The sequence below is a fragment of the Lepidochelys kempii genome, chromosome 10, assembly GCF_965140265.1.
Source record: "Lepidochelys kempii isolate rLepKem1 chromosome 10, rLepKem1.hap2, whole genome shotgun sequence".
NCBI lineage: Eukaryota > Metazoa > Chordata > Testudines > Cheloniidae > Lepidochelys > Lepidochelys kempii.
In genome coordinates, this window is record NC_133265.1 from 77,470,177 (window position 1) to 77,592,662 (window position 122,486).

At 44.0% G+C, this 122,486-nt stretch overlaps 1 protein-coding gene across 5 annotated transcripts; it reads left to right on the top strand.

The window, feature by feature from the left end:
- Positions 1-4,256: 4,256 nt before the first annotated feature.
- Positions 4,257-113,977, top strand: LRRK1 (leucine rich repeat kinase 1). Of its 5 annotated transcripts, none has more exons than XM_073304295.1 (35): positions 4,257-4,479; positions 6,684-6,810; positions 11,545-11,760; positions 35,644-35,807; positions 37,589-37,760; positions 40,336-40,515; positions 41,142-41,290; positions 53,393-53,619; positions 54,002-54,129; positions 54,417-54,580; positions 55,386-55,523; positions 59,774-59,886; positions 61,129-61,205; positions 66,620-66,749; positions 67,595-67,707; positions 68,969-69,183; positions 72,298-72,462; positions 73,438-73,610; positions 76,304-76,424; positions 76,672-76,831; positions 77,604-77,880; positions 82,604-82,775; positions 83,982-84,145; positions 85,679-85,818; positions 88,374-88,623; positions 92,144-92,310; positions 94,146-94,343; positions 95,008-95,285; positions 96,103-96,297; positions 97,188-97,339; positions 98,888-99,005; positions 100,752-100,868; positions 107,753-108,597; positions 110,406-110,507; positions 112,436-113,977. In XM_073304295.1, exons 3-35 carry the CDS (start codon positions 11,694-11,696, stop codon positions 112,611-112,613), a joined length of 6,009 nt encoding a protein of 2,002 aa, XP_073160396.1. In that variant the 5' UTR covers positions 4,257-4,479; positions 6,684-6,810; positions 11,545-11,693; the 3' UTR covers positions 112,614-113,977. The 5 variants fall into 5 exon arrangements, with proteins under 5 accessions (XP_073160396.1, XP_073160400.1, XP_073160398.1 ...); XM_073304299.1 differs by having other exon boundaries at positions 61,129-61,193; XM_073304297.1 differs by having other exon boundaries at positions 11,548-11,760.
- Positions 113,978-122,486: the final 8,509 nt, after the last annotated feature.

Genomic DNA, 122,486 nt, shown 5'->3' on the forward strand with positions numbered 1-122,486 from the left:
ACCAAGATCCAAGCTGAGGGAAGGTAGGTGATGGGCAAATACCCCACTCAGGCATCATGGGAGCAAATTGGCCTGAGGTGCATAACTCCTTTGTGTTGTACCTAGGACTCCTAAGGCAGCAAATGCCTGTTGACTTCATTGGAGTGCTCATAAGGGCCCTTTGTTGTCAAAGGGAGTTATGCAGGTGGCTAAAGCAGCAGTAGATCACAAACCCCAGAAATTAGGGTTTAAAGTGGAAATGCATTGTGGGGCAAACCGCAAAGCTAGAGCCTAACCCAATATCTTTCTTCACCAGAGATGCACCTCCTGGATAAGTAAGAATTATTACCATGCTGATGGATGAGGAGGTATGGAAGAAGTTTGCGTGGGGCTGAACTCCCTTGTTAGTCACTGAATCTTGAAAGAAATTAGGCTTTTGTACTCAATCTCTGATCACTCATAAATAACATACCACTGACAGCTGTACACAACTGGCTGGGGGGTGGGGGAGAGGGAAGAGTGTCTGCTCTCCCATGGATGTAGGAGGTGGGACTTCCACAGATACATCTCCCCACCTAAATGCAGAAGAGATCCCATGAAAGTCCAAATGGGAAAACTGTAAATATATTTCTATTTTTATAGGTTTCAGAGTAACAGCCATGTTAGTCTGTATTCGCAAAAAGAAAAGGAGTACTTGTGGCACCTAAGAGACTAACCAATTTATTTGAGCATAAGCTTTCGTGAGCTACAGCTCACTTCATGAAGTGATATGAAGTGAGCTGTAGATCACGAAAGCTCATGCTCAAATAAATTGGTTAGTCTCTAAGGTGCCACAAGTACTCCTTTTCTATTTTTATAGTACATTTAGCGAGATCTCAACTGTCTTATCAGACAAGCATTTTACTATTGCCAACTTACGTTTTCTAGAGCTACAAGCAAATGATCTGGAGGCAAGGTAAATAGTAAAATGAAACTGGAATAATAATAACCAATATAGCTTTCCGTATTTTTTTTTTGTTTGATAAACATCTTGGGGGAATGAAAACATGACAACATCTGAAATGTACAATCTTTTTTAGCATTTGGTTTTTATATATAATATTTTCACCTCTTTTTTTCCTCTCAAGTTAAACAAATGACTTAATAATGTATTCTCTTACTGTATAAATCAGGGTTTGACTTTACACACTGAATTTTCTAAGTGATATATCAAGTAACATTAGCCACTAACATACAATGACCCGTTAGAGGATTTATATTCTTTCATTGCACAGTAATACTTTTCATATGAAATACTGCTTAATTTTTTAAAAATATATTTATAAATTAGAGTACAGTTAATCTAATGTATTTTTATAGCTGAAGGAACATGGAAATGCTATATGTGGTTAAACCTCATGTATATATTTAGAATATGGGTATCTTTTTAATATTAGCTTTTCAATTCTTAATAAAAATGTTTAACTTGTTGTGGTATGGTTTGTATAAATGTTACAGGTGTGATCTTTCTCTTTCTTTTCTCCCCACCCCCCCACTCCATTATCATTCTGGAGCTATCTGGAAGTTTACAAAATTTGGAATTTTGATTTTTGTGAACATTTTGGCTTGTTTCTGGACCAGCTCTCTTCATTCCTTACATGGTGTTCTCTGCTTCTTCCTCTCTCCTTTGTGCTTCTTTCCACAACTTCTCTCTAGTCCTGTCCAATCATTTACACCCTTGCATCACCACACACAGGGCTTGGAAATGTTGCCACACGCTTTGGCCTTGCGTAAGTGCTTTGGGTAGCTAGAGCTTTAACAACCAGAGTACCTAGCCTACTACCCAAGATCCATATGCAAGAGTCCCAATGTCCAAGATCAAGTCTCAGATGAAAAGCCAAATCATGGTACCAGCTCCCCCTACCATTGCTACTACAGAGCTAGCCCTAGTCCCTGCTTGGGAGCCAGGGCCTTTATTTTTCCCTATCATCCTGTAGCTAGTAAGTGCCTGATAAAACAAAGCTCTTCCGACCCCTTCCCACTGCTTCTCCGTTCCATATACACATCCTGCCCTACAATTTTAGCCTAAACTGCTTGACATGGCCCCTTTAAGAAAAGGTAAGCAACAGTGAGGATGTAGTGGGCCCACTCTTGCAGTAGCCTGTCATCCAGTAAACCTTCCATTAGAGGCAGCGGGTTTTGCCCAAATACAAACTGCAGGAGAGACACTGGGATGAAACAAAAAAAACAACCCTGTGCTTGTGGGGGACGTGGTTCAGACCTGGGTCTGTGTTTGTAGCAGGCTAGCGTGTCTGGCTCAACCAGACAGGGTACTGAAGTCCCAAGCTGGCAGGGAAAATGGGCTCAGGGGTAGTCTTAACACATCAGGTGACAGCCCCCAGGGGGCCTCCATGACCCCACCCGTCACTGTGATCAGACTTGCACCCACTCACTAACCTTCCTTTCACATCATCTCTGAATTTGGCCTGTTGTGTCAAAATGACAAGATGTTTTTGTTTAAAGTTTTCGTGTTTTTTAAGCCAATCTCATGATTCGGGGGCGGCCGCAGGACTTTTGGCAATACTGATTGCCAGGCTCAAACACGAAAAAATCATGCATGAGGCCAGAAAAAATCATGACATTGGCATAAAAATCACAGGAATTATAAAAATAATAAATTCTGAATTTTTATTTGCCTTTATGGTTACAGAAGTGCATATATTTTTAAAAAATGAAATCTGAGTTTTTCATGCAATCGTAGAACTCCAGGAGGGGGGGCTTTCAGAAAAATACTAAATACTAGAAAACTTGTCTACATGATTCATCAATTCCAAAGACCGAAGGGTTCACTGTGATCATCTAGTCTGCCCTCCTGTATAACACAGGCCATAACGCTTCCCAACAATAATTCCTAGACCCTATCATTTAGAAAAGCATCTAATCTTTAATGTGGACTGGAGGGATGTCAATTTTAGTCCACACTAGCGTGTTGTGCACTAACTGATCCTGCTGGTGTGCACAAAAAGTTTCCTAGTGCGTGTTAATGTAGACTTGTTTTAGACAGCACTACGCACAGAACAGAACTTTTAATGCATGCCAGCAGGGCTCACAAGGGCCAGTTTGTGTGCGACATGCAAGTGCAGACTAAACTTTACACCCCTCTGGTGTGGACTAAAGCACTGTGCAGATAAGCCCTTAATCAAATTGTGAGAGTGGCCACATTAGCAAAGCGGGCGTAAAACACTGCCCAATCCCCTTATATACCTCTGTGTGCATGTAAAATGACACATACACATACACTCCCCTTTCTCCTCCCCCCACCCTCAACCACACACATACTCAGCCCCCTACCCACGCCCCTTTCTCCTCCCCTCACACTCACCCCTCCCACGCACTCCCCTTTCTCCTCCTCCCATACTCAACCACACTCATATTCAGCCCCCCATCCATGCCCCTTTCTCCTCCCCCTCCCCTCACACTCACCCCCCCACAAACTCCCCTTTCTCCTCCTCCCACACTCAACCACACTCATATTCAGCCCCCCATCCATGCCCCTTTCTCCTCCCCCCTCCCCTCACACTCACCTTTCTCCTCCCCCCACACTCATATTCAGCCCCCCATCCATGCCCCTTTCTCCTCCGCCCTCCCCTCACACTCACCCCCCACAAACTCCCCTTTCTCCTCCCCCCACACTCATATTCAGCCCCCCACCCATGCCCCTTTCTCCTCCCCCCTCCCCTCACACTCACCCCCCCACACTCCCCTTTCTCCTCCCCCCACACTCATATTCAGCCCCCCATCCATGCCCCTTTCTCCTCCCCCCTCCCCTCACTCACCCCCCCCACACACTCCCCTTCCTCCTCCCCCCACACACACTCACCCCCCCACACACTCCCCTTGCTCCTCCCCCCACACACACTCACCCCCCCCACACACTCCCCTTCCTCCTCCCCCCACACACACTCACCCCCCCCACACACACTCACCCCCCCACAAACTCCCCTTCCTCCTCCCCCCACACACACTCACCCCCCCACAAACTCCCCTTTCTCCTCCCCCCACACTCATATTCAGCCCCCCATCCATGCCCCTTTCTCCTCCCCCCTCCCCTCACTCACCCCCCCACACACTCCCCTTCCTCCTCCCCCCACACACACTCACCCCCCCACACACTCCCCTTCCTCCTCCCCCCACACACACTCACCCCCCCCACACACTCCCCTTCCTCCTCCCCCCACACACACTCACCCCCCCACACACTCCCCTTCCTCCTCCCCCCACACACATACTCAGCCCCCCCGCTGCTCTCTGGATTGAGGAAGTGCTGGCTGCCCCGGCAGGCCGCGCACAGCCCTGGTTCCTCGCTCGCCCCGCCGCCCCCCCCCCCGCGCAGCCCCAGCCCGAAAGTCGCTGTGGCCGGAGCAGCCGGCGGCGGCGTCCCGGCCCCGCACCCCCGAGCGGAGCCCCCCCCCGCCCCGCCCCGCCCCGCAGGGACGCTGCCCCGCCGGGGGGAGACAGGAGGTACAGTGGCTTCGCGGGGTCCCCGCTGGGCTGCGCCGGGTTTCTCTGCTTCTGCTTCTTCCCCTTGCAGGGCTGGCAACCTCCTGCCCTCTGCAGCAGCAGTTTCCCCTTCGTGGAGGGGGAAGCCGGGGGTCTCCCTAGGGCGACCCAGGCCGGTAGTTACCTGGCCCTCCTCACCGTAGTAGGGGCGCCCTGTTCCTGAATGCCCCTCCCCGCGCTGGCAGACACACACCTGCCTTCCTACAGGAGCGCTCCAGCCGGGTGCTCTTGAAGGGCACAAACTGCATTGAAAAGGGGCTTGAAGTCGGTCCTGGAGGAGGGGGTGCTGCCATAGGGAACAGGAGCGTTTCCCCCCCCCCCCCCCCCAGGCTGGGGACAGGGCAGGCTCTTGAAAGGGACCCCATGGGGCACACTCCGCTCCATAACTTTGCCAGGCCTATGGCGAATGAGGTGTGGCGCCTAAATAGCAGCTGGATAGTCACACCTGAGGTTTGAAGCGGCTTGGCCCTCCGGATGGCTTACACTGTGGCTGCTCTTTGGCAATCCGCAGTCAAGGGGACCCTGGTGGGATAACCACTCTCCTTATCTTTGTTAGAGCTAGTTGAATAGCTTGCCCTAATATTGGGTTTTTTTTCAGTGAAAAGTGGCTTTTTGACAAAGGGTTAATTTTCATGACCAAATGTTTTTCTTTGGACGTTTTCAGGTTTTTGTTGAAAAAAACAACTTTAGGGTTTTAATTTTTTTTTTTTAATTAAAAAGAAAAGTTTGTTTTTGCCAAAATATTTTTTTTTGTGGGGGGGGGAGGGCAAATCATTTCTTCACCCACTCTCATCAGAATTTTAAAGATCGAATTTTTTTTAATCGTTTATGCCGGCCACATTGTTTGCTTTTCACCTGCTCTGAAAGAGGAAATTATACTCGTCTGTTTCGCCTTTTGTTTATTCTATATGTGTTTGTATAGAATAATAAAGACAGGCAACATATTACATAGCACGCAACAAGTCTAGATCCCTTTTCCTTATGGTCTAAGGCCCCAAGCTTCCAGACATTTAAGCATATGGTTAATTTTACTCATGTAAAAGCTCACATTGATATCACTGGGACTTCTTATGTGAGTAAAGTTAAATACATGCCTATGTGATTAGAAACTCAGGGCCTGTCTCAGTCTGGTTCTCAGGAGAAATAAAAGAGTGAGAAGAGGTTCACGAAAAGAAAACATTTCTATAAATGTGGATTGTTTGGGGTCTTTTTTAATAGAACCTAAATTTGGGATCCATAAAGGAAATGTTTGGGTTAAATAAGTCATAAGCAGGAAGCTGTTGTCCTTCCCTGAAAGCTGGTTGTTGAAGGGAAATAGCCTATATTAGCTTTAAGGAAAAACTTCTTTTTATACAATCACCATTACAACAGCCATCAGGAAGCACTTGGGGCTCCAGAATAGAAACACTTCACTTTTATAGTACAGAGTATTTATTATTATTATTACTTTCCACTTATATAGACTTCTCAGACAGTAATTTCAGAGTGCTTCATAAATAGTAATTAATCAAATGTTACTATGTGTCTGGAGGGAGATAAATAATATAATCACTTGGCAGATTTGGAAATGGATGCACATAGAATTTACCCGTGATTTGCTTAAGGTCACACAGCATACTTTTGTCAGAGGGGGAAACAGAACCCAGGAGTCCTTGCTCTGACCACTAGTTCTCCCTCTCTCTGCTGCTGTGACCAGTGTACAATATGCAGTGTACAAATGCATTGTCACTTATCCGAAAACTTGAGGTAGATTCCCAATTTTGACATGTGTCACTTGCGGAGCACTTAAAAAAGTCCTCGACAAATGACTTAAGTTGAAAGATGAGGTGCAATGTCATGGTATTGTGACAACTGATTTAGTCACATGGGACATTAGGAGAAAAGTGGCAATCCAGTGGAGAATGCAACAGGTACAAAGGGTTGGCCTTGAATACAAACTCTCTTCTGTTTCCAACTTCTGTTATTTTTTTGTATGTTTCTAACATTCTTTATCTAAATAAGCACTGGGTGCTTTATTTTTCACTCTGTCTGCTTTTATTACACGTGATGAGTGATATTAGTGTCTGCCAGCATGTCGTTGCAGGGCACTAGACTAGATGAGCTCCTGAGGTTCCTTCCAGTCCTATGATTCTTTAGAAGTAATTGGATTCTATTTTTCTTCACAGAGTTTCTGGTGATCCAAGAAAGCTGAGGATACATTGGCTTCCTATAAAGACCAAAGATGGATTGCTGTTTAGCAGGGATTTTGCCCTAACCAAATACCAAGAGCCACATTCTCTTCTCGTTGCCTTGGTAGGTATTAGAGGTATTAATACCGCTTCTGAGTGTGACTACATCCTCACACTGCTTCATCCACATTCATGCTCCACAATATTACCTTGTGAATACCTCTGACACCATCCCTGGTCTTGGATGTGGCATAACATTGTTTTCAAACGCATTGGTTTGAGCAAAGGACTCAAGATGCTATTCCAGTCTGCTCTTGACTTGGTGAGTAATCTTGGGCAAGTCATTGCACTTCTATGTGCCTCAATGTACTTACCTACAAAATGGGTCTGATACATTCACAGGGGTATTGTGAGACTTAATGAATGTTTATGAAGTGTTTTAAGATCTTTGGATGAAAAGGGCTGTGAATGCAAAATATTTTATACGATTTTATTTTAAAAAATTGGCAATAATTTCTTTAGCCTGTCTCTAAAAGTGAGCCATTTGCCTGCTAGTGAATCTTGAAGGAGAAGCTGGACAGATGCTGAATGGAATCTAAATCTGCATTAAAATATATTGCTCCTTGCTCCTAGTCCTGCTGAGAGGAATCTCGCAGAAACTACAGAATCTTGTGTAACACCAGTCTGTCTAATAGTCAATAGTTACTATACATTCCAGGATAAAACCTATGTTATTGGAGTTAAAAGTTGAGTATATGTATCAGCATCTTAAGGGTAAAAAGCATTATAGTCGTGTTCCCCAAACCAACCATGACAAATCCAGGAAATTCAGGTTATACATAAAAGAAATTCAAAGGTGTTAAGGTATAGAAATGCACATGTAAAACATCCCAACAACCTTAGTTCAGTCTTGTATTGAGACCATGCAATAATAATATAATTATGGTTAAGGCATTTTGTAGTCTCAGATTAAATGAAATTGATTTTTAAAGACACAGTCCCCTTCCCCCACCCCCTCACCCCCCAGGGTCACTATAGGGGAGAGTGGCTGGATTAGGAGTTCCTGAAATCATGAATGGGATGATTTTCAAATATCTAATGGGCACTAAGTCCAGAAAATGAAAATTACTTTCCCCCACAATTTCTGAAATTGTGCGAATGTGTGCCATGGATTGTACTGCAAAGAAATGCCACATAAGTCTGAATGTGTGCTGGAAAGAACGACTGAACTAGTCTCTGCTCTGCTCTGCAGATTCATGCTTGATGTAACTCAGTGGAGTTATGATCAAGATGAATTTGAGCTGTGATCAGAGGTGGATTTACTGTGAAACAAAGAGTGCGGTGGCACGGGGCCCCCAGTGACAGGAGGCCCCCCAAAATGCAGGACGAATCTCATCTGACAACCTGCCCTCGGGTCCCTGCCAGCAGCGCAGCAGGGCTCAGGCAGGCAGGCTGCCTGCATTCGGGGGCTGGTGGCCAGTGGCCCCATGCTGCTCCCGGAAGCTGACGGCTGCTGGCACGTCTCTGCGTGCCCCTGGTGGGGCGGAGGTGGCCCCACATGCCGCCCCTGCCCTAGGCAGCACACGGAGACCCGCTCTCCGCAAGGGGCGTGCAGAAATGTGCCAGCAGCAGGGCTAAAGCGGCTCCCTGCCTGCGTTGCCTCCCTCCCTCCGCGCCGCACCGCTCATGGAGGCGACTGGTATGTCCCTGCAGCCCCTGTGGGGAGGAGGGGGGTGTCCCCGCACGTTGTCCCCTGCCCCGAGCACTGACTCCGCAGCTCCCATTGGCTGGGAGCTCCAGCCAATGGGAGCTGCAAGGACAGTGCCTGCAGGCAGCAGTGCGCAGAGACCCCCCGGTTTCCCCCCTCACCTAGGAGCTGCTGCCAGAGGGGTGCGCCAGTCACTTTGGGAGCTGTGCCGCCCAAGGTAAGTGCCGCGCCCCTGACCCCTCCTGCACCCCAACCCCCAGTCCAGAGCCCACACCCAAACTTCCTCCCAGAGCCTGCACCCCTCATCCTTCCCACACTCCAACCCCCTGCCCCAGCCCAGAGCCTGCACCCAAACTCCCTCCCGGAGCCCAGTCCCCTGCACACCCTCCTGCACCCCAACCTCGTGCCCCAATCAAGGTACCTCACTTTATTGTCATTTACGTCCTATTACTTATAATATAGGAGGAGGACGAAGAAAAAAAGAATGAAAAATGGGGGGTGGGGGAGATAAGAGAGAATGTTCTTTTTCTTGGCTGGGTCTCAAGGGGGTCCCCCAAAAATGAAGCTGCGCACAGGGCCCCACTAACTCTAAATCCTCCACTGGCTGCGATGTCAATCGTTCAACCCTGCAGAAACATCACACACACTAAATCTTGGACTGCAGGCATTGGAAAGCAGAGAACCCCCGTGTTAATAGTTTGCAAAATGACATGCTCTGTTATTCGGCAAATATTTTTGCTATTTTAGTTTTCTTAAAAAACAAACAAAGAAAACCCCCAAAGTTGTTTGTCCCATCATTGTTGGGTGGTTTCACATGAAGTGACCCAAATTATCTGCTGATTTAATAATTCCCATGTTGGTCCTTGAAAATTATGGACTAGATCCTCTTTATAGAACGAAAGGGAGGAGTGGGGGTGATCAGGTATTTTCCACTGAATGCATCCAATGAAGTGAGCTGTAGCTCACAAAAGCTTATGCTCAAATAAATTTGTTAGTCTCTAAGGTGCCACAAGTCCTCATTTTCTTTTCATGGAGGTTATGGCTCCCTGATCCTCAAGGCCTGATGCCACTTAGAGCTGCCGCCGAACATTGCTAGGTTATGCTACTGATGTGCGGTCCTTAACAGACCATGTACCAGTTGAGGACTGGCATGGCATAGCATAGCAGGGCTCGGCCGTGCCTCTTACCTGCTCCAGTGATACCCCCTGCATTGGGAAAAGGGCCAGAGATGCAGGGACTGGCTGCAGTATACGTGCATCAGCAGAGAGTGCAATTCTACCACAAAGAAACACTCTGCTGGCCACTTGCAGTTGGGTTACTGCTCTTTTCACCCACCTCAGTGGCACACAAGAGACATAACCCACCTAGTGAATCTGGCCCTGCTCTCTGTCTACAGGTTTACAGGGAGTATAATCCTGGGTCAGCCGCAATATAGACCATTAGAATTAAATGATCACTGCAGTCGGATCTGTAAAATGGTGAACTTGTCAAATCAGACACGTGCAGGGTAAGCAAACACTCCCTATCTTGTAACGACTGGCTAGTAGAATTTACCCTGTCTAATTCCAAAGCAGGTCAATCACATTGTTATTGGCTCACGCATGTACTCCCACAAGCTGTAACATATTTTACTGGCAACCAAGGAGCACCCAAAAATGCATGTCCTAGCTTTGAAAGCATCAAAAAATTGGATTCAATATGACCTTTAAAATCTAATATGCCACTGATCCACATAGCCATAGGGCAAGCAGTAGCTGGAATGGGCATTTGGTCTTTGTTGCCAGACAAGCTCCACAAAGTGGGGATCACTAGAAATTGCATTTGTCTGTATGGACATAAAGTAGGACCAGACTCAAACCTCTGCATAGAAATAAATCACTTGCCATTCACAGGTTTTGTAATGCATTGCCAACTGGACTTAAAGTCCTGTGAAATGAAGGAGGAATGTGAGGAAGCGGAATCCAGATCCGTTGAAGGACGAGTGTATTTTGTACTGCCCTTGCTCTTAAACCCCAATTCAACAAACAGCTCTAGTTAGTAAAGCACTGAAGCATCTGCTTAAGTCTCATTGACTTTAATGGCACATAAGCACATACTTAATGTTAAGCACATGTTTAAGTGCTTTGCTGAATTGGGGGCCTCCTTTCATGCCTTTGATGGCATGCAGCAGACATGAAAGAAATGGATTAAAATCAGATCTTTTTAGTGATGCTCTGTTACATTAATGAAATAATTTACATACTGAAAGTGAAAGCAGAAAATAAAGGAACAAAGTATGCTAGTTGTGTGCATACTGTAAATGCCACAGCAGTGTTAGACAGGAGACTTTTAAAAAGAGAGAAAATTTCAGAGACTCGACTTTAAACAGGTAAGAACTTCAAAATTCCCTGGGAGAGTGAGACAATCAATGCCCTGGTCATTGCTAATTTTGCAGGGTGGTTAAAAGAAACGAACAATTTGTAGCTCTCGGAAATCAAATATGGCTCCTTGGATATGTTCCTGCAAAATGTTGTTTATTTTGCAATGAAATCCTTGTGCATTACTGGTCTAGATACAAAGTTTGTGCTCTTCTTTTCCCCTTGTATTCTTTCCTTCCATAGAGGATTTCCCCTTTTTGGTAACCAGAACAGTATTTGTTGGGGGTAATATGGAGTTTCTCAAGTGCACTCTTACTGGGATCCACAATTTCTGCTTAGATTTCGACTTCTTTTGTGACTGAAGATGGTTCTGAAGTGGAATTTCTTTAGGAATTTTCAAGAATTCCCACCAGCAGGTATACACCACTTCAGTGCTCAGCCTTTACACTAGCCCACTGAGAGTCAGAAACTAGATCTGCATTCCTTATCCAAAATATCCCAGCTCTGACTGTAGTCTCTTTAGTAGTTTTGGCTGAGAGAAATTGAGACTAGCCCCCTTTTTTTAGTGTGGAGACATTGTCACGCTATTTTGTTGATTCACGCTATGGGTAGCTAAAGTATTATATAATAAATTGTATTTACACTGGCATGAAATGAATGCACTTTTGCAAGGTAATGTCTAGAGAAGCACGTTTTGTATGTGCAAAGGAATAAACATCTTGCCATTCCCGTGCTGGGATGATTTATGGTGTTTGCTTTTTCTTTTCTTTTCTTTTTTCTTTTTTCTTTAAAGCAGGGCAGATGGTGTTTCTTCATGACTGTGACAACTAGCAGTGACTCCAATCCTGCACCTGGAGAGATTTCGTTTGACTTTGACAACACCATTTAATTTTAAATGCTGCAGAAAGTTGGCTTATTGAAACTTCGCAACTGCAGCCCAGAATGTACTGGTGCGTGGGAACTGAGGAATCCGCTGTTAGCCGAGAATGCAACATGGAGCACCAAAATGGTAAATGGAACAGCTGTTTCTTTCCTATTTGGAGCAGCAGTAAATATTTAGACTTTGATTTTTTGAAGGTGCCCAAGGGACTTAGGTGCACAGGTCCCATTGGAATTCAGTGAGATTTAAACACCTAATTCCCTTAAGTTGCTTTGAATATCCAAGACCATATCTTCAAGAATCTACAAAATGTAACAGTTAATTTTACTTGCAAGAAGAATGACACGTATCTATTAATAAAGAAGGAACAGTGTTCCTTACAAGTGGAACTAGTCAATATTTCTATCACATACCATTGATTCAAAAATGTGTTATAAGGTTCATCATTTTTAGCACATGAATACAAATGTGCTGCCAGCCATTGCTGTAGTATGTGCTCAGGGTACCAAAGCTTTTAAAATCAGAGCATCATTCCTAAGGCTGAACAGATCCTGCTCCCATTGTACTATAAGCTTTAATTCAGCAACTACTGATAATTTAAGGTTAAAAATCTGTAGCATGGATTAGAAAATTTGTGTTTATATAATAATATTTTGAATCCATAGGTAGAAACCCTTCTTTAAAAGGTGATGTATGTTTCAGGTTAGTTTCTGTTGGTGTGATAATTTCTTCTTCAAATATTATATTTGTTGCCAAAATTGTCAATCACGGGACAATAACATTAATTTTCTCCAAGTCAAAAACAGTTATGTCTCAGTAACAAGAACCAGTCTTTGGCTTATTATATTAGTGTGTTTTTCCCCATAATAAACAATTCATAAGGAGGCAGTCTTTGCGTTAGAAGTGTGGGATGAGGTGTTTTTGACGCTGGGTAGTGAGTAAGCAAAGCTCAGAAGAGGCTAATGTTTTAGCAACCTTATTTTGGATTTTATCAGCAACTATGAAGCAATGCCTGATACTTTATTCAGAGGCCTTTTTACCTTTATCAAAGACATTTCGCACCAGTGTCACACAGAGCTCCGGGAACTCTTTCCTTTCCCCGTATGTATTATGATTATTTTGTGGTGGCTTTTTTTTCTATATTTAAAGCTTTATCTTTGTACAGTGATCAGGAGCTCTTGGGAATAAGGATTAAATCTGGTATTTGCCTTAAACTGTTAATTGTATGTCTAAACTCTCTTTCTGGAAATCTGAATTCATTTCTGTTGGCATACTAAATTATAAACCATGAGAAGAATTTTAATCTGCTGTAACTATTAGCAGACTTTAATGGATCACCAACAGTTTTAGCCTGTAATTCTGATTTGACAGATTTTCCTCAGCGTTTCAAAGAGAAGGTAAATAAACAAGTTTGTCTGTGTGTAAATAATGAGGTGGGAAGGGGAAAAAAAGCTATAAACTGTTTTTCTATTTAATGATAGAAAAGAATTTTCATGAAGAAGCTGGCTTTCTTCATGGAAATTTTTATATTGCTTTGTTGTGTAAAATGAGCCGTAAGTTACAAGTAACATGTAGTGTACAAAGCACACCAGTATAACCACTATACATAGAATTGTGTGTGTAAGAAATTGTAGGGATAGGGAAGATTGGCCATGTGGTATTGAGGTTAGGTTTTCAATCATGTACTACTTCAGGAAGTTTGCTTCCTGTGTGTATGCTGTATGTTTTTAAACTTCTTTTGGTTAAGGATTGCTTAGTTTCTCCCAAGGATGAATTATGTCAGCTAGTCATTCCACTCCTTAGATTAGATAGTCCTTGTTCACCATTTGGATTTACTTACCTAACTTGAATGCTGGAATGCAGTGAGTCATTAAACCTTCACATGTGAATGTATTGTTTTCATGCTTTTCATGCAGATGGTGTCAGCTGCTTTCATTGTGCATGAACCACTGGGAATAATAATAGGCCATAGCATCTCATCTGTAAATATCAGGGATTCCAGTAGAGGTATTTCTTGTAGTCCTGTCATCTTATGCTGGGATCCAATCAGCTCTCACAAGCTGAGCAGGGTAGCTCTGGTCAGTATATGAATGGGTGGCTTCTAACACATAGTGTAATGGTCTTTTGGTTCAGTAACTGGCTACTGCATCCAGGAGGGTACTGGAGGCCATGTGCTGCTGGAAGCCCCTTCTGTCAGATGAGAAATCACACTTGTGTTCTGATCACTTACCAGCCTTACAATCCTAGGCCACTTTTCATGAAAGCTGAACATTGGGGCAGATCCTCAAGCTGGAGCATATTGTCCTAGCTACGTTGACTTCAGTGGAGCTGTGACAAGTTAGACCAGCAGAGAATCTCTCCCTGTATCTCTGTGTATCTAAGTTCCCCCTGCAGTTTAAACTTGGTATGTTATTCCTGCCCTAACTTGTATGCTGGTTTTGTGTCCGGCTAAACTTCTGCTCTACTCCCGCTCTGAGGTAGCTGCATTTCAGTGGTATGTGAAGTGCTCCCTATACAGCCTTTGCTACCTCCCAGGGATGTTGCTAAGCTTAATTAGCCAATGTCTGTAACACACTGTGGGTTCCTCAGATGGAAGGCATTATAGAAGTGCAGAGTAATATTTATTGTTTTTTCAGCTGTCTAAATAATTGACTCACTCCCACCCCACCTCTGCTTCCCCTCGCTATTACACATTAATATCATGCTTATTAAAAGAAAGCATTGTGACCCATATGGGGCAAGTGTAGGGATATGGGGGATATTCCTGCCTTTTGTGAATCAAAAGATCTTTACCCTTATTGAAAAGTTCTATAGAATTTAATGGAGATGAAACCAAATGGGATTTTGCAGCAATTCAGTAGGGTTCTAAAGAAGTTACTCTACAAATTATATAATTAGAATTAGTTCCTTTCTAGAGTGCTATTTTTTCTAATTTTATAGAATTTTGTAGCAGGGATATAATTCTCTATTAAATTCTATGGGATGATTCAAGAAAGCTACAGAAAGGTAATCACTGTTGATTGAATTCATCAGGGCTCTCCTTTGAAAAATACTTAGTGACACCTCTGTTGGTAAAGCCTGTCTAGGTGCAATAATAAATGTGGTCCTGAGCCCCAGAGTGGCCAGGATACCTCTGTATGATGGTTTCTAAGGGGAATTGGGCCACACTACAAAAACATTGAGAGAGTCTCTTCCTTGGTTTCAGTAATGATTAATATTAAAGAAATAATAATGATCGCTATCATAATACTTTTTATTTCCATAGCAACTTTACAAAAATTAACTAATTAAACCCTTACAACCCCCCACTGAGACAAGTCTGTACAGTAAAAGGATCATGCTGCCCACCACTGGAATTCATCAGCTGTCCAACGGCACAGAGACACATTGCATTACAGTATAGAGTAGGAGCTGAAGGAAAAAGAACATAAATTTGCCCTGCAGATTTAGGTGGCCAGAGCATAATTACATGAGTTGGAATTCAGAGCGGCCCAGAGGTTTAATGCCCTTATGTCTCTTGAAAAATGCAAGAAGATCTTTGATTGACCATGTGTGGCCCAATCCACCTTTTTATTTCACCTGAAAGGTAGCATTCTTGTCATTACAGAGGCGCCTACAACGATGCTCGGGCATTAATTCAGAACTGAGGGCTGGTCTACACTGACAAGTCAGGTTGACCCAACTTCATAGCTCAGGGGTGTGAAATATCCACACCCCTGCGCGACATAGTTAATCTGACCTAACCCCTGGTGTCGACAGCATAGTGTTGATGGAGGAATTCTTACATCAACCTAGCTACTACCTCTTGGGGAGGCCGATGAACTAGTGTGATGGGAGAACCCATCCTGCCACTACAGCGAGGGTCTACACTGAAGCACTCTGGCAGTGCTGCTGCATTTTAAGTGTAGACACAGCCTGACTCAGATGAAAATGAGCTGCCTGCACATCACCAACCCCACTTCCTGCATCACGGAAAAGTCTTTCCTGTAGGTATCCCATCCAAGCCGTGACCCACCCTGACCTTGCTTCGCTTGTGAGATCTCGCAGGGTCATTTTAAGTGGCTTCCTCATGAAATAGTTAACTCTGCAAAGCAATTTCTCGGAGAAAATTTCACACGCCATTAGATAGTAACTACTTTTGGTTACTTAGTAGCAGCATAATCCATATTTGAACGGCTTTCCTTGAAGAAGAGGCCCCCTTCTCCATCTCTGCTCTGTTTGCATTGGGGGTCAGATTTGCAAATGTGGAAGAGAGACTCTGGTGCCTTAAGCAGCCTTTGGCTCATCCCCTTTTCTAGTGGGTAGGTGCCCCCATCAGTACCGGCCCCCTCACTAATAGCAGGCAAGAGGCTGAGCTGTCCTCTCCCGCTGAAGCACACTGATGGGAGAAGGGGGCGGGGGGCAGGAGAGAGAGAGTTTACAAAAAGAAAAGGAGGACTTGTGGCACCTTAGAGACTAACCAATTTATTTGAGCATAAGCTTTCGTGAGCTACAGCTCACTTCATCGGATGCATACCGTGGAAAGTGTAGAAGATCTTTTATACACACAAAGCATGAAAAAATACCTCCCCCCACCCCACTCTCCTGCTGGCAATAGCTTATCTAAAGTTATCACTCTCCTTACAATGTTTACAGTGTTCCTCCCCGTGCTGTTTCTGCAAATTTAAACCACTAGTCCTGTTAGTCTGGCACCAACTTTACATCAGTTTAGAAAATAAAAGTCTACAGCAGCAACTAGTGACTGCCTCCTAGCAATAAAAATAGCTGAAGTCCACATAACCCTGGGCGTTAACATATGTGATGCCTCCAGATTAGACCTTTGTTTTTATTTCTGGAAAATTCTGCCTGGTTGACTGTGTTTCCTTTAATGTCAAGGGCAGGGACTTGCACTTATTACTGTGACTGTTTTGTTGTTTTTTTGTTCATAAATCTTTACTGCTGAATGATTTGGGGGGGGGGGGCGGACACAGGTTTTGAAGTTCCATGAACAGTAGTGGATCTAAATGTTCTCTGTGTAACGTTTTACAAGGAGGAGTTATGCCAGCAGAAAGGGGTCATGGTTACAGCACAGGACTAGGGGTCAGGGCACGGGCATTCGAGACCCAGCCAGGTCACGATGCACTGAATAGCCTTCAGCAAAAGGCTCACAGTTGCTCTCAGCTTCCCCATCTGGAAGACAGGGTGGTGGTGTGAGGATGAATTGGATGCACTTGGGGTGGGCAATGTGCTACAGAAGCACTGTATGTAGTGTTAGTTTGGAGTTTATGGAATAGGAATGAGAATAAACGAATCATGAACTTTTTTTTTCTTCCTGCTTCTGAATCTGAGGTCTTTTGGGGCAAACGGTGAATCAAAAATAATCCTACAAGCAAAAAAACCAAGTTGCTATGTGAGCTGGACTTATTGTGCATGCCCTCCAGAAACAGAAGTAGGAAACGGCAAGCAGAAATAGGAAGTGCCCTTACACAGCAGTAACCAGGTTTTATTTTTAACCCTCTTGAAATGTAGACCATATACAGAAGTGGTGAGATTTGGTGGAGGCCCAAAAGCTAACAGAAATTCAGCTTTGTTTAGAATGCATTGAGATTGCTTGCTGTCGCATAAAGATGCTGTGTGATACCAAGGCAGCACCTTGCACATTCACAATTATCTTGACCAAGATTTTCAAAAAGTGACTAGTGATTTTGGTGCCTCAGTTCTTTGACACCTTGAAGGGGGCTGATTTTCAGAGGGCAGACGCTCAGCGTATTCTTAAAAAACAGGCCCCTCCAAGGTGTCTCAGGGTGGGTGCCTAAAAATGATGGAGGCATCCAAAATAATGAGTCACTTTTGAACATCTTGGCCTTTGTGAGTAGGACGCATCTGCGATTGCACTCCTAATCATTGCTCAGTGACTTAGCCTCGTTGGTGCTGTACGCTTACAGGGGCCGACATTTATACAATAGTGAGCAAAGCAAAAGAAAAACAAAAAACAACTATTAGCGGTAGATTGGCTCTGCATCTCTTGAACCCGTGCCCCACTGCAAAGAGGAGAGACATGCAGCAGGGAATCAGGAACATATCCACAAAACTGGAGAAGCCGGCAGCCTCCTGAGGGGCAGGAAGCCAGGGGCAATGAAGGGAAGGGGGTTTGACTAGGAGCCAGGCACAGGAGCTAGCAGGCGCTGGACCTGGACATGTTGCTCTGATAAGGAGGCACAAATAGAGCAACAACTCACGGAATATAATACAACAGTTCATGCAAGTGAGGGAACTATTCCTCACCCAGTTACTGAAGACGAGCCGATTAAGACAATCGAAATTTAGTAAGACAAACAGACCAGGTGAGCGTCTCCTTCCAAATCATAACCTAGGTGTTACAAAGGATCCAGTTTACAGAACCCAGATGCTCTCAGGACCAAACTGAGACTAACTTATGCTGGCTCAAAATGTATCTCAGTGACTATAAAGCACATAATGGTAATGCAGAGAACAAATCCCACCAGCATGCTCATGAACTGGAAGGAAAACCAGCTGATCTTAAAATAGGAGTCTACTGCTACACATGCTGGATAATATAACCTGGTCCAAACCCACACTGTGAAGAAAGACACTGTAAAAGGAATGAGAGGCCATGGAAGTGGACGAGATGGTAAAGAGGATAAGTAGAACCTTGCAAAAAGAAATACAGATGTCCACACTGATTCAAACATATCCAAGAGCATCAATAGTAAATTCTTTGTAAGCACCGAGAGGATAATAGGGTGACAAGTAATAGCCGACATGGATTTGTCAAGAATAAATCATACCAAACCAATCTACTTTCTTTCTTTGACAGGGTTAGTGGTTTAGCGGATGGGGGAAGCAGTAGACGTGATATACCTGGATTTTTAGTGAAGCTTTTCACACAGTCCCACCTGACATTCTCATAAGCAACCGAGGGAAATGTGTTCTAGATGAAATTACTATCACATGGGTATAAAACAGTTCAAAAATTGTACTCAAAGAATAGCTATTTGTGGTTTGCCATGTTCACTGAAGGTAGGGCAAGAAGTAATCCGCTTACTCTGCAGCAAGAGAGATTTAGAGAGATATTAGGAAAAACTTTCTACCTATAAGGACAGTAAAGTGCTGGATTAGGTTAACCAGGGAGGTTGTGAAACCCCCATCAATGGGGATTTTTAAAAACAGGTTACACAACCACCTGTCAGGGATGATCTAGTTATACATGGTCCTGCAGGGGAGGATGGACTAGATTAGTGGTTCTCAACCTTTCCAGGCTGCTGTACTCCTTTCAGGAGGCGGATTTTTCTTGTGCACCCCTTGTTTCAGCTCACTTAAAAACTATTTGCTTAAAAAATTCAGACATAAAAATACAAAAGGGTCACAGCTCAATGTTACTGGAACATTGCTGATTTTCTCATTTTTAACATATAATTATAAAATAAATCGATTGGATTATAAATATTGTACTTACATTTCAGTGTATAGTATATAGAGCAGTACAAACAAGTCATTGTCTATATGAAATTTTAATTTGTACTGACTTAGCTAGTGCTTTTTATGTAGCCTGTTGAAAAAAATCTAGATGAGTTGATGTACCTCCTGGAAGACCTCTGCATACTCCCAGGGGTACACATACACCTGGTTGAGAACCACGGGACTAGATGACCTCTCAAGGTCCCTTCCACTCCTACATTTCTGGTAGCAGAGTCGACTGAGCAGAGGGTACAACTCCAAATACAGTTGTTTTACTGCTTGGGGAAAGTGTGATCTTTATTTGGGCAACAAGAAACAAGACTTCCTATTTAAATCCTTAGTTTTTAATATAATATACAACCAATACATAGGAGTTCAAGCAGCCTGACAGAAGTAATGGTAACAATATAAGGGAGGCAATTGGAAAATCTTTTGCAAACAGGACTTTTATATAAATGGGTCTTATATGCTCTTGCGAGTATGTGATGATAAAATAGTTGGGGGGGCTAGGGTTCAATCTGGTGAAAAACAAAATCACTGTCCTTAGTTACATCATGAAATTACTAATTGCCTGGCGTGTGTGCACATCCAACACTTACAATCGCGACCATGGCTACCATTTTGCCAATAGTGTTGTAGATACATTGACACTTGCAAAAGGAATTGTGCTGAATAGTTACTTTTCATAATGTCAAAAAGACTATATAGGCCTGTTCCAAAGCCCATTGAAATTTACAGGAGCCTTTACACTAACTTCAACAGGCGTTCGGTCAAACCCTCAGTGATGGTCAGAGCCATTTGGTCAGATTTTTTTCTTTGAAGGCCAACTTCACTAAAGATGCTACCAGAGTTTTGCTCTTCAGAATACAGCCAGCCCAGAGGAAATGTTTGCAGTGCAGAATGGGGTGGGATTTTTGTTCCATCCTGTTCTAAATTTTCTATAATAGTTTGATTTTGTATTTATATTTTGATGTGGTTCGAACCTGTACTTCATTCCAACTCAAAGGAGGTTGGCTGATCTGAATACTAGGGAAGGGCATTTAGGCCCTGATGCTGTAAAGAGACCCTCACAGGCAGACCCTGCAATCATAGAATCATAGAATCATAGAATATCAGGGTTGGAAGGGACCCCAGAAGGTCATCTAGTCCAACCCCCTGCTCAAAGCAGGACCAATTCCCAGTTAAATCATCCCAGCCAGGGCTTTGTCAAGCCTGACCTTAAAAACCTCTAAGGAAGGAGATTCTACCACCTCCCTAGGTAACGCATTCCAGTGTTTCACCACCCTCTTAGTGAAAAAGTTTTTCCTAATATCCAATCTAAACCTCCCCCACTGCAACTTGAGACCATTACTCCTCGTTCTGTCATCTGCTACCATTGAGAACAGTCTAGAGCCATCCTCTTTGGAACCCCCTTTCAGGTAGTTGAAAGCAGCTATCAAATCCCCCCTCATTCTTCTCTTCTGCAGGCTAAACAATCCCAGCTCCCTCAGCCTCTCCTCATAACTCATGTGTTCCAGTCCCCTAACCATTTTTGTTGCCCTTCGCTAGACTCTCTCCAATTTATCCACATCCTTCTTGAAGTGTGGGGCCCAAAACTGGACACAGTACTCCAGATGAGGCCTCACCAATGTCGAATAGAGGGGAACGATCACGTCCCTCGATCTGCTCGCTATGCCCCTACTTATACATCCCAAAATGCCATTGGCCTTCTTGGCAACAAGGGCACACTGCTGACTCATATCCAGCTTCTCGTCCACTGTCACCCCTAGGTCCTTTTCTGCAGAACTGCTGCCTAGCCATTCGGTCCCTAGTCTGTAGCTGTGCATTGGGTTTTTCCGACCTAAGTGCAGGACCCTGCACTTATCCTTATTGAACCTCATCAGATTCCTTTTGGCCCAATCTTCCAATTGGTCTAGGTCCTTCTGTATCCTATCCCTCCCCTCCAGCGTATCTACCACTCCTCCCAGTTTAGTATCATCCGCAAATTTGCTGAGAGTGCAATCCACACCATCCTCCAGATCATTTATGAAGATATTGAATAAAACCGGCCCCAGGACCGACCCTTGGGGCACTCCACTTGATACCGGCTGCCAACTAGACATGGAGCCATTGATCACTACCCGTTGAGCCCGACAATTTAGCCAGCTTTCTACCCACCTTATAGTGCATTCATCCAGCCCATACTTCCTTAACTTGCTGACAAGAATACTATGGGAGACCGTGTCAAAAGCTTTGCTAAAGTCAAGAAACAATACATCCACTGCTTTCCCTTCATCCACAGAACCAGTAATCTCATCATAAAAGGCGATTAGATTAGTCAGGCATGACCTTCCCTTGGTGAATCCATGCTGGCTGTTCCTGATCACTTTCCTCTCATGCAAGTGCTTCAGGATTGATTCTTTGAGGACCTGCTCCATGATTTTTCCAGGGACTGAGGTGAGGCTGACTGGCCTGTAGTTCCCAGGATCTTCCTTCTTCCCTTTTTTAAAGATTGGCACCACATTAGCCTTTTTCCAGTCATCCGGGACTTCCCCGGTTCGCCACGAGTTTTCAAAGATAATGGCCAGTGGCTCTGCAATCACAGCTGCCAATTCCTTCAGCACTCTCGGATGCAACTCGTCCGGCCCCATGATGCTCAATCAGCGTGGTTCTATGTTGGTACAGGTGTCTTTCCCTGAGTGCTGTCACAAGAGTCCTGCTGTTTGGAGGAGTGGGACCTTAGTGCAGTTAATAAAAACAGCTAAACCCATTAACCTAAACTGTACCCATGACATTTATTTTTACTGTATCTAGCCAAACTTTTAATGACAATGTGATATAAAAATAAAATGGAGCAAACAATGCAAAGTTCACCCTTCGTTAAAGTCTGATTGATTTAAAATAGCTTTTCCATCATAACAATAGCAATGCTGGGTTTTTTTGGGGACTGGGAAGGGTCACTATGTAGCTGATTTGGCAGTCTTTGCAAACCCACACCTCCCCAGAGTAATACTTAGAAGTGACATCCACCTTCAAAGAGCGGTGTAGGTGTTAACTAATTCAGCCCCACGAGCAAGGCAAGAACTATTGTCCCCATTTTACAGATGGGGAGACTGAGATGGAGAAATATCATGACGTGCCCGAAGCTGTAGCATGTGGTGGTTGCAAGAGCCAGGGTTAGAACTCAGGGTTTTACTCTCTGCCCTGTGTTCAAGACTCCCAATTATGCTGACCTCCACTTTAAATCACTGGGCCACATTTTTATGCTCAAATGCTGTTGGATTCTGCCCAATTCTAGGACCACTTTTCCTCACCCTTAATCTGTATCAGCTGTAAGGTGTAGATTTCATAAGACTGAATTCTTTATGTCAATTGCTTATTAATGTGGTTTATCAAGGACTGTATTGGAATCACAAGCAATCACTGTGGGGGGTGTTTCCTGGAAGCAAGGTGATGCGAGCTGTATCTTGCTGCCTTAGAGAGCAGTCTGTTTGCTCTCTCTCTGTTTTGGGGTTCTTGTGTGTTATCATGGAGTTTTCTACAAAATAAAATGGGGTTACACTGCAACCTTCCAGCAAGAGCATTTGTTTTTATCTAACTTTTTGAGTATATGCCATGAACATATCAACTAATCCCTGGGATACATGAACAGAACTCTCATTTAAATCCATTGGAGTCATACACATATGTGTAAGAGGGTAGATTGTGTCCATGAGCAATTTCCCCCCCTTTCTCACTGCCTCTTTGTGGTTTCATTAGTAATGCTGACCTACTGCTGCTGTCTAGGGATTGGTTCCTGTTGCAGAATGAAAAATAAGGAGAATTTTCCTTCCACTTGGCAGTACCACAGAAATTCTTTCAATATGACGTATTTCCATACATTTGGTATAGGCTGGGGCAGGCACATATTATTAGTACCTTCCATCGAGTGCTCTCGTGAAGGTGGGATTTCCCTCTCTGCTTGTGTGTTCCTGTTAGCAGTAACATAGCCACCTACATACAGAAAGGGAAAACTCTGTTCTCCGAGGAGTTTAAAACGCTGGGTTTCTAAGATGCTTAGCTGGCACAAGCGAAAGAGCTTTTGCAGTGGTTAATCTGGAACTTTGGATGTCTGGGTTCAGTTTTCTCCTCTGCCACAAACTTCCCATGTGACCTTGGGTAAGTCACTTAGTGGCTCTGTGCCTCAGTTTCCCATCTGTAAAATGGGGATAATAGCACTTCCTCCCTCACAGCGGTGTTTGAGGAGACTGTGTTAACAGAGTACCTCATGAAGACTTGTACTGAAATTGTACTTAGGGAATGTTAAACTCCACCTTTCCCTTCATTTTCCCTGCCTTCTTTTTTTGTATTTTAGACTTCAAATAGCCAATAAATGGCCTGCAGTGTGACAGGGCATAATCTCAGAACTCTCTGGGAAAAGCTCAGTGAAAACTGTCCATAATCCCTTGCTGCATACAGTTGCAAGTTCTGATAAAATAATGAATAATGAAGCAGGGCAGAGATTCAAACTTAGAAAGGAGAAGTCTGGATAAATTTAGCTCAAATATTCTTGGTATGTTTGTGGTTCCTGTGGAATTTACACTGCTTCATGCTTTAATGATTGCATTATTGTTTAGAAAAACTGGCATCACTGACTGGACAAAACTTTACAATTAAGACTCTTTAAAATTGTTTTAAATGATTCACCTGGATTTCTTGTTTTGGAGTTACTCATTCCCCCCCTCCCCCCTTCTTGGGGAAGGAGAGTTTGACTATAGATTATTACTTAATTGAAAAGCCACAAAGCTGGGTTTGCAAGGCTTAGAGCTGATACACACTTCAGTATGATTATCTACCTTACATTAAAAGTCTGTCTAGGGAGTAAGATTCAAAGGGAAAGCTGATTATCACTTCAGACAAGAACTCCCCCAGAATCTGTCTCTCTCACATCAAAGATGTTCGAAAGCTTTTGCGAAAGCTTTTATTTTTGCATCAAACAGAATTTTTTTAAACACTAATGGACGGGATCCCCTTTCATATCTCAAACATAGCTCCATATTGTTAACTAAAGTATAGCTCTCTGTATTCAGCCCACCGTTGTGGGTGTGATTTTCCACTGCCTTGCATCTTGAGTACTCTTCCTCACCTGGGCAAAGTGAGAATAAAATGCTATCACATCTGAAGTCTCCTTTGTCTTTACATAAATGGTAGCCGTTTGCACCCCTTTGCACTCATTGGGCCAGATCCTCAGGCACACTGGATTTGTGTTTAGCACACATTGGTTGGAGGGTGGATATAAAGTGGCTTTCCTGTTTTGGCCCCTGGTGCAATTTAGATCAGCCTCTAGGTTGCTCTGAGTTGCATTGGCTTGTAAAGGTCTCTTAAGGCTCTCAGCTCATTCAACCCCCTCCCGCTTTAAATTATACCAGTTGATCACTGCGTTACGCTGTCTGTATACTCCATGGGTGAAATCCTGACCCCATCCAAGTCAGTGACAAAACTCACATTGACTTTCTTGGGGCCTGGATTTTACCCCATATATTTTTCAAGATCAAAGTATATGTATTTCCAGCAAAATGCACATAGTAGAAGTTTGTTTGCTCAGTGGTAACGCCTCCCTCCCAGTGAGAGAGAACGTGTGTTTACTATGAAAACAAATAGTTGTGTTCCCCAGTCCTTCTTTCTTCCTTTTTGCATACACAAGCATCTCTGGTACCTAAACTTTATCACAGACTAAGGGAGACATTTTTTGTGGGAACCGCTTGCTGAAATTTTGGCTGCACATCACTTGTCTCAGGACCAATGCTGCTTATCTTGGATATTGCTTGTGGATGTTTGACACACTTTCCACACTTTTCAGTCCATTCAAAGCACAGCTGCTAAGATAAACTTCCTTCCATGTTGTTCTCTCCATACCCACCTCTCTGAGGATCTGATCCAGCTTCCATTGAAGCCTATGGAAAAATTCTCATTGAAGAGAGGAGCAAGGGTGGGGGCGGGGTCGTGCAGGGAAGAGGCCATGCAGGAGCAGGGCCTTGGGGGAAGGGGTGATGTGAGGCCAGGGCCTTGGGAGAAGGGGCAGTGAGAGGGCGGGAGCTCCAGGGGAAGGGGCATCGTGGGGGCAGGGCCTCAGGGGGAAGGGGCAGTGGAGGGGCGGGGCCAAAGTTCAGGATCTGGTGGCCACTCCACTTTTAGGGACCTTCTGCCATTCCTGCCCCATGCTCCCCCAGTGCCCACCACAACCACCCCTCGTCTGATCCTCCCACAAGCCCGTAGCCTTTTCTTCTGCTCTACCCCGACACATGGAAGGAGTATCCTCTCCAAACAAGCTTGTAAAGCCGCTAACCCTTCTTCAAATTCCATCTCCAGGCTTGCTTCTATTGTGAGCCCTACCATCAATGGCTAAGAGCTATGTGAAGGGCCAGCAGGGATTGGTGGGATAGTTGAACCATCTATCGCATATGTAGGCCCTAATTCAGGAAAGCAATTAAATATGTGCTTAAGTCTGACTGAAGTCAGTGGGACCTACTCACATGCTTAAAGCTATGCTTAAGTGCTTTCCTGAATTGGGGTCATCATCAGCCTATGGAACCCCATGTTCTTAGCGTTGTGATCTCTTCCCCCTTTCCTCATATTGTTTGTAACATTCACTGGTGTCTTGTCTTAAATTAGGCCGTGATTCAGGAAAGCGTTTCAGTGTGTGCTTAAAGTTAAGCATGTGCTTAAGTGCTTTCCTGAATAAGGATCTTTCAGGCCTCAAATTGTGAGCGGTTTGGGGCGAGGACTGTGTCATCGTATGCGTTTGAACATTGGCTAGCACAGGGTGGCCCTGTTCCCAATTCACTGTTGGTATTGCTGTAGCAGCTAATACGAGTAATCATTAGTGCTGGCTGGAAAATAGTAAACACATTTTTGAAAAAAATATTTAAAGGAATGAAAACCTTTTTTTTTTGTTTTTTAGGTGTTTTTTCCAATGAAAAATGAAACACTGGAATATTTCCCGGGGGGTTGGGAAGAGAAGGTTGCTGTGGGAAAGCTGGAAAATTTCAAAAGAAAGTAAAATTGGCCATGAAAATTTTAATTGCGAAAAATGGCCATATTTCGTTTTTTAAAAATCAGTTGAAAATTTTGACCAGCTCTAGATATACTAATTAATTCCCTCTCTTGGTCTGGATTTCATGGGTTGTACTTTGTTCAGTTGAACAGGGATGGTCCTTATATCTCCTTTTTGTCACTTCCCACTGGAAACCCAGGACCGGTGCTTTAATATTCTCTCTTTGTTTGGCATAGTCAATATTTGGAAAAGCAGCGTGAAGGGAATCAAAGAGAGAACAGTAATTGTACTTATGCCTGTTCCAATTAAAAATATATATCTGGTAAAGAAAAAGAGTAGCAGAGGTGGCTTATATCCATATTCACGTTTGTGAATGATGCAAACTGTAGGACTGGGATGAAATCACTGAAACCATGCCGCAGAAATAGAACTTTCGTTTAAAAGCTGAGTCATTTTAATTTTTCTGCACAATAACCACATCTCTGGCCATTTTAGGGGTCTGTTCCCTGATATTTATTTTACTTTATTTTATTTTATTGTTTTCCCTACTGAATGGAATTTAATATCAACTTTTTCACTTCTTTCAAAAAAATATTGATGTTCTATTAAAGTCTTTTGTTTATGCCTAGAGGAGTATAATATGGGTAAGGACGGTGTAAGCTTCTTCACACTGTTCACCAGGGCACCTCGGCTTTGATCTGGAGGGGCAATATCTGTGGGCAGGAGGTCAGCGCTTTCTGCATGCCCATTCTGGTCTTGGCCTAAATAGAGTGTTGACACCTGGCCTCCTGGTTATGATGATGATTTCATGAGTCTGACACCTGCCTACTAAAAACTGGATTGTGACCACGAGAATTTTGAAAGCTCTTAAGTAATGGGGAATTAATTTGTTACATAACATTAAAGTTAATGGGCCTGATCCTGCACTCAGTTAAACAGGTGAAGTCACCTGTGTGTCTGATTAGCCCAATTAATTCATTTTTTCCCAGTGAATTAAGCAAGTTGCTCTGACTTGTTCTTGTGCCCCTCCTACTTGCTTCTCTGGAAACCAGCCAGGATCCCACCAGCGCAAATGCATCAGAACAAACTTTTAACTTGGTTTCAGCTTCATCTCTTCCTCTTCAGCACACGGAGCAGGAAGGGCAAACAGGAACCCAGGGACTTTCGGACAGATAAGCATTCTGCATTTATGATCTGAGGACAGCAGGGTTAGCTAGCTAATGCCTGCTAGTGTTCCTAACGCAGTCATTCTGAGTCCCATTCAGAAAGAGAGAGGGGCAGGTCTAAGTTTGCTTTTCGCTTCCTGTCATTTACTTGCGACAGTTTGGCTAGCTTGCCTAGGATACGGGATCTATGTTACATGTTAACTCGCTCAGTAAAGGACAATGTTTATAACTTGAGTTGAGGGAGTTGGGGATGAGATGTGGAGAAATGTACATTTGAATGTCTGAATGTATTGTGAGTTGAGACTTTACATAGGGTTTGTCAAACCAGATGATACAGTATTGGTCCCTCTTTAAGTCTTTCATTGTAGCCCAGACATACAAAATACCACCATGCACTTGAATAACTAGCCTGGTGGTTCTCAGACTTTTGTACTGGGGACCCCTTTCACATAGCAAGCCTCTGAGTGCGACCCCCCCATAAATTAAAAACATTTTTTAATATATCTACCACCATTATATATGTTGGAGGCAAAGTGGGGTTTGTGGTGGAGGCTGACAGCCCACGACCCTCCATGTAATAACCTTGCGACCCTCTGAGGGGTCCCGACCCCCATTTTGAGAACCCCTGAACTAGCCAATGGTGCAATGCTATACATAAGGCAAACATTCCTTCCTGATGACCACAGGGGAGTAGTTACAGCTTTAAGTGTGAAATTTAAATGCCCATATTCCCTTACCATTCATAGCTACAAATATAGCTAGTAGACATGAACTTATCCAGCTCTGTTGAATGTGATTTAACTTCCTATAACACAAGTCACAGGTTGATGCTGATGTTGTGATGCACTGAAATGTATTTCTTTGCATGCGCTCTAAACTTGCTGCCTTTTCATGGGATTAAGTGGCCTCTTGAATTTGTGTTATGCTCCAGCACAAAAGGAATAACTGACCCATTTTCACTCAGACTCCCAGAATAAAGTAATTCATTCCCATAATCCAAGGTAGCAGGCAGATATACACCCAAATGCAGATGATTCATTACAGAAAATATCCTATAAATGTAGAACTGAAGCTGCAGCTTCCTAGGCCTGCTATGTTTTTGTAATTTACCTCTGGGTGTAGCTTTTCAAGGGAGTAAAACCCCAAATCATTTTCCTTCCCAGAGTCCATTTTTTTCACTTTATGATTTTCATTTACAATTTTAATAAATGATTTCACTTCCAGATTAAGGGAATTTTGCTTTTGACCATTTCCAATGGCTTTCACTATCATGGTGCACGATGCGTCACTGAAATTACCGCTTGTCAAAGTTTGTCGTATAAAGTCCTTTTAATTTAGTGACAAACACTTTATATGGGACAAAATTTGACATGCCAGGTACTGGCACTCAAGCAATTTAAAAATAGTGCTAAATTAAACAACAGCAGCAAAAGACTCCTTCAATTTCTGATTTTTCTCAGGAGTCAGCCTGGCACTATTCCTCCTGATTTCATCTTTGGCCCTCTCTAATTACATAGTTACCAGTTCCATTTGTAGGGGAATTGGGCATTGATTATACTCTATGTGTTGTGGGTGATGCCCAGTTTTACATCCTCTTTTCCACTGGCCTACCCAGGGGCTCTCAGTGTAGAACAATTGCTGTAATTAGTTTAAATAATGGATGTTTGATTAAACTGAACTGCTAAGCCCTCAGAGTCAGCACAGAAGAGATTTCCTCTTTGCTTGGAGAAGTGATGTGATGTTGGTTGCATGGAGAATGAGAAGGTTTGGTGTGATCATAGCCCGTGTCTCCAGTCATTACATCACACTAGTCACAGAGAGAAATCACTTTACCATCAGGAGGGCTTTGCCCAGTTCTGTCACTTTGGCTCTTCAACAGATCCAGGCCATTTTGTTACCTCCTGGATGGATTTATTGTAACCTCTCTGATGGTTCTCCCAGCAGGGACTTTGTAATGGTTCTGATTGATTCAAAATGTCTCCACCAGGATCATAAATCAGACAGATGGGACTTTGTATATTTCATCTAAATCATAAGAACCATGTAAATTAGATTATAAACTCCTCAGAGCAGGAACCGTGTCTCCCACTGGGATTGTACAGTACCTAGCACAATAGAGCTCGATCCTGAGTAACGGGGCTGTGATGTAGTAAAGCCACTCTGTGGCCATAATTGCAGCCACTGTGGCTATCCTCCTAATCCCCATGTGCATGGTTAACGGCTCGTGGAGCTCCAGAATTGTCACTCCACTGTCCTTGGAGTGAGCTCCCCAGCACATAGGGTGGGGCGGGTGGGCCTGCCACAACTGGGGCCTGCTGTGGTGAGTGGGGGAAGGACGTGTGGTTTGACCATACAAATTTACCAAAGAAAATAAAGAATATGCCCCAAAGTAGTTTGTCATCCATGGAATGAGATCTTCTTCCCCGCCCCCCTTTGTTTAATCTGGAGAATAACAATCCAGTCACCTGTGCATGGTTGGGGCACTATCTAAATTCTCTCCTAGTTTGATTTTGTTCAGAGGGACAGGGGCGTTTCACTCCGTGTCTCCCTTTCCTTCTGCAAACCCAGCATATTTAACACCGATTTCAGGGTTGTTGGGGTTTTTTGTTCAATAAATTGGGAGCCGCAAATACGCAGGCAGGGGATTTGTGAAACCTGTTCTCAGACTCTCTAGAAAGTAGAGCTCCAGGTACCTCGTCTGGCTACTGGCACCTTTGGGGTGAATCAAGGAGTAAAGTACTACTTCGAATTAGTGCATCATGGTGGCAGAACCTGGCCTATAATGATTGTGAAGTACTCTCTAAAGGAGACTGATCCAAAGCCCACCCAAGCCAATGGGAGTCTTTCCACTGACTGCAGTGGGCTTTATTTAGGGTCCTAGAAGTGCAAAATAATTGTTAGTATTATTAATTTAAAACTTTTCATAGAAACAGGAAATAAATGGGAGCGTGGGTCTGTTACAGAAGGTGCAGGAGGCATGCTAGTATTAGCATGGCCTGGAGTTTGTTTCAGAGTTTCACAAATACCTGCTAAAATGTCTGGATTATTATTGTAAAATTTCAGAATCTGTGCTGGGTTTGGTGATTTATTTATTTTTAGTCTGAACTATTTTGCCCATTTTAAACAAGGCCAGTACCCACCACTTTTCCTTTTTTCATTTGCTCTGTGACAATGTTCAAGAGTCAAAATGGCAAAAGATTAATCTGATAAACCTCAGCACTAGCCATCTGGTGCTGCTGAGGAATTAATGTCTGAGGTCACCCTGGAGCCGCTATCTCCCCACCCACCCATCCATCCCCATCCCCATCCCCCGAATCCTCTCTTAAGAACCAGAGGGTTGAATTTCACTGTAATAGGACATGGAGATGAAAATTACCATCAAGGCTAAAATGCGGTAGTCACTTCAGACAAAGAGCCATCTCTCCAGCCAAGAGGCGTTACATCTAGTGGCCGCAGTAAGGACTGTCTGGAAGCTATTTCTGCTGATGCAGAGTTCAGATGGTTAAGAGTTCAAGGAATTAATAGCTTAATGGACCATCACTGAATAGGTTGATACCTTATGGGAGATGGTCTTAAAATAATTATCTTCGATTTGCTCCAGTCCTTGGAATCGTCTTCCTAAAGTATGACAAGGTTAGTAGCAGTTTTAAAGCAAGGGTGATTGGGGTTTTGTTTTGTTTTAAATCCTTTATTGAAACAGAAAAACTCCCCGCTCCCATTTTATCTTCTCTCAAACATCTCATTTGTGTCCTGTCTGTTTTATGGTAAATGAAATATCCTGATATGAAAGTATTTATGTCTATTGAGTCCAAAGATCTTTTGCCTAATCTGTTATAGGGAGTTGTGGCCTTTTAAAACTTTATATTGTGACTTCTCAAAGACAGGTACTACTCATATATTCTGGTGAGTAGATAATTTGGAATGTAAAGAGACCCATACGATACTGCACAATCTGCCCCTTTACTGTGCTATCGTTCACTGACATATTGATAGTTTGCTGTGGAGTTTACCTGCAGTCACTTTTTTTAATTGAAAGAACACTGTCAGTTTAGAAATGGTATATTTTAAACAAACAGATTCCTTATCCAGGTTACTAACAAGGCCTTAGAGTTAATAAAACTGCACGTAATTATAAAATCCCCATATATTTTCCATTGTTAATGACATTTGTTTACTTTTTATTGCATTTTGCTTAGCTTGGAGAATGCTGTCAATTTCACTTCCAGGTTGTTAGTGCCATAACATTTAGGTTGCAAACAGAGCAGGGTCATGTTTGTTTGTAAACAACAGTTTCCTTGCATACTTTTTAAAAAGAAAATCTGAGATATTTCTACTGCTCTTAGCTTTAAAAAGCCTGATATTGCATAATCTGCATTTGAGTTGATGGTGACCCCTTAAATAATATTGAAATCAAAAGTGTGAAACATCTCCTAAATTAGTTCTTTTAATATGAAGTCTAAAGTGGGTTCAACTGTGAAAGAAAGAAGCACTGTTAAAAGTCAGTGAATGCCTACAACTTTTCCCTTTTAAAACAATGCTTGGTTCGCTTACTGTCCTCATTGGAACAAACAGAGTCTGGGGCTTCAGAAGTCTCAAATAGGGCAGATACCAGAGGTGGGGGTATGAATAGGCAAGAGAAAGCCCATGGGCCTTATTTTGTTTGATTCTGATGGCCTCTTACAATATTATCAGAACTTCTTGGGTATATTTATAGTAGTGTAATTCACTAGTCCCTATATGTTATCTTATATTCATTTAGACCCCTATTCAGCAAAGGACTTAAGCACATGCTTAATGTTAAATCCCTGCTACTGAAGTACATGCTTAGAGCTAAACTATGGGCTGGGTCCGGGCTGGAATACTCAGCACCTTGCATGGTGGAACCCTTAAGGGCATTTTCAGAGTAATTTGTCTTCAGCAGATGGCCACACGTACATTCTTTCAGTAATTTTACACATGTGAGTTGGCCCATTCAGTGAGACCCCTCACAGGTGTTGAAGTTATTCACATGTGTAACAGTTTGCAGGATTAAAGCCTTAGGAAAAACTTAATTTACCCTTGATTTCAATGGGGACTTCTGCTTAAAAATGGATGATACAATATGGCAAAATTAACATATTTTAGCAAAGAATTTTCCCAGAAACATAAATGCAGGTATTAAAGGTAGTTCAGTCATAAATCTTCTAAAAATAAAATCGTCTTTGATCAAAGAAAGGTAATTATTCTTTTCTTTTAATACTTAATATAAATTAAGCAAATAAACACACTTCTTACCCATTATTTCCTATCTCTTAAATAATGTTATTAATATTTTTGCAATTGCTTTAAGAAAACCAGTGCAAAACTTATGACAAAAGTAGAAGCGTGGTTTCTCAAGCTGCCATTAGTAAATCAGGTAATTACTGTGACCCAGTCACACCCATTGCTATGCAACAGATGACATTTTTTCTTTTGAGACCCCAAGAATGAATGAACTGGGTTCCACTCTCACTTAAATTTGTGGAACCTCATTAACTTCAATCTGGTCACATGGAGGTAAATGACTTTGAGGGAAGAATTTTTCTTGCCCTGTGACTCCTCAGTTTTGCTCTCTTTCTGATTGGAAGTTGGTTGAGTTGCAAGCTTTTTCTGTTGCTAATGATCAAATGATAGCTCGGGGTCTCAGGCTTTTGAGGAGTGAGATCAGTTTCCCTTAAGCAGAGTGTTATCTTAGAAAGACATTGTGATGACAGTTACAAAACTAAGTTAAGTAATATGCAATATCAACTTTTTGCCCTTGTTATGACGTTTAAACGTAAATACAGTCATTTCAAAGACTAGAAGTTAGCTAGGTTCAGTGAAGCATTCTTCTTAGCATATGCGCAATATGCCTCAGGTGGTACGTGACCAGCAGTCATCACTTAATTTGGTCTGCTGGTTGGATCTTTAGCTTCCCTGGCCCGGGCCAGGTACCGATGGGGGGTGCGACATGAACGCTGATTCACGTCTCCCAGTGAAGCAGTTATGAGCCCTATCTTTCCCACATGATATGAGTGTTCAAATGGAGCATTAATGGGTTAGTTCTTGGTTATACTTTAGCAGGTGCTGAGCTCACTGGGGTAGAGACCCATTTTCCTTTAAACTTCCCTAGCTAGTGAAGTACCATCTTATCACCATTTGAGCTAGTGTCTTATAATGAATTACCTGTGTTGATCACCTTCCACAGCCATTAAAAACCTGCAAAGAAATGAATGCATTCAAATAGACAATTTAAAAAGTAACTTACTGTATAAAAGCACAGAAAAATATAGTTATTCTGATAGGTCAGCTATGGCTGTACAGTGATTTTTAAAAGATCGGGGCAGGAGATTAGTAACTGTTAAATGTTCTTCTATATATTCAGCAAAATCCCTACGAATTGGGGGTGAAAATTGTCCCTGTTGCGTGAATTCAGAGCTGCTGCCCATTCCACTTTCATTTAATATCATGTTCATTTGGTTTGAATTCTTGCTGTTTGCCCTTCACACATTTTGCAGCTCCTGAGAAGGATTACTGTTGCCTGCATATCTTAATAGCATGAATCTCTGGAGCCGTCTCAGATGTCTCAGTGAGTTGAGCTTGATTTAAATAATTAATGAGCAATGTTAGTCAGAATGTATTGGTAATTCAAACTGCGTTATCCAAGGGTATGTACTGACAACTATAGATTGATTCAAATGTATTCCTTATTCCAGCCTGCAGTACACTAAAATTCACAAAGATCTCCTTGTTACTTCATGCAATAAACCCAGGCACACAACTAGTGTGACCAGATAGCAAGCGTGAAAAATCGGTATGGGGTGGGAGTAATTGCTTATATAAGACAAAGCACAGAATATTGGGACTGTCCCTATAAAAGCAGGACATCTAGTTACTCTGTGCACAACTGATCTGCTGGTGGCTTTGAAGGGTTCTTTGAGACAGATTTTAAAGGAATTATAATGATGGTTTAGTAGGAAAAACTTCTTTAACTACTAACAGATCTCTCTTCACTGGGGAGAAAGCACCCCCATTTTCTTTCCATATAATTATGTCTCATTCTTTCAGGTTTTTCATAATTTCATTTTTAATGGAGTCAGCTTTTGCTGTTGGTGGTTGGTGGTGGTGTTGTAACATTTACAGGCCTCAACCAAAGTCAGGGCCCCATTATGGTAGGCAGTGTGCAAATACATGGTCCAAGACAGTCCCTGGCCCAAAGGGCATGCGCCCTGAATAGACAAAACAGACAAAGGATGAGGAAGGAAACCGAGGCACAGAGAAGTGAAATGACTTGCCCAAGGTCACACACCAGGTGAATTACTGAGCCAGGAACAGAATCCAGACTTGCTGACATTGCTGGCCAGTGCCCTTCCTGCTAGGCCCTGATGCCTCTTGGGCACTTTTTAGTCATGATTGTTTTAGATATAAGCTTATTTGGGATTTGGTTTTTTATGAGCTGAAAAAGCAGCCTTGCAAACTCGTTGCCCCATAATGCACTCCCCGTCAACACTAGCTTTATGGCTGCCTCTTAATGAAGGCCTCTGTCTGCCGGTCCTGACAGCTCATGCACCTTTAAAGGGAAGAGTTAATCTCTTTGCTCCCCAACTGGGGGCGTGGTGCATATACACCCCATCACACATCCTCAGACAAAATGGATCTAATCTTTCTAGGATGGTTTTGTAGCTAAAACACAGGATTTAGGGCTCTGGTTTCTATTCCTGGCTCATCCAAGGTGGACCTGTGTGACCTTGGGCATCTTGCTTAATCTCTCTGTGCCTCATTTTTCCCATCCAGAAAACGGAAGATGATAATTTTTCCTCCCCTCATATGGGTGTTGTGAGGCTTAATTAATTAATGTGTATAAAGAGCGTGCGAGTCCCTCTGATGCGAGGTGCCACAAAATGACAATGGCTTGTTATTTAGTGTGACTGTACTGATGGTGGAAGAAGACTTTCGTATAAGAAGTAGGCCTAAATAATAATTCAGAGCTGTCTTGCTACCTGTAGGGACCACTCAGTTCCTCAGAACTACTCCAGGTGGCAACCTTGCCTAAGTACTTGCTCAGCCCATGTTGTTCTGCTAACAGACTCTAACAGAATCCAAAGTGTGTCTGCTTTTATGCACCTCCCTTTGGAAAGTCCCTCTAGCAGAGATTAAGGAAGTCATTGCCCTTTTCAGTTTCATGTCCCCATTGGAAAGTTGTCTCAGCACCGGTTTTTAGGATGTTCTTTGGTGGTTGTTGTTGTTTTTTACTGTATGCACAAAATAATCCACAGCAAATGGATTGCCATTTGTTCTTCTCTGTGTGCTTTGACATTGCAATAGCGCACGAGTAATAAGCAAATGCTTCTTCCTTTCTTTTCTTTCCTTTTAACCCAGGTACTGTGGACATGGGTGGCAAACAGTCCACAGTTGGCGATGTCTCCATAGGCCACTCCCCTGTGATAAGAAGCATTCAGGACGCTTACAAAAGTGGAGACACCAGTAAGGCCCAAGAGCTGATTAAACTCTCATGTGAGGAGAACATATTACAAGTGGAAAAGGTAGAGTATGTGTTATCTGTCATTGGGTCTCATTGGAAAAGAAACCTACCAACTCTGGGCTTGGATCTGCAGTTGTTTCTCATGCAAAAGGCCCATTCACTTTTATCTTACAATATTACCCAGAAACCCGCAAAAGCTTGGAGCCTTATTGTGCTGGGCACCACACAAGCACAAAGTAAGAGGCAGACCTGCCTTAAACTTTCTAAATAAACAAGAGAGCCAATGGTGTGGAGAGAAAACAGGCACAGGTAGGTGAATTGGCCTATCCAAGGTCACATAGCAGGTCAGTGGAGAGTGGGTAAAATCCTGGTTCCAGTAAAATCAGTGACAAAACTCCCATTGACTTTGATGGGGTCAGGATTTCACCCCAAATTTCCCAACTCCCAGTCCTCTGCCCTGGCCACTGGACCTTACTGCAGTTTTGCCTGGGTGAGGACTGAGTAAGCCCTGCAACATTTAGCTCTTCACTTCTCGACGCTATTTCAAGATGATCTGCTTGGTTGCAGGGAAGGGAAAAGATAACTCTTGCACCCTCATTTCAGAAACTGTCAATTAACCATTCGTTCTTCACTGAGTGTTTAAAGTGAATGGTTTTACTCAGAAAAATGACTTTGTAAAAATGGTTTGGGGAGGAAGGGGGGGGCGGTTTCCATGTTGTTTCATGATTCTAGAAAAAGAGGCCACTCATGGCAAAATACATTCTAGATTATGGGGTAAATGGTTTAGTAATCTGTATTCGCCCAAGAGGGGCTTGTGCTTTGAGTTTTGTTTTTGTTCCATTTCTGTTTGGATGTCATTGGAGATGATAAAGGGGCTGTTTCAGCCACTTGGACAAAGCTATTGGCTTCTTTCATGCCAAGAGTAGTGTGACTTTTACCTCGCCTACCCTACTTATGGCTGCTGGTTCTTTTAGCTTTGACAGGAGAAGCTCATGCGTTTAGATCCAGAGGTCCCAGCTTCAGTTCCCAGCAATGACCTCTCCAGGGGCATTGCATAACGCCAGCAACTGAGCGGGCACTAGTCATGGTGCAGTTTGGAACGATTGTGCAAATCTGCTTGGCAGGAGCTGATCACTCTAGATATTCTGGGAGGTGGGGTTCCTTCAGGTCAAGGTTGAGGTTTCATATGAGGTAATTCAAAGGAAATGTACAATGTGTCTGGCTGCCCTGAGCCTTTTCCAGAGTCTACATCACAGACCTTGATTATCTTTGGAAGATACTGCGTTGTTTTAATATAGAATGAAAACTTGCATTCTGTGGTTACACAAAAAATGTAAAATCTTATCTACTCAGTGTAGTAGACTGTTCCAATACAGAAAACAGATGGAGTCAGTGAGATAATTTAGAAGGGCATTTACAGAAAAGAGATTTTTGTCAGCTGAGAGATTGGTTTGCCCAAAAGCCATAGTGTGTGTAATACAGTAATATAAAGTACTGAGTATTACAATCGGCAATGAAAGGCGGTCTGTATTCAGGCCCAGATTTGGGAGGTCTGTATTCAGGCCCAGCTTTTACTATATGCTTCCTCTGTGACCCTGCTCTCTTAATCTCTTTCTGTCTGAATTTCCCATCTGTAAAATGGAGATAATAATTCCCAGGGGTATTGTGATGATAAATTCATTAGTGTTTGTGAATAGAGTTCATATACCACAGTGATGGGGGACATTTAAGTACGTAGCTAGAAGGCCTCCGTCATCACTGTCTACCTACTTCATAGTCCTCAGAAAAAGATGCCGGAGGGAGAGATTGCCTTGCCTTATTCTGCTGTGTTTTCTCCACTAGTGCCAGCTTTTGAGTGTTGCATCAGCGTATGGAGATCTGCATGCAGTGCGGTATTTACTCAAGGAAGCGTTGGTGGGGTTACCGACGGAACCCAATGATGATAATCCGGCTGTGGTGGCAGCATATTTTGGACATGAGGACATTGTGAAGGAATTATTGGATTCTTTGCTCGGTAAGTTGTTCGTCTGACTGACTGTCGGTGACCAGCTTGTTCTCTACCTTCCCCACCTACTTTTGCCTCAGCCTCATGGGATTGCACAGTTGTGTTGCAGATTCAGACCAGCACTGCTTTTCTTTTGCCTCCTCCAGAAAGGGGAAACGGGTGGCAGGATCTGATATCCCTTGTGCCTTGAGACAACTTCCCTTCTGGGAAGAAATATTCCATGTTTGCTGACAAGAAGCCGTTTTTGGCAATCAATTCCTATCAGTCATCACAGCTGGGTGACATCCCAGCCCCTGCAGAGAACAGAAAGTATTTTCAGAAAGCACAATCCCACTTAAAAAAGCGTTCTGGCACTCTGCAGTGATACAGTTCAGATGAGCCAGAGCCAGAGCCTGTTGAGTGAGCACTGATTCGAGCTCATAGGCAGCCCTACATTTTCTTCTCTTTTGCTGTTGGCCTTTTCAGCTTGTCTTTTCGGGAGGGTTGTTTGTTATTTTGAACATGTTATTTATTTCAACGATGTGCAGTTACTGCTGATGGAAAAGGCTAAAGCTCCAAACCCTAGCGTAAAAGCAGATGCAGGGGTCTGGTGCAGCCCTACAAGGTTGGATACTCTAGGCATCAGGGCAGTCCGTTTTAAACTCCTGGTCCTTCATTCATGAGGGCTAATGGGTTTTTTGCCGTTGACTTCAGTGGAAGCAGGATGAACCCGTTCAAAGACAGGTAGATGAGCTTTTAATTTTTAAAAACACATTTAGAAAATGAAATAGCAATAGAAAAGTTTCCATCTCTATTAAAAACAGTTTGGGGGTTGAGTTTAAACATCCCCCTGCCAGGTTTGCAATGCAGACATTGCATTATTGTGCTGGGTCGCTGGAACAGAAAATCACACTGACCAGACCATTTTTATGACCCAAGCTGAGCAGGGGAAAGAGGAGGAAGCGAGCCACATTAAACAGTGAAAATTAAATTTGATTTTAAAAAATCTGTTCAGTCTCAGTCATCAACGATGGTTTTAGTAAGACAGGAAATTTCAATCAGTTTGAAGCTGACCAAGTCCCTGTAGATTCTGAAGCTAACTAATAAGAAGATTGCAACGATTTCTTTTACACTTTCTGGGTTTTTTTCTGAGTTACAAGCAGCATAACCTTCAGTAGATTTTTATGCAGGACTCCCCACTGATTACCATGAGAATATCATGCTTGGATCAGTACTAGGGCATGATGATAATAAATGACCTATATATCCCGTGCCAGAAGTCATGCTCTGGCAGATTTTCTGCAATGACTCTCCTTGGGAAGGGATGGCCCAGTTAAGGTGTTTGAGTCCGTAGCTCACTGTCGAACTGGCGCCTGGCTTTCAGGAGATTTGGTGGTGTTATGGAGTTGCTAAGGGTGAAGAGGGTGAGGTAATTTCAACTGAGAAATTATGAAGAAGTTGCATGTAAATTCAAGCATATACAGTAGACCTTGCAGGGCTCCAGCTCGCACCTGCTGTGAATGTTTTATGCAGGATGTTACTTGGTAACATAAATGGAAACTGACAGTTTGTGCGTATTAAATGTAAGTCTGGGAAGGTTTATGAGGAACACCTGCGGTGTACGCTGAGAGACCACGTCAGGAAGCCATTTAATCATGTAAGGCAAAAGGCAGGCACATCCCTGTGCAAAGCCTAAGGAAATGGGCTATCTTGGGGGTTGGAAACCAACCCTCATCCACTCTGAAGCCTCTGGACTCAGTCATCCTGCTGGGATTTATAGGCCCTCGATTCACCTAATTGCAGCCTGCTAACCGGCTGCCAACCCTCTTCTGCACTGGCCTGTGAAGAGCTAGTACAGAACTGAGCACTGCCATGGGTCTGGCGTCTCCCTGAGTACCTGCTCTGCAGCCATGCATCCCCATGGCGAGTCTGATGCTGTTCTGGGCCCCCAGCGCTGCTGGGCAAATGTCGTGAGAACTGCTGAGGGAACGGGGATTGTTTAGTCTGCGGAAGAGAAGAATGAGGGGGGATTTGATAGCTGCTTTCAACTACCTGAAAGGGAGTTCCAAAGAGGATGGATCTGGACTGTTCTCAGTGGTAGCTGATGACAGAACAAGGAGTAATGGTCTCAAGTTGCACTGGGGGAGGTTTAGGTTGGATATTAGGAAAAACTTTTTCACTAGGAGGGTGGTGAAACACTGGAATGCGTTACCTAGGGAGGTGGTGGAATCTCCTCCCTTAGATATTTTTAAGGTCAGGCTTGACCAAGCCCTGGCTGGGATGATTTAGTTGGGGATTGGTCCTGCTTTGAGCAGGGGGTTGGACTAGATACCTCCTGAGGTCCCTTCCAACCCTGATATTCTATGCTTCTGTGCCTCTTGTCTTGATGGGAAATGAAGAACAGAATGGACAGCACTTAGCATCCACCTCAGTTGAGAGTGCATCTAGTCAGGTTAGGATTCCTCTAAAGGATGCGGTAACAGCATAGTCGACGGTCTGGCCATTTGGGGGCCCCTTCCTGTACGTCCTGCCTTTTAAGTTGTTAATGATCAACTATTTCGCATCAAAAGCAGCAAATAAAGCCCATGTCTTATCGTTCTGATAGGTCCCAGTAATTTCCAGCAACTCCTGAACTGGATGCTGGCCATCTCCTGCCAGCAGGGACACTTGGCGATAGTTAAATTCTTAATCCTCACCTACAATGCTGACCCCGGGAGCTGCGCAGTAAGGAAGAATGAATTTCCAATTCTTAAGAGATTACCACTGTATGCTGCTATAAAGGCAGGTATGTAATTGCACATTCTGCAGCTGTGTCCCTTTTTTGATGATAATGTCTTCTAAAGAATGGGACAAATTCTCTCCCTCTCACACTGATGTCAATGTGGATTGACTTATCTGGAGTTATTATGGATTGACACCATTGTCAATTTGGCCCTGAGCCTTTTGTCAAATTTAAGGCAGAGCCCTGCAAAATGGAGTAAACTCAAACCATGGGAGACTCAGAACTTCCTCCAGTGGTAATTCTTATAATAAATTCTCTGTTTCAATTGTCTAGTTAGAATTTCTTTTTCTTTTTTTTTTTAAACAAAGCAAGAACCTCATAAACAAACATATATCAATCAGATACACTCTTTGAAACCTAGATCGGATCTGGAATGAACATCATGTATATTACAACACTGCTGCACATACAGCTTTACAAGATGCTAAAAATGAAGCAGCAGCCAAACTTGGTTCAATGTTTTGAAGGTTTGACTGTAGCAAGGAGCATAGCTAGAGGAAACAGGCTTATTTAGTGCAGTTCCTTTTTTGCACACCCAAGCTGTTTTTTTTAAAGGGTTAGTTCCATAGCTCCTTGTGGCTTCGTCCTTTTGAAAACAAGAGTACACATAGTCTGTCTTTTCTTTCAAGGGAATGAAGATATAGCTGTGTTTTTACTTCAGAACGGGGCTTGTTTTTGTTCTTACATCCTGATGGACAGTCCTGATTCTAGCAAGCACCTTTTGAGGAAATATTTCATAGAAACAATCTTACTACCTGGTAGCGCTCCAGCAAAAACAGTAAGTAGCCATTTATGTGTCTTCTGAGAAGGTGTTATAAGAAAGCATCATACTAATAATTGATGCTTATCTTTGCATATTGTGCAATGAGTATTTTTTCTTCTCATCTAAGAGGTGGTTTGCTATCAGATACAGAGCAACTTGACACTATGTCTGCTACAGAGTAGCTTACAAGTCAATGATGAAGTATAAGCCATAAATAATTGGGTCCATTAAACGATATCCTTTTGCAAGCCACAATATATATATAGTCATTTCCACTTGGTCATTTTAATGTTATGCATGAACTATGATGGTGTTTGGGAAAGGAAAGGTTGGTTTTGTAGTACAGGCACTGGGCTGGGACTCAAGAAACCTGCATTCAATTCCTTGCTGTGTCACAGACTGCCCGTGTGACCATGAGCAAGTCACTTAATTTCTGTGTGCCTCAGTGCCCCATCCATCAAATATGGCCAATAGAGCTTCTTTTCTCTCACCCTTTGTCTCTCTTGTCTATATAGATTGTAACAACATCAGGGCAGCCTCTTACTGTGTCCATGTACAGTGCCTAGCACAGTAGGGCCCAGGTGTCAGTCAAGGCTGCCAGGTGTCACTGCTGTAATAAAATGGTTCATATTTACTTTTCCACGCTCAGGTCCTTTATATGCCTTTTTTGGTAGGATGTATATGGGGTGCAGTCATTTTGTTCCTCTGTGAATAAGAAGCTAATAAGTTTTAGGTTGATTGGGGTCGGGGCGGGGGGCATTCATGACTTAGCCAGTGACGTATAGCACGACCTCGGGCAGATCACTTAACAGCCTTGTGCCTCAGTTTCCCCACCTGTGATAATTGCTTTGAGATCCTCAGATGAAAGATGCTGTGTTAATGCAAAGTATTATTATATTTCATTGTTTTATCATACTTGTTTGACTACACTATCCTCTTCATTATTTCAACTTCAGTTATCCACAGTTCCCTCTTATCCAAAATTGGGTTATGTCCCACAACACCTGCTTTCGGAGCTACATAGATAGGTATGTAGATGATCAATAGAACATTTTCTCAGTACTCCAGCACCTTAATGATCTCAAATCACTTCCCTTCTCCCTTGATATTTAGATAACTGAGGCTAAAAATAAATATCTAACCCTGAGCCTTTAATAGTCATGTTCTTCATCAGGTCATAGAAAATCGGGTGAGGGAGATGACATTGGCAAAAAGCTCTGCTTATACAAATCCCATTGCAGGGTCAGTGCCGCTGTTTTCCCAGAACTTAGCACAATGGAGCCTCAATTCTGGCTTTATAGATAATAAATACTAATAAATAAAGGGGCTCTAGTGTTATACACTTCTCCATGTGATTGCCAGAGCTCCCTCTGACTACTCAAGATAAAGCTGTACAAGACAGGAACTTCAATCCACACATGTCAATTCTGTTTTACCCAGTTGCCCTTTGATTTACCGACTCTCTTAATTTAATTAGGAACGCTAAATTCTGCCTTACTCACGCCGTGTCTACACTTAAGTCATACCAGCATAGCTACATCAGCTATGTCAGCAAAACCCCTAGTGTAGATGCAGCTTTGTTGATGGAAGAGGGGTTCTATCAGTATAGCTAACTGTCATCTGGGGAGGTGGTGTTCCTACACTGACAGAAAAATTCCTTCTGTCTGTTTGGGTTGTGTCTACACTACAGAGCTATGCTGATATAACTATGCCAGCATAGGTTCCGTAATGTAGACATTGCCTCAGTTTTATATGGCCTGGTGATGAGATTGATTCTTGCAAGTTCAGGGCTTGTTTTTAGCTTGTCCGGTGAAAGGAACTGCACTGTACATCCCTTCTTCACATTTTCAAACCCACCTGTTAGAACTTAATATTAGGTATAAAGCACTGGGGTTGGGATATTCAAAGGAAGTTAGGGACACAAATCGCAGACGCTGGCTCCCGAAAGTTCCTTGGAAACTCCGAGCTATGATTTTATTTATATTCATTCAAAGTCTGTGTAGCCCTCACTAAAATACCCAAGAGCTATGAAATATAGAAAATCTCAATGGACCAAATTATCAGTGGAGTGTTGGGGAGGACTCCATTTATGTGCGTACAACCTTGCACAGACAGGTAACAGGACACCTGTTTGTGTACACAAATAGCGTTTATTTTGCAACTTCTGTCAGTTGCATGCATAGGTGATAGTGAGCAAAAAAAACAACAACTCTTTGTGGAAGTGCACGCACTTAAAAATTGCATGTGCACGCACAGACCATATTAAAAAAAATTGTTCTATGCATATAAATATTGTACTATAAATGCATTATTGACAGTCCATTAAAAGTCTTGTAAAGTCATGCAGGATTTACCCTTGGCCTTTTTTTTAACTTCACTAGCCTGTACATTGGCCCAATTTATACTTGTCTGCAATCAAAATGGAATGACATAAAGTGAGTAAAATCTCCAATAAAGCTGTTCTTTTAACAGATTACGCCAAAACACTTGTTGCCAGAACACTTGTCACCAAAACAGTGATGGTTTCCCAGACTGCAGAATTGCACAAGACACAGCTTACTGTGCAGCAATAAATTGTCCTGTGCAAAACACTCAAGTTTAGGCTCCTGGCCAAGCTGTCACTTTAGCTCTGTGATTATATGCTACTAGCTTCACAGGAGGCTGATGCTTGTAAATTTAGGGGTTGCATTATGTAATGTGAGAAAGAGGCTGGATGTCATATGTCACAAGAACAGCAGGTGAGTTTCTGTAGAGATAAGGGCATTTTACTACAGTCTGGAGCTAGCAAAATAGTTTTATAGGAGACTCCCAAGGAAGTCTCATAGGTGGAGGTGGAAGAAAGTGGGGATGAATTTCTTAGCTTTTGATAACAGATGAATAAAAGGAGATTAATTAAGCCCAGGAATCCAGAACAGCAGCTGAGACAACTAAGTAACATACTCGTGCTTGTACAGAAGAGGTGCTTTCCAACGGAGTGGATATCCCATCGCAGAATACAGGTCTGAAGTGCAGTACAGGAATTTGTTTTCCTTGTGAATATCCTGACAATATTTAACATAGGCTCTATTATAAATGGCTTAATACTTTGCTGTTGTTACACCAAGAGTGAAGAAGAGACGAGTTTGGAATGATTAATCGATTAGCAGAAACTTGGCCCTGTTTCTCATGGTTGCTGTTTATTTTTGTATGTTGAATATTTTAGGTTTTCTGTTTGAATTAGCTTTGATATATTGGGCCAGAATTCACACCTAGTGTAAATCCCCTGACATCAAAGGACTCCTGCCAGGCATGAAATTGGCCTGATGTCTCTGCGAAGTTCAGATCTTTGAATAACTGGAACAACACAGTTCAAGAAAGCGCTTACGTGTGCACTTAAAGTTGATTGCGTCCTTAAGTGCTTTCCTGACTAGGGATGGTTTGCTGAATCCGGGCTTGGACGAATATGCCCCCAAAGCCCAGCTTGAAGGAGGAGGAAAGTAAACATTATCTTTTTCTTTCCTCTAATTAAAGCAAGGACTAGACAACAGCAACCACTAAGATCGGCAGTGGGCAATTTGGCACCAGACTCCATAACATCCCATGGGAATTGGAGACTAACTCTCTCCATTTGAGTGAGGCAGACCAGGTGGTAATATTTTTAGTCTCAGGACAGGACAAAAAAAGAAAAGAAAAGAGATTACTCCATCTTTGCTTTCAGAGGATGGAAAACATCCCAGTTAGGTGCTCAAAAGGGGGTACTGGCCCTTTGCACAGCAGTGAATTTCACCTAAAATCTATGCATACAAGATTTTATTATTAGGACAGCCTGTTTACACCTACTGTACCTCTCAGACAGCCGCAATGTTGTTCAGAGCACTACTTGCTTTCACTCCATCACGCTACAGAAGGAGAAAGATGAAGGGCTAATTCTCACTTTTCTTAAGCCTGTTTCTCTTTTTTCCTAATATAAAAATCCACCCAGCCACTGCCACAATAGAAAGAGGAAACGCTCCATTTATATAGGAACAGGTTGCAATCACCAAAATATCCACTGCGTTAAAGTGTAGGTTGAGCAGGCCACAGATTCCGGACATTTAGATGAACGTGGTCTGTACACAGATATATCTAACTTTCCAGCTGCATGTAGTGTCAGGAATATTTTTTTCCATTACAAATAGGAAAAGAGCAAAATAAACTGTTGCAACTTTCCTAATGAGCCCTTTTGCCAGGGGTGTGTGTGTGTGTGAGAGAGAGAGAGAGAGAGTCTTCTCTGGCTTCTTCACCATGCTGATTGCTCCATTGCTGTTACAGAAATCTTCACTGGCTACGCCCCAGCGTCACTCTGGCATTGGGCCTACAATCCTTACATTGTCCCTTCCATGGCAAGAGTGGCAGTCTATTAGATAGGTATAAGAGCTTATCAGACAGCCTAGGTTTCTGGTAAATACTATTTGCTCATTAGTAATTAGTAAATCAGCATCACCACACCCAGCAGAAGAATTTTAACTAGGAAAGAATTTTAGAAAGTAATTTAGCTAGAAAGGATTTTTATACTTCTGCAGAATCAAGTAGCCAGCTGCTTGCCAAGATTGAAAGGAAATTACAGAATAGGACAAACAGCAAAACTCCAGCCAATTATCCTACACCTCCTTCGATTGTGGATGAATAATGTAACCAAAGTCTTCCATTTAGAAGCAGCAGGCTGCTCCTGACTAGTTCCAGTTAGTTTTCAAGACTGGGAAGGGGTCAGATGATTGCAAAATGCTTACCACGGTAGGAGGAAAGGAGTCTGTAGAAGCCTTCTTTGGTGATATTGAAACCAGTAAGTGATTCACGGGCAGGCTGTGTACAGAGACTGTTAGTCTATTAGGACTTGAGAGCATCGGGCACACTCTGTGGAGCCAATAACAGAACAGCTGTGTGGCCCCAACACATTGCCACTCTATGCTTGTTTATTCAAATCCCTGGGGTTCTGAGAGTTCGACATTCATGGAGACAGGCTTGCCTGCGAAGCTAGGGGAGATCATTAAGTGCTCGCTAGGAAAGAAAGCTCCTTTCTTGATGGCATTGCAGCCAAGTTTTCGCAAAAAGAAAAGGAGGACTTGTGGCACCTTAGAGACTAACCAATTTATTTGAGCATGAGCTTTCGTGAGCTACAGCTCACTTCATCGGATGCATACCGTGGAAACTGCAGCAGACTTTATATACACACAGAGAATATGAAACAATACCTCCTCCCACCCCACTGTCCTGCTGGTAATAGCTTATCTAAAGTGATCATCAGGTTGGGCCATTTCCAGCACAAATCCAGGTTTTCTCACCCTCCACCCCCCCACACAAATTCACTCTCCTGCTGGTGATAGCCCATCCAAAGTGACAACTCTTTACACAATGTGCATGATAATCAAGTTGGGCCATTTCCTGCACAAATCCAGGTTCTCTCACCCCCTCACCCCCCTCCCAAAAACCACACACACAAACTCACTCTCCTGCTGGTAATAGCTCATCCAAAGTGACCACTCTCCCTACAATGTGCATGGTAATCAAGGTGGGCCATGTCCAGCACAAATCCAGGTTTTCTCACACCCCCCCACCCCCATACACACACAAACTCACTCTCCTGCTGGTAATAGCTCATCCAAACTGACCACTCTCCAAGTTTAAATCCAAGTTAAACCAGAACATCTGGGGGTGGGGGGGATAGGAAAAAACAAGGGGAAATAGGCTTAATGCCAAGATTTTCAAGATGCCTAGGGGATTTGGACGCCCAGTTCGGGTCTTAATCCCTTAGGTGGCTTTGGAAGTCAGCCTGAGTGCTACAGTGATAGATTTCTAGAGCATTAAATAACCTCAGGATCATGACTCTGCATTTTCTTTGTAAATGATACACAGTAATAGAAGGTAAGACATGAATGACAGGCAATTGAGACACATGGTCTTTCTTGCACCCACAGAAGCATGGTAGTTCTATCTATTATTATTTGTTATGCTTATGGTAGTGCCTAGGGGCCGACTGAGAATGGGCCACATTGTGCTAGGCCCTGTACAAACGTAGACACAGTCCGCCCCTAGTTTTTTACTATCTAAAGAGACAAGATGGACAAAGGGCAGAGGAAGGGGACAGAACACAGAAGCAGCGTGAACAATGTGATGATGGCAAAGGTCGTGTCAGCGCCATGATTTGTTGCTTTTGTTGTCTGAGTCCACTCAGTGGCGTTGTGTTAGAAGGGGATTAGCTCGAGGGAGGGGCTGGAGCAAACAGCCAGTCAGCGCAGCAGGGAGAATGTTCAGCATGAAGTCTGTAGAAAAAAGTCTGACAACCCCATCAGTGTCCATCAGCCCCTGCTCGAACAGCTTTCTCCAGCTGCGGTGCCCTTTCAGTCTCCGTCCGGTTTCTCTCTGCCCTTTCTTTCCAAAAAGCCACGTGGCTGAGGAGAGGGGGCTACCACATGGGCCCTAGTGCTTCCAAAGGGTGGAAGGCTCTCCTTCACGGTTCTGGGGCTGGAATGGTTCCAGCTGGGCCCCATTTGCCTCCTTCCCTTCCCCTGCTTGAGCTGTCCTTATGTATTTCTCCTCCCAACACCCCTGTGAAGAAGCAAAGTGCTGTTATCCCCATTTTGCAGATAGGGAAATGAGCCATAGAGCCTAGCCCAAAGCCACACAAGTTGTCTGCAGTAGAGCAGGAACAGAATCTAGGTCTCTGGGGTCCCTGTTCACAACCTTCACTAACCCATCCTTCCTCCCCTAGAGTGGAAACTAAACAACCAGGCTGGCTAACACCTGGCACTTGATTCCCAACACTGCGAGAATGTCAGAGCACTGACATAGGTCCCATATATGACTGCAGTTACTAAGTATAGCATTTTGGATGGAACAATAGCCCAGGGTTTTGGCTGCAACTCTGGATTTCCGTATTTTTGTGGGTTTAAGTCACGAATTCAAATGGTCTTTCACACATCCACAGCAATTTGGAGTGGAGTGGTTGGGGAAACCCTTACAAGATTTCCCTGCAAAACGAGTGCTAGACTGTCGACATAAAGCTCATGTGTGAAACATTTTCCTTGTGTGCCTAGCCAAGGGGGGGTCCTCATTTTTGACTGCCTATCCTAGGCGCTATGGTAATACACATAAATAATAATAGTGATGATAATGCTAGTGGCACCTTAGACTATTAACACTGAAATAACCTTTGAAATATAACTTCACTGTTTGTTTTGTTCTTTGCAACTTGGATGAGGAAGTTCTGCTTATGGAAGGTTTCAGGGACAGTCCGGACTCCCGCCCTAGTCTGTATTGCTCCAGAAGTACAAAGCACGGGGAAAGCCATCTTAACCGGCTGGTGGAGGATTTCCCCCAGCCAGGGGTTACCTCAGCTGGTGGAGGGCTTCTCAGCCTTAACAAAGCGGGCGTGTTAGGCCTGGCCAGAACCCTGCTGGGCTCCAGTGCTCCCTGCCTGCTGGAATGGTCCCTCGGGCTCGTAGCCAGCAGAGCACAACTAAAGCTGTGTCTCTGATGAGAGCTAGTGAGTATAAGTAGCCGTGTAGCCCCATGGGTAGTTGCCGCGGAGGCCCGACGGAGCCATGCCACGTACAAACCCTCCCGAAGCCAGTGGGTATGTACGCAGGGCTTCTCGGCCATGCCACCTCTGCTTCGACCTGTGCGTCCGCGCCCACCGAGCGCACGATACCTCCAGTATGTGCGCACCAGCAGGGGAATCACCACCCCTAGTGTAGACGTAGCTTTAGAGTAATCATGAGGCTACCAAGTGACTGCCAGCTGGCCCCGGGGTAGGTACTGAGGAACAAAGGTGGCACACAGCCACCTTGTTTCCAAACCCTTCCCCCCGGTCCCGTGCCGAGGACTGCTTGTTGTGGTTGCTGGGCTCTGCTTCTCAGGCCTAGCCTCTCCAGATGTTTATATGAAAACAAACCTTGTCACTGAAATAATAATCAGAAACTGATGAAATATTTCAATTCTTCTGTTTATATAGGGGATCTGACTCTTCCCTCTGCTCCCATAAGGGGAAGGGGCCCAGATCAGACTCCTCTCGTACCAAAGCGGGGAGTGGCATTGCCACTTACCTGCCTCCTGCTGTGGAAGGTGCACAGCAAGCTGGAAGGAGGCAGGCTAAGAAGATGGCTGATTTCCGTTGAGTCATTGCCCCTGGTGCACTCCTCCATGGAGTGAGAAATGCTTTGCAGGGCTAGGGGAACGATCGAGTAGACAGCACATGACTTGTCTGTCTTTCTGCCTAGACACTTATACTGTGGTCACCTTCATGGTACCAGCTCAAACGCTATTCCCAGTCTTGCCTCCTGATGCAGGTGTCAGAGACGTGGGGAGCAAGGCAATCAGTGGACAGCCTCTTGTTCCCTAGATTTGTAGATTTTTAAGGCCAGGCAGGACCATTATGATTTACTCTCACCTCTTGCATAATGGGTCGTAGAATTTCACCCAGGCCGTTTCTACACATAAGAGGTTTTCTGGTTATATCAGCAAACCCTCCTAGTGTAGACACAGTTTATACCAGCAGAAAGATCATTTTGCTGGTATAGCTTGGACCAGTTCCCCAAACAAAACAGGCTGTGCTGGCAAAAGGACTGTTTTTGCCAGTATAACTGTGTCTATACTAGAGCTTTCCCTGGCAAGACTATGTCAGTAAAAAATCACTTCTTTAACTGACATAGCTGGCAAAACTTTTAAGGCTAGACCAGGCCCAGGTCACTCTTGCATCAAGCCCATAAATTCTGGTTGAACCAGAGCATGTCACTTAGAAAAACATTCAGTCTTGATTTAAAGACTCCAAGTGATGTAGAATCCCCTGCAGAAGTTGTTCCAATTGTAAGTTCCCCTCACGGATAACAGATTCATTTCTAGCCTGAATTTATCTAACTTCAGCTTCCAGCCATCGGATCTCGCTGTGCCTTTGTCTTCTAGATTAAAGAACCCTCTACTATTAGAAATCTTATCCCCAGGGAGGTACTTACAGACCGTGATCTAGTCCCCTCTTAACATTGTCCGAGGCCAGGTCTACACTAGAAACTTTTACTAGCATAGTAATGTTGGTTAGGGGTGTGATTTTTTTGATTGATTGTTTTGCAGATTTTCCATGCTGGCAAATAGCCTTTGGGTAGATGCACTTATAGTGGCATAAGATCAGTATAAGCTATACCGGCCAAAGCACTTTTTGCTGGTATAAGTTTTGTCTATACTAGGAGGTTTTGCTGGTATAGCTAAGCTGGTAAACCTTCTAGTGTAGACCTAGCCTTAGATAGGCTTCTTGAATCCCACATGTTTGAATCTTTCCCCCACCTCTTCCTGGTGAAGGGGCAATCTGGGTAATGATCGAAAAGAAATTCTGCTAGCTTATCTGCCCATGTTTTCTCTCCTCATATGGAAGAGTTTTTCCCATGTTGTGCGATGATTTAGCTGAAGTTTTATTAACTCCCACAACCCTGTTGTGCCAGCACTAATTGGCAGCATCCTTCTGATTGTATTCTGGAATGATGGCAGTGGAGGAGGGTGCCCAGACCTGTCTGTGTTTTATGCCCTCTTTATACCATAACTCAAAAGTGTGCCCACTGATTTTTGTCTAATGCTGTAAATAAATTTGCTTTTGGGCTGTTACAAGCTTCAGCTGGGAGTAAATGTTTACAGCTGACATATAAAATGTAGCCACTGGGGTTTGTTAAGGAACAGACCATTAAACAGAGAGGCACAAGAGACTCTGTGATAAAACTGCATTCACTTGGTGTCATTGCAAAATCTCTGAAATGTACTTTGCACAGGGTGCTCTGTAGTCACCATTGCACTGGATGCCCTGGGTAATTTGATTTCTCACTGTGGACTGGGGAAGCCTGTATCAGATGCCATGGCCACACAGCAGTGTGATGTGTGTGGCCTTGGGCAAGTCCATGGCCCTCTGTGCCTTATTTTCCCCATATGCATAATGGGGATAATAATAATAATTTCCTTCTTAGTTCACAAGAAGTTTCTGAGGTTTCGTTAGTGAATATTTGTTAAGTGTTTTTATGTCTAAAGGACTATATGTATCCTATATATTGTTACTGTTATTTGTTAGACTGCACAATTATTCATAATAATTCCACTTTCCTCTGCATCTTCACCACTTGCTCTTCTTTATCTGGAATTCTGTATACCAAATAAGCATTTGGGATCAACCTGGAAACCACCTTTGTATTTCCTTTTCATTTAAAATAAAATGTAAAAATAAATCACGGGGCTATAAATTCAGAATTTAAAAGGAAATGAAATCAGCTTATCAGTTGCTTGCTGCCTCCTCGTGGTGCATTCATGAATCACTCCATTAATCCCAGTTTTTAGGGTTTAGCATTATATCGTATAGCACAGGGGTGGGGAACCTTTTTTCTGTTGCAGGCCACTGACGCACATAAAAAAATTAATCGCGGGCCACTCACCCGCCATGGGGGGCACAGAGGCTTGGGGCTTTCCCCTGAGGCAGGGCAAGCCAGCGCTTGCAGCTCCAGCCCGGGGGAGAAGTGCCAAGACTCAGGACTTCTCCCCCTCCCACCCCTCTGTGGCAGGGCAAGCCAGCCCTTGCAGCTCCAGTGCTGCGGGCCAGGTGAAATTTACCAATGGGCCTAATCCGGCCCATGGGCCATAAGTTCCCCACCCCTGCTGTAGCATCTGAAGCCACTCTTGGGGTAAAATTTTCAAAAGCACCTAAATCTCATTTTCAAATGTTACTTAGACTCTTTGCAGCCTGTGTCTCCATGCAAATGAATGGCACTTAGGCTTCCAAGTCACTGAGGCACTTTTGGAAGTGTTGCCCATGCGTTGTTTCAATGCAGAGACGATCATTAGGTGGTCACGTTTTCCCAAGTGTTCATGGTAGTTCAGGCTTCCACTTTGTTTTAGCCTTTAATAACTTTCAGATTTTCTTTGATAAGAATAGGATGCAGTGTTCTTTTTGTCCTGTTCTCACAGGCCGCTGTGGTATCTCACAGGCCGCTGTGCTGCCCAAATGGTGCTATTTTGCCAATTTATTTCTAACTTCACGAGCAAATTTCCCCTGTTCACAAACACTCTTTCCAATAGGGCAGCTCTCATTCTTCCCCTGGTCTGGACATGCCTTTGTAAAACACTCCTTGAAATGGCTCAGAGCTGGTGATGTTCCAAGGTTTGATAGGGAAGAATGATACATGTGAAAATATTATGTATTCTAGCAAACAGCCCACCAGCGATAAATCTTATTCTACTGCTGCTAATCTCCTACGGGAACTCCCTCTTAGGGCCGGTCCAGACTGGGCAGTTTTGGACTGGTGTTGCTAGACCGATGTTGCTGCAGTGGTACAGACCTCTCATGTACGTGTGACTTGCATTAGTGTAAGTTACCGTAGTTTGACCACACTGGTGCATGAAATTTTTTACCCAAGTGCAGCATATCTACCCTATGGGCTTGCACCGACTCCTTTCCAGAAGCTTTTAGGCAGCACTCCTTGAGTGCTTCGCACTCTCCACCCCACGTCTCAGATGTGGGTGCAATCCTGTACCTGCTTCACACGCACAACTCTAAACTAGTCCTTGGAAGAGTGTCACTTGGAGGAAATCGAGCCTGTAGATCCAGAGGTGCAAGGATCCCCCTGGCAAAGGACCCGGTATAGCTTCAAGACATGAAAGAGGTGGGGAAGCTGGGATTTAAGAAGGACTTGCAGTATGAATCCACATCTAGGTTCTCAGGCTGTGTCCATCACTGAGGCATCTGAGTGCCTCCTGGATGGCACAGAGCTCCTCTCCCTGCACAGTATAGGATGGGGCAGGGTTTGAGGATCTACCCTGCATCCTACAGAGAAGAGTGTGTAGGTTTCATGGAAGACCACTTCACCCTCAGTGGACCAGCTCTGTAGCGATTCCACTGCTTAAGCTGGGCACTGGGTCATTGGATGAAGCCCACGGAGCAGCTTTGTGATCAGGGCCTCTGACATCAATGCATTATTTCATAGCTGGGTCATCTGAGTTCCTAGAAACTAGTTGCATGGAAAGTGAAGCACTTACAGCTATTTGATGATTTGTCAGTATTGTAACAGGCCCTGGCTTATTACCATAAGGCAAGTGAGTCATATTAAAATTGCTTTTTGTTCTTTCTTTGGCATACAGGCACTGTCTGTGAGTTGGTCAAATCTCAAGCTGCCTTGGGTGGATCTGGACTGGCTGATCGATATCTCATGTCAGATAACTGAGCTCGATCTGTCTGCCAACTGCCTGGCCTCCCTCCCATCCGTGATTCCGTGGGGACTGATAAACCTCAGGAAACTGAACCTATCTGACAACCAGCTGACCGAACTGCCCAGCGTCCGGTCATCCGATGAAATTATATGCACAAGGTGTGTGTGCTGTATCCTTAAATCAAAGGATAGCAAGTGCAAAAAGCTGCTTCAGATCAATCAGTTGTGCATGTGTGACAGACTGAAACCTGAAGAGAACAAATGAACCTATGCCCCTTGGGCAGATGAAGAGCTTCTTGGTTTTATCTTTTCACTACGAAGACTCAGTTCTGCTCCATACTTTATAATACAGTTATTTCCAAGTTAATTATCAGGATGGTCATGTTTTAAAGTGTGGCTTTTGGCATGGCTTGTGAGAACCATACCTCATACCTCTGCCCCAGGGGAGCTAAAAATGTGATAAAATAGATGTCTTTATACAACACTAGTCATTGCTCATGCTTTTATTTATGCTTTGTTGGATGTTTTTCCATACTTGCAGGTTACTTGAGGTGGATGTGTCCATCAACAGGCTCTGTATTCTCCCTTCTGGATTCCTTCATCTCACAAAACTTCAAAAACTCATTGCCACCAAAAATTATCTGGAAAAGTTATTTGATGAGGAAAGTGGTATGTTAGCTCCAGTGATCAGTGTTACCCTTACACTTTTCACTCCCAGGCCTGATCTTGCAAGGGGCACCCAGGCTTCCTTTGACCTCTAACCCACCAAAGCCAATGGTGGTCATGAGGGTGCTTAGTACAGCTATGGGATCTTCATCCAAAGCACACTGAAGTCAATAGTCTTTCTGCTGACGTCACTGGGCTTTGGCTCACACCCACAAAGTACTGAGCACTATGCAAGATTAGACCCCGAGTGACAGCCCTTCACTAAATTTGTGGTGTTTTGTATTTTCTAGCAACTAATTGGATTGGATTAAGGAAACTGCAAGAACTTGATGTGTCTGACAACAGATTGGTGGAGCTCCCCACACTGTTCCTTTACTGCTTCAAATCCCTAACCATCCTCAATGTTTCCAGAAACAATCTGAAAGTGTTTCCAGACCCCTGGGCCTGCCCCTTGGTAAGTCAAACTGCTCTGGTGGGAGCAAAAGAATGAGGAAAGCTTTCCACGCACAGGACAGTGCAAAGAAATGGGATGTGCTACATTAAGACTCTGTCTAGCTTCTTAGGCTGAAAAGCTGGTCTCCCAGTGCAGTGGTGATACCAGGGTGATTTTAACTTTTGGATTTTCAGGGTGGGTTTTTGGAGATCCACTGCGGTTCAACTCTGTTCATGTGGATATTCCCAGTAGGGCCAATGGTACCACTGCCATGGATAAAGCAAACAGCTTGGACCCTGCGCATATGACCGAAGGATGTACTGGGTCGTGTTACAAAACCCACAGCCTTCCTTCAGATTAACTTTAATCAAGCCAGTGGATACATTATGAGACATCAATACCTACATGTCATTGTGTATTTCAGGAGGAGATAAATGTCAGTGTTTCATGGATAGTGGTAAAAAATAATGAGTGCAAGAAAGTATTTTGTTGGTTAAATATATATTTGGGGGGGAAGAGTTACAGTCTTCAAAGTAACAATTAAAATGCATATCCTTAAAAATGGATTTGCCTATCAATTAAGTGTATGCTTGTAAAGTTTATTGGGGGTTGTTTGGAATTAGACTTGCAGGAATTGGATCTTAGACCTACAAGTGCACAATTCCTTGTTGTGCAGTAGTTACTCTTAAAAAAAACAAACTAGGAAGGCTGCATGAATCAAACGTGTTAATGTATAAAACGTGACAATTGATCAGCATGTTTCTTGAAAGATGTATGTGTCTTAGAATTTGTTATTGTCTCAGTATTTTTTTTTTCATGCTTCCAGAAATGTTGCAAAGCATCTGGAAATTCATTGGAGTCCCTCCCGGACACATTGACTGTTTTCTGGAAACATCACCTCAGAGAAGTGGATTTTTCTGAGAACTCACTAAATGAAGTTCCACAAGGACTTTTCCAACTTGAAGTAAGTGTAAAACCCTCCTAGAGCTTTTTCAACAGAACCTGTTCAGGACAGGAACACCAACTGCAGCGTGTATGTGATTATGAACAAGGGATTAGAGGATCTTTGTGTGTTCAGTAAGATAATGTCCCTTTGCTCCGTGTGCAGAGCTATTGTGTGGGCCTTCCATGCAATATTTAATAGCTGCCCCATTTTCTCCAAAGGTGCACTTTAGCCATGTCCCAAATGATCCTTGTGTATTGTTTGTAACATGCTTTAGGATTCCTTTGAGAGCTATTTTGGTGCCTGCAGCTGTGTCTTTAGGACTGCATTTTTTTAAACCAACCTCCATTTGGTAGTTGCAAGTCAGAGTTAGACGTCCAATGTCTAACTTAATTGCACCCACAGGTCATTATGAGTGCAGAAGGGAAGGCCAGTTTGTTAATCTGTCCCAGAAAGCACTATATAAGCAGGAAGTATTATTGTTCATTGGGTCCACATTAGTGCTGTGTGAAATACTTGCTTTGAAACCTGGTAGCATAGGAAACCTGGGTTAAGGTTAGTTACAAACTCAAAGCGCAGACCATGTTCATTGAAAGGTTCATTGTGTTTGACAAACCTTTCATGCAAATGCAGGGCCTCTTTCCAGCTAATAGGACAGATTCATGATTTTGCTCCAAACTTGTTCAGAATTTGTGGTTTCAACATGAACCAAGGCAGAACTCAACGGTTTCATCTGAGTTTCCATTTCAGATTGTGAAGCACAGGGGCATAGTCTTGAGTGGATTGAAATCAAGGAAAACATTTGTGAAAGTGCCAAGATTTTCACAGCTCTACCCAGCATGGAAAATTGAGTGGTGACAGCATATGTCCATGTCTGTCTAAGTCAGTTTACTTGGACACCAAGGGAGCAGTTGTAGCAGGAAAAACGTCTGACAGGAACGTGTAAGATAAGCCACATTCAAGAGAAGCCATCCTGGTCAGCCCTGATTTCATTTGAAATCCCCATAAAGTTAGTGGGAGAACAATGCCACTGAAAATAATTCTTCACCTCCCTCCCCAATCCCACTCAGCTAGCCTGTTCCCAATGGAATGCCCACAAGGGAAAGGAGGAGCGTGCTAGAGAGATGCCTCTGGCTTTGTCCCGCTAATAGGAACAGAGAAGATCACTTTCTTCCTAAATTATTATTTGCAGAAGGCTACAAGTGACCTCTGCATGTGCGAGTTGCCTTTTCATTACATATATTTTTAATGATTTCTGCTCATCATTTCCTCTATCCTGGCACATCTCCGGAAGGATGAAATCTATGTGCTATTGACTTTAACATCACTTTTACTTTACTTGACTTTAACATCACTTTTTTTTCTCTGAAGATAGTAAAAATACAAATGGGAGAGATTCAGTCGACACAGCAAATGCTGGACACTAGATGGTGCTCCAGGGTCACATTTCATCCTACACTGTAGTTTTTGTGTATGGAAGGCTGGATTTGTGCATGATGTGATAGCTCCCAGGGCAGCATGTCTAAGTGGAGTTGGATAAATTCTCCACTGGGCTGTGTGATTTAGAAGCTGGCATACTTTGGCAGGCACTTGGGCATCCTAGGTACCTCCAGCTCACATCTCTGTTTCTTTAGTCCTAATCAGATAACATTAAAAAGTGCCGACTCACCCAAGTTACCCAGAGCTAGACTGAGATGTGATTACATGTGTGCCTAAGGGAATCGGAGGAAATAAGAACAATAAACCTTCATCTTGGATGTGGGTGCATTGGAGCAAATGAGACTACTCACCCACTTGCACCCTCTCTAGGTTTATATAGGTGGCGAGGGGTGGAAAATGGACAGAACTTTGATGCCAGCCCGCATGTGCGTACATGCTCACTGGCCAGCAGTAAATTACTATCCCAAGCCCATGGAGCAAGGAAGAAGTGTGTCTCAGAGGAGCATCTCTGGTATAATGCTGCTGCTGGAATGTTGTAGTCCACCCATCACCCTTTGGTCAGTGCTGGGTCTAAAGTCAGGACCTGGTCCACGGTAAAGAATATGATTTAGATATGTCATTGTTCAGATGTGGCAAGAGAAGGGGAAGCTAAACCAGCTCATGTTCTATGATCCCTTGTGCAGCACAGATGTTCCTACACAAGGTCCTTTTCAGCTTTGCTGTAGAGCCCATTATCCTTTTCCAAAGAAGCTGGTACTTTTCCAAGTCATGGCTCACGTCTCTAGAGAAGTTGATAACTCCTGGAGAAAGACCAGGAAATTTTCTCTGAGGGACATATACAAAGCAGTCCTGTCATGTTTTCCAGATCCCTTACAGGTTGACTCATGCAGCCCCTGTCATAAGTAAGTGACAGTAGCTTTTTCCACTCTGTTTTAAATTATATGACAGTTCCCTTATTGTGTGTTGTGGCAGAAAAGAGAAGGAAGTTACCTACTATGGTCCATTTCTTGCTCCTGACAGCGCCCCATCCCCCTGAAACTTTGCCAGTGGACAGTCACGATTCTGGAAATCTGTGGTGATACCTGCAGGGAACTTGGCACAAAGTATTGGGTGGAGGCAGATTCTTCTTGTCAAACTGAGGTTGATTCCAAATGAGCAATGATTTTGACAAAATGTGGGGGTGGAGTAGGGGGAAGGCTGTATGGTTAATTTGTTTATACTTCTCTGGAAGTCTCTGGTGTCGTTCAATTCCAGCATTTAAATTGACTCAGCATGTTCCTTCACCAGTTCCCTTCCAATGGCCTTCTCTAATATTTCACAGTTATCTATATTTGTTACTTTTCTAGCATTATGTCAAAGCTTTGTTGTGCCCCTGTCCTGGCACTGTGCAAGTTACACATTAAATACCAACCTACTCACCTGATGATAGGCGGCTACCCTGGTCCCACTCCGATTTCTTATTCTTCTATTTGACCTCATCGCAGAGGAACAATCTCACTTTCTGAGACAGTGTTATTGTGGCTTGATTAAGTACTTGCCACACCATGCCAGCACAACCTCTTAAGGGGTACCCACCATTTACACTAAACCTTAATGGCATATGGAACATAAATGGTGTCTAAAATTCTCTGCTGGCACAACTCCATTGACTTTGGGTATATTACACTAACTTCAGTGGAGTTATGCTAGAAAGAATTTGGCATTTCTAGGTTAGAATTCTGCTTATCTCAGATCACATCAGGGGATGTATTGACTAGGACTCGATTAAATTTTCAGTCAAAAGCTGTTTTCCTATGGATAATTGGATCTTTGACAAAATGAATATTTTCTTGGAAAACATTGACTTGCTGAAAAAACAAAAACATTGTGGCCAAAAATCCCAAAAGTTTCAATTTTAGGCCAAAACATTTTTTAATCAAAAGTTGAAATTTCTCATGGGGGAACCCCTCATCCCCAATTTTCCATCTAATGCTGACACATTTCAAAAACTATCTTCTTTTCCAGCTTTTAAAAGCACTTTATAGTGCCTTTTGGGTATTGTCCTGTTGCCTTACTACCTTGAGAACATCTCTTCAATGAAAATCTACTCTTGTTTTATTAAAGGGACACCATCAAATGGTTTTAGCTTCAAATTTATTTGTAAAGCAAGGTGGGAGAGTGGGGAGATTTACAAAATCTGGCATAAATCAATTTTTTGTAAATTTCAATTAACTTTTTAGGAGGGAGGTGGTATTTGGAATTTCACCCTATCTCCGTGGTGCTACTTAATACATGAAAGCAAGCAAATGAAACTGAGTACAAGTAAAGAGTAAACCAATAGTGTAAATGGTGAAAGGAAATGCAAATCTACTTTTAATAATCTAAACCACATGTAACAAAAATATATGCAGATTCTACTGTATAGGTAGCTCACATTTTACATTTTGGATTTATACAAGAGAATATATAATCTGAAATATGAATTAGTAGGAGAGGGCCCACTCATATCTTAATCCACACACATATGCAACACCTATGACAAACATATGGCATAGTATCCATATAAAACATATCTCTTATCTACATGGGACTGTTTCATTAACACCAAAGCTGACGTTTGGAATTTATAGTTGAATCTTTCAGTAATTGTGTTGGGCTAAAAGGAGATGCACTAAATGTGTGTATTGGAGAGAGTTAAGGAGGGGAATGTTTATATCCTAGGAAGCTAGTCTCTTTGTTAAATAAGAAGTGCTTTCTTAGTTTTCCTGTGATTTAAGGAGCTGTACTTAACAAACCTCTTTCTGCTTGTTTAATGGATTGCTTCTTGTAAGTGCAGCCTATTCCTCTTTCAGGCGCTGGTGTCACTGAAGCTTTTGGGAAATCAGTTAGTTTCGTTGCCTTCTCAAGATAAGTGGACTTGCAGGCAACTTAAATCACTGGATCTTTCTAAGAATCAGCTTGGGAAGTAAGTGTTCCTTTTAGTTTGTGTCAGAGCTAAAATTTAAACTAAAGATTAAAAATTAATAACAAAACCGATCCCTTACATGTGGTAGAAAGTGACAATGCTTTGACAGACTCGCTGAATTAATTCCCTCTATATAACATATAGTTATCCGTACAGCATGGACCACATCTTCTTTTGCATCTCCAAAGTGTCTTGTACACCCATGGCATTGAAGAAATATTACCCATAGTTCCTTTGGATATAGCACATGACATTATATCATGAGTGAATAATTATTAGTGGTAATAAAATGTAGAACACGCTTCACTCTGAGTGGTTTACCAATGCAAGTACTTATTTGTGGGGAGCATATCTTAACCATAAGCATTTTGTCTGGGCTTAAACTTTTGTACTTCTGTTGGGAGTACGTGTTTTGAAAAATGTTAATAATCTTTGGGTTTGTTTTTTTTTCATTAAAATGTAACAGGCCATTAGCCCATAGCCAGACTAATGACTTTGGTGATTTAGAAAAGAAAAGAAAAGAAAAATTCGGAGTGATATTTTTTCCATTTAGAAAACATTATAAGGACGTTTGATAGGCAGACTTGCTGGTCTGTTCCCTTCTCCAGCGGTGACTGTCAGCGCATCCAGCTTGCATGTATATCATCTGGATGTATGCCCAGCAGCTCTGCTAGATTCATTATGATTTGCCCTGCCACTAGTCTGCATGGTCCATGTCAATAAAGAAGGATGTATAAATGCTCTAGAAATGTCTCGGCCCGCCTCCACAATAGCATTCGTGGGTCACCATGTCACAGTACTAACTGTAACAGGGAAAGGCTATTCTCCAGAGTCTCTCAATTTGCTATTTGACAATCTCCTAAGCCTTGATAGCAGTAAAGAGAACGCAGTCAAGTGTGCATTTCCCAAATGGAATCAACACGATGCCCCAGAGCTAGGCTAATGTGCTGAATGACAGAGATGAGTCTGAACCAAAACCCTTGGGTCCAGACGGTTCTGAGTTTTGGTGGTGTTCAGAACTGCTGCTGAACTGTGTGGCTCGGACTCCTCTTCCACATTCATGGGAATGGGAACCAGCAAAGGCTGTACTCTGACATTGTGAAGCCTTGCAGAGGTCCAAATCCTACAAGGTGCTGAGGTCCCAAAGGGTGGGCCCATAACAGTACGGGTTCATGTGAATGTCCCCCCAGCGTGGCTTTGTCTTTCTCAAGCATCACTTTGTGCATTTTGTTTCGTCCACAGGAGCGAGGAGGGGTTTAAAACAAAGCGGATTTCCTTTTTTACCACAAGAAACCGAGTGCGTGCAGGTACAGAGGCAGGTATGGTGTGTGGTATGTCTCCTGGGAAGGAGATGGTCAATTGCGCCAAGTGAATTCCAAGGGTGCAGGGATCCTCCTGGAGTCTGGCAGATGAGTGGTCAGTAGTGCAGTGACATGAAAATAAGACGGGAAATGCTTTTAACGTACAGATTATTGTAGAACTGGTCTATCCCCTCTTCCCAAATGGCTAGTGGGTGAAACCTGCTTCTCTCCCTGAACTATCAGTCCCTCTCTTTGTCCAAATTACTAAAGTGCTTGATGCAGAGTAGCAGCCGTGTTAGTCTGTATCCGCAAAAAGAAAAGGAGGACTTGTGGCACCTTAGAGACGAACCAATTTATTTGAGCGTGAGCTTTCGTGAGCTACAGCTCACTGCATCGGATGCATTGTATTTCTGTTGGGAGTACATGTTTTGAAAAGCTAGTCACTCTAGCTAGTGTGCCCGTTAGTTCACTGAGATGGGGAAATGAACCAATAATTAGATGATCCCAAGGGCAATACAGCTATGTCGCTGAACTTGCAAGGTAGGTTTTGCCCTTTGCCGCTTTGATGATTGCTAAAGGTCTGGCAGGAGATTTTCTGGATTACCACCTGTGAAATCCCATAAAAGTCAAAAGACCATTTGAAGATATCCACACTGATCCCTAATCTCTGTGGAATTAATTTGCTTTGCTTTTCTTTTTGTTTGTTTGTTTTTATTTTAGGCCACTCTGATCTTTTATGTGCTGCATTCTTCCTTGGGAGTACCTTCCTGACAGTGCATTTAACAGTGTCCCTGGGGAATTGCACAGAACGGAATAAAATTCAGGTTTTGTGGTGACCGTTAACATTGCCCTGGACATCCTGATGAGAATAGTCCACTAACCATATAGTCTCACCTCACTGCACTATGAATGAATCCCTCTATTTTTCCCCTTCCTTCATGGGTCATGGACAAAGCAGAAGCATTACCCCCAACACACCCATGACCCTTGCAAATCTGCATTAAGACAAAGACTATAATAAAATCTCATGCTTCAGGGCTTTAGCTGGTTGGCTACAGGGGTCAGGAAGGAGCTTTTCCCCTGGGGCACCATTGGTCAGATATATTCTGGGAGTAGTTTTGCCTTGCTCTGAAGCATCAGGGATTGGCCACAGCTGGAGATAGGACACCTGACAGATGGATCTGAGGTCACAGAGAGAATCCTCTTCCTAGATGCCTGGCTGCTAGGTCTTGCTCAAATCCTCTGGGTCAAACTGATCTCTAGATTTGGGGTCAGGAGGGAATTTCCCCCCAGGTCAGATTTGCAGGGATCTTGAGTGTTTTTTGCTTTCCTCTACAGCATGGAGCATGGATCATCTGCTGAGATCATCCAGGCACACCTCACCTAATCAATAGCCAGCCATTGCAGCGGCCTCAGGCATTGGAAAACATAGTCCCAACTACATATATAAAATGATGGAGTCTAAATTAGCTGTTACCACTCAAGAAAGAGATCTTGGAGTCATTGTGGATAGTTCTCTGAAATCATCCATTCAATGTGCAGCGGCAGTCAAAAAAGTGAACAGAATGCTGGGAATCATTAAGAAGGGTATAGATAATAAGACAGAAAATATCATGTTGCCTCTATATAAATCCATGGTACGCCCACATATTGAATAGTGTGTGCAGATGTGGTCGACCCATCTCAAAAAAGATATACTGGAATTGGAAAGGGTTCAGAAAAGGGCAACAGAAATGATTATGGGTATGAAACGGCTTCCGTATAAGAAGAGATTAATAAGGCTGAGACTTTTCAGCTTGGGAAAGAGACAACTAAGAGGGGATATGACTGAGGTCTATAAAATCATGACTGGTGTAGAGAAATTAAATAAGGAAGTGCTGTTTACTCCTTCTCATAACACAATAACTAGGGGTCACCAAATGAAATTAATAGGCAGCAGGTTTAAAACAAACAAAAGAAAGTATTTCTTCACACAGTGCACAGTCAATCTGTGGAACTCTTTGCCAGAGGATGTTGTGAAGGCCAAGACTAGAACAGGGTTCAAAAAAGAACTAGATAAGTTAATGGAGAGTAGGTACATCAATGGCTATTAGCCAGGATGGGCAGGGATGATGTCCCTAGCCTCTGTTTGCTAGAAGCTGGGAATGGGCCACAGGGGATGAATCACTTGATGATTACCTGTTCTGTTCATTTCCTCTGGGGCACCTGGCATTGGCCACTGTCAGAAGACAGGATACTGGGCTAGAGGGACCTTTGGTCTGACCCAGTATGGCCGTTCTTATGATTTCTCTTGTTCTCTGCCTGTGGCACACAAGAGTCACGAGGACTGAAATGCTTTGTTCAAACCCAAGTTATTGGGCTCAATACAGGGTTAACTGTATTGAGCCCAATTAACTGGGTGAAATTTAAAGGCTTGTGATACAAAGGAGGTCAGACTGGGGGATCTAATGATTCTTTCTGGCCTTAAATTCTAAGGAACCATGAAACTTGCAAAGTTTCCTCTCCGTGGAGGTAGAAGCTGCTGTCCAGCAAGTAATGTGTGTGTTCATATGAAGAAAATAAATCTCTGTTGTGCGTAAGATTTTCTTTAACTAGTTACAAATGAAAAGAGAAATAGCAGGATTTACCTAGAAAGATAAACGCTGTGACATCAATCCCGAGTGTAGAACATGTGGGAATATGACCCTGAACCTTTGTTCTAAAGAGTTTGTCAGCATCAGGGGCATCATATCCTCTCTGTAAAGCTATTACAACAGCTGGGGGCCGGGGGCGTGAACGGAGGACTAACCCCAGGGATGCTTTGAGCCAAAGATCTGTCCTGGCCTTACTACCAACCCCACCCCACTCAAATCCTCCGGCTATTCCAGTTAATGCCCATCTTCTGTGCCTCCTGTTGTCGAATAATGTGAAAAGAGGAGCTGAGAAGGAGAGACAAAAGGAGAGAAGGAGGCACTTTCGTCAGGTCATGGAGCAAGGGGATAAGAGGTGCATTTGTCAGTATGGGCTAGGTGATGTCGATCCAGCAATCAGCTGCAAATGGGGAAGGGTCTCAGCAAAAAGGATTGGTGTGTGTTATGTTGAAATAAGAAACATGAATGTTATAACAAGAAGATGGAGATTCAGAGGGCCAGACCTTCAGCCCTGCCATAGCTCCTTATGCTGCTCTGGCCGTGCAAAGGGACATAAAGCTAGTTTAACCAGCTCCCTGGGGATTCCTTGTGCAATGAGAATCCCCAAGCAATGCAGAGCCAGCAATGCAGAGCCAGCCCAGTCTTCATAACAACCCCTTCCCCTAGAAAAGGGGATGGGACCTAGTGAAAGGGGGTATGGCCTGAGCGCCATGGCTCTCTGACAGTCCCTAGCTAGAATGTCCCCTTTGATACGTGGGTATCTGGGTGTGACTAAACTTGGGCCAGGGGCCAAACCAGCTCCCTGGCTGGCGCCAGGACTGGACAGCCACAAAGATGGAGTAAAATCACCTTTGTCTCCCAGCTTCTCCTCCTGTCCCAAGTGCAGCTTGGTGAGACCAGAGGACATGACCAGGAGTTTAAAGGACATTTAGTGAAGACAGGAGTCAGAATGCATCAGTTTCGTACAAAAAGCTCCCTATATTTAATATAGTTTTACCAAGTAAACTGTTTACTTATGTCTAGGAAATTATTTACAGAGGATGATTTACGGATACTCAGTACACTAGGTTGATAAAACTCAGAATAAACTTCTTGCATATGTATGTGGTTGCATTTGTGTAGTTTACCCATCCAAAAATATTTTTAGGATGGGAATTCTTTTAACAGAAAATCCAGACCCAAGCCAGAAAAGTCATACATAATTCATGAATAAATAATTACAATTCATAAACACTTCGAGCCTGCTTCTAACATAACACACTCTTTTCTATCTAGGGTTAGGAAATGAATTGGGAGCATTGCTGCTATTTTTGGTAGTTACTCCTGTGTGTCCAGGATGGACTGAATCTGTCTGTCTATAGCTAGATTAGTTCCATTCATCCATACTGAAGAGGAGCAATAAACACTAAAAAGATTAAATTCATAACAAGTCAAAAAATGAGTGAACTGAACCCAGGAGTGTTGGAGGAGTGTTCATCCTCAAATTTAAAGACGTTAATTTTTCTTGTGATTCACTTTACTGGTACTTTCCTCAATTTCATTTTCACTGTGGCAATGCACAGTTAGTTGATGATCACTGCCTACATCTGCCCTTCTGTATACTTGGATGTCTTGAGGTGACGATCAGAACTTTATTCATATGATTTTTGCCATCAGGTGAGAACCACATTGTTTTATGGTGGTGTATGATGAAGGAGTATCCCTCTAACAATAAGATGGTTCAGTTGACATAATTCAAGCAAGTGTTCCCTGTTAAGTGAGCCGGTTTCACCTGTGCCCTTTATGTCTGTCGTGTCATGATTGTCTCTCCCCACCACAGCATTTATATCACCCATAACAATAAAAATATCATCATGTGGGACTTGCTGATGAGCTTCTGAAGACCGTTATAAAAAGTATCCTTATTGTCATCATTGAATTCTCTTGTTGGGACGTAGCATTGAATGATGGTCATTTTTATATAGCGTTTCTGAAATCTTGCTCATATCATTCTGTCATTCACTGGTTGACAGTCTGAAATGGCTCTTTGTGCAGCATCATTCCAGATCAATGCAGCTTCTTCTATGCCTCCATCTGGGGCCCTTGAGTAAATCTTAGCTTTATTGTTGCCTGTGGTGAGGGCCTACATTGACTCATCTGCCCACTGTAGTCACTGTCAGATCCTGCGGCTCGCTAGCTCCCCCTCTGTGCAGGGTTAATTCCATAAATTGACCTGATTCTCTGCTCACCCTGAACTCTTGTTGAGTTATTCACATGTAGTTATCAGAGAGTATTATGGCCACATTTTGGCTGCTCTTGTGAGAGTGCAGGGAACAAACTTCCCAGTGCTTGTGCTCCTTGCGTGCAAGTTATGGGCCTGGATTGGGCATGGATGTCATTGCTCGGACCGTGATGCATCTCAGAGCAGACGCTGTCCAATGAGGAAACACATGCTACTCCACCAAAAAAGAAAAATTAAATGTTCTTCTAGACACATTCCCATCAGTGACTGTGGAGACATTCGGTCTGCCTCAGTGCTCCACAGGTAGAAGGTCTCAGTTCACTGCTGGGGGTTTGCACCTCTACACGAGGGCAAAATCCAACAGTGCTGTGATTGTAAAAACCGTAATCTGGGCCTGGATGCTTTATTACCATTGTTTCTGTTGGTGGTCACTTGCTTTGCATGTATTGCTTCATGGTAACTAATTCAATTACCTAATGACCTTGCTGAAATGTTAAAGACCAACGGTTATTGGTCTAGAGCCTTGTGGCATGTTCTGTTTGCTTTCATCTCAGCATTTATTTTCTCTCGTGTTGTTTCAGGTCCCTTCTTGGAGTTTCCGGCATTCCTGAGTGACTCTCTGGAAATCCTGTATGTAAATGACAATAAGCTAGACACCGTCCCACAATCCATTTGCCTTCTGAAGGGTCTAACAGAGCTTTATTTAGGGAAGTAAGTACATGCCATGAAAAGCCACATTATTACTCTGCTGCTTTGACGACCAACCTTCTGTCTGAGACTACATCTACGCTACAAGCCGGGGGTGTGATGCCCAGATCCGTTTGATAGACTCATGCTAGCTCTCATTGAGCGAGCATGCTACAAATACTAGTGTAGACATGGTAACTCGGGCAGCAGCGAGCCACCCCCCAGTACAACCCCACCCAGACCCCGTGGGTACATACTCAGCCTTGCCACTGTTTGCTGCTGCCGTTGCTACTGCATTTACACCACTATGTTTAATGCTCTAGTCCGGGGAAAGCTAGCACAAGCATGTCTGCTTCAGCCCAATCTCCAAATGTAGACGTAGCCATAGAGTCGAGGCGATGAGCACATGTAAAGTCAGAGGGAGTTGAAGACACTCAGCAGCTCATAGGATTGGGCCCATAGATTTGTGTAATTAGGCTGGAGATTTTAAACTTTAAACTCTAGAGTAAGGACAGTGGTTGTAATGGGCGGAGCAGAGAACTGGATGCTGCTGGCCTGAATGCTAATCCTGACTCTCTACTGTCTCCTTCTGTAGCCTTGAGCTTTAACCATTCTGCCCAAGCTTCCTCATCTACAAACTGGAGATGATAATACTCACCTGCCTTACAGGGGTGCTGTGGGGGTTAATTAAATTTTACCAAGCACTTTGAAGATGGAAATCACTATGGAAGTGCTGAGTATTATGAAAATGTTAATGGAAGAGAGGGGCAGATCTTTGTGAAGACAGAATTGTGTAATATGGGAGCCCCTAACAGTAGCTACGTACTTACAAAGCCTGGTTGTTGGTAGATTGATTTATTTTCCAACAGTAACCCTGGTATCCGAGAGCTCCCTCCAGAACTTGGACAGCTGGCTAATCTTTGGCAGCTGGATGTTGAGGAACTAAATATCAGCAACATTCCTGCAGAGATCATAAAAGAGGGTAAGTCTGTATTCTACACGTATTTTAATAAATTCATCTCTTTGAACAGAGCATCAGAATTACTTTTTTTTTTATCATCTTGGACATGAAAGAACTATATCTGCATAGGGAATGTTAAAAGGAATTGCATAGGGAACTTCCCACACAGTGCAAAGTCAACCCCAGGACACAACAGGGGTCCAGGCCCTCTCTTGGCCATGGATGCTACCACACAGTATCTTCCAGTCTCTCCCGTGGAAGGGGAGGGGACACAGAGAGAGGTCCGAGTCTCTCTGAGGGGAGGAGAGGGGAGGAGAGGGGAGGGGAGGCAGGAAGAGATCTGGGCTGGTTCCGATTTCTTTGGTGGCAGGGGAAAGGCTGAGAGACCCCGGTTGATCTGCCTCACCCAGGGCCAGTCCTTGGAGATGGGGAAGAAGTAGCAATTGAATCTCTCAGCCACCAACATGGCCTGAAGTGGGGGCTGCATCTCTTCCTGGGGCTTTGGCTCCTAAGACACCGTGCAGCTGGCTCCCCATTTCCCAGAACGCTGTGAACCATCTCCTAATGCGGCCTCCTCCACCACTTCTGGTTCCAGACCCCCACCTTGGGAAAATTCTGGTTGCGCCACTGTTCAGCCCTCAGTGCAAAACGCCAACTATTGGCTCCGTTTACGAAAGATTTTTACGTCAGAAAAATGACCTGTAAATGCAACCTTTTGTTGGCAGTATATTATGCCAGAGAACTTTTGTGGTGGATTTTATAGGACTGCAAATAGTTTATAATACTTTGACAGCCCTTCTAAAGCATTTTTCAGTAATGGCCCAAAACATTGCAGAGTAACGTGATGGTGTAAGCTGTCATGTTTTTGACCAATTATAACAGCGTAGTCTTTTATTTAAAAAACCCTAATTTTTCTTAAATCAAGTGCTGTGGTCTAAACCTCGTTTTAAGTAGAAACATGAAAGTATAAGAATGTACTGAGTATTTGCCAATGCTGCATTAGTGTTTTATGTTTCCTTTGAGCTTTTGAAGAGTGAAAATGAAAGTATTTTTTTCTCTTTACACTGACTCACTGTAGCCTCTTGCTGTGTTGACTTTTTGGTGGGATCAGGTCTGTCCATTAGGAATTTCATTCCTTTTGTTTATTCGCTGAGCCCTTTCAATCAACAGAGAAACTGCCGTGAAAATACTTCTACTACCGGCATACCTGCTGCACTAGATTTTAAATGTGCCCTGCTGCACATTGCTAACCACAGGATATGTTCACCCTTTTTTCCAATAGGCCCTAAAACAATATTAGCATACTTGCGGGCACAGCTGCGCAAAGCAGAGAAATGCAAGCTGATGAAGATGATTATTGTCGGTCCTCCACGGCAGGGAAAGTCAACACTTATAGAGATCTTGCAGACAGGGAAAGCCCCACAGATGATGCACAGTGATGCCACCATACGGACAACAAAATGGGAGCTTCAGAAACCAGCTGGACTCAAAGCCAAGGTGAATAATGGTCAGAGATAGTTTGCTAGTGTAGAATGGTTTGGAGCAGGAAGGATCTCCAGTGCGTCATGTAGTCTGCCCCTTAAAACAGTAGTAGACTGACTTCATTACCCTAAACCAGACCTTGTAGATGGTGTTAATTTACTCTTGTGATTCACCATTCCCTTTGTCAGCTTGCTTCATTGTCCAGTTGTCTACATTCCTACACTGTAGTTAAAAATGTTTTTCTTATTACAGCCTAAAGCTCTTTCTTCTGGTTCACTCTTTGCTTGGTAGTCTCTGCCCTCTTTAAAACATCCTTTATTCAGTGCTTAATTTGTAATGAAAGACATGGCAGGGCTCAAGCAATTTTTTTTACATTCGTAACTGATACAGCAAGCTTGGAGATGCCGGGGCTATGAACTGCCAAGCCTAGAGGTGCCGGGCTCAGCTCTGGCAAGCCCTGGCACAAATTAAGCATTGCCTGCGTTAATCACTAGTCATTTCTCACATCTTCCCTTTCTACTAAACATGCCTAGTTCTGACAACCCTTCATCATTTTATTCTGGGCACTAAGGCCCAGATCCACAAAGGTATGTGGGCTCCTAACTCCCCTTAAAACCAAGTGCATCTAAGAGAGTCATCTAACTGCCTTTGATTTCAGTGGGTGTTAGGAACGTAACTCATGTAGGCATGTTTGCAAATCCCATTAGGTGCCCGTCTGCATCTTAGGTAGCTAGTTATCTTTGAAAATCTGACTCAGGGAACTGGTTGAAATCAATGGCCCTACTTGGCCAGCTTCCAAGTGGAAAATAAGGATTTGGAAGAGAAATGAGTGGTCATAGGCATAAGGCCTGCTTTGCTAGGTAATGTATTGACAAGAAGGAACCCTCTTGGGCAGAGAGAGCCTGGGGAGACCAAATACTGCCTTATAACCTGTGGCTATAGCACCAAATTCAGGACTACAGCAGAACAACTGTGTTCAAATCTTCAGCTGGCCAAGAGCTTTTCCCCCTAAACTGTTTGTTTCAAGACACTGAGCCCTCCCCATTTTTGGCAAACCTTATGCCATGTTTTAAATAGATGCTCACCATATGAAAGATTAAATCTGGCTCTGTGAGGCAAGCTCCTGTGGAAGAGAAAAGGGGACAGTTTAAAAAGAAAAATTCCAATAGCAAACAGATGCTGCAAAACATTTTTTAGATTGGTGGAAAAGGGAAAGACATTTCTGCCAGGCCTTTATGATAAAGCCCTATAGAGTTTAATTGGGATGAGACCAGTAGGATCCTACAGAAACGTAACCGAATTTACGGTACAATCCTATGGAATTTAATGGAGAATGATATTTTATGGCTAATTGAACTAACGTATAGAATTGTAAAGCAGGGATGAATTCTGTAGGGTTCACATCCGCTATAGGAATGTAAACATTTTCTATTTGGTTCCATGGAACTTTTCCTTAAAGCGGGGGTGTTTCTTTTCCATTCTTTCTAAGTTGGGTGCAGTGAGTCACAGCCTAGTGAAAGAACATGGAGATGTTTGTATTGAACAGAGAGCCCTGGAGATACAAACCTTTCAAGGATTAGCATCCATGGAGCACCCTTCGATTAACCAAGTTGTCTCCTGCATTTCTGCAGAATGCAGCCTCCAGGCAACACTTCACTGATCAGGAAAATCTAGTTTCAAGTCTTAGGCCTTTAAAGTGGAATTTAATATTCTGACAAAGTTATTGCCTGACCTGCAAAGGACTAGAATCCTATAAACAATGACCAAAGGGTCTGGTTCTCACCTCACTTACAATGGTGTAACTCTGTTATCTCGAGTGGAATCATTCCTGATTTACCCCAATATGAGATCAGTATCAGGCCCTATGTGGCCATAAGACTCTGCCTTTACTAACACTGAATTCCACCACAGGACAGTGGAAATGAGCCTTCTCCTTCAGTTGCATCAGAGGAGGCGGGGACACAGGGCGGTTCTCGGGCTCCCGCATCCGGGGCAGGGGAAGGGGCCCGGGCTCCCTGGCCTGGCTCTGGCTTCTGCCTTGGACGGGGCTTCGGGGGGAAGAGGCGCGGCGGATGTGGACCACAGAGGGGGCGGGGCCTCGGGGCCCCCCACTTTTAGGAGGAATCCATTGCCCCGGGCTTGTACGGATAAATGCATAAAAGATACTGAGATACTACACTGATGGGGGTTTATAAGCACCATAGATAGACTCCAAGCTGTAGGGGGCAGAATCATATGCAGTACTTTAAAACTTCCTATCAAATTCACAGCAGCCTGAATTTGAGAGTGCTCTTTTGGCCCACCTGTGGCATTACATTGCACCTGGCATCAGGGTTTCTAATGACATCCAGCAGGTGTTAATCAGTGGCATGAGAAGCTTTGAACGCCAAAGTATCTAGACAGATCCTGCCCTTGTGCAAGGTAAACTCAGCCTTGATGGGAATCGGGACTAAGGATACATCTACATTTCGAGCTGGAGATGTGAATTCCAGCTCAAGGAGACATACCATGCTAAAAATAGAAATGTAGCGGCAGTGGTAGGAGGGTCTGGTCGCCCAAGTATGTGCCTAGCGGTCTTGGACAGGACTGTGCTCAAGGCAGCTAGGCCCTGCTGCAGCTGCTCTGTTTTTGGCTCAGTAGCTCGACCACAGTTTACCTGTCCAGCTCAAGGTGTAGACATACCTTCTGTGGAATGAAAATGGTTTCTGCAGGGGGCTTCCCTGTACCCCAGCTCTCTATGATTCACTTTTTGGCTAACTAGCTTTAGCAAGTCTATCAAATATACCACAGTCAGGTCTGGAAACCGTGCTTATTCCTGAGCCAGTGAATTACATGGCTCAGAATCAGTCTTTCGTTTGTGCTGGAGCATTAGCTGGAGATTTACCAGTATCAGCAGTGCACCTATAGTCTTAGCAGGAAGTGATTCGTTCCCATTTCCCGCGTGCAAGTGGCAGCCACATTTAATAATTGCTTGTTGATTTTGATTTCCTTGAGGCACAATTGCAACATCGATACCGTTCTAATGGCATACAATATGCAGACACCTAGGCCTCAGTTTAGACTTCAGCTGTTATCGTCCCATGACGTCCTGTAGCTGTTTTATATGACCACTTCTCTTTGTCTAAGTAGATTGATTCCGTGGAATTCAATGTCTGGGATATCGGGGGCCCAGCAAGCATGTCGACAGTCAATCAGTGTTTCTTCACAGACAAAGCATTGTATGTAGTTGTATGGAACCTGGCACTAGGGGAAGAGGCTGTTGCAAACCTTCAGTTCTGGCTGCTGAACATTGAGGTAAGAGGTCCCTTCGGGTTGTGGGATTTTTTTAGTCGTATTTCTGCCCATCAACGGGGATGCTTTACCTTCATTTAGAACCTCTCTTAGAAGCTCATCTATCTGTGAATTTTATGTTGTTCTTGGGATATAAATTGCCATTGTACCATAGATAGGTCAGTACATTTAATGGTTTAAATTCATCATCTCTGCACATCAGAGAGTGAAACAAAAGCTGATTTGTAAATTCAGACTAAGACAAAGCTGCAAATACTCATTAGTGCCTAGTCACAGTTTGGTTTGAGGGGATTTCTAAGCAGTTTCTATCTTGTGCTGGTTAGTCGCACTTATTCTATTCTTCTGGCCCAGACAGGTTCTGTTTTAACATTTTTTAGTTCAGATACGTAGGTCTCCAGTGCTCTCTGTGGCTGAATTCCATTCCCATGCATAAAGATAGGTCCGAGCTACAGGGTTGAGATTCAGCGTTCAGAGGTGTTTGGATCTGGAGATTGAGTTAATACCATAACAGAGAGTGTGGTTACACGGGAACCCGGGGGTGTGACTGTAGCTTGTGCAGCCGTTTCCACGTTAGCTTTAATCGAGCTAGTTCAGGTATCGGAGCAGTGAAACTGTTGCGGCACGCACATAATTACCCAGAATTCCAGGGGGCTTGTAAAGCCTGTGCTGAAGATTGTTCTGTTGCAACGTCACTGAGCTAGCTAGAGTAAAGGCAGCTCTGGTATTTCTGCTTGACAGCGGATACCCATATGTGTAGCGTGGACGTACCCTGAGCTAGCCGCACAGTTTGATTCTAGATCCGAATTTCCCTGAAGTTCAAAGTTGTTTGGATCCAGGGGTTTGGTTCTGACTCTTCTCTACTAAAGTCTAAGCGATCCCATTGAGTTTGGTGAAATGTATTCCTTGACTTCTGATCACTTGTCAGTTCCGTACATTACATAGTCTGGGGCAAATCAGGGTCCATGTTTTTCCTTTCAGGCCAAAGCCCCGAATTCTGTCGTGTTAGTGGTAGGAACACACCTTGACCTTATTGAAACTAAATTTCGCGTTGAGAGGATAGCAACTCTTAGAGCATATGTCCTGGCTCTTTGTCGCTCTCCTTCTGGATCAAGAGCTACTGGCTTTCCAGATATCACATTCAAGCACTTACAGTAAGTACCATATCTCTTCATATCGCTGTGTATCAATCAGTGGGTTATACTTTATGGCCCCTAAATGTAAGTAGCTTTTGTAAATTGTATGTTTCCTTGGCAACAATAGGTCTAAAAACTCATTAGCTTTGTACTTCTTCTGTATATTGGATTTTTTCTGGTATAATTAGAGAGAAAAGTACAGCATGCTATAGTGGTCTCAACATGGGTCAAAGAGGCAGGAACTGAGTTCTAATCACAGCTGTGACCTTGGGCAAATCACTTACCCTGCCTTCATTGCATCTCATTTTCCTTCTAAGTAAAATAAGGATAAATTTTATTAACTAACTCACAGGGGAGTTGTATCCATTGAGTGATTAATGTTGCAAACACTTTAAAGATAAAGATGGCAACTGTTCTATAAAATCTAAGTATTATTACTGCCAATTAGCAATATACTAATGGGATTTGTAATATTTGCAAGATAAATGCCTTTATAACTTTACAAGACTATAACTACACATTCGTTGCATTCTCATAGCAACTAGGATTCCTGGTCATTGTGCTAGGTGCTGTACAAACCCAGAACAAAAGCTGGTTCCTGCCCCAAAGGGCTTACGGTCTACATCATTTTTTATTTTAGAAAGGCCAAAGAGTCAGCGACTGCTCATTATATAACCAGGTCATGGAGTTCAGCCCAACTTGCTCACGTCTGCGTGGTGTGAGAGTGCACTTGGGGAACGCAGAATCCTCGGGCTGGGAAATTGAACAGAGGACTTACGTTTCCCAGCGTGTGCGATTGCTGAGCACTATGCTGAGACAGCAGCAACTTGTCACTGATCCCTAACAGCTGGAAATTCCTGATATCTCCGGTGGGAACAGTTGACTAGGCCCAGAAGCTGATGTTGAATTCCCATAGCTGGGAAATGGGGTATTCTGCTGCACCAGCCGCTCACGCTCTGCACACACTGTCAGTGTGAAGATCTCTGCCGGGACATTCTGCATCTGGTAAACAGACCCTGCACTGAGCTTCCCAGCCTCCTGGTATCCTTCCCAACGTCAGGAAAGCCACCCGACGCTTGGTGTATGGCCTAGCTCCCGCTCAGACAGAGTTTTCACGCTCACAGTCAGGGCGGCTTCTTTTATCAGCGTGCAATAGGCACTGTATTTCCTAGCTGCACTAAAACTAGGTCCAGGATACACACTTGTGAGTCCAGCTTTTACCTGGGCCTACCCTGCATACAGTGCTGGCTGCACTCGCAGCATATCACCGAATTTACCCTGGTACCATCATTTCCTACTCACTCTCATTACAGCCACTCTTTTGCCACTATAAAGCAGCCTGCCCGGACCTCTCTCTCTAAAGGGAACTCCCTTCACCCTGACCCTGAACTCTAATTAATATTCTTGCTCAGACTCTCCCCAGCACAGTCTGCTCTCAGCTCCTGTCAGCCTCCAGTCTCCTGTCCAACTTTCCTCATTCATTTCCGCTTAGCTGGAGACGCTATGCCCACTTCCTTCCCCCTACCCCCACCCCAAACAATTTAATTCATTCACCATCATTCACCTGGAGCTGGCAGGAACACGGCTCCCCCGAGCACTACTCGGGGACAGCCAGAGTAGTTGCAGAATGCCTTTGTGTGGGTGAGACAAAAGCACTCTTATAGGCCATTCATTCAGCTCAGCCCGGGTGTGTGAGCGCATACTTTCCTCCATCCCCCTGCCCCCCACCACTCAATGGCCAGGGTTTAAAATACAGGATTTTCCTTTAAAACAAATTTCTTCCCTTTCCCTCCCTCCCCACCATATGTGGAATCCATAAGAAAGAGTCTTTATGGGGAAAATCAGAAGAGGAGTGCTCCTGTGCAGCAAACAAGGAGGCCAGGAATAGCATGATAGGGAGACAAGCATTTCCTAGGTGTAAGAGAGATGGAGAAGGCCAGCTTGTAAGGACCCAGCATAAAGGGGGTCCAGCCAGCTGCAATTTGTGCAGGATCCAGGGTGGGGGAAAGGCAGCTGTGAGCCACCATTCTAACTCCCTGAACCTGAGGCTGGCTGAACCAGTTGGACAAGAACGGTCGCCTATGGACTGCTGACATCTCATACTCCCGGCTCATCCCAGAGCATTGCCGATGCAGGGGCTGGAGATTGGATGGTGGAGCGCTGGATACATTGATTTTGTGCCACCGTGCCATTCCCCCGAGGGAGGGAGCTCTGTGTCCCTGAACAATGCACAATAGATGGCACTGGGAGGGCCAGGATCTGGACCAATGTGTCTTTTTCTCACATTTCTTGGTATGTTTTCCCCAAGCCAAGGACCCTCATTGAGAGCACCCTGCTCCCATCCCACCTCATTTATTCCGGCACTGGAAATTAGAAATTCCAAATAACAGATAAAGAAATAGTGGGTCCGTCTACACTTCAGTTAAACACCTGCAGCTGGCATGTGTCAGCTAACTTGCACTTGGGCTGTGGGGCTGTAAAATTGCTGTGTAGACGTTCAGGTTTGGGCTGAAGCCCCAGCTCTGGGACCCTCCCGTCTCTCAGGGTCCCAGAGCTCGGACTCCAGCCTGAGCCCAAGCATCTAGACATCAATATTACAATCCCATCGCCTGAGCTCGAGTCAGCTGACATGCAGAGTAGACAGGCCCTAAAGGAAGAATCATAACCTGTATTAACGTCTCACAATCCTTCCCCCTGGTTTTTGTTTGCAGTGAGCTATCGTGTAAGACCCTAGAAGGCCTTGATGGGCTCCGCCAGCTGATATTTCAAGTCACTTGCAACATGAAGGATGTTGGCAGCTTTATTTGCTCGCAGAAGCTTGCAGCGAGATTGGTAAGTATTTATTTTTTCTAATGAAAATTGTAGCGAACCTGGGTAATTTTTTGTTTTATGTTTTCAATGTATCAGCAGCCATAAACCAACAACAAAACAAGCAAACACAAATATTGTAAGTTATTTGATTTTGGAAAACAAACAAATTCATAAGCTTGCTTTCTCAAACATGTTTTTGAACCCAACTGCTGAGTAGTGTGATTGTTGTTTGGAATTGGTTGTGCTATTTTTCTTATGTGACTTACAGATACCAAGAAGTTACCTTAGTCTCCAAGAAGCTGTCCTAGCAGAACAACAGAAAAGGAGTCAAAATGATGACGTGCAGTATCTAACAGACAAACAAATAGAGCAAATCGTAGAGCAAACCCCTGGAAATGATATCAAAGACTATGAGGACTTGCAAGCTGGTATGTCTCGGGAGCCCATAATTGCTTGGAAGTTAACGTTCATTGGGATTTATAAATATTATGAGAATGAAAGTAGCTGCTGTTCAGATCGTTACTGTAAAAGATTCTGAGTCTGTGCAGATCTCTATTCAGGTGATTGGTAACAATCATGGGTAGTGGAATCGGTGTCTCCAGGAGGTCTCCAGGGCTCTAAAATCAAGTCACATTCCACCTACTGTCATTAAAAAGAGCATTCTTCTCCAAGTGAGAATCAGTCTGCTGCCAGTTTAGAATATGCTGTATTGTGCATGCTGCTAGTTTAAAGCACCATCTCTTTGTCTGCCCACATGCTGTGACACGTTCTCAACCAGTCCTGCAGAAATTAACATGGACATGTTTTATTAAACCTGTCTTGAGTTTCAAGTATGAAGGACCAGTCCTGCAATCCTCACCCAAGCAGTATTCCCACCAGTGGGGAACGCTGCACCCATGAGAACAACAGGATCAAGATCTGAGTTGGGGCAGGGGCAGAGATCTGAAGAAGAGTTCAGTGTAGTCTGAAAGCTTGTATCTTGCAAACAATAAAGATGTATTTGCAGCTGTGTTGCAAGAAATGAGATCTCGTTAGCTATAGCCTCTGCATGTAAATGCTATATGCTGGTTGTTGACTACATGCTGGCATGTTTTCGGGTCTGTTCCTTGTCTGGATGAAGTGATCAAGGCTTTCTTCTAATCTGCTGTCTGTAGTATTGTTATATAACACTGCTATCTTGCTCTTCTGGTTTTTTTACAGCCATCAGTTTCCTTATAGAAACAGGAACGTTGCTGCATTTCCCAGACACCAGCCATGGACTGAGAAACCTCTATTTCCTTGATCCAGTCTGGTTATCAGAATGCCTTCAGAGAATATTTAATATTAAGAGCTCAAAGTCTGTTGTTAAGAATGGATTGATCAAAGCAGAGGATTTCAGGATGTTGTTAGTTGGGACAGGGTTTACTGAACAAACAGAAGAACAGTATTTCCAGTTCCTGGCCAAGTTTGAAATTGCACTACCAGTAGCCAATAACAGGTACGTTGGTAATGATTAAGGCTAAGATTTTTAGTAAAGTACTAAGATTTTTAGTAAAAGTCACAGACAGGTCACGGGCAAGGAACAAAAATTCATGGAAGCTGTGACCTGTCTGTGACTTTTGCTGCTGCGGCTCCATGGTTTCCTCCTGCACCCGTCACTGGAACCCTGAGGAGGGCCCCCATGAGGAGGCTGTCGCCTGTCACTGGAACCTGCTGGGGCCCCGCTGGCTGCCAGCTCCAGTCCCGTGGTCTCAGAGGCTGAAGCAGAAAATATCAGGGAGGCCTCTGGAGGTCGGATTCCATGACATAAACGCAGCCTTAGTAATGGTCACTGGTGATGACTAAGCCAGGGCGAGAGCAAATGGTTATTTAGGTCGGGAATATTAGCCAGCCATGTCGCTGGAGGAAGCTTCCATAGTTGTTTGCAGACTTGTTGTAGCTTTGTGTGTCCCAGGATATGAGAGAGTCAAGGCAGGTGACGTAATATCCTTCTCTTGAACCAACTTCTGTTAATGGAAGGGACAAGCTTTTGAGCTACACAGGCCTGAAGAAAAGCTCTGTATGGACCTGAAAGTTTGCACCATCCACCAACAGAAGTTGGTCCAAAAAGAGATGCTGCTTCGCCCAACTTGTCTCACTATAGGTAGCTGTCATAATGAAGGAACTTGTCTCACCATCAGAAAGTATTGGACTATGTCAACTAGCTATAGTCAAAGATAGCAAAGACAAAGGCTATGTCCACGCTCGCAGGTGCTGACTTTTATTTTTCTGGGTGGGTGCTCCACCCCTGCTCTGTCCTGAAGCCCTGCCCCCATTCTGCCTCTTCTCCTAAGGCCCTGCCCTTGCTCCGCCCATTCCCACCCCTGCCCCACCCTCTCCCTTGAGACCCCTGCTCACTGATTTCTGCCCTCCCCTGAGTCCCTCCCGCTAGCCTCCAAACAACTGATCAACGGCCCCACCAAACAGCTGTGGCAGGTGGGGGCTGAACACCTTCTATTTTTTTTCTGTGGGCGCGTGAGCCCCATAGTACCCATGGCGTTGGCACTTATGTCCACACTGGCACTGGAGGTGTAATTTCCAGCGCGGATAGACATACCGGGGGGGAGGGATAGCTCAGTGGTTTGAGCATTGGCCTGCTAAACCCAGGGTGGTGAGTTCAATCCTTGAGGGGGCCATTTAGGGATCTGGGGCAAAAATTGGGGATTGGTCCTGCTTTGAGCAGGGGGTTGGACTAGATGACCTCCTGAGGTCCCTTCCAACCCTGATATTCTATGATTCTATGATACCTGTGCTGGCTTTGACTGAGCTAGGGCACTAAAAATTGCAGTGTAGCTGTAGCAGCATGGGCAGCCAGATAGGCTAGTCACCCCATGGACAATCCCATCTGAAACCCCGGGTACATATCCGAGGCACTAGCAGCAGCTGCTACGCTGGTATTTTTAGTGTGCTAACTTGATCAAGGCAAGTATGTCTGCCCAAGCTGGACATTACATCTCCTGCTCCTGTGTAGACCAGCTCAGAGTTCCACCAGTGACTGCCTTACGGGAACTACAGACCATCTGATTCGAACGGAGGATCCATGCTCCAGAGCAAGGCAGAAAATCTTTAGGTTCCCACTAGTATTGCGCTGGGGACAAATTGCTCTCAAACGCTGGTGATCTCGTCAACCCTGAGAACAAGAGTTAAATATCTAATCCCCAGTTCAGTGAGCGCAAGAAAGCACATCTTACGCGACAAGGTTTATTTCTTACGATAAAACTCATCACTAGATATTCCTCCATGTTGCACTAGGAATTTGACATGGGGACCATGTTCACTTCAATGTTATTGGATCCCTTTCCCCATTCCTTCTCCTCCCCACTATTTTTCTTTCTGTTTGTCGACTGTCTGTTGAATTAATAGTTAAGTCCTAGCCCTATTGCCTTTTCGGCATAACATTTGCCCGTCATTTCCTAACTCTGCCGCTGTCGCACTCCTTCCTCATTCTAAATCCCTCAGGAGTTCTTAATGCTGCGACAAGTGCTGCATTCGCAATGCTGTCACTGGGACTGTCAGTTATCCAGTCCCGGTTGCCAGCACATTTTCTCAAGCTTAACACAGATAAAGCAGTAATGTTTCTGCTTAATCCTAAATGCCTTCCTGACTCCTTGTCCCGCTCTGCTGTTTTTCTCAAAGGCAATTACATTGTCCCTGGCTCAGTAGTAAGGAAATGGGTTGTTATTTTATACTTCAGCCGATCTATTTGGAGCCATCTAAGCTTCCTGGTTACAATACGCCTGCCCACCATTGATGGAGATACAGCAGGTTGCATTAATTTTTCTGCCTGGCAGACTAAAGCAGTTATTTGTGATTGGACTCTTGCAATTATTGTCTAGATTGCCTGATAGGGCTTTCCACACCCTGCAATTGGCAGAGTAAACAGCTGCCAGTTTACATACTGAGAAGGGTGGATGGGGATACGTTTCACATATTTTCAAGATTTACATTGGCTGCTGCTCAAACACTGTGTTGAATCTCCATCTGTATTATAAGCCATTCTATGGTTTTGGTCCAGCAGACATCATTAGCCTTCATATTTCTTACATTCCTAGACACGTTTTTAGATATGCTGAGACAAATTTATTGGCTGTCACAAGATGTGTCCACTAGTTTTATGGAGCAAGAGCTTTTCGTTTAATACGCTCTGCATCTCTGGAATTCAATCTGCCTAAGATGTATGTAGCTCAGCCTTGTCTTGGTTGTTAAATTAAGGCTGAAAGCCTTACCTTTCTGTTTTCAGTTTCGAAATGGAAAGGTTACTGTTTTAAATTCCAAAGGTGTTTTGTAGGATGATTAATTTTGTCATGTAAAATGTTATCATACATTATATGTACGATATACAAAAATATGTCCTTAAGATCGTCTTTCTGAATTGATTATTCTAATACTGACATTCACAGGACGCTATAGGTTTAACTATGTAAGAGGGATTGTGATCTAGTGGCTAGAGTGTGGGACTTTGACCCAAGATTACCTTTTGTTTTCTCACCTCTGCCACTGACACCTTGCTACCTTGGTTAAATCCTAGTCTTTTGCCTCAGTTTACCTTTCCAGGGTATAATACTGTAGATTTTACAATTCTGCAAAGGGGTTCTTTATAAGTGCAATTTCTTTATTTATTTATGTGTGTATGTATTTATTTATTTATTTAGCCCCCTGGACCTACATTTTTAGAAAAATCTTCTCCCAATGAAGCCATAAATTTTCCTTCCACATTCAAAGAATGAAAAGAACTTGAACAATGCACAAACGATAAAATTTAGCCAGCTGCTTAGCTACTTGGCTACTTGATTGTGACTACAAATTGGATATTTTGGTGTCTAAATCTTGTTATTCGTGTGCACAGTTTTGCACATACAGTTGACAGTGATTACAAAAGTCCAGGCTGCGCTGAGAGCCCTTTAAATTAAATGTGTGGCCATTAATGTATTTGTTGTAGTAGTACGTATCTGGTTTGGAAAGCAGTATTATTAGTAGGTCTCAAAAGCCAGAAGCCCATTTTAAAGGAGTGTTATGCACAATTTGCTTCTTTGAGGACCATTGCTAGAGCAGTCATTGAAAACTGTAATTTACCTAGATAATCACTTGTGCATGAATTTCTCTTGCAGATCAACAACCTCTCATTTTGCTTTTCAAAAGAGCAGTGTTCTCCTACCATATCTTAGCTTCTCAAATATCGTGCAATAGGACAAATCAATAGTCTTTGCTTAACACCACATTTACGGTAGCTTTATGGAAACCAAAAGCTTTCTGTTCTACTGTGACTCTAATATGGGTCTGACTCTCAAAAACAACCCAGCCCTTTTCTGTGGCTCTCATGGCCTGGAGTAGCTGGATTTTGGTCATAACTAGCCAGCAGAGAATTCCCCCGGAGAAAGGTTTTCTCAACGAGCACAGCTGGCTACTGTACCAGCTGCTCGCCTCCCCTACCTGAGCATAGGGACATATTGAGAGAGGAAAGAAGTTTGTCTGGGGCTTGTAGGGGATAGGACAGAACTGTACTCAGCTGATCCTCACCTGCATTATAGTCCTTTAGGGACCATACAGTACGGGGGTAAACTATACTAACCCGTAGGCTGCACTAATTCATGGGGTGGGGAGGAGGGGCAACACAGCCTGGCCCTCGCAATTAGGGAGTTGTAACTGTTGACTCTCTGATACCTCTCATCTGTGCAGGGTGAAGCTCAGCTGCAGTAAACAACTGCCCCTAGGTTTTTATATTCAAAGATTCCTACAGGATTGGAGCTGTAATTCTCTGCTATCAGGACAGCATCTTCACATGTGTCAGCCTGAATGAGTCCAAAAGTCACTTCAGAATTTAATGGAAACCAAATACCATTCCAGTGACTATATCATATTTGTATGCCGTTAATTTTTGTTTATACAAATGTTCTCCCCTTCATATTGCTTTTAGCTCCTCCACTCGACCGTACTGAGTTGGGTACAATGCTTGCTCTTCACATGCCAATTTCCGCACCATACATTAAGCACAGTCCTCAAAGCAGTAGCTCTGTGTCCCTTCTTCGTATGTTGCTGCAGTATCACAAAGCTTGTTATCTGCAGTAGGCTGTGCTATTAAAATGCTCTGTGGAGGCTGAAACTGAGTTATTACACAGTACGAGGTATTTGCTGTTGTAAAACTGTAATTGAAGATTTGAACTGTCACATTTGATTTGTTTCAGATACCTCCTACCTCATCTCCTCCCAGCCAAACCAGCATTAGATATCCATGGCTTATGCCACCAGTCCACAAACACTGTCCAAAGAGTGTTCAAGATGAGTTTTGTCCCAGTTGGCTTTTGGCAAAGGTTCATAGCTCGGATGTTAATTAGTCTTGCAGAGATGGATCTCCAGGTAAGTTACTATATTCACAAAATAGAAAGTGAAAAAATAAAGGATGTCATTTAATAATAACATAAATACCACTGGGAGTTCATTCACAAATACTCTTCGACCACATTCTGCTTGCTTTACTCATGTGAGAAATCTCATTGACTTCAATAGCACTGTTCACGTGAGTAAGGTGAGCAGGAAATGTCCTACTGAAATTTGATTCCATTTTTATACACTGAAGCATTGCTTAGAGTCAATATAGCCCAAAGGTTATTTTCCAGTCATAAAAATAACGTTGGCATGGTTGGTTAAAGCTATTAATGTCGTTGTTGGTGGTGGCACAAGTTAATGCTGCAGCATCTCCCCAGTGATAACCTGGAAGCTCCATTGGAAGCCATTATAATTACCCATTAACTCTACCCTGCCACCTCTTCAAACTGCCCACTTAACTTGCATCAGCTATGTCGAGACATTTTCTTTTGGTGTCCTATAGTATTAGTGAGATTTGGAGATGCTCCAATTCCAAGGCTTCGCAAAATGTTAGGAATGTCCATTTTCTTAACAGGTAAATTTTTTTTTAATAGTGTAAAAATTTCTCATAACATTTCTGATTATATCCCATTGGGCAGGAAGTAAATCTTAAGCATCTCACTAGTGCCTGTATCCAGTACCCACTGACGTCAATGGGAAAGATCCCATTGACTTAACTGGGCATCAGGTCAAGCCCCAGATGGGTAGGCCTCTGAGTGATGATGATGTTGAATTCTCAACACACTATTTTTAAACAGCATAGAGAAAGTCATTTTCCACCTATTGAAACAGCTTCTGAAATATTGACACAGGTGGATTTACTAGCTCAGTGCTCTGGAGGCAGATAATTGTTTGCTCACCCAGTAAACGGGTTTATTCTCCTTTGTATTTTCAAATACAAAATCCATTTTAATTATTGCGCACGAGAGCAGTAGAATGAACCATGTTCACTGGCTTGAGGCCATTCCGCTATACGTGATCTGGAATTCTTGTTTTGCTGCTGACATAGTCGTGACTGTATTTATTTTAATCACTTCACAAGCTGTTTTACAAGTCACGGGCACTTTAATTACAAAAATAATGGAATATATCCAAGATGGCCAGAGAAAGAAGGGTCGGCCCTGTTTGCTTGATTAAGGGGAATCCCCGTGTGAGGCGTCTCGGTGTTGAATTATTGTGTCATGCTGCTCATTTCAGCTGTTTGAGAACAAGAAGAACACCAAGAGCAGGAACAAAAATGTGACCATCTACAGCTTTACAGGCACTCAAAGAAACCGCTGCAGCACATTCCGCGTCAAAAGAACTCATACAGTCTACTGGCAGGAAGGTCTGTTTGTTACCTTTGATGGAGGCTACCTCAGGTAATCTGTGCTCGCCTGTAACCTACTTCATAAAACCGCATGCTAAATGGACGCTAACAGACTTGACCCAAATATTACACATTCACTTATTTCAACTGAAGAGGAGGCTTATATAGATATATATATATAAAAATTCAGCGGATAAAAGCAAAGCTCAACAGTAATGGATCAGTCTTTGTTTGCCAGTTAGGAATGTATCACTTATTATTTCTTACAGATATTGTTGCAGCTACAAATACGAAGAACTCCAAAAATATAAAGTAACATTCGGAGCAGAGCTGTTTGCCTGTGGAAAATTTTGCATTTTCACATGTAAACAAGTGTTTGGATGAACAGATCTCTGCACAGTGCTCTTAAAACTCTCTGCCATATGGCTTCAATTCACACCCGCACAGAGGACTTTTCTTTTCTGTGCAACTTAAGCCCTGTGGCTTTGCTGGCAGAAGGGGGCATGTGAGATGTGGTGGGGCTAGGCCAGTGCAAAGCCTTCCATTGGGTGAAGCAAAACAACTGTGTTTATTCTTACAAAGATGCAGTGGCCAGGAGTCTGGATACTGGGGGTATGGACACTGTTCCACCCACTAGGATAGATTAGCAGCCATGGAGTTTTGTCCTGCAGCCTCTTCCTCCTTACCTAAGGTACCCTCATTACTGTAGTATCTGAGCACCTCACGATCTTAGTGTATTTCTCCTCACAGCAGCCCTGCAAATAGGAAAGTGCTGTTCCCATTTTACAGATGGGGAACTGAGACACAGAACAGCTAACGCCCAGATCCTCAAGGGGACTTAGGTGCCTAACTCTTGTGAAATGTATGGGAGTTAGGTACCTAAATACCTTTGAGAATCTGGGCTGAGTGACTCTCTTAAGGTCACACAGGAGGTCCGTGGGACTTGAACTCAGGTCTCCCAAGTTCTCGGCCAGTACCTAACCACTGGACCATCCTTCCTCTCTCTTGGGTTTGGTGGATGTGTACCATCTACCTATCCATATTAAATTCTCACACAAAGCCCATTTACTCAGGCTTTGTTGGGGCAGAAGGACGTTCAGCTCTTTGCATACAATTACCCAGTTTGCACAAGAGCCCATTATTTTGTGCACAAATACCCAGGGCTGTACACAAAAGGATATATCCACATATTTTGCAAGCATGTTTTTGAAGCTCCTTTGAAAATATGGTTCTTAGAGTTTTAGTATTGGTTTTTAAGACTCTTAACCCTTCAGCACTTTATTTATTGCTTCCAGTATAATCTCCACCAGCCTCTCTTCACTCAGACTACGACCTTCTTTACCATGTGCACTTTGTAAGCATCCAGCTTTTGCTTATTTCTGTGCAAGAATGCTCTCTCCAGAGAATGATAGATTCAGTTTGGGGATCATATTTATATGTAACTGAAGACACTTTCCTTTTAAGTACTTGTTAATTACTTGTGGTTTTGTGGCTCTGCTTATCAATGATTTTGCTAAAGAAAAACTGTTAACATTCATGCTTTACAAATGCCTTATTTGGGTGTTTCATGCTCTCCATTACTTAGTGTGGAATCTTCTGATGTGAACTGGAAAAAGAAAAAAAGTGGTGGAATTAAAATCATTTGCCAATCAGAAGCAAGAGATTTTTCAGCAATGGCTTTCATCACAGATCATGTCAATTCCTTGATAGATCAGTGGTTTCCAGGTAAGAAGAACAACTGTAGCATTCTGTACATTGTTTTGGAATTTATTTTGGAAATTATTCCTGTTTTGGAAATTAGTCCTTGATGGTGCTGTCAGTGTGCACAATGGGATGCACCAGTAGAAGAGAGCTACAAAAAACTCAAAATAGGTCCCTGCTCCAAGGATTTTACAATCTAGAGGCAACAGCAGATTCAATGCAATATAATATAAACCTTTACTGACACCGCGTGGTGTGAACAGTGTATCCAGAGCGCTCAATCCCTCAAAATCCGAAAAGCAAACACAAATTAGATGTTATGGCGCAAACAGGGTCCAAACCTGCTCCTGCAGAAGTCAGTGACCAGATCCTCCGTTGAATTTCGTGGAAACAGTGTCAGGTCCATACTGCTTAGGTAAGTTACAGCAGTGTGTCTGAGCCCCTTGTGCTAGTTTTATACTTGCATGGAGTTACTCCTGATTTACACCATAAGGGAGATCAGAATCAGGCCCACTGTTTCCCCAAGTGATGTTTGTAACCCACAAATAGATTTTGATTTAAAAAATGATGTGCTGTATCCCAGGTGACCGCATGCTGCTTTAGAGATTAGTGTTGGCAGGTATTGATCTGAGATCTTTACCAGAAAATAGTGCTGTGAGCTGCCGTAGCTCAACCTTTGCTCATCTGTTTTATCGGCGATCACTCTGCAAAGGGGGAAAATAAAACTTTCATTTGTGTTTGGATTGTTTGTTTTTTTTTAATCATTGAAGACTGACCAGCGCCGTGATCCCAAAGAAGCATATTCGGACATGGAGGGATGATCAGCAATATAGATACAAGTGGAGGATGCCAGCCAGTGGGCTGTTTGGGTCAAAAGACAGGCCAACAGCCCATCCAGCAAGACTTGTTGGCCCATTTCTAAAACTTACAATGCACATGTCTAGTGTCCCTGTCCTGTGCCTCTAGTTGTCTAAGGAGGAATTCTTATCATTCCTTTTCAGACTGGTAACTACAGAACTATATATACTAAGGGCTTGGCTACACTTTGAAGTCACAGCGCAATAAAGGAGCCCCGGGCGCACTAGCTCACGCCCCGTCCACACTGGCAAGGCAGGTAGAGCGCTCTGAGTCCGCAGCTACAGCACTGCTGGTCTCCACCTCGGCGAGTGGAATAACGTTTGCTGCGCCCCCGCTGGAGCACCGCCGTGCCAGTGTGGACGAGTTGTTGCATTACTGCGCTCTGATCAGCCTCCAGAAATGTCCCATAATCCCCTTAAGTCAAGTGGCCGCTCTTGTCATTGTTTTTGAATCGCTGCAGGAATGCAGATATGCCCTTTGAAAGCTCCGTTTCTGACAGCCAGCTGCTTATCTGCTCCGAGACAAAGCAACCATTAATGTGGAAAGCTGTGTGAGACAGAGAGAGAGGCGGGGGATGGAGGGGGGACTGCTGCTGTCTGAACTTACAAGACAGTATGCTGACATGCTCTCAGCCCCCCAAAAACCCACTCTCTCTCCCCTCACATACACACAGCACACTCCCTGTCACACTCCACCCCACCCGCCCCCATTAGAAAAGCATGGTGCAGCCACTTGCATGCTGGGATATCTGCCCATAATGCACCGCGTCCAATGCCGCTGCAAGTGCGCTTGAAGCTGTCAGGGTGGACAGACCACAGCGCTTTCCCTACTGCGCTCTCCAAAGGCTGGTTTAACTCAAATCACTGTACATCTGCAAGTGTAGCCATGCTCTAAAAATTTCCCGTCATACTGTTTAAATAAGAATATATGATAGTATACCAAATGAAACAGTGAATTCACACTCCTGTGGTTCTTTTGGATAATGTTGATTGCTAATTTGGCTGCTGAACCACTGAGGTCTGAGTATGACTGCCTCAGATTGTGGCTGGTCACAACCCTCTAACTCACAGGTTCAGAACCCCCGCTGTAAAGTAACATTTACAATAGATTCTGTTAAATGAAAGACTACTTTGGCCCATGACCCCTGGGTGCTATGTCTCTGATTCTTTGTCTGCTTGCTTGATTCTGGCTAAAGCAGTGTCAGAAAGAGGAAGGAGCTCTGCCAGTTTTTCTCCCTCTCTGTTTTAAAGGGACAGACATACTTGTGCCTTTCTATTCATTGCAGTGGAGTCCATCTTTCTGAAGTGTCGCTACCTAAAGCCATGGAGAATTGCTTCATAAGAAGGCTTTTCCTATCCATGAACTTTTAAATTTCTAGTGCGCTGACAATGTATTACTTGCATGCCCTGCATTATACTTATCCCTGATAGCTAAATGAAAACCTGCCAGGCCTCTTGAGTTATCTCAACGATCCAGAGTACGTCTCTATCCAACCCTGTCCTTGCTGCCTTTTGTGTATTTGGCAAATAGCTACTTTTTATCACAGGTGATAAACTGGAAGAGCTACTACCGCCAGGTTTGAAAGCGTGGGAGTCAAGTGAGGGATTACACGAGACTTACATGGGACTTCTCAGGCACTGATTTCATGCAGAAGAGGTATACATCTGAATGCACTGGACATTGCTGTTCAAGATCACTTCTTTTTTTTTAATTATTTTTAGCACTGACGGCCACGGAGAGTGATGGGACTTTGCTAATGGAACAGTATGTCCCATGTCAGATCTGTGCAACTTCTAGGACACAAGAGAATGGGCCACCTGATAAACCGGAAGATGAGCAGTACTTTAACATGGAAGATTGTGTTCTGACTGCTATAGAACTGGATTGTATCACATGTCCTAGTCACCCTAACATCCCCGTTCCTCTACAAGAGCTGGTCCCTGAGCTCTTCATGACAGATTTTCCTGCCAGGTAATGTTACTTGTCAGTCATTGATTGGACTTCAAAATGTCTATGAATAATTCAGTTTGCATTTCCTCTAGTTCACGACCACTGGAGGTCCATATTGACCCTTGATAGGGAGACAAATTCATCTACCCATGACTCCCAGCCATGTCATTGTATCCTAGCCTATATCTGCCTACATAGTCATTACATTTACTTACACAGTCACTGTACACTGTCAGTATCTGACTCATCGCCTTGTAAAGGCTCCTGAGGTTCCTGTGGTACGATGTGAAAGTCACTTTTTAAAAAGTGACCCTGTTCTCTACTGTCTTTGGTAACATATTCTGGCCAGGGGTTGGTGCAATATGTCTCTTCCAGGAGATTTTTAATAGGGCACTAACAATATAGAGTGCTGCAAAGTCCCCATCCTGATCTGCATTTGAACGTCCATATGGTTTGGGGATGTTTTGATTTGGGGATCAGTCACAGTGTTCAGACTTGGATTCAAATTTGGATTTGTTCAGAGCTGGGGTTTTAATCTGGAAGCCATGAGTGGGTTACTGAAATGGGTTAACTTCAACCTCTAGCCCTTACATGGCCTGTGTGCAATGAATTTCTTCAGACCCTTCCTGGTGAACAATTACAAACATCCCTTCGTGGCAGGTGGCAGTTTCTGCTCTTGTGGGATGATATCGGACATGCAGCATCAGGAGCAGATTCAGGGGCTTTGGCTGCGAATCAGAGAGACTTCTTTCCTCCTCTGCAGAAAGCCCTGTACTCTGTAGAAGGCTACGCTGCCCCAGACAGAAACTTTAAACTATTTAACTACTTTTCTAGGAGGATTGACTCCTGTACCCTGTAATTGGTTTGGATAGCACAGTTTCCTTCCTTGAGAAAATTAAAGCACTTTTGCTGTCGAAAGCATATTTGACCCACCAGAAAGTGGGCATTAAATCAAATTTGCTCTAGGAAGTGATGATATTTCCTGAAGTTTACACAGAGACCAAAATCCTAGACCTTGGTCCCCTAAAAGCTATTCTAGGTTACTTTTCCCATTACTTCAGGAAAACTTTAATCTTCTGAGTAATGGAGCCTATTCCACAGTGACTAATGCATTTTACAAACCTAATAATGAATGAGGCTGGGAGAACTGATGCTTTAAAAAAAGAAAAGAAACGAAACACTGGCACAATTTTTTCCCCTCATGCCCTGAAGTGAATCTGAACGATTTGATAAAGGCCTTTATCTCCTTCATATATGTCCGATGGTTTTTGGTTTATTGCTTCTTCCCATTCCTCTGCTGTTTCTACCCAACCACAAAGTCTAAATCTTTACCCTTTTCCTCATGCTCTTCACCCCCTCTGAACCAAACCCTAGCCCATTCCTACTCACTCCCTGTGTTGGCGCATTGAAGGAAGAAAAGAAAATCTCCCAAAAGATTAGTGGGTAGGGAAGTTTCTCTTCCAAGGTCATCAGGGAGGTCACCAGGAGAGTGTAGGGTTGGATCAAAAGGTTTTGCACGTCCAAGTTAGGGACTAGATAAGCATTCCATATGGAGGATGATTTTCTATAAATGCATCTCTGTCTGTCTGTCTGACAGACCTTTCCTTTTGACTCAAAGGCCATTCCAAGTTGCACACCAATTTTTAACCAGTGTTTGATGCATTGTGTACTAAAACACATACAAGAAAAGGAGGGCTTGCCGTAACCTACTACAGGGTCTGTAGAAAGGCTGAAGGAACCCATTTCATTTTGATTTTTGAGGCCCTCTCAGTAATGAAATAATTTAGGGTTCCATATGCTGTGAGATGAAGTGTTTATTTTTCTGGATGTCTCCAGTAAAGGAGCTAGGCGCCTGACCCACTCACAAAAACCCATTTCATTGGCAATACTGTGGTTGAGACACTCTGACCTATGAGGCACAAGGAGAACCTGAAAGATGGTTGAGGACAGTCAACCTATGAAGAAAGTTAGGAGGCCTTTTTGTGTCCTGTCTGACATACATGACCTTGGATGTCTTCATCAAGTCTATTATATGCTTTGTAATGGGGGCGGGGCAAAGAGTCACAATCTAGGAACAGATTTAAGGGAAAAGTAGACATTTTTATTCCCAGGCTTAGATTAAATTGTTGAGAGTTTCATATAACTAAGGGTTTCAGAGTAGCAGCCGTGTTAGTCTATATCCGCAAAAAGAACGAGGAGGACTTGTGGCATCTTAGAGACTAACAAATTTATCTGAGCATAAGCTTTCGTGAGCTACAGCTCACTTCATCTGCATCTGATGAAGTGAGCTGTAGCTCACAAAAGCTTATGCTCAAATAAATTGGTTAGTCTCTAAGGTGCCACAAGTCCTCCTTTTCTTTTTTCATATAACTAAGATTCTATCTTTTGCATTGCACCTATTGTGTAACATTTGCTTTTGGTTCATGCAGCTCAGTTTTGGGTATAAGTGAACACACATACTCAAAGCAAATTGAGCCAGAGCCATGAAGTTTCACCTGGATTTGACGTGAAACCTCTAATGTTTGCACTGACCCTTTTGATGAAACTGGGCTGAATTTTGCCTTTTCATGAAGCCTGTAAGCAGCCATCATTCACCTGGTCCCAGTGCAAACATTTTGCATGGCTCTGAGGATAAATGACCCCATATGTGTGATGTGTATAAGACGGGCACACACTAGGCTCCAGAGGGTAAAGAATCCACTCTTACTAAGTAGAGTATAAAATGTCTGGGGGGCCTTCATAAGGCCATCTGGGCACTTAGACAGTCCGTGTCCTTTACAGCGCATTCTGTCTGTATGACTCAGATCTTTCTGTTGGGCATGGTGCAGAGCTCTGAGGGCTCTAATCAGCTGCTGCCTGAGCTCCCAACATTTGCGCTGAGTCGTGTGTGCCTGTCAAATAAATCATTTTAACTGCGGCGTTCCTTTCTCCAGGTAGTTTTAATGGGTCATTCTGGACAAACTCGCCAACACTGCGGCATGTGGGCCCTCATCAGGGGTGTCATTTGTTAGTTTTATTTGACTAATACAACAAGGCAAGTAGAAATGTTTGATGTCAGAGTGGCTGTAAAAGCTGTCTCAGGAAGGGTGGGAAAATGATGAATTGCAGCCTGGTAACAGCAGGCTGGTTAGAATATTCAGATTTCAGAGCACAGTCCAGTCCTGCTGGAAGGCAACAGAAGTAAAAACCTATTAAACTGGCCATACATTGTCCATATCAGCTGGATTTACATCATCAGCCTAGAAACGGAGCTTGGCACCCTGATGCCTTTCAGGATCTTGTCGGTTTCCGATGAGATATGTTTGACTCAGTGGACAGCTCATTTTGCAGGTTTGCCCACGTCGCTCTTCCTGTGCAAAAAATGTGCAATGTGTGCTGGCATGCAAAATATCTCAGGACAACAAAGTGACTTTCCAGTCTTGTCCTCTCAGTGGAAACCTTTTATTGAAATGAAAATCTGTTTAAAAATGTGCAAAAAATCAGATGAAACATACAAATTACAGTTCCTTTAAATATTATTTTTTTGTTATATTTCTGGCAGACTATTTCTGGAAAATAGTAAACTAGAATACAGTGAAAATGAAAACAATATTCTTGGCCAGGGTGGAAGTGGAACCATTATATATCAGGCAAAATACCAAGGAAAACCAGTGGCGGTGAAGAGATATCAGATTAAGAAATGCAAGAGTTCTCCTAATTCGGCTACAGGTACAGTGCACAGAACGCATGGGGTGGGGGGTATGTTTTAAATCTGCTCTGTCCGCAGTGAGTTTACAAGTTATGATTGAATCGTCTTCAGTCTGCTAAGGGCTGGTAGTACCTATTTAAATACAGCTTCCCAATATACAGCAAAACTTGTAAAGGAAGGAATATTGACGTATTTTTAAAAAGCCTTTTTGTGTACATCTCCACAGCAAAAAACAACAACCACCCTGTAGCTGCAAATCTCAGAGCTCGGGTCAGTTGACTTGGAGTCACGGGGTTTTCGTTATGAGGCTAATAATAGTAGTGTAGATGTTCCTGCTTGGGCCGGAGCCTGGTCTCCGAAACCTGGGGAGGGAGGAGGGTCTGGGAGCCAAGGCTCTAGCCTGAGCCTGAATGCCTACACTGCTATTTCTAGCCCCACAGCACAAGCCCGAGTTAGTTGACCTGGGCTCTGAGACATGCTGCTGCAGGGGTTTTGTGCCGTGTAGGCATACCCTATGAAAACATGCAAAAGAAATGGAGAACTAAGGCCAGCTGGCGGTCATTGGCACACAATGCACTTCTGCACTGGGGGTTCGAGTTTGAATTCTCAGTTTTGACATGAAACCTCATGTGCTGGCCAGCAGGGGGCTGGGAGCTCTAACAAGACAGAGCCTCAGTTTGGGGGAGAAGACAAAATCTCAATGCTCCATCCTTCTTGTGACTCTCATAACCCGAGCCGTCTGGCTGTAGAGAGGTGGTTGCGTGGACAACGCACTTGACTGGAACTCAGGAGATCAGGGTTCAGTTTCTAGCTGTGACCTTGACCAAGTCATTTAATCAATCTTTACCTCAGTTCTCGACCTGTAAAATGGGGGTGATGATACTTCCTGTGTCTTTTCTACTTGGACTATCAGCTTTTTGGGGCAGGGACTGTCTCTCGTGTCTTTACAGCACCTAGCACTCAGCTTAATTGGGACCTCCACCATAATACAAATACTACTAACTCAATCATCATACCTTCTAAAAGCCGGGCCTTCCCTGAGGTGCTCCCTTCACTGGGACTGTTAGCGAGTCCTAGAAGTTAAACACAGGAAAGGTCAGTTAGATCATCCGGTCAATCACATGGAGGCTAGTACAGTGAGTCTACCAGTACTCTGGCCAGTTTAGTTTTAGATCACAAGTCGTGGGGCTTCCTTCATTATCCTTGGGAGGCTGTTCCACCTCACTATCCTCACTTCTGGTTTTAAGCATACAGTGCCTCCGTGAGCTGTGGAGGAGCACAGCTACTGCCCCAATGGCACACGCCCTTTGGAAAGACCAGTGCTAACAGCAAGGCTAGCCATGAATGGCCTCTGCTTTCCCTTAGCACAAGGACTGCTATTGTGCACGGCTCCTGTGCTGGGGTTGCAGCCAGAGTGGGCAAGTCTCTTGCCCTTGAAGTTTTATATAATAGTAACATGCTGCTTATGTATTGCTGACTCCCTGCTCTAAAGAGTATAGGGAAGGATTTTCAAAAGCACTTACGTTATGGAAGAACACAAGTCCCACCAACTTTCAGTGGGTCTTACACTCCTAAGTCAAAAAATCCCACCCCCAGTTGCTTCCTATTGCACTCGTGTAACTCCCACTGACAGTACCAATAATGCCTATTAGCAGCTCATGCTAAGGAGGGGATGGCCCAAAGCACCATCATCAGAATAAGCAAGGACATGGTTTGCTTCCTACAGTAGTTTTCTCAGCTCTTAGAATCCTATCAACAGTTTTAGCTTTCAAGAAAACCGCTAATGCCACATTGCTGGGTTCCCCTATTGCAATGCCATGTGCTGAAGTGAAAACAGGCCTGTGTGTTTTGCTAGATACCATGCTGAAGCACTTGCGAGCTATGGACGCCATGAAGAACTTCTCTGAGTTCCGCCAGGAAGCCAGCATGCTCCACTCCTTGCAACACCCCTGCATCGTGTCCTTGATTGGGATTAGCATCCATCCTCTCTGCTTTGCCTTAGAGTTGGCCCCCTTGGGCAGCCTCGCAACTGTGTTATCTGGAATGTCCAAAGGTAACAGCCCCGAACCTGCTCCCTGAAAATAATGAAATCCCTATGTCCCAGTGTGAGCAAATGGCCTACAACACTCAAGCTATTTTTTGAGTGGTAGAATAATGTTTTTTCCAAGTTTGGTGGGCAGTGATGGAATTTCTTTCAAATTGGGACTTTGGTGGGGGTCTCATGAAAACTGCCAATAAGGCTGAGCTTTTCAAAACTATGTAAAAAATCTGTATACCCAGTTCCCCTTAAAATTAATGGGGACTGGGTATCCAAATCTCATTTTAATTCTGCATGTGCAATTTTCCCCCTGCAAATCAGCTATTTAGAGATCTAAATGCTATCCTATGTACCTGTAATTTTGCCGCTGTTAAATTAATGGCATAAAATCCTGAACTGGGATGAGGCCCCTTTAATAACTTGGCCCTGTCTGCATATCAGCACTTTGTCTAGTTGCAGCCCAACAATGGGAGTGTTATGAACCGCTGAAATTAAGGGGTTAAAAAAAACCTGACAGAGTTCTGTCTAAAGTAACATGAATGGTGCCACTTCAGATCATCCCATTCAGAGTGACATTTTAACAGGTAGATTGTTTCCACTAGGTCAGATTAAAATGACAAGAACTGTCATCCTTTTGAAAGTCTGCTCTAATGAACACAGCGTTTTTCCTTTATAACAGGGGCTTCCTTTGTGCCACTGGGGCACCTGCTGACCCAGAAAATAGCATATCAGATTGCAACAGGCCTTGCCTACCTGCATAAGAAAAACATCATATTCTGTGACCTAAAGTCAGACAATATTTTAGTGTGGTCCCTGGACATTAAAGAGCATATCAACATCAAACTGTCTGACTATGGGATTTCTCGGCAGTCATTCCATGAAGGAGCTCTTGGAGTGGAAGGCACTCCTGGGTACCAAGCCCCAGAGATTAGGCCTCGAATAGTCTATGATGAAAAGGTAACTAAGAAATGTCCATTGAAGTGGCACTATTCTCATCTATAACCCAATGAAAAAGATGCTCCTCAAGGCCCTTCATGGAGTTTTCTCACATGTGCTGACTAAAGCCAAGGTTTTCAAAAGTGGGTACCTAAAGTTGTGCTCCTGAGTACATATTTAGGCATCTAGGTAAATAGCTTGATTTTCAGAGGTGCCCAACAACAAATTCTCTTCAGTGGGAGCTGTAGGTACTCAACACCTCTGAAAAATCAGACCATTATTTAGGTGCCTAACTACGGATTTAGGATCTTAACTTGAGACACCCACTTCTGCAAAGAGACCCGATTTAATGGAATCACTGATGAAGAAACTAAGTGTGTCATTGTGTTAACGATCCGCAAGATATGAGCAAGGCACATGCAAACTGGACTCCTTATTCATAGCACTGATTGCAGCTAGATTGGAAATGTCTGTATGTGTCATGGAAGATTCCTTGCTGGGAACAAAATGATTTGGATTGTTCATTTAGGTCCATTCATTCTTTCTAGAAGAAATTAACCCCGTACATAGGAGCCAGCCTAAGAGCTAGGCAACACTTAAGATATGCATAAGCCTGGCCCACTGCATGGGGGTGCATTTCACCTTCCATGCATATGCTGAATGTGCTGCTGATCTTATTTTATTACCTCTTAATGCTTATTCATGTATTATTTGGTTTCCATCACTTCTGTCAATGTTATCCCAAATTCTAACCATACAATAAAACTCCCTTCCAAAGAAATAGCCATACCCATCTATGGGAGCAGCTTTGTGCTTAACTGTGTGATATTTGCCTTAGGTGGACATGTTCTCCTATGGAATGGTCCTGTATGAACTATTGTCTGGGCAGCGGCCTGTGCTTGGACAACATCAGCTTCAGATTGCAAAGAAGCTGTCTAAAGGGATCCGTCCCATTCTGGGGCAGCCGGGGGAAGTGCAGTTCCACAGGATGCAGACGCTCATGATGGAATGTTGGGACACTAAGCCAGAAAAGGTACAAGAGGAGCCTGAAAATTGGTGCTTTTTGACCATTTATCCACTGCTTGTTACCGGGGCAGCCCCCCGCTACATGCTAAGGGCTAGATCCTCAGCTGGTCTCAATGGGCACTGCTCCACTGACATCAATGGAGCGCCACCTGTTTACACCTGCTAATGATTGGGGCCCTAAAATTCCATAGACTTCAGTTTGGGTTTCATGAATGGAGCAACTGTATGCTTACCCTAATGGTGAAATTATGGCCCATTGAAGTCGATGGCAAAACTCTCATTGACTTCAGTGGGGCAAGATTCCACCCTTAATTATTAAAAACTACTGACGTGTCATGCTGTGAATGCAGCTAGAAGGAATTCAGGAGCTTTGAAAAAAAGGCACTCTGGGGACAGGGAAGGGTTCCAAATACAAACAGAGATTACACTGTACTACAGCTTTCTTTAATCATTTTGCATTTTTGGAGCCACAGTCCTTCACCTAAGGGCCAGGCAGAGCTTTGATTAACAAGCACGTATACTCTATAATGAGTGTGGCTCTCTTCCCTAAATTCTCAAAGCACAAGAGGTTCATAGATAAAATCCTAATGAGAGAGGGAGGCAAGGAAGAGGGGAGGAAAGAGAGAGATGAGCCTTGATTCTTGTAATTTATGTTAGTTTTGCACTGAAATGCAAAACTCAGGGAGCACCTGTGGGACAGGATTTTGAAAGAAGTTTAAGGGATTTGGGTGCAGATTTGGGCACCTAACTCCCTTAGGTTCTTTTGAGATCCCCAACCTCTGGAACTATAGATGTAATAAATAGTAATTATTATGAATGTATTGTTCATTCTTAACCTGCAAAAGAATCTCTGATGTGTACACACCATTCAGTGTATGTAATTTTTTTCCCCCTCAGCGTCCATTGGCCATTTCTGTTGTAGGACAGATGAAAGATCCTACGTTTGCTACTTTCATGTACCTGCTCTGCTGTGGGAAGCAGTCTTCCTTCTTCTCTTCCCAAGGCCAAGAATATACTGTGGTATTCTGGGATGGGAAGGAAGACACCAGGTAGAGGGCTTGTTTTTATCCTTTTCGATTCTTCCTTGATTTAACATTGACTCTTTCAATGTCAGCACTCATGCCACGGGGCAGTAAGAAAGGAAGGTGAAAGTGAATTAGGAGCATTTCCAAAGATACATACAGCATCATTTCCCCAGATTGCTTTAATTAGTAATATGTCAGTGGTTATTTCATAAAGAGTATTACTGTTCTTAGCTCATCTTCAAATAATATCAGGTCAAGATTAGGAACCTATAACAAACACAGAGACATCAGACTAGATATGATCTCTTTTTACTAATGAGGCCTTTTGACACGAAGCCTTTCCGAACTGAGGCACCAATTCAGCATTCCATGCCTGTTCAGCAAAGCACTTAAGCCAGTGCTTAAGTCCCCTTGAAATAATTAGTCTTAACCACGTCTTAAGTTTAGTATGTACTTAAGTGTTTTACTGAATAGGGATGGTCTTAAGCAAGTGCTTAAATGCTTTGCTGAACTGGGACCTGATGCTGGTATTTGATTCAAGAACATGTTGGTCGAGCTGCTTTTTATAAATAATATTCAGGGATAGCTCAGTGGTTTGAGCATTGGCCTGCTAAACCTAGGGTTGTGAGTTCAATCCTTGAAGGAGCCATTTAGGGATCTGGGGCAAAAATTGGGGATTGGTCCTGCTTTGAGCAGGAGGTTGGACTACATGATCTCCTGAAGTCCCTGCCAACCCTGATATTCTATGATTATGAATGTATAGCCCCTTTTTGGGTTTGGAAACCATTCATGAGCTGATCCAGATTTTCTATTGAAGTATTCACTATTGGCAAGTATTTGCCAAATGGTATGGGTAAATAATTTTGGCTCTGCACATTGTTCATGAACTGTTTGCTTTCACTATTTGTCATTCATAGCGTTTGGTTGGTTACTTAAGCCATACATTATTATTTCTGCTCCCTGATTGGATAACTAATTCATTTTTGAAAGGAGAGTAACAAGGTATGCACATCTCCTATACATTTTAGAACACAGAATTACTTGTGCTAAAATAGTTGCAACTTCTGGGATTCATAGAACCATTTGTGAATACCCAGTGTCTGTTCAAATACCCATATACAGTGTGACCCCGTGAATCATAGTGAAACAAACGAAGTGCTTTTATTCACAAAAATACTCATTCATCAATTTGTTAAAAATTATTTGACCATCTCAAGGGCCTTCATCCTTTCTTGATGTGTCACTTCTCTTTCATTTAGCCAGTAAAATAATCAGAGTAACAAGACAACAGTTGTAGTACACTTAGCAAACAGTTAATAGCAGAAAGAGCTTTTAAATGTCTGAATTTTTCTCCCTTTATGATATACTTTCCTCTCCCCCAAAAAAGATTAAGAGCATTTTATACATCTGCAGGATGATGGGTAGCTAAGGAGCTGACAGTATGCATGACCTGGCCAAAAACATTAGGTGATCTCCAAATTGTACAGTGCAAACACATTAATTGCAAATACTTGCTAATGCTGTTTTACTGTTGGCACCGTTGCTATAACAAATTACATTTGCTCCTTTCAGAAACTACACGGTGGTAAATACAGAGAAAGGTCTCATAGAAGTGGAGAGAATGAGCTGCCCAGGAATGAAGTTATGCTGCCAGTTAAAAGTTCAGAGTGCACTGTGGACTGCCACAGAGGTAAATGTTATCTGACATGTCAGCTCTCTTCTTGTCGGTTGTGCGCACTTCATTGCTGTGCTGGAGAAATCTTTAGTCGGGTGTGTTATAAAGCTACGTGGTATTAGCTTAATAAATTAGTAATGTAAAGCTCAGAGAATCAGCATGACAATGGATGTCTTAAATGGGCAGTCAAACTTTACATATGCTTTCTCACTGGTATATTGTTTCCACCTGTTATTTAGCTAGTGTCTAGAGCCTACTGATCCCAAGACCATGTTCTGCTGTTCTGAATGAACGTGGAAACAACAGCTGTCCAACATAAAACTGTCCCAGGTTATAGCACATTAGCACTGAGAGATTCTATCTGGTAAAGAATCTTATCTGTAAGTGATAAGGGGAAGGGGTGGAAGAAAACACATTGAGGCTGGGGATTTAAAAAGAGGCTGAAGGGAGTTGGAAGTCTATGGGAAATGGGGGCCTAACTCTCCTATGCCCTTTAAAATCCCTGCCTAAGAAGATAAGACCAAGATAGCGCAGTGGATTTATCTCTCTAGGTCCCTATTTAGTCCTCAGACAGAACTGTGTTGAGTGTAACCAGGCTCCAACACAAAACAAAAATGTTCTTGCAAAGCTGTTGAACCATTACAAATGAATTTCTAGAAGTCAGAGCTTCACAAATGGAAAAAGGGCTAAATGAATTGGGTGAATTATTTGTAATAGGTAATTCAGTCAGCTCTAATTGCATGTGTATGGACAGTGGAACTGAGTGAAAATTGGAATTTACATCCTGCAGGTAATTCTGATATTTTGACATTTCATTCGTCCTGAATCAGGTAAAAAAAAAAAGTAAAAATATACGCATTTTTTCACAGAAAGAAAAGCTCAGAAAAATTTCAATTTAGAAAGGTTGAAACATTTCATTTTGACACTTTTTATTAAAAATTAAACATGTTGACAAATGAGATATTTTGTTTCAACTTGAACTGAAATTAAAGGTTTAGTTTTAAGTCCCTTTAATATTAACCCGCATCTTCTTACAGTGCCACACCACTTCTTCAGAGCTGTAGTTCTGGTTTTTCATGCCCTCATTCGTTTGTATGGGCTGGGCTCCCTGGCTGGACTACATCTCCCATGATACACCCTGCAGCTTAGTCAGAGGGGAAACTGCAGTGCATCATGGGAGCTGAAGTGCAGCCAAGAGGCCCAGCCCATATAGTAGGGTGGGGGTATGAAGCATCTGAACTACAACTCCCATAAGGAAATGCAACACCACAGGGAGATGCAGTTTGACGTTGACCTGACTGAAAATGAAATATTTTGGTTGGGTTCAGCAAACTAACCAAAACAACATATGTAATTTTGATTTTCCTGGCAGAAAATTCCCTAACAACACTAGTAGATGTGAACTGTGTGTGGAGTCAATCATATTTTCACCTGATTGCAGATTTGGTAAAAATCTGATCCTTGTACTACCAGACAGTGTTTGGTATCATGCACTGCATTAAGGGGAATCTAAGGTAGCCTCTCCAACCAGTGTGGATCACAGAATCCAAAACAATCATCAGGGAGAGGACTTTTAAGATAAAAGCTGGCCGAAAAAGAACTACATTAACTCCAAAGTGGAGATTATTAACCTCCAGAAACACAAATTGGACAGTTTTATAGGGAACAAATTTGAGACTGTTTATGTGTTAATGTGAAAAGCAGCTAAGTTAAATTATTACTGAATTAAACATAATTTCCTCTGCTCTTGTTGATTTGCAGGACCAGAAGATTTATGTATATGGCTTACAAGGCATGTGTCCTTTAAATACTCCACAAAAAGGATTAGACACTCCAGCTACCGTGAGCTGCTTCTTAGCGGTGCCTGTTATAAAAAAGGTAAAGAGGAATGTTTCTCACAATTGGAAAGGGTATCAATGAAACTAAAGACTCTGCTTATGGAGCCAGGAGTCCAAGATAATGTTGTTTTTCACTATCCTTTGCATAATTAAAGGGCATTGCTGTGAACTCCTCTACCCTAGAACTTGCTGGCAGAGCAAAAAGAGCAGTTTTCAGGTCTCTATGTCCAAGCCAAGGAAAGCAGAGGTCTGGAAGTGGTATGGAGAGAACCTGAGGCAGGAGGTCTAGAAATGGCACTTCCGAATCCGCTGGGGAAGTAGTCAAAATACACCTGCTTTCTTTACATTAAAGCTTTCCAGCTGCATTTCCACCTCATCATTAGAAAAAAATTAGTGTAAGTGAATGAGAAAGATTAGTAGAGGGGAAGTGACTGAGTGATTAGGATAGATATTGATTAATTCCTAATGTAGGACTTGAGTATTTCTTTTAAGTGCATATTTATTGGACACTCTACATCACGGATGGCCAACTGGAGCCTGAGAAGGAACTGGAATTTACCAATGTACATTGCCAAAGAGCCACAGTAATACATCAGTAGCCCCTCATCAGCTCCCCCACCCCCGTGCCTCCTGCCGGCTGGCAGCCCTGCCAATCAGCGCCTCCCCCTCCCTCCCCACACCTCCCGATCAGCTGTTTCGTAAACTGCAGGAGGCTCTGGGGCGGGGGAGGAGCCAGGGCACTCCAGGCTCAGGAGAGGGGGCTGGAAGGGGTGGAGTCGGGGCAGGGCCTGTGGCAGAGCTGGGAGTTAAGCAGTGAGCATCCCCGGCACATTGGAAAGTTGGCGCCTGTAGATCCAGCCCCAGAGCTGGTGTCTATGCAAGGAGCCGCATATTAACCTCTGAAGAGCCGCATCTGGCTCTGGAGCCCCAGGTTGGCCGCTCCTGGTCTACTTGCATGCAGTCTATACATGCATACATATCACCTATGCCTTATCAACAGCCCTTTTTCTCTTGGGTTAGGAATTGGCATACAACAAAAAGGCAGGCTAGGGATATTGTGATCTCCCCCTGGTAATAACAAAGGGAGGCATTATGTGGTGTATAGCTAGTAGTCTTATTTTTGGAGACTTTTAAAGTCCTATCATAAGCAGGCTCTTAAGAGAAATGTGGCAATGTGGCATTATTGGCTATTGCAGTCAAGTTTTAGGATATATATACAAATATTTTCTAATTGGTTAGATTATCCTCAGTTTGACCTGTAGCAAGCTAGAGTGAAAAAGTCACATTATTATCCATTTATTTTCAATATCTCTAATGATCTGAAAGCTTATTCACACGCCAACATGCTACGTCTAGTAACTGCACAGAGCAGGTTTCACAGTGTGTGGGGGGGTATTTTATTCCATGTGCCCATTCTGTGTTACTGCGCATATCTGATTCAATGGCTCAGACTGCTGTATAGTTAGTGAGATGTGTCCCTGAGCAGAGGGTGAGAGCAGGAATAGTGTGCACTGCTTACATCCCACTTCACCCTTTGGGTAAGTGGGATTTACAGGAGACACCAGGCCTGGTGCTGACACAGGAATGAATTTCACCTCCTGGGAGACTGCTCCTGTTGACTTTTTCTGGCTCCCAAAGCTACAGAACTTTTCCTCCCCAATGTTTGATGCCTGACACCTGACTTATCTTTCGTCTGCTACCTTGTATTTTGTCCAGAGAAGTAGAATGTGCCTTTCATTTTGAGACTTTCTGCTGTCACACTGATTACAACCCTATGGGATTTCTAGTGGGTTTTAGATCTCCTGGATTATCTTTCCAGACTGTGATATGTCTAGTGAATGTAATAAATAATTCCAGGCCCTACAATAATATTGAATCTAAACAATTCTCCTTCCCCACTCCCTTCACACCCCCACCTCCCAATCAATGCCCTTTCAGCAGAATTCCTTATAGGACATTTTTCCCTCCTTTCTGTGTATGGCCAGGCCAATCACCAGGAGGAAGTGCAGGCAAGGTCTGCAAGAAGCTAAACTGTTTACAAGTTAAAGAAGTATGGGCTGGATGAATGGACTATAAGGTGGATAGAAAGCTGGCTAGATTGTCGGGCTCCACAGTAGTGATCAACGGCTCCATGTCTAGTTGGCAGCCAGTATCAACTGGAGTGCCCCAAGGGTCGGTCCTGGGGCCGGTTTTATTCAATATCTTCATTAATGATCTGGAGGATGGCGTGGATTGCACCCTCAGCAAGTTTGCCGATGACACTAAACTGGGAGGAGAGGTAGATATGCTGAAGGGTAGGGATAGGATACAGAGGATTGGGCCAAAAGAAATCTGATGCGGTTCACCAAGGACAAGTGCAGAGTCCTGTACTTAGGACGGAAGAATCCCATGCACCACTACAGACTAGGGACCGAATGGCTCGGCAGCAGTTCTGCAGAAAAGGACCTACGGATTACAATGGATGAGAAACTGGATATGAGTCAACAGTGTGCCCTTGTTGCCAAGAAGGCCAATGGCATTTTGGGCTATATAAGTAGGGGCATTGCCAGCAGATTGAGGGACGTGATCGTTCCCCTCTATTCGACATTGGTGAGGCCTCATCTGGAGTACAGTGTCCAGTTTTGGGCCCCACACTACAAGAAGGATGTGAAAAAATTGGAAAGCGTCCAATGGAGGGCAACAAAAATGATTAGGGGGCTGGAACACATGACTTATGAGGAGAGGCTGAGGGAACTGGGATTGTTTAGTCTGCGGAAGAGAAGAATGCGGGGGGATTTGATAGCTGCTTTCCACTACCTGAAAGGGGGTTCAAAGAGGATGGATCTAGACTGTTCTCAGTGGTAGCAGAAGACAGAACAAGGAGTAATGGTCTCTAGTTGCAGTGGGGGAGGTTTAGGTTGGATATTAGGAAAAACTTTTTCACTAGGAGGGTGGTGAAGCACTGGAATGCATTACCTCGGGAGGTGGTAGAATCTCCTTCCTTTGAGGTTTTTAAGGTCAGGCGTGACAAAGCCCTGGCTGGGATGATTTAGTTGGGGATTGGTCCTGCTTTGAGCAGGGGGTTGGACTAGATGACCTCCTGAGGTCCCTTCCAACCCTGATATTCTATGATTCTAGAGCTGACAGTTTTGCTGAAGGAGTCACATAAGGCCTGTTGTATTAAGCTGTCGAGGTTGCTGTATGGAATAAGCCTCTAAAGAGAAAAGAATCTTGCACTAAGGTAGATGGGAACATTGGCCTTTTCCAAGCACAAGAGCCAGCTAGCTGATGAAACTTGAAGAAACACGCAGTCAGACTACTGCCCTGGGATTTTGCTCATAAGGGAAATACTTCTGACTGGCTATATTTGGGAAGACAGATCCAAAAGAATCGTTTCCCATGCTTCTTTTCTCATCCAAAGGAAACATCATAGACATTTGAAAGAAGCAGAGTGAAGCCCTGAAAATAAACTCTCCGTTTCAAAAAAAAACCCAAAAAACAAAAAAACAGAGGAATTGAAAGTGTAATTTTGGAGGTTAATTTTTATGATTAATTCTGATGACCAGATAACAATGAAATCCTCCAGACCCCCAAAAAGCAACTTCCTTTTCAATCTGTTTCCAATATTTTCACAAAGAAAAGCAAAAGAGAGGTTGGAACGTGTGTTGGGACCTGGCCTGCATAAGGAGCCTAGAACACATAAAAACAAAAGCTGCATTTAAAGGCTGTAGCCTGCCAAAGTCTTCTGTGCCAGAAGGATCAGCCAGGGGAATGGGATGGGGGAGCGACAAAGTCTGTGTTGTTTGCGGGCTTCGTTTACATGGTATCTGATGAGTTCCAATAGGCTCGAAGCCTTACACTGTACTGTAGTTATGAGGACAGAACGTCTTGCCGCAGGCTCATCCTCTGTGCTGTACAGTATGGCACACGCCCCCATCTAGAGACCATTCTCACTGGCACAGCTGGACTTTTGGCAGGCCAGAGGCTTCCAACGCAGTTTTGTTTCTGTGTTTTCGTTGGCTCTTCTCTCCACTAAAATATCGAAAGTGAATTCCGAGAAAGTTGCTTCACGCTGATGGAGGACGCTGTGCTGCTTGGGTTTGGTCACTTTTTTAATATCACAGTTTGGAGACGTCTGCCTTACGCCCACCACCTCCCAACGCACTGGTGCCTTGATAGCATCGGTGAAGAGTATAGCCCTTGTGAGCATGTGGCTTTCATAGCACTTGCATGTTAAGTGGCTAGCTCTCTTACCTCGGGACATGCTGTGACAAATGTGGGTTCAAGCCCCTTCTTGGGTCAGGAATTCTCATGCCTTGCTTTCCAAAGTGTTGGGGACAACCTCAGTGCCTGAATAAAACAGGATCTAGTGCCCAAGGCTTGAGTCATGCTGAGCTTAAAATGGCTGCTGAATTTGCCTCCACAGTGATTGTGTTAACGTAGTCTAAGTGTTTTGTAATATTCCTTGGGCCGTATTGGGCCCCATCCCCAACCAGTGTAGTTGGCACAGCTGCGTTGACTCTGAAAGCTACCTTGTTCTGTCCGGTTGTAGCTGACACTAACCAAGGAGATCAAATAGATTTTTATGATGCTAAGCCAAAAGAAATACATCACTTGCTAGCCAGACTGTCCTCTCCCAAGGCACTCAGTTGCAGAGGAGTTTAAAAGATCTAACAGTGACTCAGAGCTGGGGATGGGGGCGGAAGGAGTGAAAGGTCAGAGAATAGCTTTCACTGTCCACTAAAGCCTGCTAAAATGTAGCTAGTAAAACTGACTGAAAAATTCCCATCAAAACTCTTTAATGTAAAATGGCCTTCTGTGACGTAATGTTTAAGACACCCAGAACTGCAAGCTACTATGTTATCCCTTTGTCTTAGCAAGAGTGAGAGCTTTGTTACTGCTAAGATGTGTCAGCTCCCTACTGCACCAGCCTGTCTGCCTTGCAGCAAACTCTTCAAGATTGCTAGTCTAAACTTGGCCTGACAGGTAACAGTCAGTGAACCTCAGTTCCCCACAGATATCCCACTGCAGTGTCCCGTCACTCTCACTGGACACTCTTAGAAATTTCTGTGTTCGCTGCCTCCAAAAGGGCAGAGCACACATCAGCCTGTCAATGTGAAGACTCACACTTCCCTTTGATACGCAGCATGGAGATGGTTTTGTAACAAAACAAGAATAGGTTTGTTCACACAGAACAGAGATCTAAATGACACTAAACAAGGGGGAAAGAGACAGGTCTGGTTACAAACAAAACAAAATGAAACACACTTTCTAGTGACTAAAACTTAATCTTAGCAAGTTACAGTCTTTGCCTAAGCAGTTTTCTTACTCACATAAATACTCACATAAAGTTACCAGCATCTCCAGCCTGTCAGACCAGGGGATACAACTTTCACAGGCTCACAGGTTGCTGTTTCCAGTGTCCCCTAAGTGATGGGTTACTCAGTGTCTTTTTGTTCCCCTTTATGTTATGGATATAGATGCTGATTTTTGACCTCTTACAACCGAAATGGCCTGTGACTCACCTCCTTGTGTGACTGCCCTTCTCCCTGGTTGATAAGCTAAGATCTGTGGAGCTTGGGCTAGAATTTCTTAGTTATACACAGCGGAGGGGCCTTTGGGAGGGCCCTTGAGCTTGGAACTCATTCCACCCGCCTTGGTCTGAAATAGCCTGAATTTGCTGACCTTTTGGGTATGCTGCAAAATGCATGTTTGTACCAAGAGTGGGTCCTGGTTTGAGGGTTGGTACCTAGGAAGGGTAAGGTACTTGTCAGGGTCTGGCTGCTGGGTTTGGTTTTCACAGTATGATAAAGTGTTAAGAGGCACCGAGCACCTGGGATAGACACATTCTTACAGTCTGACACATTGGAAAAACCCAGCTCCATCTCTCCTGTGAGGTGAGTGTTATTCTGTCTGTTTCACAGCTGTGGGAGCCGAGACATAGGGAGGGTTCTGGCACATGCCCGTGGTCGCACAGTGAGTCAGATTCCCAAGATACCCATTTCCCCGTCCTCTAACCACTGTCTCCCGTGTTTTCACTGTCATTGGGATGACCAGGCCAAGCAGAAGTTCTGACAGGCTGTAATGTTCTTTCTTGATGGCTGTTTTGTTATGCTTTGAGCATTCTGCTGGGGAGCAATGTTGCAGAATAGCAATTTGTGCTGTGCATAATTAGACACCTGACTTTGCCTGCTACACAAAGGAGACCCTCTAGCTGTGTGTTGAGAGTGACTATGCTGCAGAATATTATGGTTTGGCTCTGACGAAATCCGTGCAGCGTGCGACTTGCTCACTGTGCTGTAAGTTGCCACAGCCAGTGCATGTTCGTTAATCATAAGCACCTCTGAATTCTCCATCGTGCATGTCAGCCTGTCAGCTTGTTCTCTGAAGTGCTGCTGACATCTCCATGTGCCTACAACATAGTCTGGGGCTCCAGACCTGCAGCCTTCATCTGGATGAGTCACGCTGTCAGATTAACCAGTGCTAGAGGTGCAGTTTGCATGGCATTGGATTGAGGATCAACAATTTCATTTTCTCATTGGTCAGAGTGGCTCCCCTGGCAGAAGCACCATTCTGCTTTATTCTCGGTTTGAACTAATCTGGACTTGACCAGTTGGGTTTCCAGGTACACGATGGCTGTCTCAGAGTGTATCACAGCCGGCGTTTGTGCCTTCAGGGTGGGCTGCATGGCCCATCTTTCCTCCCATACCTGTAAGGTGATGGGGGATGGATAGGGCTGGGTAGAGGGAGCGGGGGGGTTGTGTGTATAGGTTCATTAGGTTTTTTAGGTAGTGACGTTGTTGTGGGGTAATTTAATTTACTTTTGGGGTAACAGATCAGTCTATTCTGATATTATTGGGGCACCCAGAATGTTGGATGGGGAGCTCTCTTGTTGCAAAACTGTAAACATCTACATGGAGAAACAAATCTCTCTCTCTCCCACAGAACTCCTACCTGGTGCTGGCCGGACTGTCAGACGGACTTGTGGCAGTTTTTTCAGTGGCACGCGGCATCCCAGAGGACAGCTGCTCCTACTTGTGCTCACACACTGCGAATAGGTCCAAGTTCAACATCTTGGACAGTGACCCCCGGCAGAACCCCTACCCTGTGAAAGCCATGGAAATAACCAACAGCGGGGCCGAGGTCTGGTACAGCAATGGCCCTGGCATTCTCATCATAGACTGCGTGACCATAAATATAAACAGGAGGCTGGAGCCCTACAGCCCTCCATCTGTGATCACATCTATGGCGTGTAACTCGGAGTACCATGGGGAGGAAGTGATTTGGTGCCTGGATGATAAAACGAACTACCTGGTGATGTACCATACTTCAACCTATCAGCTCTGCGCACGGTACTTCTGTGGCGACTGCAGCCCTTTAAGAGACATGTTTACAATCCAGCAGCCTTCTGCAGGGATCCCTGCTACAACAGCTATACACAAGTCTGTGCTTGAGAGTAACTCTTTGGCTGACATGAGCATTATCTGCAGCCCAGAGCTGGGCACACAAATATTAAACCATCAGGACTCCATCACAGACTATTGCTCCATGTCTTCTTACTCATCCTCCCCTTCTAACAGAATAACTAGGTCCTTCTCCAGCCTGCCGAGCTCTCCTGCAAGCTCATCCAGCGCGCCTTTCTCCATGGAGTGCGAGGAGTCCAACAAGTTTCATGAACTGATCCCTTCCCCAGACAGATCTGAAAACGATGCTACACCAACAGATGAAAACGCATCGCATCTCCAAGCTGTAAAGATTCTTCCAGTAAAAGACCTCATCTGGATCCCTAGGTAAATCCCTCCTTAAAGCACATACTCAGCAAACCAGATCCGAGTCACAAGTGGAGCATGAGTCCGTTTGGGTTTAAGGAAGCTCTCAAGGACTTGGGTTTTGTTTCTAATTGTAATTTCACAGCAAATTTACCCATGGTGGTGACTAGCAATAAGATACAGCAAAAAAACTACGTAACTGTCCCAGAATTTCAAGTTAGAAACCAACGTTTCTACAACTTTTGGAAGGTATCTAGTGTTGCCCCTTTTGGCAAATTTGGGGTCTTGCAGGATTGTTTCCATTAGGACAAGAAATCCTGATACAAATCAGGTGTATTTTTGGTGCCATCTTATTTACAAAAAAATGTACTCAAAATCCTGGTTCCTTGGACAGAGTAGAAACAAACATCAGCAGGCAGTTTTCTTGCCCAGAAATCCCCAAGCCTGCCACTCCTGTGAAACCTCTGCCCAAGAAGCTGTCTCTCTGTCTCCTCTCAGGGTCATGTTCGCTGCTGCTTTTGCTGGCTTTCTGCTTCTAAGGCAGAGGTGAAAGTGGGCTGGTACGGGCTGGTACAGCGTTCCAGTAAGAAGTGGCCGCTGGTACTGGCCTGTACACAGGCCACATTAAAGCACAGCCGCGACAGCGCTTTAAGGACTTTAACGTCACTGCCCCTTTTGCCGCCCGACCCAGGGCCGCCGATGGGGCCTGGCAATTTAAAAGGGCCCAGGGCTCCCGGCCGCAGCCACCACTACCCTTTAAATCGCCCCCCAGGCAGCGTGGAAGGACAGGCTGGGGGACGCTGGCCCTCAGCCCCGCCCCTTCTGCCCGAGGCCCCGCCCCTTCCGGGAGCCCGGAGCCAGTCCCCCATACCGGTGAGTAATTTACCTTACTTTCACCCCTGCTCTAAGGGTATGTCTATGCTGCAATGTAAGCCTAGTGTTAGTGGAATTGGAGTTAGCGGACCTTGGGTTAGAAAACCCAGGGCTTCAGCTTCTACACTGATTGTCAACTCTGGGTTAAGAATTTTCTAACCTGGACCCGAACCTGGGGCTCCAGCGTCCGCACCGCGGTATGGAGATCTGAGTCGGACCAGCCATATCCCAGACTTCCTAGCTGCCTTCCAACATGGGGCTGCTCTAGCCCTTTGTTCATGGTGCAGTGTGGGAAGACTCGAAGGTCCGCCAAACTTGATTGTCCAGAGGACAAAGAAACTCAGCCAAAAGGATTGTGGGGTACTTGAACGCATTCCCTGAGCATGAGTCCAGTGGGGCTGTGTCCACACTGGAAAGCAATAGGGCTTTTATCCTGGGGCCCCGGTTTGGCTCAGGTTTGGACCCTCCACCCCCGTGGGGTCCTTCAACCCTGAATCTGAGCCCTGGGTTAGCATGATATGTGTGTAGAAAGAAGGGGGTTAGGCTTGACCCTGAGTTCAAACCCCCTAGGCCTACATTGCAGTGTAGATGTATCCTAACCTGCACACACCCTGTTACCAATATCCCTGCATTTGCAGCCAGGGAAACCCCTCAGTCCACATGGCTTAATGCTGACCTGCCAGGTGGCCTTCGCTGGCCTATTGCTTTGAGTGGGCAATTGTCTGCAATTGTTTTTACTACATAAGTAACTTGATTGCTCCTTCTTTTGAGCCTGAAAGAGAGTGTTTGGCACACCCATTGTCTTTAACAAGGTCTGTGAGCCTCTTTGGATCTCAGACCTATCCCCCTGCTGGCAGCCTTCAGCATAAGTAATCGGAAGAGCTACCGTACATGTGCTTTCCCTGACTGTCCGTGGCCCACGTTGTTGAGCATGACTGTCTCTCTTTTGTCTGTAGGAGAGGTGGCGACATCATAGTTATTGGGCTGGAGAAGGAATGTGGCATGCAGCGCGGCAGAGTCATAGCCGTATTGAAGGCCAGAGAACTGGCTCCCTATGGGTGAGATTGAATTAGAGCCTGTATTTCATGATCCCAAAGGATTCCATCAGGGGAAATGCACAGTCAGTGTTTGAGTGCAAGGCCTGCAGTCCTCCAATTGGCCTCTCTTCCTTCAGGGCATTCTAGTGTGGATTCTGCGCCATAGGGCAAGCTCCCAGCTGGAGGAGTCACTGTGATTAGGCTCCAATTACACAGGCAGGCCCCCCAGTGCAAGTTAGAGCAGCCCTGAGGCTGGGGTGGCCCTGGATTGGTAGAGCAGAGCATGCTGTGACTGTGCCCCTTCTGCTCCTTATACTGGGACAAGCAGGAGAAGTTGGGGTAGATCTTCTCCCGCGTGCCAGATCAATCCAAGCTGGCTTCTTCAGGCAATGGTCATGATCTGCCCCAGAAACATCACAGCAAGTTGCATCTCCAGCTCTCTAACTAGCTGCCTTGTTTCCCAGGCTGAGTCAGTGTTAGGATAGTGCCTCTCATTTTGCAAAATGTGATGTTGTGATAACTCTTGGCCCAATCCTGCCAGGTGCTGACTTCCCTGGGCTTTGCAGGCACCAGCACCTGGCAGGGGTCCTCAGTGCTTGGCAAACTCAGTCTCTGCATGAAGAACAAGAAGTGTATTTACTACAGAGTGCAGTGCTTGTCTGTGGCTTCATTCACTCAGAGCAGGTTGAAGTTCTGGCTCTAAACAAGCACCTTTGTTCCTGGCACTCCGTGGAAAACAGTTATGGACGTTCATTTAAAATGCTTCATGTAGCAACTGAGCTTCCAAGTAAATAAATAACCATGGGATAGTGTGGAGTTGTTTTTTGCTGACCATTTAAACACCAATATGTGATTGTGCTGTTCATGGCAAGACAAAACAACTAGAAGTTAAGCTGTGCTGTGTGTTATTAATGGCCATTTATTAATAAATCAGCGCGGGTAACATGAAATCAAAGCCTTGCTTTCATTCACTTCCGTTGTTCGTTTGTGCCTTGGCATGTCAGGTATAGTGCTTTGTTCCTTTTGTTACCTGCATAGGCCCACTTAGCTAGGTGGACTCGTTTCAGAGATTCAGCTGATTTAAAAAAAAAATAGGAAAGAAAAAGTATGGGGAATAGAAGACCAGATGAAATGGCCATTGCTAGGCTTGTCCTATTTTACAATATTGCAGCCTTGCTGATTCAGCACAAAATCCGTCGACTCATCCTTGACCAGCAGGATGAAAATGATGAAAAAGCCAACAATATTGCACTCCCAGTGGCAACAAATTACTTCCCCTGGGTGTGGAGGCATCTGCAAGGCTGCAATATCGCTAAGATGGAGCCAGATACTGTACTGCGCCTCTGAGGAGTGGAGGGGAGGGAGGGAGAGGAGATGACTTCCTTGGGGGCTGCTCTCACTTAGGACAGCTTCCCCACAGCTCCAAAATACCAAACTCTCTAGCTACTCCCGCCATTCCTGTTTCCCTTGCCCCGGTGCTGGGGCAGTTCCCCAAGGGACAGGTCCCTTTCCTTTATCCCAGCACTCCTTTATAGAGTGGGATCAATCCATTATTTGGGTCTTACTAAATGCATGATGGGGCAAATTCTGCCACCTTTCCTCACATTGACTAGGCCCGCACTTTGTGAGCAGCCTCCTTGAAATCAATGGGATGAAGGTCTATCGAATCTGGCCTTACATTAGTGCACAGTACTGTTGTAATCAAAAGAGCCTCGTAGAACTATGTCACTGTGTTGGGGTTTTCGGAGGGAGGTGAGGGTTGCTATTATGTAACTAGTAGTTACACAGCTTTATGTTTTCCTGTGTTAAATATCTCCAGCTGTCTTAGAAAAGCAGATTCACTGACTGTAAGACAAACTCTAAGCAGCCAGCACTTCTCACTTTTGCTGGGCTGTCTGTTTTCTGGGAGAGCTGCACTCCATTCTCCAACCCTGTTCTTGCTTTCCCAGGGCGCTGGTCGAAGCTGCTATCGTAGCAAGGGACACTGTTGTGTGCTGCTTTGAGAACAAAAACATGGAATGGTGCCTTGCTGTCTGGAGGAGCTGGGGTGCCCGAGAGTTTGACATTTTCTACCAGTCCTATGAAGAGCTGGGAAGGCTTGAAACCTGCATGCGAAAAAGAAGGTAGTGCTTGTCAAATTTAAAATCAAGCATCCAGGAAGGACAGACTACAGGGAATGGAACCTGATGCCCTTCAGCATTCCAGCCTGGGCACTTTTGTATCCTTAGAGAAGGGTTTGGTTGGTTTTTTTTCCACATTTGCTGCTAAGGAACACTGCAGGGTTCTTGCAGAAACTATCTCCTCTGCAGTGCATTTGCCAGAGATGCAGAAGACCAAACTAGATACCTTTCTGTTTGTTTCTGCCTTTCTTTTCAGCAGGGGATAGAGATGTATTAAGTCCAGAAAGCGGGTGATCTCTCAACAATGTTGCCCTAATGTGTACCACCCTCCTTAACCCTCCACCCATTTCCATTCACTTCTCTATTTTGAGCCACCTTTCTTCCATTGTAAATTCCCTCACAACCCCCAAACATCTGGGCAGCTGCTGCTTAGGTCCTCATCCAAACGAGCTTCGTTAACTACACAGATATGCATCTCTCTCTCCCTCAGAGACTGAGCTTTTACACAATACTCCTATCACCTGCTCTCCCAATGGGTGAGAGCCCAGCAATAATCCTTCAGTGGCCAATATATTTCTGGGCTGTAAAGATATTGTGATGCAGAGTTACTGTGAAAGACCCAAAGATGATGATCTGTCATTGAATACTGCACAATCTCAGTACATTAATGAGCTATTTAATTGCACTGCTGCAAAGTAAATTGTACACAAAGTCCAATGCAAAGCAAAACATGTCAGCACTTCAGATGCTTTACCAGTTGTTAAGAGAAGGGAGTAATTTAATCAGCAGAACTTGGAAATGGTCCATGCCCCTCTGTTACTTTCCTCTGTAAGGTTTCAGAGTAGCAGCCGTGTTGGTCTGTATTCGCAAAAAGAAAAGGAGGACTTGTGGCATCTTAGAGACAGACCAATTTAATTAAATTGGTTAGTCTGTAAGGTGCCACTAGTACTAAGATGCCACAAGTAGTCCTTTTCTTTTTCCTCTGAAAATACATTTGGAAGTAAGCTGAGTTTACTGGTATATAAAAGTGTCTGTTATTTTTTAGATAGAGTTGCTTATATAGTTTATTTTTCACATCACTAAGGTCACTCTGGACCCTGGAAAGCATTGTACCCAGTGTACACACAATCCCATTATCACAGAATGTACAGAAGAGTGTAAAAAGTGAATCAACTCCTGATGAATGAATGTGTACTGTGTATTGAACTGTTTTTATACTGAGACCCTTATACTAAGTTTGAACATATATGCAAGGCTGCTTGATGTAGAATTAGCAGGTTAAATGTCAGATTTACACTTTTACTGCAGGCTGTTAAAATAACCATCAGAAGCAAAACGTATCTCAAAATAAACAGACTCCTCCAAGAATTACATTGCGTCAGTGTCACCGTTTATTGGCGGCTGGTGACTGCATCAGCCACTGGATGTTTGCACAGCTCCATGATCAGGTCAAGAGTTGCTGTATCTGATTAAAATGCAAGCTTTCTCTCAGGGAACAAAGGGTAGGAATAAATGGTAAATTTTCAGACTGGCGAGGGGTAACTAGTGGTGTTCTCCAGGGGTCAGTCCTAGGACCAATCCTATTCAACTTATTCATAAATGATCTGGAGAAAGGGGTACACAGTGAGGTGGCAAAGTTTGCAGATGATACTAAACTGCTCAAGATAGTTAAGACCAAAGCAGACTGTGAAGAATTTCAAAAAGATCTTACAAAACTAAGTGATTGGGCAACAAAATGGCAAATTACATTTATCCATATTAAATTTCAAGTAATGCACATTGGAAAAAATAACCCCAATTATATATACAATATGATGGGGGCTAATTTAGCTACAACTAATCAGGAGAAAGATCTCTGAGTCATCATGGATAGTTCTCTGAAGACTACCATGCAGTGTGCAGTGGCAGTCAAAAAAGCAAACGGGATATTAGGAATCATTAAAAAAGGGATAGAGCATAAGACAGAGAATATCTTATTGCCCTTATATAAATCCATGGTACACCCACATCTTGAATACTGCATACAGAGGTGGCCCCCTCATCTCAAAAAAAGATATACTGGCATTAGAAAAGGTTCAGAAAAGGGCAACTAAAATGATTAGGGGTTTGGAATGGAGAGGTTAAAGAGGCTAGGACTTTTCAGCTTGGAAAAGAGGCGACTCAAGGGGGGGATATGATAGAGGTTTATAAAATCATGAGTGGTGTGGAGAAAGTGAATAAGGGAAAGTTATTTACTTGTTCCCATAATATAAGAACTAGGGGGCACCAAATGAAATTAATGGGCAGCAGGTTTAAAACAAATAAAAGGAAGTTCTTCTTCACTCAGCACACAGTCAACCTGTGGAACTCCTTGCCTGAGGAAGTTGTGAATGCTAGGACTATAACAGGGTTTAAAAGAAAACTGGATAAATTCATGGAGGTTAAGTCCATTAATGGCTATTAGCCAGGATGAGTAAGGAACGGTGTCCCTAGCCTCTGTTTGTCAGAGGGTGGCGATGGATGGCAGGAGAGAGATCACTTGATCATTACCTGTTAGATTCACTACCTCTGGGGCACCTGGCATTGGCCACTGTCGGTAGACAAGATACTGAGCTGGATGGACCTTTGGTCTGACTCAGTATGGCCGTTCTTATGTTCTCCCCCATTAGATAGCTGAATGGTGGGGAGAGGACAGGGGTCCCCTCCTCCTTGGCCTCTCCAGCACAGCTAACAAGAGTATCACATAACTGAGATATTTTAGACTACATCAGGGCTACAGATACAATCTGCCTGGATGCTAGTTAGGAATGGTGCAAGGGACTGTGGTTTTTTTTAAAAAAACACATTTGGGAAGGACCAAAAGCAGCCCCATCAATGTGAAAGACATGATCCCATCCGCTGTGCTACTGTATGACACAAACACTTTGGGGAGAAGCTGGACGCCAACTTAAAGCTGTTCCAACTGTAGAGTGGGACTTGGATCCATTGAGGAGTGCAGCTTGGATGCTCCTTCCTGGAGCTCCTTCCATCCGTCTCCTGGTGACGTGCAGGGGTTACTTGACGCAACTGGAGTAAAGGAGGGCACGCCAAATGGAGCGTGAAAAGCTAAGGTGCCAAATCCCCAGCTGGTGTAAAGCAGGGTAACTCCACTGCAGCCAATGGCGCGAACTCAGCTGAGGTGCCGCCCCTAAAATCGCTACCTTTGCAGCAAGCTATCTCAGCCCGCTGGAATTGTGTCCCTGCCATTCAAGCCCATCCCAGACCCTAGCACCAGAGTGTGCTCAGCTAGACAGGCTGCGTAGACCCAGAAAACATCTGGGGATGCCCCATCTTTAGCATAGCAGTGACAAATCATCCCCTGCTTGGAGGCTGTATTCAGGATGCCCCACCACACCAGCACTTCCCCAGGGTGAGGGCCTGAGAAACACAGCCAGGGCTTCCAGTGACTATACACTAACATGAAGCCCATTTGTACCATGTCCTGGGCCTCGAGGTATTATTAGTGCCATCTAATGGAGGAGGCCCAGGACATACCTTCCCATCTGTACACTTCACATCTGGTACCTTCCCATCTGTACACTTACAAAGGAGGGCAGTATCATTATCTCCATTTTACAGATGAGGCAACTGAGACCCGGACAGGCTAAGTGACTTGCCAAAGGTCACCCAGGAGGTCAGCAGCAGAGCCGGGACTAGAACCCAGGTCTCCTCAGTCCCAGGCTTGTATTCAGCCCAGAGGGAGACGCATTCAATAGGTGACAGCCTGAATGGTTGTAAAGAGCGTATTTATTATTATTTTATTAGCAGTCCTTAAACCATACAGAGGACAAAAATGGGCTCAAATGTGCCAAAACCTGGTTTGTTCCAAAGCAGCATTGGCTTGTACATTTCTTTGAGAGAAAATAATAGCTCGGATGATCAAAGCAAGCAGGAAACACCAGCAATCTGGACACGGTGTGACGGGACCATATCGGAGGGCAGGCGAGAGCCGAGATGGCTGGAATGCAAGCATCTGTCTGTGCACACCTCCCATTCCTTCAGCTGTGGGAATTTCACACTGTGGTGGCTTCTTTCTCAAGCAGGAACTCCTGGGCATGCATTCAGGCAGCACACAGCACTGGTTCCTGGGCCCGAGGCCTCTGTTTGGCTGTGTGCTACATGGGCTTGACCCAACACCCAGCTGAAATCAGTTGGAATCGTTCCATTGACTTCAGTGGGCACTGGATCAGGCTCTGGTCGCATGGAAGAGCCTATGCTTTCAGTAGAGTGGCTTAGTATTATTAGTTATTACGCACCACGCGTGTGCACAGCCCCTGCCCACCCCCTCTCCCAAAAAGCTCTTACCTTCTACAAAAGCCAGACAACAATTGAGCAAGGGCCACCATGGGAATGACTAAGGCGGTTTATACTGGTTACTGTTCAAGCGTTACTGTTATTGACTCACTTCTTGTGGGCAGCTCAGAGCATGTGGATCTTAGCAGGGAGGTGGAAGAAGTGAAGAGGCCTCCACCCAGCCGAGACCATTCCAGGCACCGGGGGCAGGTTCTGAAGCCAGCGGTGGGACATGACTGGGTGGGTATAGACTGGAGCCCTCGACCTATTTCAGTGCCTTTGACCCTCCACGATGTGAGTAAAGCAGCCTGTCGTTGGGGGCAGGGAGAACGTCTCCTACCACTTGTAGAACCTGCTTGAGCCCAGTAGGCTCCAGGTTTAGAACACAGCACTTTGCAGGTCTGGGCCGATGAGTGGAGGGGGTGGGTGAGGTTCTATGGCCTGCGATGTGCAGGAGGTCAGACTAGATGATCACAATGGGCCCTTTGGCCTTACAGGCTATGAGACCTGCGTTCCATTGGCTCGGGCATGAAAATCAGTTCTGGAGGCTGTATGGGTGGGAACGCTTACATTTTATTCCCTGGGCTTCCTTGGAGCAGGACAAGACCCACCATCAAACGAGACTGTTTATTAGCACAGGCCTCGCTTCAGTTAGCAAGCCATAGGCAGATTTAGTAATGCTCCAAAGGAAAAATCACAAGCTAGAAGATTAAAAAACAATTTTCATGAGACTCCCCAACTCCCATTCCGCCCCCCTCCCCGCACCCTAATACAACCCAGCCAAAATCAGAGCAGAATTAATCTGCACAGTGAGGCCTCTCTCCACTGGGCTGGATGAAGGGCACAGAGTGCATGGTGTCATGCACCCACTCCATGTACGATGAAAAGCACAATTTGTTTAAGACAAAAGGATACTGTGGGGCAGGACTGCAGGGGAAACAACAGGGCCAGGTTCTTGTTAATAGTGTCATGGACTCAGGTGCCATTCAAGATGAGTAACAGCATTGGGATCTCGCCCAAAGATTGCGCTGTCAAAAATCAGTCACTGGTAAAACAGCAGCTAGAGCAGAAGTGGCCAACCTGAACTTGAGAAAGAGACAGAATTGACCCATGTACATTGCCAAAGAGCCACAGTAATATGTCAGCAGCCCCCCATCAGCTTCCCAGCCCCCCCAGCACCTCCCACCCACTGGCAGCACTGCTGATCAGTGCCTCCCCAAACCTCCCGATCAGCTGTTTCGTGGGGTGCGGGAGGCTCGGGGGGAGGGGGGAGGAGCGAGGGCACGGCAGGCTCAGGGGAGGGGGCAGGAAGGGGTGGAGTGGGGGCAGAGCCGGGGATTGAGCAGTGAGCGCCCCCCCGGCACACTGGAAAGTTGGCGCCTGTAGCTCCAGCCCCGGAGTCGGCGCCTGGACAAGGAGCCGCATATTAACCTCTGAGGGCCGCATGTGGCTCCGGAGCCCCAGGGTGGCCACCCCTGAGCTAGAGGGTAAGAGCCTCTGGGGCGGGGAATCTCCCCAGTTAGGCCTTCAGGGAGAGGGACTTGAGAACATTGGCACGTGCTGACCAAGAGGCAGTGCATTCGAGCTGTGTAGTTTGATGTATGTTGCAACATATTGTTTTAAACAGAAAGTCAATCTCTTCCTCTGTTGACCAACTGGAGCAAGCCAACGGCTCGGCCTTGTTTTGTACATTGTACAAAGGCGAGGCCAGTAGGTGCACAAGGTCTCAAGCCTCTCCCCCCGCTGCAGGAATGTATAGAAGGGTTGCAGATGCCTCAAGCCAGAAAGCTGCACTCAAATTAGATTAATCCACCACAGACAATAAAACCCAGGGTATTTTTAATTCTGTCAATGACCAAGAAAGCCTCAAAAAGGAAATACACAGGAACCATTTTCCAAATGCCTGAATGACCTGTCAGGCCACTCAATACAGGAATAGGCTGTTTTAAAAGGCCAGTCAGTCACTACCAAAAAAAAAAAAAAAAACGAATCAAGGAAGATTTAAGGGACTCAGCTGTCGGGTTTGAGGCCTAACAATCCTTTAGGTATGACCAGGACTTGAAGGAATACAGGTTCATTGATGTCAGCGTTAATGCTACTAAAAATGTGTGGGCATTTCTGTGTTTGCATACACTGCCATGGAAAATCCTGCCTGTTTCACCCCACCGACATGATTGCCAAAACCTAGAAGAATGATAATCCTGCATACGCCTGAATACACCACATTCATGTTTAATCAAATCAAACTAGACACATGCTCCTGTTTTAACACAGCTGTTTGATAAGTGCCGCATTAGGGATGAAACCGCTCCTCAGCTTACCTGACGGACACATTACTAGCTTGGCTCGTATCATTCGCTATTTCAGTGGCAAAGAAAAGTGTCACAGCTCCCCTATTTCAGCCTTGGAAAGGCCTTAGCAAATTGCCCCCTTAATTCCACATCCAGTGCGGCTCACATAAAGACTGAGCGCTTAGCTAGATGCAGCCAAGGGTACACAACTTGTTCCTGCAGTTTAAATCTGTTTCCTGGAATGTAGTTTGGCATGCACAAAGCAGGTCTGGCTTTTTAAGAGCTTAACATTTAATCAAATGTCATTTTATCTAACATTTAAAAAAAAAGCCATCTGCGTCTAGAAGTATTCCTCTGTTTAAAGCATAAGACGAGGCCATCTTTTAAAGAGTGTAGACAGGACATTATTTTGCTAGGCAATGGCTGCACTGCTCCCCATCATGGCACAAGCAGAAGTTTTTTTTATAAGCTCATTAGGGCCCTGATCCTTTGACTAATGACTGCGTGGTTATTATCTAGTATTAGGCTTGGGCCCCCTGTGAGGAGAAAATGGGTCGGAAATCCCCTGTTCTTTAATATGCAATTTTAGTTGCCTTTCATGTGACCACTTTGTGGCACTCATTAATAAAGAACAAGCCAAGCTCTAGTACAGAGGTTCCCAAACTGGTCCACGAGCTCCGTTCAGGTGGTCCGCGGATAGTTCCCTCTAAGGTGCACGCCTAGGCAGCTGCACACAAGAGAACGAAGGGCCACCCACCCGCGCAGGCGTGGCTCCGCTAATTAGGTGCGTGGACCCTGGAGAAGACACACATGTAAGCTGAGGGTGTGGCCTTGGGAGGAATAGGGGGTAGGAGGGAGGGAGCAGTGGAGTTGGAAGAGGGGGTGGGGGGAATTTGGGATATGCATGGCTGCTGCAGCCAGAGAAAGAGGCGACTTTCCCCAGCTTCAGGGCTGTGGCTACTGTGGCAGGGGAGATAGGGAGAGACCCCCTTCCTTCCCAGCCCCAGCTAGGGGGCTGCCACAGCGAGGGAGAGAGAGCACATCCATCGCATTAGAAAGGTAAGACCACTGATATTAAAATATGAGTTGTGTGCTTTTATTTGTAGAACAAAAAAAGGTTAATTATTATTACGTTTTTTTTAATATAGCGCTTTTATCCAAACCATTTCACAATAGTTAACTAATGGTACAAACAACATTTGGAAAGTTCATTAAGTGGTCCGCCGAGACCCTCAGCAATTTGCAAGTGGTCCGTGGAAAAAAAAAGTTTGAGAACCACAGCTCTAGAATAGCCAAAGGCGATTAAGAAAACACTGCAGAAAGACAAGGTAGGTGTAAATGCAAGCAAACAGAACAAGTGAGGCAAATCAAAGCCCCAGTTCTTTGGGGCCAACAGGCACTAACCTTAAAGGAAGAGATGCTAATGAAGGGCAAGTGCAATTATTACGTAATAAACCCACCACAGCTAGAGCGAGAACATCTCTTCGATAATGGAGCTGAGGGTCTGCCCTCACCCTGTGCTGGCTGCATGTAGGATTGAGATATCTCTGCGGCTTTGCTCATTAGCTCCCAGGCAGGGCCGGATTAAGACCTTTAGAGGCCATAAGCACTGAAAAGATTATGGTGCCCCCCCCATACGTAATTCAAAATAAAAACAAAACTATACCGTAAAATAAAACTTTATTTTTTGAAATGACACAAAACTTACATGTATGCTGAAATTAAAATAGCTTCTTTCTAGATTTTCTGATTGCAAAATTCTGGATAAGTTCATCGAAGCTGACTCGACGAAGCGTGTCTGCTTCCATACACAATAGGGAAAGTTAATCAAGTCTGTCCTGACACATTGTTCTCTGAGGGTTTTTTAGTCTTTTCAGCTGCAAAAAAGAGCGTTCTGTGGCGCAGTTAGTAATCATCGATGTTAGAAAAAATCCGTCGTGCGATCTCTACATTTGGAAATACACATTGTATTCCGCCTTTCAGTATTGTGTTATGAAGACCAATGTGACTGAATTTCATTTTTCCTGTTTCATTAAACTTTGCGTGCATATAACAGTGGAACTGCCATACATCTCCACAGAGATTCATGTTCAAGTCAACAGGCTACGAGTCAACTAGCTTTTGGGAACCTTGTGAAAATTGTTTGTCAGATAAGTCCATATCGTTTAGAAAAGAAAATCTACTTGATACTTCTTTGTACACTTCACGTCCCCTCTTCATACGAACTTCACGTGTATCAATTATAGCGTAGTGAGTAGATACGCAAAATTTGTCTCTAGGATTCAGTGCTGTTTCTGTTGCACTGCTATCATTTGCTTGTTTTTTCCTGATTCGCTTGCAGGACTGGGCTTCTTTGTAGTTAGTATCAGGCAAGATATCTTTTGATATGTCTTCAAATCATTCGACATCATTCCTCAAAGTGTGTAAGTGGTCTGCTAATGATTGACAGAGATCTGCACATGTTTTCAAATCCAATTCTTTTTCTTGGAGAGCTTGACTTGTGTGGTAAAAGCGTTGTAAAATTTCATTCCACATGGTCAACATGAATACAAATTCAAGTTCTTGCATCTTGTTTGCAATGTTTTCTGCCTCTCGTATAGTTTCTCCCTTTTGTGATTGGTCTTCAGGTCTACTTTCTAATGCATCCACAATCTTTGAGTAGGACTCCAGAATTGCACGTGTTGCCACTGCATGTGCCTCCCAGCAAGTATTAGAAAGAGATTTCAAGACACGATCATTGCCCAAATAGGACTGAGAGAGTATGCAGCACATGGTGTGAATATGGCATAGTTGTTCTGTTCTAAAAGCTTCTTCTGCATTCCTTGATGACGCCCTGACATGCTGGCAGCGTTAGCATAAGATTGATCTCTGCACTTTGAGAAATCTATTTTGCAAGCTTGGCATAGATAATGAAGTACTTGATTTGCCATTTCTTCACCAGTGTGGCTTTTCAAATTGACGAATGTTATAAATCGTTCAACTGGTTTTTCCATCTGTGGGAGACACATATCTTAGTACAACACTCAAGTGATCAATATGTGAAAGATCAGGTGTAGAGTCGACAGATAAACTGCAGTACTTATTTCATCCACAATAGCTGAATGAACATTGTCACTCATTAGACCAATGAGTTCATCACATATTGTCTTGGATAAGTATGATGGGTTACCTTTGCCAGCATTCCCATATTTTGAGATATGGTCTGCTAAAAATGGGTCAAACTGAGCCACAAGCTTCAACAATCCCAAGAAATTTCCATTCTGCAATGATCCAAATGT

Bases quoted from the DNA above. Each gene is read 5' to 3' on its own strand.
- LRRK1 (XM_073304295.1), top strand. From the start codon at position 11,694: ATGTACTGGTGCGTGGGAACTGAGGAATCCGCTGTTAGCCGAGAATGC. The intron at 76,425-76,671 runs GTAAGTATTTAT...TGTGACTTACAG, and splicing joins AGAAGCTTGCAGCGAGATTG to ATACCAAGAAGTTACCTTAG. The intron at 88,624-92,143 runs GTAATGTTACTT...TATTTCTGGCAG, and splicing joins ATGACAGATTTTCCTGCCAG to ACTATTTCTGGAAAATAGTA.